The 144,179-nt window shown below is 43.9% G+C and overlaps 3 protein-coding genes across 3 annotated transcripts in view; 1 reads left to right on the forward strand and 2 right to left on the reverse strand.

Annotated features, from left to right (window-relative positions):
• Nucleotides 1-16,125: 16,125 nt before the first annotated feature.
• On the reverse strand, nucleotides 16,126-76,766 carry MREG (melanoregulin). The gene is made up of 5 exons (XM_059393436.1): nucleotides 76,595-76,766; nucleotides 57,611-57,770; nucleotides 20,578-20,668; nucleotides 18,908-19,071; nucleotides 16,126-17,927 (listed from the first exon to the last, which is right to left on the reverse strand). The coding sequence occupies exons 1-5, from the start codon at nucleotides 76,687-76,689 to the stop codon at nucleotides 17,793-17,795; spliced, it is 645 nt and encodes a 214-aa protein (XP_059249419.1). The 5' UTR covers nucleotides 76,690-76,766; the 3' UTR covers nucleotides 16,126-17,792.
• A 16,633-nt stretch (nucleotides 76,767-93,399) lies between these two features.
• Nucleotides 93,400-128,645, reverse strand: PECR (peroxisomal trans-2-enoyl-CoA reductase). Its single transcript, XM_059393437.1, is given in 9 exon segments — nucleotides 93,400-94,819; nucleotides 99,756-99,867; nucleotides 111,275-111,385; nucleotides 112,394-112,490; nucleotides 121,023-121,104; nucleotides 125,749-125,914; nucleotides 126,462-126,595; nucleotides 128,443-128,463; nucleotides 128,466-128,645. Coding segments are annotated over 9 exon segments (909 nt in total). The 5' UTR covers nucleotides 128,566-128,645; the 3' UTR covers nucleotides 93,400-94,733.
• A 58-nt stretch (nucleotides 128,646-128,703) lies between these two features.
• The window catches only part of TMEM169 (transmembrane protein 169), a 21,203-nt gene continuing 5,727 nt past the window's right edge, over nucleotides 128,704-144,179 (forward strand). The window contains exon 1 of the mRNA XM_059392670.1: nucleotides 128,704-128,825. The gene's annotated coding sequence lies outside the window, so the exon portion shown is untranslated. The remainder of the gene's footprint in view (nucleotides 128,826-144,179) is intronic.

The following is a 144,179-nucleotide window of genomic DNA, read 5'->3' on the forward strand; positions in this document are numbered from 1 at the left end:
GAGTGGTTCCCTAGAGTTTGGGGTGGGAACAGAGACAGATGTGCAGAAGGATGAGGGAGTGACTGCTGAAAGGTACAGGGTTTCTTTTAGAATAATAAAAATGTTCTAAAATTGATTGTGTCATAACTATATAGCTCTGTGGATTAAAAAAACATTGAATTATATACTTTATTTTTTTTTTTTTTTTTTTTTTTTTTTTTAAACATTTTATTTATTTATTTGACAGAGATCACAAGCAGGCAGAGGCAGGCAGAAAGAGAGAGAGGAGGAAGCAGGCTCCCCGCTGAGCAGAGAGCCCGATGCGGGGCTCGATCCCAGGACCCCGAGATCATGACCTGAGCCGAAGGCAGAGGCCTTAACCCACTGAGCCACCCAGGCGCCCCTGAATTATATACTTTAAATAGGTGAGTTGCATGGGATATGAATTATACTCAGGAAAGCTGTTCCAAAAAGAAAAATACAACATGTGTGTTTAGAAACAAAATAAATTCTTTAATTATTAAGGGAAAAATTCGACACTCCATTGAAAATGATCCGGCCCCTCCCCCTAGTCTTCCTTATCTCAGCAAATGGCACCACACTCTTCCACAGCAAGAAAGCCATGAGTCATCCTTGAATTCTCTTTCCCCTGTACCACCTCCACAATTCAAGTCCCTCAGCAACTACTGGTCATTACATCTCCAAAACACATCTCCAACTTCCCCCATTCAGCCCCATCCACACTTTGGCCCCCCTCCCTCGTTCCTAACTCGTTCCTAACTCGTTCCTGCCATCCTCCAGTCCATCTCCTATAAACTGCAAGAGTGACTATTCTAAAATGGACATCAGTCTGTGGCTTTCTCAGGCACAGACCCCCTCAGCAATTGCCCACTGGAGGACACAACACCCACCTTCACAACTGCCCCAGCATTCCACCTTTTATGAGGCTCTAGTTGGACTGCACTCCCTTCTGTCCCTCAGTTATGCCAAACTCTTCGTTGCTTCTGGGCCTTTGCACATGCTGTGCTGTCTGACTGGACCAGCCCTCCTTCAAATCTTTGGTGTGACAGGGTGTCAGCTACCCTTTAGGTCTCAACTCACATGTCCCCTTTCAGCGATGTCCCTGCTGCCCCACACAGAAGGGCCCCCAGGGTTCCGTGTCATGATCCTTATCAAAATCTACAATTACCCTACTTGTCTACTCTTGCCTTGTTCATTAGGACCAAGGTCTCATTTTTTTTTATAATATACTTAAAATTAATAGAAACATCTATCTTAATGAAAGAGTGAATGAAAACCCCTAGAAGTCCCTACATTTTAAGATTGGTTAGAGAAGAATCCAGCAAAGATGCCATTTTCCTGCAAACTTAAGTTCACAGTCTTGGGGAAAAGCAAGACTCTCAGATCCTAGTGAGACAACGAAAGACGTTACAAAGATTTTTAGTGAACTCAAACAATAACAACAGCATAAAGACAAAGAAAATATCTGCAACACTTTATGGAATGGAAATTCGTAATATGGGGTGTAGAACAATTAATCCTCTCATATTCTAGTTTGAATTCAACATATTGGTATTTCCCTCACAAATAATTCCAAAGAGATGCTTATGTATTTATTCTGCTTTGTGTATGAATAATATGAATTAAGGAGGCCTTTTTCTTTTGGGTGTGGCTCTCCATCCCAAATTTGGATGATTTTCTAAAATTGAACATTTCAGTCTCTGAGTTATTTTTCTCAAGTCATGAGTCTCAATTGTTTGGGGTTATCAATTTGAAAGTTGCCCCTACTTCAATCAAATGAGAGTCAAGGAATAAATGGGAGGGTGGGGGAAATAGGGTAGTGGGCAGATGTCCCAGAGAACTGTGATTGCCCAAGTCCCTGTTTTTCATCCCTCCACCAAGTTGAACCTGAGTCCTGATTCTTACTCAGGAAGCATGGAAGAAGGGCTGGAGATCTGTACATTTGCAACCCCAAAGGTATCCTAGCACAAAGTCAGAGTTGGAAAACACAGGCCAGGCGCTGTGAAAAGATTGGGTCACCAGCAGTATAAAGATAGCCAGGATTTGGAGCTCCCCAAGAGGAGGCCTTGTCTTGGGGGGGGAGGGCAGTCATGGGAACACGTATTTCAACGCAATCTGATAAATGCTCTGAGCACCTTCTGATGGGAGGACAGAGAGAACTGCCCCCAGAGTCGGTCATATTTGTTCTGGAAGGATGAGGGAATTTTGAGGACTCAAATGGAGGTAGGGTTCTCTATTGCTACTTGTAATTTTGTGTTTCCAAATGATTTTCAGTGATCTGCTCTTGGAGAGAGGCACCCTGTTTTACCAGCCATCAACATGTCATAGTGTGAAACTGGTCTTAATGGGCCTGTGTAGCTTTAGTGCTGTTTGCTAAAATATTAATAACAATGAAAGGCAGAGAGCATCCTGGACCACATCCTATGTGAAGAGAAATCAAGCTCCCAGTGTTGGATTGGGGGGTTGCCTGGGGTTGCCCCAGGAGGGGTCAGGGACTTAAAGGTGTGGTAGATAAGTTTTGAAGATGAAAAATGAGGGACTATAAAGATTAGGAGCTAGCACAGCTATCAATCAAAATTTCTGGGCTCTGTGAATGGTCAGATGTCCAGGGACGTTCTCACAGGGTCATTTCCACGTGGGCAGTGCAAGCTGAGAAGAGCTTGTACTGTCGGCAACATGAGCAACACCCACCAATGTGACAGTTTATAGCTTTCAAGGGATCACAAATATATCCTAGTAGTTTTTCATTTCTTTGGAGAATAAAATGCCCAAATATACACATATTCACAATATACACAGCCATTATAGACCGACCTATAAATAAATGTAAAGATAAACTATTCTCTCTTTAGAAGACAGAATGGAGCTATTCAGATAGGCACACATATTTGGTAGAAATCAAGCTATAGGAGGGGTGATAGGAACGGGTTTTGGAACTAGAAAGAACTGGGCTTGAACTGGACTGCACCATCAATTAGCTGTGTCAAGTCCGGCATTTGCTTAGCGTCTCTGATCCTCAATTCCACTATTACAAAATGGAGGTGATCAAAACCTGCTTGAAAAGGGGATTAAATAGATGATTATGTAACTTTGGTAGTTTTTGAAGTGATGGGCCAGGTTCCTGGAATTTGCTAGTCTTTCTACTTTTGTGTTAAAATTTTATTTAAAGCAGAAACTTAAAAAACAACAACAACAACAAGAAACGGAAAAGCCGGTAATGGAGAATAAAGCTCCAGAGACAACAGACAGATCAGTGGTTGCCAGGGGATAGGGAGGAGGGAAGGATGTATATATAGATGGAGCACAGAGGATTGTCAGTCAGTGAAAATACTCTGTATGATACCATAATGGCTGGTGTGTATCATGATACATTTGTCCAAACCCCACAGAATGTGCAACGCCAAGAGTGAACCCTAGTGTAAGCTGTGGACGCTGGGTGATACTGACATGTCCCTGGGGGCTCACTGATCATAGCACGTGTCCTACTCTGCCAGAGGCTGTTGATAATGGGGCAGTCTGTGCATGTGGGGGCAGGGACTATATGGAAAATCTCTGTAACTTCCACTCAGTTTCGCTGTGAACCTAAAATGGCTCTAAAAAATTAAGTCTAAAAAAAGAAAAAAAGTCTGTAGTGACACCAACAACCTGGCCTGAGTAATAGAACAACTGTTAGACACATACCCCATTATAATATTCAAGTAAATGCCAAAGGTGGGAACAGTCTGATTGGCCACAGAAACAAGTGTATTGGATACGCCAGAGAAGCAAGTAGGCTTGTGGCTTAACTTGAGTCTTTTGGGGGAGGAAACTGACAGGTACAAGTCATTTTATTTGCAAATCTCCAGTGTGACTTGCCCTTTCTCCTTTAAGAAACATTCAGGCCTCATTATCTATTACCTGCCCATTGTCAAATGTTCTCTTGAAAAGGACAATCTCTGAACTTTACTTTTAAAAAGCCCTCTAAATCAGTCACTAAATGGGAGGAAATTTAACAAAACTTTGTGTATTTACCTAGGCCTTTTTTTTTTTTTAATGGTGTCTCCTTGCTGACACAAGTTGGAAATTTTAACAGCTACCGGCTAACAGACGACAGAATAAGGCAACAGTGGCATCTAGTGTTCAACCAGATCCTTTCTGCAAAGCTCCTGGAGGGAGAAACAGGAGCCCCAGGGTAAGGTGTTGTGCATCTGTTACATGTAACCAGCCCAATCTGCTGGGATCAGCAAGGTGCGCTCACCTGGGCATTTATGGGGCTTCGTTTATGGGGCTGCTCCTACAGGTGTTCCCAGGGAAAGGCTGGTAGTCCTACTTCCAGGAACACGCCACATCTCACAGCTGTGGAGCACACCTGGAGTTAAGGAGTTGGTTCCATCCCATCTGCCTCAGCCTCCCCTCTATCCCAAGTTCAAAGACAGGTGATAAGCCTTGAGAGCCCCTGGAGGACAAGAACCCTGGCTGACTGTTGTAACAGCCTTCTACAGGAGTAAACTGAATAGCGCTTGCTGACTTTGGGAAATAATCCTGGTTTTGCATTAACTTCATCCTGAGATCCTAAACTCCTCGATGAAGAAAAAATTCTGGGGGAAACCATTTGACCTATAACATTCTATAAAGAAGAGGCTATCTTTTATCTATACATGCCAGAGAGTGTCAACATTTTTTTTACTACTTTTTTTTTTACTGGCAGTGGAACTCCTTAGAAGTGAAGTATTTGAGATAATAATGTCATAAAACATAGATTAATTCATAGATTTAGATTAATTAACATAAATTAATTAACATAGATTAATAAAATAGGTGAAAGGGGCACCTGGGTGGTTTAAGTGTCTCACTCTTGATTTTAGTTCTTGATCTCAAGGTCATGAGATCGAGCCCCTCTTGGGGCTCCTGCTAAATGTGGAACCTGCTAAAGATCCTTTCTCTCCTTCTTCCCCTGCTCCTCCCTCTGCCCCATTAGAGGCTGGCGTGTGTACGCACTTGCGCACACACACACACTTTCTCGCTTTAAAAAAAAAAAAAAAAAGTTTAAATAAATAAATAAATAATACGACAGGTGAGCTATAGCTGCTCCATTTAAAGCAGGAGTGGGTGGAAAAACTGGATCCTCAGTCACTTGACCTTCTACAACTCCACCCTTTCTCTCCCCTGTCCCCACTCCCTCCCCCTGAGCCACTCCTCTCGCATCGCAGTCCCTCAGCCCCACCAGATCCCAGCTGCCTAGGCTTCTCCGCAGAGCCCTACTTCCTCCCAGTACAGGCCCTTCAATAGGCCCTTTAAGCTTGGATCTGTCTTCTTAGGGTGGCCGTCAACAGGAAAACACCTGTAGACCTGAGTGAAAGATACAAAGTAATTTAATAAGAGGGAAAAGTATAATTTACTCAACACAGAAAGCTACAGCAAGCAATAAGGCCGCACAGCACTTAGTGGAAAGGCAAGCTTTCCCTTCCTTCTACATCCCTGACAGTGCCTCACCCTCCCCCTCACCCCCTTGCTAATGGCCCCACATTCTTGGATGAGGACACCCTCAGATCCATTGAGAAACTGCTTGCCTTTCTTCTGGGAGTTTTATGCCCTTCTGCTCCTCTCTCCAGGACGGCCCATCTGTCTTCCCATAGGTGTAATTAACTTGCGACCATGCAAGCAAAATTCTGAAGGTTACGGAAAAGAGAGTCAATGGTCAAGTGTCTCAAAGTCAGTATTCTAGGGGCAAGAGCCCCCTATTAGTCCCATGTTTCAGGCCTGCCTGTGACATATTCCTAAAACTGTACCACGGAGCTTTCTTGATAATTACCCTTTCAATTCACGTCTTCATTCTCTAAGAGGGCATCATCAGGTATCTTCCAAGCTATCCAAACAAAAAGATCAGCATTTGGATGGCTCGAAGCCACTTAGTTCTCTTGATTGGGAAATTAATCCAGACAGGAAACTGATAGCCATAGCTTACAACTAAAATGTCATCCATATGGTTTTATCAGAACATAAAATAAGAAAAACTCCTCTTAGTCCCCTTTACCTGGTCCAGAGAGGCATGAGCACTTGGTAAGTTCCATATGAAAAATGGCATTATCATCCTTACTAAAAGTGTGTTCATGAGAGTTGACACTGAACAATTTCTACAGACAGGATTTCTTCTCTCTACCTCATTTTCGAATTTCTCAACCTCAGCGCTATTGACATTTTGGATCATTCTTTGACAGAGGAAGGAGGGATCTGTCCTGAGCACTGTAGGATGTTAGCAGCACCCCTGGCCTCTTCCCACTGGATGCCAATAGCCCCTCCCCCCAGTTATGACAACCAAAAAATATCTCCAGACACGGCCAGATGTCCTCTGGGGGACAAAACTACCCCCTTCCCCATTGAGAACCATTGCCTTGTATGAGCTAACTATCCAATTTTTACAAAAATCCCTATGTATTAGATAGCTTTATTTCTCCCATTTTATAGGGAAGGAACCCAAAGTCTGGGTAAATTCCCCAGTTTTACACTACCAAACTCAGTCTGGAGCCCCGTAATCTAGCTCCCAAGTACATGCTTTCATCCACTTTGCTACATCCCCCTCTAAGCCCCTAGGCCCCCTACTGACCAGGGTCCATAGCAGTCTCAGAAGAGCTGGTAACTTCCTGGACTTGACACTGCCTTCTGAGACACTGCTGCTTCTTCCAGAGGACTGTCCTGTGAAAAGAAAGAGAAGTGAAATTCAATCCCTCATATATTTGCTCTCCTGTGTGAAACAGTTCCTCAGACCACGTCTGCTGAGAGGTCGCCGTCCAGTTTCAGAAGCAATCACAAAACCAGATTTCTCTACCTTCATCTCTACTCATGGCAGAATTCCACCTTCCACTTTTACGTTCTTCCCCAAATGTTGAGGTTCCTGATTCCCTCTGGGACCACAGCTAGAGCCACCACAGGTGGGATCCCAGTGGGTACCGTCTGTGTGGATCTCGTTTCCCCCATTAGCTCATTTAAACTTCATACCAAGCATTCTGCCCATTTTGCTACAAAAGAAACTAAAGATCAAAGCCGTTAAGAAACTTACCCAAGGCCATCCACCTTGTTAGTGACAACGCTGAAATCCAAATGCAAAAAGCTCTGCTTTTAACCACTAAGATAACCTGTCCCCTTGGCCAGCAACCGCGTCACCAAGTTTATGGTAAAGATGTACCTGCCCACACCTGAAGCGGACAGTGCCTTTGCTGTTGGAAGCATCAGAGTTGCACGGATGGCTCATTCTTAGGCTGCTGTCAATGCCACCGGTGCCAAACTCCTAGCGTGTTCCAGAGTCCAGGGAAAGGATAGGCACAGGAAATAGCTTGTTACATTGTTTGCTCTTGTTTTTGTGTCTCCTCATCTTACATCAGAGCACACAGTGATCATGGAGAAGGAAAATGTCGGTGGCAAATGGAGCTAGACTCAGAATGCCAGCCCTCCCTCTCTGATGCTCTATTCTTGAGTTAAACCCTGCCTCTTGACTCTCTCTTGCTTCGGGATACAGGCTCTCCTCAATCATCTCTCAGCCACTGTTTCCTTGCTATCTTCCATATGCCAGCCACTCCAGTAGGCACTGGGGATGGAGTCGTGGGCGAAGACAGATGTGCTGCTTGCCTGTTCCATGGAGCTTGCAGTCTGCAGAGTAGACGATCATTAATCTAATCATCACAGGAATAGAGTCAAGACAACAGCTGTGTTAAGGACCATGGAGGAAAAGTGCATGATGCTCTAAGATTACATACGCTCCGGTGGGGCTCAGCTTGTCTGCGGGGTTGGGGAAGGCTTTGTCGATGAATGTCCGTTGAACTGACACATAAAGATCTACAGAACAAAGAGGAGGTAAGAGCAGTAAGCAGCTAAGAGGGAGCTGGAGTGCAGGTAACCGGAGACTGTTACCGAGAGAATGTGCACCAAGGCTATGTAGGAAGAAGGAGCCGAGCATGTCTCCACCACTAAGGACACCCATCGTCCCTGGCTTGCAGAGTGAGTCTGAAGAGACAAGCAAGGCCCCAAACTGCAGAACCTCATGGGCGTGAGTAGGGATTCTCTTTCTTGAGAATATTGCTTTGGGGGGCACCTGGGAGGCTCAGTCAATTAAACGCCTACCTTTGCCTCAGGTCATAATCCTGGGGTCCGGGATCGAGCCCCCCATCAGGCTCCCTACTCAGTGGGGAGACTGCTTCCCCCTGTGCCTGCCACCACTCCCCCTGTTTGTGCTCTCTCTCTCTCAAGTAAATAAATAAAATATTTTTTAAAATTTTTTTAATTAAAAAAAATTTTAATTTAATTTAACTTTTAATTAAAATTTTTTTTTTTTGCTTTGGACACCTGGGTGGCTGTTGATTAAGCACCTACACTGGGAGCTCCCTGCTCAGCAGAGAGTCTGCTGCTGCTTCTCTCTCCGCTCCTTGCCCCTGCCATTGTCTTTTTCTCAAATAAATAAAATCTGGGAAAAAAATACATATATATATATATATATATATTGCTAAGCTGGAGCGGACATGAATATATTTCCATTTTTAGAAGATCACTTCCCTCTGAAAGAATGAAAGGATGACCAGAAGGCCGGGGCTACTCGCAGAATACAAACAAAGGAGAGGGCGTAGCTTCCCTGAGGCAGAAACTCTGACCGCACACCCAGTGCCACACTCCTCTTCTTGCTTACTCACAGGATTTCTGGTTTTGTGCAAAGTGGTATTGTGCTCAGTTAAAATTATTCACCTTCTCAGAATCCCTTTGCTTCACGGCTGGCCCAGTGACTCAGTTCTGGCTAATTCTATTTTATGAGGGGAACTCTCTTCAAGGGGCAGGCATCGCTCCCAGGCCCTATGCCCTTCCGGCCTTCCACGGTCTCCTTCCCCGAATACGAACCGGAACCGGAAGCCACGTCTGAAGGAAGTTGCCCCCTTTCCGCCTGGAGGATTAAAGTCACAAGGTGAGAATGAGGAGCCGGGGGCAAGTCGCAGACTACACAGGTGTGGTGCGGACCCTCCATTCCCAGACTTCTTGTTCTGTAAGACAAAGCAGTCCCTCCTGGGTCAGGCTCTCCATTATTCACAGCTGAGCCCAATCCTTCCTTCACACACTAATCCTTCAACCGTCTTCACACATACCTGGGGCAGAAAAACCTCTGCAGCAACGATGATAATTTTTACCTCTAAAAAAGTATCCGGGCTGCATTTTTGTACTTCTGTGATGAACAAAATGGAAATTTGATGATTTAATTCTTCTTCTCGGCTCCCACTGTTGCCACCGTATTTTTTGGAAGAGTAATGAAACCAGTATTTGTGAAGGTTTTCCATGGCTCTATGAAAATGTTTCATCAGGCTTCACTGAGACAAATAATTATTTTCTGTAATGGATTTCTGACGTGAATATACAGAAATGCAGCAATTCATTAGCAGGATTCAGCTGTATCAGGATCAAATTATGTTGCAAAATGTAGTGATGCATGCAGCTCCAGAGGAAGACAGCATGGCAGAAAGGAAGCAAATGAATCAAAAGATCAGAGACCCAGGTAGTAGTAAACCACGTGGCAGTTACCGGCTAGCCAGTGTGACTCTGGACGAGTAACCTGAAGTCAATTTCTGCTTTAGCAAAATGAGCAGTTTGGAATAAATGACTTGTCAGTTCCCTCTGAGCTCCGGAATTTTGAGTCTGGGATCTTAAAGCCAGGAATTAGTCTTATGCCTAATATCACAGTATGAAGACTTGTATTTGTAAACTCAAAACAATTCATAACGGATCATTCAGTATCTAAGCATAAAATATTTTTTTAAAAAGTAAAATATAATAAGCTAGCAGTTTTACTCCTGGAGAATTAGATCCCACAAAATGAATTAAGGAGCCACAGCTGGGATCATCTTTGCCTCTGTTTTGGATGTCACCATGTGAGACAGTGAGAGACCCAAGGATGAAAGCTGCCAACTAGTGGAAACAAGGAAAGCCCCATGAAACAGATGTTTTAAACATGAAGCAGGTGTGGATGTTTATTTATACCTGGCTGCTATATAGATTGACATTGTTAAGACTTCAAAGTAGGCGTTCTCCCCATAGGCAAAGGACCAAGGAAACAGAGGAGTCACAAAAGAAAGAAAAGTGGTAAACAAGCCTATGGACTAATTTTCACCCTAATAAGCAGAGATGCAAAATAAATCAACAAGGTAACTTTTTCTTCTTTGCCAGCCCCCACCCCCCACAACCCGGTGTATATTCCAATCATAACAAAGATACAGGGGAATTATATTTCCAGACACCACTGCTAGAAAGAGCATAAATTGATAGATATCTTTTGGAAGATGTTTGATGTGGTATATAAGGAGTGATTTAAACAATCATTCCCTATGATTCTGTAATTCCACAAACAACACAGAACAAAGCAATATGCATGAAGATGTTCATTGCAGAGAAAAAGTGGAAACAACCTTGAAATGTCCAAAAATAGATGAAAGATGATAAAATGTGTTACATCTATGCAATGTACCATTAGGTGGCTTGTAAAAATGATGCTCTCAGAGGCTACTTAGTAACAGAAAATTGTTTATGCCCTGTGAAATGTGGTAAACGGTCAGCTCATATGTGTATCTTTGGCTTCCATCATGTTTTTAAAATTTTAATGTAGTAACCAACATTTTAAAACTGATAAAATCTACATAAAAATGTTTCCTTGGCTCGTCTCAAAAAAAGTCAGATAACTGGCAAAACAGTCTATTTGCATTCCAACAATCTTTCAGAGCTGAGTAATAACTGTTCCCTTTATTTTTTTTTTAATTTTGTTTATTGATTTGACAGACGGAGATCACAAGTAGGCAGAGAAGCAGGCAGAGAGAGGAGGAAGCAGGTTCCCTGCTGAGCACCGGATGCAGGGCTCTATGCGGGGCTCAATTCGGGGCTCTATCCCAGGACCCTGGGATCATGACCTGAGCTGAAGGCAGAGGCTTTAACCCACTGAGCCACCCAGGCCCCCAACTGTTCCCTTTAGATAAGGAGCACAGAAACCCCTTTGATCCACAGTCCCCACCCAGCTGACCCTCGGAGACATTTCAGTTCATGACCCCTGACATAAATTAAAAATTGGGATATAAAATTGTACATATAAATTTTAAATATGCACATAAAAAAGAATGAAATCTCCCAAAATGTTACAAATAATTGTGTTAGAATTATAGTACTACAGTTTTTTTTTTCTATTTTAAAATTTGCAGCATGACTTTCAAGTTTTTTAAATGGGTTAGAAATTGACATAAGTCAATATAATTTTTCATCAAAGATCCAGTCTTGTAGTAAATTTCCGTGTTCTCAGGCAATTAGAAGAGGAAGGTAAAGGCCGTAGGTGTCCTCTCTGGTAATCTTGCAACCAGGTGATATGAAAAGTGAATCTTAGCCCAAGTTCTCCTAAACATACAGCACTTATTAGCCACAAGCTAAACATTTTCTTCCTGTAACACCAGAGAATTCTCCCTTTCTTTTCTCAAGACCCACAGTAGGTCTTGAGACTTGATACAAGTTTCATTTTTAGGTAGACACAACAGTACCCTGATAACCAAACCAGGTAACGCAGCCTCAGATCTGTGAAGTACGAGGACAAAGGTCATATAAGGCTTTAGGCCTTGAGCAGTGCTTGGTCTAACAGATTCTTAGCAACATCTTCCTACAAAGATGATGGAGCCAGTGTTTCTAGCTAAACACTTACTAGACTATGACTCATTTCATAAATGGAAAATCATTGCTAACATGCTTTCTGCAATTTAATGAAACTTCAGGTGTAAATTTTGCTAAAGATCATTGAAATGATTGAACAGCCATTTGGGAAGTGGATTCCTGATGAGAATACTTCAAATGCTAACTACATATCTCTAGGATGTATGATGGAGTTCACTTACACATTTCGCACTGCTCATGCTGAAGAATTTTTTAAGTAAATTGCTACCTAGAAACTACAACTCTTGGTTTTTGCAAATACTTATAATACTGTTGTTTCTAAATTTAATTTCACTAAATGCTTAGAATATAGATGAGTAGAAAATCAAATGAACCCCACTTTTATACTAAATGATTAAAGGAGACTCAAGCTAAGACCTGGGTCCCTGACTCAGTTTTCTACCACCCACTCTCTTAAACCCTGATGGTAAGGGATTTGAAAATGGAGATGCCACATATCCTTTTGTTGTGTGTCAAAGCAGGACATGAACTAATATTCTTGAAGCAAATAGTAACACTTCTTGAAACAGTACACAGTGTTCTGAGTGGCTGCCCCTTTTAACTCTGTTCATAGTAGTGACATGGAAATTGAGAACACTGCTTTCAGGGCAACTTAATCCAATTTAAACATATTCCTTGTGATGTTAGTAATGGAAAGTTATCTGTAGAAATGAATGAATGTATTACTCTCATGGAAAAGAAGCCAGGGCTGTGCCATGATGCCTCTGTGACCCCTGAAGAGTAATCAGATAAACTGGTTTCTGCTGTTGTCAATGCAGATCTCTTCCAGAAGCTACTGATTTTAAACTGATGCCCCCTAGTGAAACTTACATGTAATGTCTTAGCTACAGAAAAGTCACTTTCATGATATCTTTAAAACTGTTTAACCACTTATGTTAAATGAATTAATGGATCATGATATCCACACATGATAAAAAAAAATTTTTAAAACAATGTCTTAATTTGAAAGCCAAATACATTTTGAAATGACTTGCAATTCAATAATACGTTATTTCAGTAGATAACTGCTCTGGCTTGGTTTAGTAACCAAAAAGTCACTATATATGGGTCATACAAAACATAGACTTGGATATTGTAAATTATTTGCTCTGATAGTGTCACAACCGAGTTTCCTGGGGAAAGATTTTGAAATGGAGCAATGAAAGAAGTTATCGGCAAACACCTACGGAGAAGAGAAGGCAGGCAGGATGGGGGAAAATGTTACTAAAGTGGAGTCACAACAAAGGCTTCAGCCAACCTAATGGGGGTCTCTGGAGCTGGGATAACTCTTCACACACCTGTACCAATGAACTTGTCGACAGATACAGGATGTTCCTGGACAGGCTGGGAACCATGGGAGAGACAGCTGTCATCAGTCGATGGCAGTTCCCAGGGAGCCTAATCTAAGAGCCCAGACACCGAGACCGCCAGCAGCTGAGGGAATCTTCCAGCCCCAAGGACAACAGGCTTGAGCAGTGTCCCCACATCCTCTGTTATAGTCCACCCCTACAATGTGCAGATCCGCTGGCTCCTTATGGCAAGTTCTGGGAGGGACCCCTCCAAGGAACCTGCTGCATTTCAATTCTTGAGAAATGAAGAAGGCTAACCAGACAACAGTTGGTTGCAGCTGGTCTCAAGGTCATAGTCATGGTGACTATCATGTCTCTCCTCTAGATTCCTGAATGGTACTCCTCAAAACTTTCAAGGTCTTTAAAAGCAAGGAAAGGTCTGAGTAGCTATTGTAGGCAAAAGGAACCTAGGGGACCATGGAGGCTAAATGAAGTATGATGTCCTAGATGGGATCCTGGAACAGCGAAAGACGTAAGACAAAAACTAATACCTGAGTAGACAATGGGCTTTACTTCGTCATGATTACATATCAATATTGGCTTATTAGATGTGACAAACCTACCACACTAAGGTAAGACGTTCATAGTGGAGAAAACTTGGTGTGAGGTGTATAGCACCTCTTTATGATCTTTGCAACTTTTTTTTATAAATCTAACACTATTCTAAAACCAAGATTATTTTTTAAAGTAACAAGGAAAAAAATTGGATAACTCATGCGTTGGTGGGTCTGATAAAAACCTAGCTCCTGATGAGCAATTTTTCAAATGATGTGTGATTCTGGCCTTCCCCAGAACCCTAGAGATCTATGTTGTTATTCTCCTATTGAGTTTTCCAGAAATTCCACACAACCTCTTCTCCTGTCCCCAAGATTTATATAATCAAAAGTGTCTGCAGGGTCATAGCCTAGACCTGCTTTGGAGCCTTTTCTTGCCCTAGACCTCCCTCCGGGGTCTAAGATTTTCATGACACCCCACTATCAAGGGTGGAGCAGTAATTCCAGGTGAGAATGTAAAGAGGCCTGCCAAGCGTTCTGATGCCTTCTTAGCTGTGGGAGGTGAAAGATGAAATAACTTGACCTTTCCTTTGGGAAGACGTTCCAGCAATGGCCCTTGACCATTGGACCCCTAAAAACCACCAAAGTCGGAGGTCCCTGAGACTTTGTAGGATTCTCCCATCCTCTGAAGTGTATGTCTTTACTCATGCATTTGCCACTTCGTACTCCTCAGATCTAATGCCATTGAGATAGATGACCCATGTGATATTCTGTAGAATGACCACATGACATGATACCTGTCCCTTTGGACTATATTGTAGAGGGTGAGAGAGTCTAGCTTGGGAGCAAGTCCATTAATGTTACCATTGTCCATCACAAGAGAATGCAGACATTTCTGGTCTGCCTTTCCAATGAGTATGGAAAGAACATATTTGCCAGATCAATGGCCACATGCCATGTAGCTGAGTCTGTGCTCATTTGTTCTCACAAAGATTCCGCATCTAGCCCAGTGGCTACTTGGTTGAGTTTTCAATAATCCACTTTCATTCTCTGGCATCCATCTAGTTTTCAGAGGGGCCAGCATGGTGAATTAAATGGAATTATGGTCAAGACCAATGTCCTGCAAACTTTAGGTCTTCAAAGGCATCACTAATCTCTGCCACCTCCCTGGGATGCAGTGTTGACTTTGGTTTACTGTCATGGCCAGGGGCTGGAGCAGTTTGACTTTCCACTAAGCTCTCCCACTAGGACAGTTTTTAACTCAGAGGCCAAAAAATAAATGGTGGTCCTGCCAAGTCCCAAATACATTCAGCCCAATAATTTCTTCTGGACGTGGGGAGATGAACACTGGATAGATCCATGGACTCAGTGGAACTACTGTGTTAGATCTGGACTAGGACTCCATAAACCCTACAGACCTCCATTCTCCAAGGCACACTATCATGATACTCTTGTCCGTGAGTATCTGTGTCAACTTGGAAATTGTGTCCTACATCCTCAGAGTGTTTTTGTACACACTTTTCCCCAGTGTACAGTTATCCAGGGAAATGACTGTAGGTCCTTTTGAGGAAGGACTAGGGAAGTCTTTGCTGTATATACTTGCAGTGGTGTTGCAAAGACCTCCTCGTGGGGATCTAGACCATCCTCCGGTCACTAGTTTTTGGATCTGGAAAATAGCCAGGGTCTGGAAACCTATCAAGAGATCATAACTTTCTGTTAGGGTAGCTGTGCCCCATCTATCTCCTGGTCAGCGTTCTTGGAGATCTTTCGCTGGTATAGCTTGAGCAATATTCTTACTGGTCACCCCTCTGTTCCGCCTCTAGGGATGCTGTGTTCTATTAACCATCTCCAACTCTCTCTGCAGGGACCCTCAGACCCGACCACTCATTATGATCCTTGTGTCCACTTTGCTTCTGCCAGTGAAGCACTGCCCCTGGACCCCTATTTGTCCCCTGCATTGCTATTAGTGAGCCCACTTCTGGAACAGCATCTGGACCACAAGCCTTCTCACTGAGCTCCTCAGTGATGTGGCTTCCCCCTCACCAGTGCATTCCTGATCACCTTGCTCCGCGTGTCCACTGTGCCTTCCTAGGTGCCCCCTTTAAGAAAACATGAATACTTGATTGTTTACTGCCATAATATCCATGAAGCAGGACATCAGCAAACTCCAGGGTTTCCCCACTGGAGCACATTAAAATAAATAACTTTTAATATGGAAAGTTCCATTCATCTCTACCATCTGAAAGCACTGTGCATACACAGATGAACCTTTGAGAAGTACTACAGTGGTCAACAGGGAGACATTCAGAAAGTAGGAAAACCCTCCAGCCGCCAGCACATCTGTCGATCGGGTCCTGCCGAACCCTGTGTGAGCTCTGGAGTGGTCCAGCAATCATCCTTGAGCCTGCCATGTATTGTGGTATCACCTGGACTTGAGCACAGATCTGCCCTTTGACTTGCTTTAGGACAAGGGGGAGGAAGTCCTTAAACCCATTTGCCTATCAGCTTCTTTACCCTTTATTTTAAAGGGATTATGGAAAGAATGATCTGTTTCCTCTTATTTCTTGGAAATATCACACACATCCAGCTGAAAAGTAAATAGGAAAACTTTTTAATTCCCTGCAAGGAAAAATTCCTGGATAATTCCATGTTTCTTATACTCATAGAGACATTCTTATCCTTATTCATACATCACCAAAAATAAAGACAATGTTTACAATTAATTCTCCAAAGATGCAAAAAAGGCAGAAAGACAAAACACAAATTCCAAGGACAGACATGGAAACAATACGATTTAGAAAGATTTATTGTTTATTTTTAGTTTTGTTTTTATTTATTTGTTTCACTGTTTGTACGTTTATCTCGCAAGAGCCTACAGTAGTGAGGGAAATCGTCTGCAGGCTAATTTTAAACAATGTGTGAGAGAAGTTAAGCATTAAATATAAAAAATAAAACTTTTGGCTTACTTACTATACTAGAAAGAATCTTCCTGAAACATGTCAGTTAAGTTGATCTGCAATGGATTAATAAATGAAGAACATGTATCTTCCTCTAAGAAATATTTCAAACATTGTATATACTACTAAAAGAGCTGGTCAGCAAGTGTTCAAGTCACCATCCCCTGAACAAACTAAAGACAAGTTACCCTTTAGCTGAAGTCAGAAGAACAAAGTCTGTAGGAGTAAAAATATTGCCAGTGTTCTCAGCAATCTACCAATACATCTGACAGGTTCTGAAAGTCTACTCAATAATGTGAACCAGGAGTCATTTCCCGGCAAGCTCCTTGCTTGAGTGGCAAGTAACTTCCGAGGCTGGACTTCTCAGTCTGTGGAGAGAAGCAAGTTGTATTGGCAGCTTTGCTCCATATTGAAAATCCAGAAGACAGTCCTGCAATGACCCTCTGTGTAACAGAGCTGCAAGTCTGCACTGCGGGTCTCTGGGCAAGTGTGACTCTGCCGCTGAGCCAGAAGCAGATTAAAGAGAACAGGAGGAAGTGGAGGTCAAATGTTTCAGTTGCTAGACGCTAGCCCAGATAACATACCATGGCCTTGAGGTCTTGAAATGGATGAGATGCCAAAATGAGGTAATCAAGTATTGATAATGTTAAGAATTTAAGATGCATGTCCCACCACTGAGGACAGAGCTTTTTGACATGGGATTGATCTATCTGGAAGTCCCTTCTGGGCAGCCCTGTTAGATATTCCTATTATCTGCTACATTAGAACCTCTGAAGAATTCTGACTTATACTCAAGATGATGCCTCTGACACCTGCAAGGTTCTGAAGGAGCTTCCAAATCAAATAAAAGTCACATGATGCCTGGTATTATTTTAGCATTAGCTTATATTACATAGTGATTATTTAAAATTCAGTAGTCCATATTTGGGCTCAATGATAGCTTTATCAGTCTTATTGTTTTCTTACCTAGAACATCCCACTCTCCCAATAGGCTTGTTGTACAACCAAAACCAAAATGGGGACAGTGGGTTCTTGAAATCTAATCAGCTGGGAGGAAAGATCCCAGTGACCATATCCCTGATGCAAGATCCCAAGTGTGTTTCAACACAACCCAAACATTTCTTATCATAACATCCTCTTGAAGACCAAATATTCCAAACCCTTAGTTTTTTGTAGGATTTAGAATGATTTTTCACTTAGCTAGTCCCTCCACTTGCTTACTGTCTTCTATATGCATTTGTCCAACTTGGATTGGCTGTTGAGTACCAGCAAGGGGATCCCAATTCTGCTTCCTAGACTGTCCTTTAAGGACTTGGAAATGGAAGGTAGTGCAGTTCTTTCTGGCCATCCGCCAGGCTTGGGACTCCTGGCTTCTTGGGGTAAGTTCGACTGGCGATTTTAAAGAACTCTTCTGCTGCATCGAGAGCAATGAGACGGTCCTGCCGAAGATTTAAACATACAAGCATTGTCAAGATGGGAACTCAGCCATGTTGATGGGAAAACCAATCTAGTAACAATACCCACCCTAAAAATAATCATGAACAAGTAAAACATTGCTTCAGTTTTTCTCAACAAATTTAGAGATGTCCCTAACCTTTACTCATATTACCCAAGAAACATTCCACATTCGTAGTAGAGTCCCTTTCAAATTCTTTTTTAATCTTAGGTCATATATATATATATATATATATATATATATATATATATATTTTTTAGATTTTATTTATTTGTTTGAGAGAGAGAGAGCATGAGAGGGGAGAAGGTCAGAGGGAGAAGCAGACTCCCCATGGAGCTGGGAGCCCAATGCAGGACTCGATTCCGGGACTCCAGGATCATGACCTGTGCCAAAAGCAGTTGCTTAAACAATTGAACCACCCAGGCTCCCAATCTTAGGTTATATTAACAATGCTTCTCACATCTCTGACCTACAAATGATTCGGAAAGCTGGCTGCATAGCAGAAGTGGTTGAAAAGTACGGATTCTTGAGCCACAACCTGAGCCTCAACAGGGCTGAGTGCAATCCAGAAATCTGAAAATTTAAAGCCCGTCAGGTGGTTCTGATGCTGTCGGCTTCTGGAAACCAGCGTATAAGATGCCAGCTTCGTCTATCTCCCCAAACTGTGGTGTTGTGGTGGTGCTGGAATGATGAGTATTTGGAATAACAGTAAAGCAAAAACTTAAAGCAAAATGAGGGCACTTAAAAAATACTGGAGTGCCTGGGTGGCTCAATCAGTTAGGCATCTATCTACCTTTGGCTCAGGTCATGATCCCAGGGTGCTAGGATCGAGCCCCATGTTGGGCTCCCTGCTCAGGAGGGAGTCTGCTTCTCCCGCACCTTCTTCCCCTCCCCCAGCCCCCACTTGCTCTCTCAAATAAATGAATAAAATCCTAAAAAATATATATATATATCTCCACTTACCACAACAAAGAGGTATCTCTCCGAGAGCTCCCAGCTTGTTGGAAAAATACTGGTTTCTTCAGCCAGTTTTAACAATATCTCCCGAGCCTTCCTTGTATTTTTAGAATCACTAATGGTGCTGAGTTTCGTCACGGACAACAAAGAGTCAGCTTCCTTTTGAAAACCTACAGACGTTATATGTTAATAAAAGAAAAAAAGGAGAAGAAAAGAAAACCTACAGAGATAAAACTTTACCCCTCCTGTAAATACAGTATCGATAAGAAATGGCCATCCTGCAGGAGATTAAGAAGGTACCCAGGGGTGCCTGGCTTGCTCAGTGGGTTAGAGCCTCTGCCTTCGGCTCAGGTCATGATCCCAGAGTCCTGGGATCGAGCCCCGTATCGGGCTCTCTGCTCAGCAAGGAGCCTGTATCCCCTCTCTCTGCCTGCCTCTCTGCCTTCCTGTGATCTCTGTCAAATAAATAAATAAAAATTAAAAAAAAAAATGAAGGTACGCAGATGTGCACTCCAAACAAACGTCAGAAGCCAAGGCCCTGCTCCGCGCACTCCTTCCCAGGTCAGTGTGACTGGCAGGGTCTTTAAAGCTCTTTTGAGATTTCTTCTGGTCTCATTTTCTTCGTTAACTTTTCCCTCCGAGTTAAGTCTCAGAACCTCACCCACTGACAGCTTGCTACTCCCACCTCTTTTTTTGGCACTGAAATCCTCCTCCTACTCCTTCCTCTTCCCCTACCTGCCTCTGCATTTTGGGACCTGCAAAGTGGTTGTCTCCAGGCTTCTACTTCTCCAAGCCCACATTCTTTCCCCCGAGGCAATAGTCTTGTTAAAAAAAAAAAAAATTACTCACCCTAAAATATGAAAGACTGAGAGATTCATACCTGCCTGGACTAACTCACTTTATAGAAGGAGACAATTAAGTCACAAGAGTGGTGAGTCAAGAGGGCAGGGGTCCATCCCACCGTAACCCAACGGAGCAATGGGGAGTGATGCCAGCAACCTGTGAACAGGTATGAGGCCAAGGGATTCTGTTCTCTTCCAAGGCAGAAGGATGGAAGACTTCGAACTCAATACATTCATGCTTTAAATACGAAAACAAGGTCATTTTCCAAGGTGAGGGGCCACGTTTACTGTATCATGACTCTAGCCGACTTAAGAAAAACCAACGCCCAATGTCTTTTTTGATGCCACAGGTCTATGTCCCAACTTGGAAGGTTTCCCAGCTTTGAGTCCTTCCGAAAGTCCACACTGAGTTTTGCTCTCTCTCATACAAACAACATTTCTTTCCACCTGCCTCATCTTCAAGCACCTCCTAACTGGCCAATCACGCTCATCTAATTCAATCCATGATGTACACCGCCAGAAATATCCGGTGGTGGTGCCTGCATGCTTCCCCTGCCTGGGATACTCCGCGCTGAGCACAGATGGGAGTAGCACATGGCCAAGTATGTCCTCAAGACACAGGCTTGTAGGAACAGAAATATGAGATGTTTATGCTGGAGGATACAAGGAGCACAGGATTGGGACCGTAACCCGTACAGAACAGCTCCAATCAGTCAGCTGCTGATGTGTCTTCTGGCCTTTGATACAAAGCTCGAAGAAGATCTCGAAGAAGAAAGGGAAGAGGAATGACCACCCCTGGCTATCTGTACCATTCTCAGTCACTCTCAGACTCACCTAAATCCTCTAAGATACGTTTCCATCTATTTCTCACTTCCCTCCGGATCTGCCGCAGGGTGTAGATATCGTAGTTGAGTTTTTGCCACTCCTGAAGGAAAATAAAAATGCAGATTTATTTTCACCCCTTGCCGTCCACTGTTCTCTAATGCCCAAATGGACACTGAGTGAAACAGGTGGGTCTCCTCTTCACCAGGCTTCAAAACCTTTCTGAAAGGAGAGGAGGGCACGTGTGAGAAGGCGTCAGCAGGAATCCGACGGCTCCCATCTCCAGGGCCTCAGCCTGGAGCAGGCGATGTTCCTTAAACTCTTCCTGTTCCCGGTGTCTCAGCCTCAATGCTCTTATCTGTGAAGTGGGGGTGTGGAAAGGGATGACTTCATTCCAGACAGTTATAAAGATTAAAGGTGTAGAATGGCACACACCCACATTCAGTGAGCCCCTACTAAAACCCATGTATGACCAAAGCCATTTTATCCCTGAAGAAACTAAAGCCCGAAGACATTAACTGGGGCATCCAATACCATCCAGCTAATTGGTACCAGAATTGGTATTTGCATCCAGGTCTGACTCCAAAGTTCATGAGAAATACGGCACACAGCACACACCAAGAATTTATCTCTTCCTTTGTTATCAGAGTACAGTAGACCTGGGAATCCCAAGTTTCTGGCTTCCTGGCCAGCGTCTTCTTCACCGTATCCCAGCACTGCTCTCTTTTGCTTCAATAAGATTCACACAACAAGGCAAATCTTTTCAGGCAGAATTGTTTTCAGAACTGCTAAAAAGCTACCATTCTCAAAACTCCAATCTTATGGGCAGTAGGGCCATCACATTGGTCTCCAAACAGAAACTGAATCTTTCAGAAGCATCAGAATCTTTATTAAGCTAAGCGTTTCTTTTAAATATCACGGGCATTTTTTGTTAAGGAGCCTTATCTATACAGAACAGTCATTTTAGAGTATACTTTTTCTTATCAGCAAAAACATTAACCACACAACTGTTCTAACACACAGCTTCAAAGAACATCATTCTTTTTTTTTTTTTAAGATTTTATTTATTTATTTGACAGACAGAGATCCCAAGTAGGCAGAGAGGCAGGCAGAGAGAGGAGGAAGCAGGCTTCCCACTGAGCAGAGAGCCCGATGTGGGGCTCGATCCCAGGACCCTGGGACCATGACCTGAGCGAAGGCAGAGGCTTTAACCCACTGAGCCACCCAGGCACCCAAAAGAACATCATTCTTAATGCTCAATTTAAGATTCAAGTGTGTGATACTCTGACTCCTCTAAGGGCGAATGTTTCAGGGATGACACCCATTTCCTATAGTTCCTGTTGAGCCCAACCTTGCTCGTTGCTAATCAGCCTTCATGACTGGCTAGGAGAAATCCATTTAGCTGCCATTCACAAATATTTATAGATACCACTTTGAGAAGAAAAATCAGTGAAATAAAGGGAATTTTGTTACAACTACATTTTAGATCTTGTATTGAAGGACAGGCCATCAAAAAGGCATTGATTTCAGCCATTTTTTTAGAAGCCAGTAAGTGGGGGAATTTGAGGACTCTCTCCTGGTCTTCTGTAGGGCTTTTGTTTGTTTGTTTGTTTGTTTTTGTCTGTTTATTTTTTGGACCAAAGGCACGTGTGAACATGTGTGGGCACGAATGTGTGGTGACGGAGGTCTGGGATAAAGCCTGTGCCCTGGAAGAAAGCAAAGTTAACTGAGTCATCTTGGAAATATGCAACCCTGACCCATCTTGAGCATCATGTTCAGGGCATGATACATATAATTAGCTACAGAGTGGGTAAGTTGGGGGGAAACCTCCACCATTGTTGTTCTCGTTGGATGGGTCTTATTGTACCACATTGGCCATTCAATGTAGAGCATTCTGGAAAAAAAAACAAGCCTGCTGGAGCCATCCTGCCTGGGTCTGGGTCCCGGCTCCATTATTTCCTAAGAGCCTGGCTTTACGCAAGTTCATAACTTTGTCTCATGGCCTCGTGTGTGGCATGGGGACACTGTATTACCGACCTCATGGGCTTATTCTGAGGAACACATGTGTTCATACAAGTGCTGAAAGGGACGTGTGATGCCCATTCTCCTCCAGTCAGAGGGGATACGGTTAAAAAACAATCCTCCAAGACTCCGGATGAGGACTGAGGGCAGCATCTCATTTGGGAAGACCTCCAGAAGAAAAAGTGCTCAGCTCTTAGTGTCAGGTACAATTTTAGACTTTTCCTAAGAACTGTTTCACCATTCTGGACACTGAATTTTATAAGGGACCAGTTTCCACTAAGTGGAAATACAGAGCCCTTTCACAGAAAGTTGAAAGGGTTTCATAAGCATTTTTGAACGCCCAGAATTTCATGCTCCTTTCTATGTCTTTTTTCACGCTTTTTCTCTCTCATCTTCTGGTTTGTGCTCTCTCACTGTCTTTTCATGAGTGTTGTTTTGGTGCTTTTTGCTAAAAAGAAGATTGTAAATAAATAAATTATTACACAGAGCAGTGTTGTGCTGATTCTCAGTGAAGTGAGCCCTCCTTAAATGGAAAGTGATGGGGCTTTCAGAAACACTTGATTGGAGAAACCCACACAATCAAAAAATCCACAGATACTTTCTGTCTTCACACAACTTTAAATCATGTAACAAACCACTAGGTGGCTTCATTAACTTGTGATTCAAGGTCTCTGAGCCTCTGTCCTGGCTTCTTAGGCTGAAGCCCCAGAACTTGTCTGCTCAGCTCAAAGTAGCCAAATCCTATCCTTTCAGAGACCCAGCCTCACTGGGTCGTCCAAGTTGAAGATTTTTTTTTTTTTTTTTTTTTAAATTTTCCTCCTCTTGCTGCCCATCTATCAGCTCTTTTGCTATTCCTAAATTCCAACGTTTGCATGTCATACAAATTCTTTCTGTTTCAGTATCTGTTACTCTGAAAAAAGCATTTGATGGAGAAGTGACACTATGACATTAAAAAATCTGCTAAGGACAGATCTCCACGTGCATCGCCCCCCCCCTCCACCCAGCCAATTAAGCATCGACTGACTTGGGTGCATGGGAAGTGCTGTTAAAATTAATGGACTAAAGCCATGCACTTCCTATATCTGGATTATTACTGTCATCTTTTGACAGAATGGTAATGGGTAATCGCATATGAAAGGATCTGGAAGTTTTGTGGAAAATTTAAAAGCTCTAAAACCAGTAGAAGTGTGGGTAGGGTTTGCTTAGAATTGGTTTTGGATAAAATCAATGAAGAGGGGAATTTGAATTTGTCTTTAACATATGACCCCAACGAATGGCATCTGAATGCAACAAATGAGAAATGGTGATGGATAAAATCTTACCGATGGCTAAACAAACTAACTCACCTATTCTCTGCTACTGGAGAAAATCAAGTCTTGTGATGTCCTACAATTTTTAAATTGTCACACTTTGTTCTTAGACAAATAATTTTAAAATTAAGACTGGGGGCGCCTGGGTGGCTCAATCAGTTGACTGCCCAGGTATTGGTTCCAGCTCAGATCATGATCTCGAGGTCCTGAGACTGAGCCCCACGTTGGGCTCGGTGCTCTGCCCAGAGTCTACTTGGGATTCTCACTCTCCCTCTTCCTCTGCCCCTCGCCCCCCCTAAAATATATAAATAGATTTATAAAAAAATAACAAAGACCAATTAAATACCCTTCATAAGTGAGTTGAAATTCCAACCCATTAGATATCAAAAGTTGAAGTCTTACTTTCTAAAATAATCTTTTGTTTGTCTTTTGCTAAAACCTGATGTAATACACTGTGGCTCATCATGATACAGTGGCCTGAAACAGGAAGTCAATTAGCAAGGGTGTAATAAAAGAAATAATGCAGGGGGGCGGCTGGGTGGCTGCTAGCTAAGAGTCTAATTCTTTATTTCGGCTCAGGTCATAACCTGAGGGTTATGAGAGGGAGCCCCACATCAGGGGGTTCCACTCAGCATGAAGTTTGTTTGAGCCAGACTTCATATCTCTGTCTCTCTCTCTCTCTTCCCCTCCCTCCCCACTCTCTCTCTTTCTCTCAAAAAAGAAAGAAAAAAGGAAGGAAGGAAGGAAGGAAGGAAAAGAAAAAGAGAAAGAGTGCCAATTTGATTGCATAAGACACCAGGGAGCCAAGTCCAAGTGAAAGACATGTGAGTGAAAGTGTGTTACTGAAGGCATGTAGACCGGATTCTTGAGGTGTTTCTCCTCTCTGCTTGTTGGCCCACAAGATTCAAGCCGGGTAAGAAGGCTGAGGCAACACAAAGACAGGCAGAGCAGAGGACTGTATTGCTGTGAGGCTGTGGATGAACGAGACTGTTAAAAAAGTACTTCACATTTGCTAAAAAAGGCAATGTCTGCATTTAGAGAATGGACTCAAACAAGATGCTACATATATTTTAAGTCATCTTAAGCTCTTAGAAACAATTTCAAAAGCAATCAGTTTATCTTTAAGTCATAAAAATAATACAATTACACAGAAGTAAAAACCCAAAGAGAACAGAAGGGTCTAAAATGAAAATGAAGTTTGCTTTCCCATTTTCTTTTTCTTGTCTTATTCCTTGGTAGTACATTTGAACATTTCTTTTCCTTGTTCCTCCCACCCCTGCTCTCTTCTTCTCCTTCCTCCTCCTCTTCCTCCTCCTTCTTCCTCTGATAGCTACTTCCATAATTCCAAGTATCGGGCTCACATTCCCAATTTCTCATGTATTAACTTGAAACTTTCTTTGTATGGTCTGCTACAAAGAATAATTTAGTTGTTCTGTCTCTCTCTTTCTCCCTCTCTGTCTCGGTTTCTCTCATCGCCAGGGAGACAGGAAAAGTGGGGAAACAAATTGCCAACAGTATGTGGACAATCATGACCTTGCCACTGGGGCTGGCACCTTGATGCTCCCCACAAAAGCCAGGTTCTGATAGCGAGGAGGAAAGATGTGATAAGGACACCAGGACAGCAAATACGTATGCAACAAAAATGTCTGCCTCAGACACATACTTGATGTCTGCTTCCCTGATATCTGTTTTCCCTTTCTATCAATCTGCCACCTTTATTCAGATTTTCCTTTGAGAACAGTTACATTCCCAGCTCTAAAAGTTGGTACCAACTGACTTAAGCCAATGCACTCGACTTTGGCTGTATATTAGAATCATGCAGGGAGCATTTCTAAAATACCAGTGCATGAGACCCATCTCCCAGGCTGATGAAATCAGAATCCTTTGAAGGGGTGCCAGGTTTAAAATCTAATAACTCACATCAGTAAGCACAGCCCTACTGGGGCAGGGATGGACACCTCACCCAGCTCAGCGAAGGAGATGTAGCTAATACTGTGAGGCTTTTGAGAGTGACTAGGAGAGATGTTCTCCCTTCTCCTGGATGATGCAGTGAGAGGGTAAAAAACCTAGAACTAGCTTGAACTGCTCCCATCACCATGACTACCCTGAGAAGAGTCAGCCTAAGGAAGAAGTCAACCCTCAGAGGAGGACAAAGGTGAAAGCAGCACAGAGAGAGAGAGAAAGAGACAGCCTAAGGACATTACCATCTCGGGATCTTATCTCATCTGAAGTCAGTCCTACTTCTGGAACTCTCTGTCATCCAAGACAATTCCACTTAGGTTTAGACAATGGGAGTTCTTTCTCTGGTCCTCGCGTCCGAAAGATTCATGTTACAAACTGCACTCACGGAGTACATAAACAAAAAGGAAATCATGACTACCATACAAAATATTAGTCTCGTGCTTTCCTACCTCTTGCTCCTGGGGGAAAACATTCAGCATATAGACTTATTTGGCTGGGTGAGGTTATGGTCTACAGAGAAGGGGGTGTTAATGGCTCGATCTTTCTGTCCCTAAGTGACTCAGGCGATGACACAGATACAAAAGCATTCCTTTTCTGGGTCCAGGGACTGCTTTACAGTGCCTCCCCTGAATTCTGTCCATCAGAGCAGAGCTTCTCACTGGGGCAAGACTGTACTTATAACAGGAGATTGGCTATGCTTATATCTCATCGGCTAATTTCTTCCAAAGATCTGATGGAGAGGGTTCCAGCTACCATCGACTGAAACACTCAACTCCCTTATTTACAAACACACATAGAATCTTTCTGGCTGGATCTAATGAGCAGTTCAAGCTGACTTTTGATTCATAATAACTTTGAGTCAAAACCTATTCACCATTTGAAACCCAAACATTAGGATACCCTAGTTTTTGTCTTTCTTGAATGGTCAAAAACCATTTTCAGAAGAAGCAGCTGCCTGTACCCAGGCTTAAATCTGCTTCTTTGTTTTCACTCCATATCCCAAATCAGACAATCACCAACTGAACTTTAAGAAATGGTCCTTATTGTATTTGATCTGCAAGAGAGTCTTTCCCAAATTTTGCATGAGTTAATATTACTTCCCTCATGCTCAACATGGCAGCTCAATCTGTCAAGACAGAATTCCAACCTAATTCCAAAGTCCACACACACTTAATTTTAAAAAAGGAAACATGAAAGAATGACTAGTTATTGTTACTACCTCAACACAGGTTCCTTTTTCTTGCATATTTATTGTTTGCTTATTTAACTTAGGGAATATGTTCATATGATCCACAATCCAAAAATAAAGGCCTTGTCTCCCAGCCATCAGGGTATAAACAAGGAATGTTTCCATTTTCCCCCATAAATGGTGGCATACTATATTCTGCACTTTTCACTTAATAGGTTTTAGCAGTCGTTCTGTATCAGAATATGAAGTTCCAGATCCTTCTTTAACATGACTTTCTTTCCCATCTGTGTAGACGGACACAAAATTATAATAAGCATATATATTTGGGGGCGCCTGGCTGGATCAGTTGGTAGAGCATGTAAGTCTCGATCTTGGGGTTGTACGAGCCCCATATTATGTGTAGAAATTACTTAAAAATAGAATCCTTAATTACTTAAAAATAGAATCCTTAAACTGCCTTTAGAATCCTTAAAGGCAGTTCAGTCACTTAAGCATCCAAATTTGGCTCAAGTCATGATCTCAGGGATCCTGGGATTAAGCACCTTGTTGGGCTTTGCTCTCTGTGGGGAGTCAACTTACCCTTCTCTCTCTCTTCTGCCCCTCCCCCGCTCATGCTCGCTTGCTCTATCAAATAAAATCTTTAAAAAAACTTTTAAAAATGTATATACATTTTTTTTATAGAAAATGGTCCCCTAAAAATTACAATATGTTCCTTAATGTGCCTGATAACTAAAAAATGCCTTAAGATCTTTTGCTTCTGGCACCTGGGGGACTCAGATGGTTACTCATCTGCCAGGTCATGATCTCGGGTCCTGGGATCAAGCCCCACATCGGGCTCCCTGCTCAGTGGGGAGTCTCCATCTTCCTCTCCCTCTCCCCTCCACTCATGTGCTCTCTCTCTCTCTCTCAAGTGAATAAATCTTTAAAAAAAAAAAAAAAGAAAAAAAAAGACCTTTTGCTTCCCCATCATTCTTTCTAGCATCACCATTAGAAATGATTAAGTACCCCCATGTGTCACGCACCACAGATTTCCTTCGGGAATTTCCACTTCAATGCAACATTGACACGCCGGCTCTAACAACATTGCCTTGTACAAAAGTTAAACATCTACATCAGGAAATGGCCCAGTGAATGGGACCCCAATACTTTTCCTTGAAAGTGACAGCTTCTTGCTAAAATGAATCCTTTGAACATTGCTAACTGCCATCTCTTTCTTTCCATTTTTGCCTGTTTACATCATCTCGTGTTATCTTCTACTTACAATGAAGAGAGATTCTCCAAAGGATAGAAAAATCATATGGACTGCATCTCTAGTATTCCTTCTTTTTTTTCTGTGGGGGGAAATATCAGATAAATCAGAGAGAGACAGGCAGTGTGGGGGGCGTATATCTGCTAACAGAGTCTCTCATGTTTGCTTCTCACAGAGAAGTGTGAGATGGGTGATGCAGACGAGGGTTGTTTTGCAACCACTGAACAATAACTGTTCATGTCAGTCTGGAAAAAGGTTTTCAGTAATGCAGGACAGGGCTCGGTGTGGGGGCCTCATCATCGTTTTTATCATGGACTTCATGAAATCAAAGGCCACGGAGGTGGGAGAGGAAGCGAACACATGGCAGGAGAGAACCAAGAGTTAAAAATGTGCAACAAATAAGGTCTATGAAATAAAACCTATACGCTGGAATTTATTAGGACTAAATGGAGATATATCCTACTGTGAGGTTGAAACAGGGGACACAAGGGACCCACTTATACAGCAGTTCTGATCCAAGACAGGTCTAGGGTTTGACTCAACTAAAAGCTCCAAATCCACCCAAAATGGAACATTCAGTCTGCATTTCTCTTGTGCCAAGCACAGGTCTGGGCTTCCCAAAATAAATAGCACATGAAGCCTGCCCTAAAGACATGAGATGTAGCCCCCCAAACTGATGTATATTATACTGCCTTCATCATGAGCATCTCTGCACTCTGCCTAGAACCCCTGGGGGAGCTGCCTAAAGAGGCATCTTGACCAACAGGAGCACTGCCGGGAGAGGGACCAAGATGAGACGAGATGGTTAGGTCACAGCAGCCTGGCTGGGAGATCTGCAAACCACAGGGCTTTGGGAGTATGGTAAGGGCATCCTTCAAGCCTCAGCAGCTGCTGCATGGAAGAAGGAGTCCTCTTCTTTTCTCCTCTCTATATACACCCAAAATACAGGACTAAGACTAACAGATAGAAAAACCCCCAAGGAGCAAGATCAGTGGGAGACAGAACTTTCTTTTCAAATGAAGTCTTTGTAAGATGATGAGCTCTTCATCACTGGACCTGGAAGGAATAATTTCTATAGGAAATATACCACCGTTGAGCCTCGAACAGCTTGGGTGTTAGGGGTGCCGACCTCCTATAAAGTAAAGAATCCAATTTTATTCCCTCAAACTGAACTACTACCCAGCACCTGGGTGGCTCAGTTGGTTAAGCGTCTGTCCTTGGCTCAGGTCATGATCTCAGGGTCCTGGGATGGAGCCTGGCATTGGACTCCATGCTCAGCAGGGAGTCTGCTTCCATCTCCTCCCCGCTTATGCTCTCCATCACTATCTCTGTCTCTTTCTCTCAAACAAATAAATAAAATCTTTAAAACAACAACTGAGCTACTAATAGCCTCCTGTTGACCAGAAGATATAGTCGATTAACACGTACTTTATATATTATGTGTATTATATTCTGTATTCTTATAATAAACTAAGCTAGAGAAAAGAAAGTATTATTAAAATAATATGGAAAAGAAAATAGGGCAAATGTATTTACAGTACTGTACTGTACTGTATTTATCAAAAAAATTCCTTGTGTAAGTGACATGTGTAGTTCAAACCCATGTTGTTCATAGGCCAACTGTATATAATTTTAAATATCCAGAAATGTAATTTCTTTTTTTAAAAGATTTTATTTATTTATTTGACAGAGAAAGAGAGAGCACAAGCAAGGGGAGTGGCAGCGTAGGGAGAAGCATGCTTCCCGCTGAGCAGGAAGCCCGATTCGATTTGGGGCTCCATCCAGGACCCTGGGATCATGACCCAAGCTGAGGGCAGTTTAGCTGACTGAGACACCCAGGCGTCCTCTAGAGATATGATTTCTGTAGTTTCTCTCAATATAATATATTTTTCTTGTATCAGCTGGCAAAATCCAAAAGGATCTCAAGGCATTTACAAAAAAGGAGAGACAGGTAGATAGAGATAATATGTATAGAGCACTTACTTCTTCCCAGGCTCTGCTCTAAGCCCTTTACATGTATTTACTTCAGTAATTCCCATACGTGCGTTACTCTGGGAGATGAATAGGATTATCCCATCTCAAGAATGAGGAACCTGAGACAACTTGCCCCCGTGTGCACTAGTAAGTGAGACCTGGGACTTCACATCCCAGCAGCCTGGCTATGGGGCCAACGCACGGTGCCACTGTCCACACCACCTTCTAAAACAGGAAGAAGGGATGGGTTGGCAGGTGCAAAGGGAGGAAAGGAATGGAGGAAGAGCCCAGAAGAACAGCTGGTCAGAGAAGAAACCAACCTGAAGCCAGAACAGCTGTGTCCAAGGAGGAACCAAGAAAACATAACTGAAGTCTCGGGAGAGACATTTTCTAGAGACAGCGTATTCCCAGGATGCTACCAAACCCAGCAACATCCTTCTCAAGGGCTGGCTCGCTGGGAAGTTGTGCTCCAGTCCCTCCTTTGGGGACCTCAGAGCAGGCAGAAAGGACCCCCACCGCTCCCAATTGCTTCAACCCTCTCTTCCCCACAGTCCCTCCTGCCCACCTCCTCCCCGTGTCCTCTATGAGGAGAGCCAGATGGGCAAAACCGTTCCCTCCAAGGCGCAGGGTGTTGGGTGGTGAGGGTGGCCTAACCTGCAAAGGTCTGAGATTCTGAGGACCACGGAGAAAAGGTCAAATCTTTGGCCTAAACTGTGCTTGTCTGCAACAGAGAGCCATGAAACTCCCCATAATTTTCTGAAACTATGCTTCAGGCTCCAAGACTGAGTTAAACAAAACAAAACAAAACAAGACCAAAAAAAAAAAAAAAAAAAAAAAAACCCAGGGTTTCCTCAGACTTCCTGAGAGGTCCTTCCTCTGCTCCTCTCCCTCGCTGCCCCACCTCTTATTCCAAAAGGAAGCCAGCCACATTAAGCTCCCATCCTTGGAAAAGTCCCTGGGAAGCCTGCAGCCCTCTTCTGCCACGCTTGCAAGATGCCTTCATGCAGAACCCATGTCCTCCCTAGAGCACACGGGACAGCCACCGCCGGCGAGGGCACTCACTCACGTGATGGGCTTCCTCCTCCCAGACCTCACCAGAGGGCAGCTCTCATATGCCACATTCAAGAAAAAGGATTTTGGAAGGAATTAGCTCATACTTCTAAAAGGACAGCTGGGTCACTCGCTGACCCAAGCAGCCATGGCCCCCTGCCCGTCTCCCCTGCTGCTGCCTCAAGCTCTAGCCCACTCTCCAGGACCTCCTCACTGCCCAGGCTTCCCTGGGGAGCTTCCACCTGCTGCTGTCACTTCCTCCCCGTCCCCTGCCAATTCACCAGTCCCTGGCAGTCAGCGCCCTTCAGAGATGTTACCCCAGAGAGCGCTAAACTGCCTTCCCGACAGTCAGGGCTCCACATCCCTTCCGAAGGCCTCAGCCTCGGCCTACCTAAAGCATGGATTCCTGACGGCCATCCCCTTCTAACGGGCCTCTCTGGGTTTCTGTGGGAAAGGGAAGAAGAAAGTCGTCTCTGTGCGGAGCCCACTGGGTGCAGGACACGACGACTCTTCACCCGCCTCCATCCCGACACTGCCTGGCGTAGAAAGGTCCAGTCTCTCGCCCGGAGTGAGCAGCAGCAGATCTGAGATTTGGGTCGGCTCCCTCTCCAGGGCACCCTCCCGATGACCTCCGTCCCCCTCTCGCTTTCTTGGCAGCTCCTGCTTCCTCCTTCGCCTCTTCGTCTCCCACAACTCTGCCCGAGCCTCTGCCTTGGGCTTTCCCATCTCCATCTGTCCAGAGGATTCCCAACCCCCCAGCAATGCCTCACCAACCCCCCGTGGTCCCTACTTCTCTGTCAGTCACCCCCGATCTCCTCCTGACCCCACGCCTCTGCTGAGGGTCTCTACTGGCCCCTTTCCTCTGGCTGTCTCCACGGGGAAGGGCTGCTGCCCAGGCCATGCTACAGAACCAGTGAGACCCAGAACCAGCCTTGGCCGAGCCAGCAACTGCCCTCCTGCCCACCCAGCGTGGTTCCCTGCTGCCCGCTCCCCTCAGTCCTGCTCACCCCGATGCAAACCAGTCGTCTGCTCCCGTGATCTGCCCTCTGCCAAACTACTGCCATGCCCCGGCCTTGATGGAGCCTGAAGAGCTGCAGAAACTGGTCCCTCTGCTTCCTTCCAGAAGCTAGTATCCCCCAACCCGCTGTCTTCCTAAAGCTGAGGCTGGGCCATTTCTCCGCTCAAACACTTGGGTTGTGCTGCGGTGCTTACTGAATAAAGCTGCAATTCCAAGCAGGCTCACCATGCACTGATTCTCCAGGCTCCACCCACCACATCCAGCCCCAGGAGTGTGCACCTGCCGCGGGACCTCCTCTTCCCGAGCACCTTGCACCTCCGTGGCTTGCACCACGTTCACGCACCTCCTCGTTCAAGAGCCAGCTAAATCCTATTCACTCGACAAGGTTCTGCTCAAATGCCTTCCGACACCTTCACCTTTCCCACCGACTGCAAGTAACTGCTTTTTTCTTTCGAAATTTCTCAGCCCCTATATGAAAACTGTTGCAGAGCTGTTTACTGTACAGACACTGGTACAAAGGTATTCGTAATGTCTCCTTCGCTACTAGACCGTAGGATCCCTGGGTACAAGAACCTGGATTCACCCACATCTTACACAATCCTCTGTGCAAAGTGTTGCCCCCCTCGTGGGTTCACTGAATTCAAACGAATATGACAAATCACATAAAGGCTGCATTCTGCTGGTGATTCAGTGCTTCTTTTGATCTAGAAACCGGCACTAAATCTCATCAGAAAAAGTCATTTGGGCGCTAGTCCATGCCCTCTGTGGACAAGGCTGGTTTGTATGATCAAGATATTTTGATTTCTGTGTTTTGGGGAAATGATGAATTTGAGAAAGGTGAAATTAAACAAAATAATCCATCTCCTCCAGCACTCTGTGCCTGATCAAGTATTTGACATTTCAGAAGTTCTTTTCGCATGTGGTTCTTTAAGTAATAAGAGATGCTGAGGCCGGCCTGGGTGGCAGGTGCCGTCCCTTGCACAAAATCCAGTGTGATAGTTTCGTAGAGCCCTTTCTAGAGACATGTGTGAAGTGAGGCTCTGACAGTTTAAATAACCAAGCTGAGATCTCACAGCTGTTAGCAGGAGAACCTAAAATTTAAACGCAAGTCTGTCTGACTCCAGAACCCACGCTCCTCCTGGTATCCTAAGCTGCCCCTCAACTGGGCCCAAATTTAGCCCGCTCTGTTGTCCTTCCCTGTCACCAGCGTGGAAACTGGGACACAAGGAGAGAAATGGAACACAACGTGCAGAGACATTCCAAAAGCAGCTTCTGGCACAGCCACTCGGGTCCAGAACAGGGACAGGCCCCCTCCTCTGTTCTCCAGCTACCCCTTGTTGACTTGCTCCTCACTGCCCAGCAGTGGGAGGACACACCAGGCAACCAGATTCCAGTGCGAGCGGCAGGCTGGGGAGAGTGGGCCAGGAAAGGAGGCCACGCTCCGTTACACAGAGAAGCCTCCTTTAAACACAGCTGGTTCCCAACAGTGTCAAGGGCACTGACCCAGGAGGGGCATCCTCTTTCAGGGCTATAAAAGCCTGTTTTCTCCACCTGCCAGATACGGTGTGGAAGTGGGAAAGACAGAATCGTATTTCACTGTTCCTAGACAGTCAGGCCGCTCATCTAGCCCTCTGCCTCCCCCTCGCCCCAAATGGCACAGGATCAAATGACAGAGCTGAGAACCTCGGCGTGCGAAAGGATGAACAGCAGGGAGATGGACCTTGGAGGAAGGGGCAGTGAGGAGTGGTGGCCAAGGGGGGCCCAGGGACCTGGCCCTTAGGTCCTTGGGGGCTTCAGGGCTCAGAGGGCCCTCCAGATGCTCCAAGCAGGGGTTGGCTTTATCGCTTCTGCCTGGACGGCTCATCTGTCTGGAGCATCTGTTGGTGACTTGGGTTTATGGAAAGGAGCCTTTTGGAGGGGCAGGTCAGACTCCCACGCAGTTCTCTCTCTCCAACTTTGATCAGACCCACCTCTTCAGTGACATAAGAACAAACCTCTGGGTAAGACACCTGCGTCTGGGGCTCCTCCCTATGGACCTTCCAGAACTATCCACTTGCTCTTCTCCTGAATCCCAGGGAAAGCTGGGCCTGGTGGGGTTCACGATACCCCCAGGTCTAGGACGAGCCTGCTGGGCTGACCACCAGGAGCCTCAAACTCCTAATAGCATCCGGGAGTCACAGTCTGCAGAGCACCTCCTTACCCAGATTGCCTTTTTTTTTTTTTAAGATTTATTTATTTATTTGACAGAGAGAGATAGCAAGAGAGGGAGCACAAGAGAGGGTGAGTGGGAGAGGGAGAAGCAGGCTGCCCGCTGAGCAGGGAGCCCGATGCGGGGCTCGATCGCAGAAACCCGGGATCCTGACTTGAGCGGAAGGCAGAGGCCACCCAGGCGCCCCACCCTGATTGCTTTAATGCAGTCCCACTGCCCTTTGCAATGCTCCTGTGTTCTGACCTAGAACTACAGCTAGAATGTTGACCTAGAACAAATGAGACATAAATGCCAAGCAAAGCTTTTCCAGTTCTCCTTGTTTATTTTCATTCCCCAGCTCTGCCAGGGTTCTGGAAACAGACTGCTTTGCAGCCAGAGGCCCCTGACCTAATTCTTTATCTGGTTTTAACTAGATTAAGCCAAAGGTTAGCTCCCAGCTCCTGCTGCCGAAGTCTGCCAGCAAGGCCATGGAACCAACTGGGCTTCTGAGCAATGAGATTTTAAGTCAGTTCTGTCTAATTTGGGGGGTTCCAGCACACTCCGGCTTCCGAGTTAGGAGAAGGGTCAGACTCAGGGTGTGATTTGGCGAATGCTGTCAGTGGGAAGAACTGGGGGGGGGGGGGCGGGGGGGGGGGCGGGGACTTGGAGTCTGCATGTGACATTGTTATTCCTAATCAAGGAGCTGGAACCAGCCCAAAGTCCTAGGACAATTCATGGCTGTCACCAAAAGCAAAGGATGATAAGCCTGCGTTCCTGTTCAGGGAGAGCAAAGGGGGACTTAGTTTCTGGCAAGGTAGAAATGACCGATTCATTGACTTTCAGCATATACCCACGAGGAAGGCTGTTGCTCCCAAGTACTGAGGCAAGTTTAGATTTAAGGACGGGTTATTTGAATCCAGGATCTAGAAGACAACGGAGACCCAGCCAGCCCTCAGCACCCAGCCCAGGGCTGTGCAGCTCCCTTACCAGCAGCCACACATGGCAGGGCTGAACACAGAAACACTCTAAGTGTAAAAGACACGCGGGATTCTGAAGACTTTATACCAAAGGGGAAAAAAGAAAAAAACATAAAATGCCTCATTAGGAGATTTATAGTGATTATATATTGAAATGATAATAATCTAAATATGCTGGGTTAAAATAAGATACTACAAAATTCAATTTTACCTATTTATATTTACTTTTTTAAATGTGGCTGGTAGGAAATTTAGAATTACTTGGGGGGCTTGCAGTATTTTTTTCTTGGACAGGGCTGATCTAGATACTATGCCCAGTGGTTTAATTTCAAAATGTGGCAACATTATGGGGATTAATGAGTCACTGCTCCTTTTATTGCTAGTGTGTCTTTCAATTTATAAGAGTGCTAACAATGAATTCTGGACACGGAAAAGAAATTTTAAAAATAAATAAAAATTTTAAAAAAAAAGTGCTTTCACACCATAATCTCAGTACATGACACCTAAACCCAGGTAAGTGTACCATTACTTCTAAAAGACCACCAAGACAACAGAAAGGTATATCATCTGACTGAATAAAAACCCAAAACTTTCCTTTTAAATTGTATTTATTTATTTATTTGAGAGAGCACACAAGCAGGAGGAAGGGCAGAGGAAGAAGCAGGCTCCCTACTGAGCAAGGAGCCCCATGTGGGACTTGAGCCCATGACCCTGGGATCAGGACCGGAGCCTGAGGCAGATGCTTAACCAACTGAGACCCCCCCAGATGCCCCACCTCAAAACTCTTCTAGAAAAAGGAAAGAAAATAATAATACAAAAGTAAGAAACAAGCGGTGGGTGGGGGGAGTGTTTGATACAAATAATAGCAAGAGATTAACATAGAAAAACCACACTTGTGAACGAGAGATATCAAAAGAGAATTTACAGAAGGATCAATTAGGAGATAATACCAGCTCTTCAAGAATTCTCAAGGAAACAATGAATGTTGTGTTGCTGTTGCTATCTAGCCAAATTATCTATGAGAAGCAGCAGACAAGGAGAATGCCTGGGCTGGGCAGGGTGTGAGGAAAGGGGCTCCTTCACTACAATTGAGAGTTACAAATTGGCGTTTTATTTTTTTCACAAACAGGGAAAACTATTGGGCAGTGTGTTTCAAAATATATAAAAATGGGTAAACTATTTAATCCAGTAATTCTAGTTACAAGTATCTATCCTAAGGAAATAATCTCGGGGCGCCTGGGTGGCTCAGTGGGTTGAAGCCTCTGCCTTCGGCTCAGGTCGTGATCTCAGGGTCCTGGGATCGAGCCCCGCATCGGGCTCTCTGCTCAGCAGTGAGCCTGCTTCCCCCCCTCTCTGCCTGCCTCTCTGCCTGCTTGTGATCTCTCTGTCAAATAAATGTACAGAATCTTAAAAAAAACAAAAAATTCTAAGGAAATTATCTCAAATACAAAAGATGTGAATGCAAAAAATATTCATGAAAGCACAAATCGGAAAGGCAAAAAAGTGAAGACGAAAGACCTAAGATGCATTAGTCATCAGTGTTTGTTAAGGCAGAATATTTATTTACTTATTATAATATATATGAATTTTTGAGACAATTATATATAGAGAATATATATAGTACATATCTATAGGTACATACAGTATAAATTCTATATGTATGTATATACACACAATATCTCAAACATACAGAAAAATGTATAATATAGTACGCTAATATTTATCTCAGAGTAGAATTTTGTATAGATGATTTTTTTCTCCTATACTTTCCAAATTCTCCACAATGGTTATATACTTCTTTTATAATCAGAACAGAAATTTTAAAACACCTAAGAAGGATTATTTTTAACAAAAATAATTTTAAATTTTAGATTTAATAATTTAGGTAAAAATTAATTTTAACAAAGCTTCCTTTGGTAATCCAAACTAATGTCTACTTACTCCAAAAATGAAGAAGTCTAGTTATGAGTACCATTATCATTTGAATTTACTTAGAAAAGTATTTACTATGTTCTGGATGACAACTCACAGACCCTACTCAACTCATATGACTTCAATTAATTCTGTTAAACTGAAAATCCTGTGGATAAATTTGTAAGTTCCTTTGTGTGTGTGTGTGTGTGTGCGCGCATGTGTGCGCACACACCTCAATATTTAGCTGAAAACACCGTTGCCTCTGTGGGGCATTTACTCTGCATTCTGGAATCTCTGCCAGCTATGAAGAGGAGGGGTACAGAAAGTAGGCAGCCAGAGCAAGGACAAGGTTAAGTGTGGTGAGGAAGGAGCCCCAGGAGAGCTAAGATTATCTGGGGATGGCGGGCATTCGGGGGAGCCAGGTAGAAGCACAAGGGAGAGAAAGAAAGGGAAGAGAGAAATCAGAAGTTATAATTTGCTTTTTTTAAACTAACAACTCCCCAAATCCAAAAGTTTCTCACTTTTTTTTCAAGCCAGACACTTCTTATTGTAGTGGTGACTCTTTTTTTAAGTAGGCTCCGTGCCCAGTGTGGAGCCCGACATGGGGCTTGAACTCATAATCCTGCGATCAAGATCTGAGCTGAGATCAAGAGTTGCGTACTTACCGACTGAGCCACCCAGGCACCCATGTAGTGGTAACTTTTTGTAATCATTCTTCCTGCATACTTTATCACCAGGGACCCTGCTAATAAATGTCCTGTCTGTATTAAAAACCTGTCAGCTTGTTTACTTCTACCTGGCACTGAATCTTGCCTGTCTTTTTCATCTTTGCCCCCCAGGAGGAAGAAGTTAAAGCAGCTGGTTTGTGACCTATTCATTCTTGTGTGTGTGTGTGCGAGCGCGTGCGTGCACGCACGCGCATGTGTGCACACGGGCGTATGTGTTTGGGGGAGGGGTAAGCCCTACCAAGAAAAAGAAAAGAAGGGGTGGGAGCACCTGGGTGGCTTAGTGGTTTAAGCCTCGGCCTTCAGCTCAGGTCATGATCTCAGGGTCCTGGGATCGAGCCCCACATCGGGCTCTCTGCTCAGCGGGGAGCCTGCTTCCCCCTCTCTCTCTGCCTGCCTCTCTGCCTACTTGTGATCTCTCTCTGTCTATCAAGTAAATAAATAAAAATCTTAAAAAAAAAAAAAAAAAGAAAAGAAGGGGTACCTGAGTGGCTCATTCATTTGGGCATCCGACTTTTGGCTTTGGCTCAGGTCATGATCTCAGGTTCATGGAATCAAGTCTTGCATCAGGCTCTGCACTCAGCAGGGAGTCTGCTTCTCTACTCCCCCTCTGCTCCTTTCCACCCTCCTCCAAATAAATAAATAAATCTTTAAAAAAAAAAAAAAAAAAGAAAGAAAGAAAGAAAAGAAAACTGGTAACCCTGGCAGGTGACCCAATCTAATTTCCTTATCAGCCGAATCTCCTGGTAACTAGAGGGATATCTCCTAGGAGGAAGAAACCTTGTCTACAGAATGCCTTTAACACAATGTCTCAGGACAAAGCGTTCCTTAGACTCAAGACACCCAAAATCTTTGGGGTAGGGCTCCCTGGAGAATGTCACATACGCTACAAAATAATGAAGGGGTATTAGACAGAGCCCTTTCACAATTCAAATGCTTTCCACGATGTGAGGTAACCCAGTGAACTTTAGACTCATCTAGTATTCTGAGTCAGGTGTTTATCTTGTGGAGGAAGAGCGTCCTAAGATGACATTCTCAAGGTCCCAGACCTTGCCCTGCTTCAGCTGAGCCTCTGGATGGCCTGCGTCTTTGATGCCGGCTGGGTAAGATCTGTGACCCGTGTGACTCTGATTCGATGATCTGTGTTTGGCTCACTCCACCCCTCCCCCATCACTTGACTCCTACGTGCTCATTTCTCCATATTTTTCACTGTCCACTTTACACCTTCTCCAAGTTATTGTTATCCTTTTTAAGACCAACCACTGCCCTGGTCCCACCATGCACATCTCTGGGATATTATAGCCTTGTGAACACAACATTCATATTGACCCTGGGACAAGAGGCAGAAAGATGTTGCTGCCTGGTCACCTTCCAATGACAACACAGTTCCATTAACAGCCAGGAGTTAGTATTTAAATTCAAGCCTTATAAAATGTTTTTCCTTCCAATTCCGGTATCTCATTCACTGCCTGCCTCTTACTCTCCTCCAAACTTCAGCTGAGCCTCCAGGGGCACTGGCTCTCCCACTCAAGTGTTTGGGGGTTACTCTGACCAAGCCTTGAGCATGATGTAACGCCACAGCCTCGAGCCAAAATAATCACTTAGGCAGAAGCAGCCCCGTAATTGCCTGGATACTCACGGGTTAACACTTCTGTTTATAATTATCCCTTTACTGGTAACTATTATAGATAGTTATAGGATGACCCTTTGCCAAGCCAGTTAGGAGGCTGCCTCATGAATCCTGAATTCGGCAGCCATTTTCAGTTTTTAAGACCTTTGCCTGGGCAGCATCTACTTGGTTCTTCATCAACACGGCAGGCTTTTGTTAACTCAAACAAGTCCTTACCCCAACTCCTATGCACTAGAAATCTCAGAATGGGAGGGGAAAACCGTGGTGAGGCATGAACTCACTGCACATTCAACATGTTTGGAAATTACAGTGTATTTTTTAAAATTTTGACTAATATCGCGTCATGGGTAATTGTGTAGTCATTCCCCCGCCCCTCAAAAAATCAGTAAATGAGAAATGTTTTACACCAAAAAAATAAAAAGGCCAGAAGAGTCCCTCGGTTTCTAAAGAGGATCTCTTCTTCCAAAGATCACAAAGAGAGGCAGGGGTTGGGGGAGTCACAGGACGCCTTCTCCAAAGCAGCTGGTTACGTGTCCTTCTGGTAGGAAAACCACACAATCATTCGAGCAAGGACTACTGAGCAGCAAATCAAAGGCCAAGCATGAATGGCCTCAAGACAGATAGTAAATGGATTCATAAGACCTAAGGATTCATAAGAATTCATAAGGATTCATAAGGATAAGATAGTAAAAGAATTCATAAGACCTAAAGTCTTGGCCACAACTCCTCAGCTTTGTGACTGACATGCTATAGTAGCCAAAGATAATATGCAAACAAATGGGCATGTTTGTGTTCCAATAAAACTGGACTTAGAAAAACCAAACAAACAAACCTGGATTGGACCTGTGAGCCACAGGTTTTTGGAATGTGGAGGAAAAGGTGGCATGACAGAATGAAATCTACCTGTTCTATTCTGGGAACTGTCCAAGCCCCGTTCCAAGCACAGTGCATGTATCTCGCTCAAAGGACATGAGTCAAATCTAGCTCCTTACAATGTAGGTGCCCAGGGGTGCAACACTTAATGTTTCTTGGGGTAAAAACCACATCACTGCTCCCTAGTTCACAGGCCTTTAAATATGAGGACTTTGAGATCATGTCCTCCGTACCTCCCTCTGTCAGATGAAAACAACAACAACAACAAAAACAACAAAAAACCAGCCCAGAGAGGTTGAGTAGGCTGCCAAATGTCACAAAGTAAATCAGCAGGATAGTCAGGAACCAGTAGTAGCGTTGAGCCTGAACCCCCAGAACCTTTTCTACAGCACCATGCTCCCCCTTGTGCTCTATGAAATAAGCACCTGGTTTCCTTTCTAACAAACTTTCTTTTTAACACCCTGCCTGAGCTCCAGGTGACAGAGTGAAGTAGATGACCTCCAAGCATGGCAAGAGAGTCTTTTTTCCAAATGACATCTCACATAAACCCCAGTATGAAACATGCGAAAGTAAGGATACCTCTTTCCCTCCACCTGGTTGCCCTCAAAGAGCCCGGGGCACCTTGAACGGATCATAAGGTTCAAGGAAACCACATAAAGACCAAGTGAAGAGGAAAAGACCTTTGGACACAAGCACAAAGGAACCACGGAGTGAGTGTCCTGAGGGGCATATCAGTTGTAATTTTATCACCTGCTATCCTCTCCAAGCCTCTAGTTTCCAGCACTCTCTTCTCTCCTTTTCAGTCCCGCTGTGCTACCCAGGGCCAACCACAGCAGAGCCCCTCCCTCCCAACCTCTGCTGTTTCCTGCAATCTTAATCCTGGATCCCATTCCTTTAAAAAGATCATTTGTGCTGACCTATTAATGATATTGACATGTAAATTAACTTTTTCTAAGACATACATAATTATCAGACTTCTGATAAGAATGTATTATTGCTCCCAGATATCAGATTTGACTTTTAAAGGGGATTTTTAGAAGCTCAACAGTGTTTTTGAAATCATGTTGCCTTACTCTTCCAAAGATGCAAGGGCAGGGGGCTGTGGGAGATAGGAAATCTTCTACCAGAGATGTTTTAATTATGTCAGTTTCCTGATAGATTCATTGAGGGGGGTGAGGGGAGAAGAGTTGTGACTTGATTTTAAAAAGAAGTTGAGGGGCGCCTGGGTGGCTCAGTGAGTTAAAGCCTCTGCCTTCGGCTCGGGTCATAATCCAGGGTCCTGGGATTGCGCCCCACATCGGGCTTTCTGCTAGGTGGGGAGCCTGCTTCCTCCTCTCTCTATGCCTGCCTCTCTGCCTACTTGTGATCTCTGTCTGTCAAATAAATAAATAAAATCTTTAAAAATAAATAAATAAAAATAAAAATAAGAAGTTGAAAAACCACAGACATCGCCAAAGCATCGGCCCAAGGTCAAGGTCTCCGTCATGATGCCTACACAGAAGCTATTCTTCAGGTAGTTGAGAATTGTGAAGCATCTGAAACTTGAATCCCTTACAAGGTAACAAGTCCTCCTGCCACAGTTTCACAAGTGGCATGAGACACGGCAAAAAACCACCAGACTCTTGGGAGGAGACAAAGGACCCAGCCACCACGGTTCAGCAAGTTTCATGGAGGTGCTCTAAGCTCCGATTACAAAGCAGTAATGAGGGGGAGGGGCAGTCAGATGATCTGCGCATGTGCAGTAGGCTACATTACACACTTACCCGAGGGAAAGGTACCCTGAACCCAGGGAACCTGTTATAACGAAAAACAGGTCTGCCTGTTCTTTTCTCTGGAGAGAGAACTACCTACCTACATCTCCCAGGGCTGTTCACTATGTAAGCACCCTTGAAAAGACAGTCCAGGAAAACAGGCAGGCAGTGCCTTGGCTCCCAGAGATCAAGAGATCCATGGAGAAGAGCCTGGGTGGCTCAGTCAGTTAAGCCTCTGCCATGAGCTTCCCAGAATGGGAATGACAGGGGCGAGAGGGAAGGAACAAACCTTGCACAAGGACAAATAAGTAAGCAAGTTTTACTTGTTTAGTTAGGAAGTGTTCCTCATTTCTCTTAGAACAAAATTCAAAATCCGCCCCCCCTCCCCCACTCCCCATTGCATGGCCCAGTGTGCATTCCTGCTCTGGTCCTTGCTGGCTTCCCAGCGCCACAGCAAGAGCCCCTTCCTTGCCTCCCCCGGCTGCGACCCCACAGGCCTCACTGTCCTTGGCAGCTACCATGCTCCTTGCTGCCTGGAGCCTTCGCACCTCCACCATCCCCTCTGCCTGGCACATTCTCCACAAAGCTCACGCCTTCCCCTCCTTCAGGCCTCCGTTCCCAGCCCAGAGTGGCTTTCTGTCTCTTGTCTTATTTTTCTTCGAAGTGCTCATCACAACCTACTTTGTATGTATCTGTCATGGGTCTTCCTTCTGCCCCTGAGGGCAGGCGCTTTGTTTATGGCTATGGCCACAGGAGCTACGTCTGTCCACCAAAAGAAACAGCGATTTATAATCCGATCAGTGGTCTGCCTACCTTTATGGGCTGAATTGCACACGCCCCCAAACTCCCTGCATTGGAGTCCAGACCCCCAGCACGTCAGGCTGTGACCCTATTTGGAGATGGTGAGGAGGGTAGCCAAGTTAAAAATGAAGTTATTAGGTGGGCCCTGTCCTTACAAGAAGGGATATTTGCCAGGATTTTGAAAAACAACAATGTCAACTGCTCTCCACTCTTGGAGGCAGAAGTTCCATAGAAAATCATCCTTCTGAAACAGGTCATTCAGTATGTACTCTCTCCAGTTTCCATGTGCCCAAAGGTGTTTTCTATTAAATGTCACTTTAAAACCGGTAAGAAGATTGGGGCTCCTGGGTGGCTCAGTTGTTAAGCGTCTGCCTTTGGCTCGGGTCATAAACCCCGGGGTGCTGGGATGGAGTCTTGAATCAGGCTCCCTGCGCAGGGGGGAGCTTGTTTCTCCCTCTCCCTCTGCCGGCCTCTCTCTCTGTCTCTAAGATAAATAACATCTTTTAAAAATAAATTAAAATAAATAAATAAAACAGGTAAAAAGAGAAATACTATGTCCTGGAATAAAATGTTAAGGTGAAGACTAAGGTGTCCGTAAAAAGCCTTGTTTTCAAACACTTGGCAGTCAAAGGCCTGGATACATCTGGGCCTGAGCCAGTTCCTCTGGAGGACCAGAACCCAGCCTGTGTCAGCTGAGACCTTTACATAACAGAAAGCAGAGGCGGCCAGGGAGTGTGTTCTGAGCAAGCGGAAGGAATGATATGCGGACGAAAGCTCAGAGGTCTGCTTGCTTCCCCTCCTAGGCAAGGGCTTGCACAGCCCTGCTCTACGCATTCAGTGGCTGCAGAGTCAGAAGGGATCGGAAGCAGGAGAAAAAAAGAGAAGAAAAAACTTTCAAAACGAGGGCACAGGAACAGGTGGAGCAAGTGGGATGAAGGACAGTCAGTGTTTGAACATCAGCCCAGGTTCTGCCAGCCGGACAGGAGATCGTTTCTCAAATGCCCTGCCTTACCCAACACCGATCAGATGGCAAAGACGCCAGGGCACCCCCAGTCAGCTAGCCGGGCTCCTGTGCAACTTAGAGCTCTGCTCCTTGCTGCCTGCTGGCTCACGCCAGCGTTCACCCCATCCCAAGTCGGCTCCTGAGTCCCGCAAAACCCTCTGAGACAAGGAGCCATCTGGTTCCTCTGGTGCCTTGGCCTCCACCCAGGGATTCTGCATCCCAAGCTTTGGCAGCATTTCCAAGGTGGCGAGGCTGCTCCAAGCCCAGTTCAGGAAAGATCGTAAACCACAGTGACGGTGAGCATGGACACCAGGAAGCCCCACAAATAGCACTTAGCAGAGCAGACCTCTCTGCTCAGAACACCTCTCTTCTCCTTCGTTTTCACCAGTTGTGATGCATTTGGGTTCCCAAGTTCTCCTTTCAAATCATTCACACGCTTCACTTGAATTCCTCTGGTTTTCTCCTAATACCCGCTTCTCTTTAACTTGTGGCTGAGCAGAGCCTATGCGGAATAAATGGATGTTTAATTGGGTAGAAAGAAGGGGAAAAAAAATGTTAGGCATGGGATACTCAGTGGGTGACAGCCAGGCCTGGAGAGGAGCCAACGCCAGGGGGCACAGCCAAGAAGATGACACGAGGTGAACCTGGAGGGGCCCCCAGAAGTGAAGAGGGGCCCAGAGCACAGGGAAGCATTCGGAAGGGGAGGGCTGCCCGTCCTGCTGGCTACAAATGTCCCCACTTCATCCCCACTCATTACGCAACCCATTCCAAACTTTGGCCTGAAGAGACGTACTACAGTGACTTCCCATGAGAAAAAATGCCAAAACTTTTATAACTTTACACAGATAACAGCATACACGGTGTAAGACGACAGAGGGCATCTCAGAATTAATTTCTGCATGTTGTCACGCTTGGGTGGAGAGAACCATGCTTGAGCAGTCCTTGGTCTGAAGGTCTCTCTTCTTACAAGCTGTTGCCATTTCTACTTCTAGCTCCCTCAGAATCTCCCAGACTGTCTGTGACAGCCTAGGACAGAGCCCAGGGCTCATGGATGAAAGGTCTCAGCCATGAAGCGTGGCCTGTGGTTAGTAAATTCAACTGCACTGGACTTTCATTGTCACACGGACTTGGTTTCAAAATTTTCTGGGAAATTCATCAAAGCTGGCACCAATAAAAAAGGGGGAGGGGAATGAAAGGAAAAAAAGAAAAGAAAAAAAAAAAAGGAAGGAAAGGAAAAAGAAAAGAAAATCAGCAAGTCAGCTCAAACAGACTGGAGTACATTCAGCTCTACAACTGAACAAAAATATTCTGGTTGTGCTCCGGAAAGACTTACTCCTGCTACGCTCCTCCCTCATCCCTTGCTCAACATCGGGCCTGGTTGGTCTGCTAGAGCACCTGATCTTCTGGTTCTTGGTTGAAAGACTTCATTCCACAGCTACGACTGGCAGCCTGTGGCCCCAAAGCACTTCTCCCACATGCTTGTGGCCACTGACCGCGAAACATTATTTATGGAAGAAGGAACAAGGTTAATTTTGACTCTGGTCTGTTGAAATGTGCTCCAAGTTCTTTCATTTAGTGATGGCAACAACGTGGCGTAAGAGCTTGGGCCCGGTTCTACCTCAACTAATGTGTCATGAGACGTAACGAACAGTTCAAGAGGGCGTCCCCCATTTGCATGCCTGAGCCCCGGGGCCTGCCTCCTCTATTGCAAAACCATCCAAGGGCCCCACTCACTACTGTGCTGGAAACAGCCTGATCCTGTGTAACCAGGTAGCTAGGGCTGGGGCTTCCAGAGTAAAGGGTGGTTTTATAGGGAGGTTCCTTCTAGAACACTCTGGGGATTTTAAGTCAGAGAAGCAGGAGCTCTGGCCCCCACCGGAACTCCATTTTCACTATGAGTTCAGTCAAAACCAGAAAGCCAGACAAGTGGCTCGTAAGCAAAGTTCTTCAGAAATCTTGCAGAAATTCCAGAGATGAGTGCATTCCTGACGGGACGGCCAAGCAGCCCGGACCCGCACAGGCGCCATGCAATTAAGAGCCATTTTCGGTTATTCTGAGATGAGCAAACCCAACCAAAGGAAGGAGCGGGGACAGGCGTGGTTGAGGGGGGAAGCGGGAGGTGAAGAAGCCAAAAATAAAGCCCTGTTAATTACCAACTGCGGCAGGCAGGTGGAGGGGAAGGGAGCTCCAGAGAAGGAGCCTGATTGAGCAGAAGGATCTGACAATGCTGGAAAGATAAAAAGGGACTGATTGCTCCCGCATGGTCTGCCCCAGCCTGTTCTGGCAGGACTGCTCAGAGTTTGCTCCTGCTCCTCCAAAACTGACTCCCATTCTCTGGTCCCCCTTCCCTCCCCTTCCCCTTCCTCCAGCACACCCTCCCAACAGCAAACCAGAACAGTGTAGAAAGACCCCGGGGAAACCGCCACCATAAAGTGTGCTGTGAAATGATGATTTGACATGAAGTAGGCATCTGTGAAGTGATACAGGCATATGATCTAAAATTGTTGTCAAATAGTACCAAGAGCATGAAGTTACAAGAAGACACAAGTCTTTTCTCTGCATGTGCCTCTGCTCCCCAGAAGTCACCATGACTAACAAGCTGATAGGTAACCTTCCAGAAAGTCTCCTAACTATAATTAGCCTTAGCTCTTCTACGAGCAGGACGACAGGATACCTACCCCCTTAGCAACAGAGCATAATTCACTCCCTCTTGATTTTGTAACTAGTACTTTCATTGGATTATTTTATTTCCAGCTTTTTCACTTTTCAAAATAATGTGGTGAAGCCCACATATCTCTGTTTAACGGTGTAAGAATATCCATAGGATGGACTGTTACAGCAAAGCTGCCAAGGGAACTGATTTAATTCATGTTCAATATTGAGGCTACTCCACCTTAAAGAGGATTGCAAACTGGTGAATGGAGCCAGAATGACAAATGAGGAAGCAGAGGCGCTATTCTGATCACAAGGGATTCCATTCTGGGGAACCACTTCCCGTGGGCTCACTTGTGTCCCAGCCAAGAGAAAAATGCAGGTCTTCCCTGAATGCTGCCACAGTCTGTTTGGGCAGAGATTCCTCCAAACTCAATAGCCTCATTGGTTTCTGTGCCCTAAGGGCAGCTTTAGATATTAAACAATAAAGCAAGAAAATGAGTTAGACTTCAGTCACAGAACTGTAGCTACCGATGGGCAGTAGAGATGATACCATGATGAGATTGAGAAGACAGTCAAGAGGTCTCAGGGCAGAAGATGGGATGGTAGGACTCACTGGGCCTTGGCAGTGCCTTAAATTCTATTTGCAATCATCTGTGCACTTCATTTGGACGACAGTGTCTGGAGATATTAAATTATTCTGGATTTCTCTTGATTCTACGTTCTGCTGCCTGACCTCCCAAATCCATGCCTGAGTCCAGTGCCTGAAATTACTGCTACCCTGGGGTGGTATTCAGAAATATCTATCTACTACCATCATGGGGCAAAGTGTCCTAACCAAATGACATGAATAATTTGATAGTGGAGGTGAAAGTACCAGGTTACCATGATCACACCAGGAGGACGGGGGTAGTTAGCATAATGCATGTAACGTACTTAGAGCAGCACCAAGTACACAGTAAGTGCCCTATAAATGTGCTTTGCCATCATTCTCACAGTCTGATTCCTTTCCACCAAGCTACTTTCTAGTCTGGTCACTGATTTATCTTATGAATTTTATTATAGGGCAAAGACTTCTGGGACCACTCAGGTATATAGCCCCCCTCAATGGTTATATGCATTTGGATTTATACAACAGTCTCTTGTGAACTTGGTAACTGTTAGTAAAACCCCCCTAGATGGGTAATTTTATATGTCAACTTGCCTGGGCCACAGTAGCTAGATAGTTGGTCAAACTTTATTCGCGATGTTTCTGTGAAGGTATTCTGGGACTGAGATTAATATTTTAATTGGCATATTCTCAGTAAAGCAGATTACCCTCCATAACCTGGATGGACCCAAACCAATCACTTGAACGCTTTCACAGAACAATGAGTAATCTTCATGCAAGAAGGAATTCTGCCACCAGACTGCCTTTGGACTTAAACTGCAAATCTTCCCTGAGTCTCCAGCCTGCAGCCTCCCTTATCAGCTTTTGGATTTACCAAGCCTTCAGAACTGTGAGCCAGTTCCTTAAAATAAATATCTCTCAATAGATAGATAGATAGACAGCCTAACCGTTTCTGTTGTTTCTTTCTCCAAAGAACTCTAGCTATGCTCATATAGTTCTTCTCCAAAGAACACTCTCTATGTTCAGATAGTTCTAGATGCCCTGAAAAATTCAAGTTCAAAGACCTTGCAAAGCTGATCACCAGATCTTGGGCAGAAGTGACACCACCCATGGTATTGCAAGCCTGTGTGGTTTGCATGAACAACCAACCAGCCTCCCCCACATACACACCCATCACACTGGCCTAAGAATAGCTGTGAACCTAGAAGTGGGTCCTTTTTATGATGAAAAGAGAAAGTAACCTAATGGAAGTATCAACCAGTTAGTTCTCATGCTGAGTTGAGAGGTGAGGGATCTAGGAAGAATAGAAAATAATTTTCCTACATTGTTAACACTAAATTAATATCAAGACTTAAAAATATTAGGCTGAAGAACTTGGGTCGCTCAGTAAGTCAAGCAAGTGACTCTTGATTTCAGCTCAGGTTATGATCTCAAGGTCATGAGATCGATCCCCGAGTCAGGCTCCCCACTCAGCAGGGACCTGCTTGAGATTCTCTCTCTCCCTCTGCCCCTCCAACCCCCCTGCTCGTGCATACATGCACTACGAGCATACATGCACTACGCTCATTCTCTCTCTTAAAACAAAACAAAACAAAAAAAGCAAAATATCCTTTCAGACATAGAATAACTGACCCTATAATTCCAAATCAAACCTGCTTCATTCAACATTGGACACATCATTTGTAACAAAATTAACCAATAAATCAACACAGAATTTGAGCTTTTGTTGAAACAAATCTTGTATAGGAGAATAGTCTAGACTTTGAAAAAATAATCATACATACATTGGCTTATTTCCCTTAAGAGGGAAATAAGTTAGACAGTGTATGTTCTACAAAGTCCTATGGATATCAGTTTATTTGAACACCAGTTTATTCCAGTTCACATTTAATTAAAGGACAGGGGACCCTGGTGGCTCTGCTGGTTGAGCATCCAGCTATTGTTTTCGGCTCAGGTCATGGTCTCAGGGTGGTGGGATCGGCCAGTGTAGGGCTGCGTGCTCAAGAGGGAGTCTCCTTCTCGCCTTCTCCCTCTTCCTCTGCCTCCCCACCTGTTGGTGTGTGGTTACTTGTGTGCGCGAGCCCAAGTTACCTCCCTTTCTCTTTCTCTCAAATAAATAAGTAAATCTTTAAAAAATTAATCAATAAATAAAATAAAATAAGAAAGAAAATCATTCAACTGTCTGCTCTAAATCCTCAGAACCTGGTGGCTTTCCTTCCCCACTCTGTAGTCCACTGTATAGAACACTGAGTCAGAAACCCATTTCTGCATGACACGATTTCAGAAAGTCCCAAAGAGCTCTGGCTCTCTCTTTTTAATAACAGTTTGTCTACATCAGAAGACTGTGGTGACAGCCTGGTAATGCACGCAGGAGGCACCCTGACCGGATGACGGGCAGGCATCTCTGATGATCTCATTTGTTCTAGCGAAAACCAAATTTGATACTGAGTCAAATCTTGTACGACCCCACTAATACAAGGTATCTACAGTGGTCCAAGTCACAGAGAGAGAAAGTAGAATGGTGGCTACCAGGGGCAGGGAGGGAGGTAAAGAGGTAATATTGTTTAATGGGTAGGGAGTTTAGGGTGGGAAGATAAAAAAGTCCAGAAGATGCATGGTGGTGATGGTCACTCAGTGATGTGAATGTACTTATATCGCTGAAGTGGCGCTTCATAATGGTTAAAACGGGGGCATCTAGTTAAGTGTCTGCCTTAGACTCAGGTCAGGATTCCAGGGTCCTGGGATCAAGCCCCACATTGGGTTCTCTGCTTGGAGGGAAACCTGCTTCTCCCTCTCCCACTCCCCCTGCTTATGTTCCTGCTCGCTCTCTCTCTCTCTCTCTCTCTGTGTCAAATAAATAAATAAATAATCTTAAAAGATTAAGCTTAAAAGAGGCTCAGTCAGTTGAGCCTCTCTGACTCTCAGTTTTAGCTCAGGTCATGATCTCAGGGTCATGAGACTGAGTCCTGTGTAGTCTCCATGCTTAGTGGAGAATCTGCTTCAGATTCTCTCTTCCCCTCCCCCTGTGCTCACTTTCTCTCTCTCTCTCCCTCAAATAACTAAATAAATCTTTTTAAAAATGGCCAAAATGGTACATGTTATGTATTTTACAATACAAAAAAGAAAGGTGATCCTATGTCCCAGCTTGTCTAGGGCAGCCCCAATTTCTATCTTTGGCCCTGCATGCTTGATATTAGTGCCTCTTTTTCCTCTTAGTTAAGCCCTGTGACTGGGTCCCAAAGTAGGCAATAACTAGCATGATACCCCTATGGTTAAATAATTATTTAGTGTTATCTAGCTAAAACATGGAAAAGTAGAACTTTTATCCCTAAATCTAATTTCAAAGCCTGTGTTTTCTACCACCTCACACCCTACCATGTATCCAATGACTTCCTGTATACATCAAGTTTTGTAGCATTTATTGTTTTTTTTTTCAGCCTTTTGAAAATCTAAAGAACTATTTTTTTATTTATTTTCAGCATAACAGTATTCATTGTTTTTGCACCACACCCAGTGCTCCATGCAATCCGTGCCCTAATACCCAGCACCTGGTACCCCAACCTCCCACCCCCCCGCCCCTTCAAAACCCTCAGATTGTTTTTCAGAGTCCATAGTCTCTCATGGTTCACCTCCCCTTCCAATTTCCCTCAACTCCCTTCTCTAACTCCCTTGTCCTCCATGCTATTTGTTATGCTCCACAAATAAGTGAAACCATATGATAACTGACTCTCTCTGCTTGACTTATTTCACTCAGCATCATTTCTTCCAGTCCCGTCCATGTTGCTACAAAAGTTGGATATTCATCCTTTCTGATGGGGGCATAATACTCCATAGTGTATATGGACCACATCTTCCTTATCCATTTGTCCGTTGAAGGGCATCTTGGTTCTTTCCACAGTTTGGCAACTGTGGCCATTGCTGCTATAAACATTGGGGTACAGATGGCCCTTCTTTTCACTACATCTGTATCTTTGAGGTAAATACCTATGACCCTGCAATTGCACTAGTATTTATTGTTTTAAATCTGCTGCCTTAAATACAGCTTTGGTGTGCTATCTACCTTGTAAGAAAACAACATCTTAACACTGCTCTCCAGAAATGCTTGTGCATATATATATATATAAAAGTCATTACATGCTCAGAAACGTCTGTAGTTCTGTGTGTGTGTGTGTGTGTGTGTGTATATATATATATATTTGTGTGTGTGTATATATATATATATATATATATATATATACATGTTCTGTATATGTGTGTGTGTATGTATGTATCTATCTATCTATATATATACATATATATATTTTTAAAGGATCGGTGGGTGAAGAACAGAAAGGAACTTCCCAGACAGTACGTCTTCTGGTGTGGTCCAGTGGGTTTTCAAGCCAGGAATGGGGCCTGGGGTGTAAAACAGTCCCAAAGCAACAGCGTCTGGAGGATAGTACATCTAGTGGCCAGCACAGATGTTGATACTGAGCAAACACGAGAGTCACTGTGTGATTCAGCAGGCAAAGGGTGTGTGATGTCAGCAAATACACAGACTGGAGCAGCTACTGGAAGCAGGAAGTCAGCATCTGTTTGGCAAGTTTGTCTTTGACCCAAAGGATTCCACTGAGGCTTTTTCTAAGCTCACTGGAGAGAAGGAAGCAGTGTCTCCACTGGCTTCGGGGTCATCCAGACTGAGCTGGGATCCCAAATTCCCAGTCATTCCCTCCAGCACCTTGTACAGACGACTCGAAGTCCTTAATCTCAAGGATCTGAATGCCTCCCTCCCAGAGCTGCTGTGAGGATTCAGTCTGCCTGGGGAGCGGGCTGCTTAGCCCACGGCGTTAATACTCAGTATTATTGCCTAGAAAACAGAGGCTAAGACCACTTGAAACTCCGATCCTAGTAAGAATTTTTATTCTCTTGCCCACAAACCCAAATATTCACTAGCAAAATAAGATAGAGTATGGCCACCTTCCACAATCCGCACACTCTGGGCTCTGCAAGTACAAGGCCTTTGGGGGAACCCAGAATTAGCTAGAGAACTGCTTTCATTTTCTACTATTCCGCTTTCTGGGCTTGGCCTAGAGCTTGCAGTCCCATTTCCAATAGGAGCCAAAGTTCAGCACTTACAGAGAAGCCAGCCAACCCTGCCGGGGCACATCTCAGCCCACGTGTGGAGACCCGGGGAGACTGTCATGCAGAGCCCAGTGGCCTATCCCGGGCTCCTTGTGTGTCACAGGGATGTGGCCGGTCCCCAACCCTCCCTCTCGCTTCCTCACACCCTCCCACCAGATACTCCACTCAACTCCTGTGTTCTCTTTCTTTTCAGCACCAGGGCTATGCCAGGCTAAGTGTATACTCCAGACACTACCACAACCCCTGGGAAGATCTGTGGCTATTTTAGGCATTTTATATGAGCTGTTTACAATACCTGGCAACATTCTTCCAGCAGAATCCTGACATGCAGGAAGAGCCAACGAGTTATAAACTGGGAACATTTCATGCTTTTGCGTCTACAGTTTTAAAATATAATACCATCTCACGGCTCCCCAGAATCCGGCAGAGAACGGTTTCGATGGGATCACTCCAGCCACACGAGCATCTGATGTTCACATGGATCCTCTCGGTGTAGAAATCCCACCTCTCTCAGTGACGGAGAGGCAGGCACAGGTCATGAGAACTACGGACACTTCTGAGCATGTAATGACTTAAGAAAAATAGGCATAGAATTTCTATCACTGATCCCACCAAATAAACATGACCAGTTTTGAACCAGAAAAGTGCTTAAAAGTGTTTAGAAGATCAATGTGACTTTTAGCATTTATTTTTCATAAACAAACATAAAAAGCCTTTTTTAGCAGAGTAAAAATGTTGGCTGTTACTGAACCATCAGAAAGGACATCAAAACACAGAAGTCAGGGAACATTAACCAAAGCAGAGATGGGATAGAAGGGCACAAGATAAAACAGAAGCCTGGGACAGGAGCCTTGACTGGCTGCGATCCCCACAAAAAAGCATCACCAGGGAAAGGTGTGCTACAGTACAACCAAGAACATTACCTAAAATGAGGTCACGATCCTCATGCTCAAACACAGCTCTCGTCTCCTAGCATCAAAAAGTCACAGAAATAGGCTTTGGGCAGACGTGGCTCACCCATTTTTAAATCTACATCAAATTGCAGACAATACCTATTCCCTTCTCATGATTTCAATCATGGTGTTCACAATATACAATGCCTCTAGATGCACGAAGCCAAGATTCAAATCTCGGCTGCCATGTTTTCAGCTCCGTGGCCTCGAACAAGTCGCTTCCAAAAGAAATAATCATGGTGCCTACCTCACTGTGTTGCTGTGAAGAGGACATAGTTAATACATGCAACTTGCTTGAACAGTGCCTGGAGCTGTTCTCATTGTTATTGACATCTTGGGGGACAAGAAAATTCAATATGATTAAAATCAGGTGTCCAAACAAAAAATTAAGAGGCATCGATATTTCATAAACCATTGTAAGCTCCCTAGAACAGAGTGGATTATGTGAAGAACAATCCGTCTAATGGGAATGAACAGAACGATCATGATTCAGGGTCAGGATTCTGAGAAGTTCACTATTTCTCAAATGTAAAGTATTTTACGGCATCATTCGAAGACAAGAGCAGTAAGTTTTCCACTGCTTGGAGGTCTGCAGATGCATTATTTCTTCTGCTGGAAGTCTGTTTTCAATTAGCTTTTGAAGCTTTTGCAAATGAAAGTGCATTCTATTCTATTTCAATAATGTCACATTTTACATCTTCTGTTACTGCAACTAACTTCAAGTTTGGGCTTTGCTTCATTATTTGCTCTGCATACACTGCTTTTCTGACTTTTTTTTTTTTTCATTTTGGGGAAACAGTGTGATTTGCAGCATTTCACACCACTAGGGGAATGGAGGTAGCACACACAACTATTTTGAAATTATTTTTTATCTTTCAGGGTATTCCAAATAGGGACATTGCCAGCATGGCTATGGCTACTCAAGGAAAACCATAATGCCTGATTTTCCTTAATACCTTGCTTGAGCTTCTAAACTGTATCATACAAGAATATCTTGGGTTCCTTGTACCTCAGTAGGTAGAAAACTAAAACCCTCTGTTTTATTAACATTTGTACCAGTTTCATCCTTTGTGAAAAAGAAAATAAGCAACAGTAGTAAACAAGGAATTCCTTCAAACTTAAAACACAACCCAACCGGCTTCCCAACTCCATCTTCCTCATCAATGGTGGGTTCGTTTCTGGTTCATACCAGACAACATAACAATAATGATATGTAGTAGTCATCCATCTTGTAAATGTGCCCGGTATATTTGCAGCCCACAAACATATTTTGTCTAGTTGACACATTTTTTTTAATGTGAGTTATCACTTAAAAATGTGGGGCACCTGGCTCAGTGGGTTAAGCCTCTGCCTTCGGCTCAGGTCATGATCCCAGGGTGCTGGGATCGAGCCCTGCATCGGGCTCCCCTCTGCAGGGAGCCTGCTTCTCCCTCTCCCACTCCCCCTGCTTGTGCTCGCTCGCTCTCTCTCCCTAATAATAAAATCTTTTAAAAACATAAAATAAATAAAAATTTGGACATTTTATTTGTGAATCTGGATTTTCATCTTCCCTTCAAAATCAAAAGTTCTATGGGGTACGTGGGTGGCTCAGTCGGTTGAGCACCTGACTCTTGGTTTCGGCTCAGGTCATGATCCCAGGGTAGTGAGATTGAGCCCCTCGTCAGGCTCCACGCTCAATGTGGAGTCTACTTGAAGCCTTTCTCCCTCTGCCCCTCCCTTCCCTCTCTCTCTCTCTCTCAATGTCTAAAATAAATAAATCTTTAAGAAGAATAATAAAAAGTTCTGGCACTTCCAGATCCATGTTGTCAGAATGACAAAGAGCTGCCTGGAACTCAGCAGCTGCTCCCTTTGAGCACAGGATAAGCTTCCAATGCTCCCCCGTTCCACAGTCTCAGGGATCTTTCCTAGGTTCTCCTAGGAAGCTAGGGGAGGCTCTGTGGCAATTCCAGCATTTAAATGTACCCTGACCTAGCAATTCTTGTCCCCAAAAATCTACCCAAAATCATGCAAGTATATATGGATATCCATTGCAACACTACCTCAGAAACCCTGAAACAACATAAAAGTTACTAGGGACTGGCTGAATAAGTGATGGCCAATCCAGGAAAGAGAATATCAGAGACCCTCCCCAAAACAATGAGGTAAATCTAGAGCGTCCTGAAATGGACCTAGGTCTAAAAAAGCAAGGTGAGGAGCAGTATGTAATGTGGGGGGAAATGAAGGATAGATTAACATATGCTTTTATATGTATTTCAAGTGTTTGGAAAAAAAATATGAAAAAATTTTTTATCCAGGTGCCTTGGAGAGGAGGGGTGCGCCAGCTACTCTGGCCCTCTTGCTGTTAGCAGCTTTGGGCACAGTGGGGTCAGAAGAGGTCTATCCTCACCGGCAGAAAGAAACCCTCCCTGGTCAGCCCAGTTCAGTAGGGTAAGGAAGGGGTAGCTCTCGTATCAGGGGAAAGCCAGGTCACTCGCTCCTGTCCATATGCTCCAGAAGGGCAGCCAGGTGGCAGGACTTGGCTGGAGCAGCTCGATGACGTGCTTTCGGTGTTATTAGCGGAGGATGGAATTGTGCAGGGGACACTGGAAACCGGGGACAGAGCAGAACACAGCCGGGTGTGATATACTGTATAATATACAGTTAAACCCTGTGATTGATGTCTAGCAGAGGCCGTCCTCATCAGCGCTCCACACCCAAGACAAAACTCACCTCCACAGCCTCTGTAGACACTCCAGGCCACCTTCACCCAGGCCTGAAGGACTAGAAGCAACTGTCAGCCCCGCCCCAACCAGAAGATCCCCACCCCCACACCTGCTTCTAACTCTGCCCACCCCACCCCCCAAAGGCATCCAAGCCAAAACAGAATAAAAAGACATGTGGCTCTTCTGAAAGCTATCACTTCCTGCTAATGCATGATTGGGAAAGGAAAAAATTAAGCAACCAATTAGCAAAAATAAAGAAGCCCAGATAAGGAACAGATGACCCCCCCACCCCCTGCTGTGGCCACCTGTCCCCAGCAACACACATGGACCCTCTCTGGTACTTATTTCCAGAGCCAGAGTCTGGGGTTTTCAATGTCCCTATTCTTTTCAATTACTATAAGATACAAAGTAAAACATGACATCTGTATTTAATAAGGGTATCCACTCAGAACTAACTGATAAACACAGAATTTAGAAAACTTAGTATTATTTGGAAAATAATACCCATCATATTCTATTTTATTGTATTATACATAGTACCATAATGAGGAAACAAAACATGACTCCCCTGTTGTTTTCTCTTATTATAGCTTGCTCCTTTTCAATATGCCAATGTTCCCATACCAATAACTTGGGGATAAGAGTTGACTAAGAGTATTTTCAGCCCCTGTCTTTATCCATTTGTCAAAACCTGTACAATATATGCTACAAAGAGTGAACCCACATGTAAACTCTGGACTTCAGTTAAATGTATCAATACTGTCTGTACCAAATGTACCTCCCCGCCATGCAAGATGTTGGTAATGGGGAAAACTGTGGACTGTGGACGTAGTGGCTGTATTTTCTGCTCCATTTCTCCATAAACCTAAAACTACGCTGAAAAATTACTAATTTAAAGATTGCTACTACCAAAAAAAAAAAAAAAAGATCAATTTCATGCCTCATCACAAAAATTATGATACGTGGCTGTCTAATCAACACGCACAATTTAAGAAGCTATCAAGAGAAAAAACAAATAAAACTAATTCAGACCCCGCTAATGCACAAATTGTGATAATGCAAAATACACTTCCACCTTCCACTTCCGTCTGAATCTTCTAACTGTGGCTTGCTAAGCAGGCCATGGAAGATGGTCCGCTCTCTTCACCGTCTTCCGCAGCACTGCCTCGCTCGCGCTGTAATCCTTGCATCATCGAGGTCGTAAGTAGAAGGCGGTCTCATCTGTGTGTCCAGCAGGTGGACCAAGACTAACGAACATTAGCACCCCCAGGCTTCCTTTTCTTTATTCCAAGCTGGCCTTCTCAGTCACTGCTTTTTCCGACTGGCCATTATCAATGGCACCCGGCAAGATCTCAACCGGCGCCCGCTTACCTCTGAATCTTTGGCCTGCTGATTTCGAACGACTATCAGATTGTACAGGATTCTGTCGTCATCTGCCTCTGTGTGGGACAGGTCGTGGGGCATGCTCCACAAATTCTTGTCATCGTCTCTCGCCAGAGTTGCTCCAAATGAAGAATATGGATTGCTATCACTATGGTGTTTAAAAAAAAGGGTATAAGCGTTTTGTAATATATATAATGTATATAACATATACATCAGATGCCTGTAACATGTAATGCAAATAAAATGTTATATACTGTATAATATACAATGTAATATATAAACATATATTTCTACTAACAAGGCCTGAACTGTCTCTAATAATTAAGCATAGCACAGTAGAATAATTTTAAAAATGGCTTTTAAAATGACAGAGAACAGATGTAACCAGACGCCTGGGTAGAAGGGATATTACTACGTTCATCAGGAAATTGAGCCCTGCACATCCCAGCAGTGAAAACTGAAAAATGAAATCCAGTGGGGGGAAGGGGAATAAAATTCTTGTATAATTAAAAGAAGAAATTGACAAGTGACCTGAAGAGGTGAGCTTTTCACGGGCTATGAGTTCAAGGAAGCACAGTAAACTGAGATCACGATGGCAATGAACTATCAAATTCCTTACAAGAAAGTGAAGAAACAAATATGCATATCCAAATGCTTTCCTTTTTTTTTTTTTAAAGATTTTATTTATTTACTTCAGAGAAAGAGAGCAAGCATGAGTGGGGGGAGAGGCAGAGGGAGAAGCAGGTTCCCTAGTGAGCAAGGAGCATGATATGGGACTCAACCCCAGGACCCTGGGATCATGACCTGAGCTGAATGCAGATGCTTAACTGACTGAGCCACCCTGGTGCCCTCCAAATACATTCAGTAGACAATGTGGATTGTTGAGTAAGAAGTTCAGTAATCCTATTTTTGTATGTTCACTCTAGGATTTACCCTCTACAAGGTGGTTACCTGTGCTGGGACTTCTGGAGGAGGCAAGTGGCTAAGCCTCACTTAGGACCTGCTTGCACCTGGCCCTGGTGAGTTTCTGTGAGACTGAACAGCTAGGGTCATGTCGAGGATATTCCCTTGATCTAATTATATGTATGAAGCCCTGACTCCATGTTAACCAGAGGGCTCCATAAAGTTGTGAACAAAACAGACACATAATCCCCATCCTTGGACCTCACTAGAGCCCAGGGAGGGAAACACATTAATGAATGACCAGGTGACTATAGAGTAAAAAACTAGGATACGCACTGTAGAGCCAGTGGTGGGAAGCATCAGGTAGGCATTGTAAAGAAGGGGTGATTGAGCTTTAAGTTGTAATTCTAGAACAGAGTTCCAGGCAAATGAAATAACACATTCAAAAGCCCTTGGGTCCAGTTGTAAAAAGTGGAGCACAAGTGGCGGGGGATCTTGGAACCAAGGTCGGCAGGAGGCCACTATCTGCCTCAGACAAGGGGCCAAGACACTGGACCCTGAAATCCCTCTAGCTACAGTGCAAAGTGTAGGGTCTGGGACTGGACAAAGAGATCAGAGTGATGGGGAAAGGAGCAACCTATGGGGAACCAGAGGCTGCTTGGCCACATGTGGCTGTCATGTAGGCAGCCTGACACAGCAAAGGCAGAAATGCAGAAAGCACTTTTGTTCAGAATGATGAGTCAACAAAGAATTCAATCAAGAAATGGGCAGAGGACATGAACTGACATTTCTACCAAGACCTACAAATGGCCAACAGGCACATGAAAAAGTGCTCCACATCACTCAACATCAGGAAAATACAAACCATAACTGCAATAACATATCACCTCACACCAATCAGAATGGCTAAAATTAACAAGTCAGGAAACAACAGATGCTGGCAAGGATGTGGAGAAAGGGGAACCCTCTTACACTGTCAGTGGGAAAGCACTGTTGGTGGGAATGGAGGTTCCTCAAAGAGTTGAAAATAGAGCTTCCCTATGACCCAGCAATTGCACTACTGGGTATTTACCCCAAAGATACAAATGTAGTGATCCAAAGGGGCACGTGCACCCGAATGTTTATAGCAGCAATGTCCACAATAGCCAAACTATGGAAAGAACCTAGATATCCATCAACAGATGAATGGATAAAGAAGCAGTGATACACACACACACACACACACACACACACACACACACACACAATGGAATACTATGCAGCCATCAAAAGAAATGAAATCTTGCCATTTGCAACGATGTGGATGGAACTAGAGGGTATTATGATGAGCGAAATAAGTCAATCAGAGAAAGACAATTATCATATGATCTTTCTGATATGAAGAATTTGAGAGGCAACGTTGGGGAGTTGGTGGGTTAGGGAAGGAAAAAATGAAACAAGATGGGATCAGGAGGGACACAAACCATAAGAGACTCTTAATCTCACAAAATAAACTGAGGGTTGCTGGTGGCAGAGGGGGGTAGGGAAAGGGTGGTTGGGTTATGGATTATGGGGGAGGGTATGTGCTATGGTGAGTGCTGTGAAGTATGTAAACCTGGCGATTCACAGACCTGTACCCCTGGGGCATTATAATAATACATTATTTGTTAATAAAAAATAAAAATTTAATTAAGAAAAAAAGAGTGAAATCTTGCCATTTGCAATGACAGGGATGGAACTAGAGGGTATTATGCTGAGCAAAATAAGTCAATCAGAGAAAGACAAAGACCATATGATTTCACTCATACATGGAATTTAAATAACAAAACAGAAGAATATAGGGAAAGGGAAGGAAAAATAAAACGAGACGAAATCAGAGAGGGTGACAAACCATGAGAGACTCTTAACCATAGCAAACAAACTGAGGGTCACTGGAGGGGATGTGGGTGGGAGGGGGTAACTGGGTGATGGACATTAGAAGGACACTTGATAGAATGGGCATGGGGTGTTGTTGGCAACTGATGAATCCCTAACTCTACCTCTGAGTCTAATAACACTCTATATGTTAACTAAATTGAATTTAGATTTAATTTTTTTTTTTTTTTTTTTAAAGATGATGAGCCAATGAAAGAGAACACAGATGAGGCCTCAGTGCCCTAGCGGCACATGTCAAATTCATTCACTCATCCCTTCGGTTGCTGATTCCACAAACAGGAAATGGATGCCTGCTGTTTACTGCGCGCCAGGCTGGGTGTTTTGGGGACATGAAAACAAAAAGGACATTGTGCGGTTCTTAGTGTGACAAGAGTGCAATGAGATAAGTGAAATTAAATTTTTTAAGTATAAACAGAATGTCGTAGAACCAGAGAAGGAGTGACAACCTGTGTGATGGGAAGGAAGCTCAAGAAAGGTTTTGTGGAGGCGACCTCTAACCCAGACCCGAGGAATGCACCACCAGGCGCCAGGAGGAGAAGCCGGGGAAAGGTATTCCGGGCAGAGGGAACGACGGGGGCGGCGCACGGAGGCCTGAAGCAAGCACAGGCCTGGGGGATTCCAAGCCTCCCCGTGTGGCTACACCACACAGTGCTGGCACAGAGGGAAACAGAAGCGTGGGAAGAAGAAAAGGTCACTCGGGGTCAGACTGATGACCCTGCCGGACTTTGGACTTTATTGTGTGAACTGTGGAAAAGTTTAAGGGGATTTTGAGCCTTGTCAGGTCTGGGTTTTAGAAACAATTCAGGCGGAGGAAGGACCAAAGACATGGCCTAGGAGGCCATCCCGGGTGTTCATGATGATCTCTGAGGTCCTCTGTCAGGGGGCCGGGGGTGGGTGTGTGGCTCACGAACCAGCCACAACCACAAGGCCGCTCGATTTAAATGTCATTTGTTAGAGTTCCAACGCAGGTTGCTTTGCGGCACAGGAAAGTGGAGTTCTGCTAATAAATACATATTTCACCATACATGTCTGAAATACTGGTTGGGAGAGCACGAGCAAGGGTGTAGATACGGAAATAGGACAGGAGGGGACATGGAGGATACACTCTAGCATCTCGAGAGGTTAGAGCCCATGGCGGGCAGAGTCCTAGCTGATATGGGAGACGGAGGCCTTTAACTGACCCCATGCAGAGGAGGCCAGGGTTGACCGTGAGCCTATGGGACGTTCACAGGGAGGTGAAGCTGGCTTGGGAACAAGGACGGGGCTGGCCATCTAGACTAGGGAGAAATGCCCATGCACTTCCATCCCCTGGAAGACGCAGCATCGGAGGACCGGCCTGGGCCTGGGGAGTAAGGAAAGGCTTTGATGGAAACAGCTAGACTTAAGCAGCAGGAATGGAAGGGCCACTGGAGAGAGAAGGGGAGTCCCAAGGAAGACAGACGGTGAGGCTGAGAGGAACTCCAAAGGGCAGGCAGACACTGGAAAGGCGTCCACGATGTGAGACGTGCTGCCTTTGATGGCTTTCTGCCTAAGCAGATTTTACAGTCGGTGATAAAGCCCGGCTGCCTGACACAGAGCTTCGCCTGGGGGCTCCCATGTCCCACCCCTCCTGCCACACGGCTGTCTGAAGTCAGAAGGGTAGGTAACACTACCCCGTTTGCAGACGCAGACCAGACTCAGACCAGACTTTGGCATTGCTTGACCGTCTGCCCAGGACTGACCGCCAGCTGACAGTCCTCCCAGCATGAGGTCCCCAGTGGGGTGGCTCCAAGCAGCCACGTGTCACAGGCTGGACATCCAAACGCGGTGACAGGGACACACCCACAAATGGAGCGGCTCAGCTAACCAGTGCACATGTGCATGTTGCCCTCTAAACCGGCAAATTCCCCCAGGGTGGCTCCTCCGGGCAAGGAGACCCCAGAGGCTCACGGTGGCCGCCGCCCTGGCTCCCGATGCCACTGGACATTTCCCTCCGGGGCCGTGAGACTCTAGTACTTTCCTGAAACCGCTCTTCAGCTTGTCCCCGAATCTGTTCCACTTGTGTCAGTCTGGACTCTGCAACAGGCTGGAAAGTCCCTCTAGGGAGGGACTGTACTCTGCACTTCTTAACATCCCACATGGCCTGGCAGGAGCAGGCACAGAGGAGGTGTTTTCAGAGTATGTGACGAGTGTCTGTCGCAAAGTGAGCTGTTAGAGGAAATGTCAGCCACAACCCCCCATTGCCACCTTTCTAAGACTCCCCCCAAAGCAGGAGGTTGAGAAATTCGCCAGTACCCACCTGCGTTATCCGTGATCAAGCACATGGGACCACGAGTAATCTAGCCCACTTTCTGCTCGCAACCCACAATCCCTTTGCATGTTTACATTACAACAGGTGCCTCCCAGGCTAGTCCCCTTCCTCTCAAAGCCCATCTCTCTCTCTCTCTCTCTATCTGTCCCTCTCTCTTTCACCCCAACACACACACACACACGTACACACACAGGAACACGCATGTCTCTGGCCAGTGTGAAACACAGCCTCTCCTTCTTCGTCTGCAAACCCAAACACAGCTGCACAGCGAGGTCAGCACCGGGCCTGTTCAGAGGAGCTCGTGCTCCAGACACGGGGAGCCTCCCCAGTGGTCTCCACATCTCACGCTGCCCTAATTAGAAGCCGAGTTGCCCTGGCATCCCGTGAGCTTCGGACTGCCTCGTCCCTGACACCCAGGGGGATGGCATAAAACAGGCAAGAGAATCCAGCTCTTTGGCCCCTGGGCGACCAATGACTCTGACCTGTGCTGTTTGCCTGGGACTCCTGCGCCCCTCCTGAGAGTGGGATGTGACCGTAACCCTAACCTGGTCAGCCACACTCCGGTCCAGATGAAAGTGAAGGAGGGTCAGTCAGAGTCCACCCGACTCGCTGATCCCAGATTCTCTGCTCTGGCAGGCTAGACCCTGACCCTTTTCTTCTGCACCGCCCACCCCATCCAGGCATCAGTCTGCTTTACTTCAAAACTGTAAGCCCGTAAGGTGGAGAGACCAGAAATAAAAGAGAGAGAAAGAAAGAAATGTGTAAAGCAAATGACAGGAGAAGCAGCTTGGGAACCTTGTGAAGGACTCTGAGGCTTGTGTAAAGAGAATTCAGTGCAAAGGCCCTGAGGTCTGAACCCACGAAGCTCAGGGAAGCCAGAAAGCAGCGACAGGGGGGTGCTGAACCAGGAACTTTGACCTTCTCCCCACCCCCCATGGAATGATTTTGAAAAGGTTCTTAAGAAAGTGAGAGCAGCTGTTTTGCTCCCGGCCACCATCTGCTGATAATAAATATTTTATTAACATCAGGCATTTGAGAAGTGGCTCTAAAGTCACATTAGAAGCTGAAGCAGTTTTCACTCCCAACAGGTAGGACAGTTCCACCCCTAGTCCTTCCTGGGGGCGTAAGACCCAGTCAATCCTCTTTTCTTTCAACCCATCTGCAGCTCCCAGGAGACTCCAGATCTGGGAGCACCAAGCTCCCTGCCTGGGGCCCGAGGGTGCAAAGTGCTGGCAGCTGCTAAGACTGCTTACCCAGAGTTTCCAGAGCTTCCAGAACTTTCCTACCAACAAGACCTTGGAAGGCCCAGAAACTACCGTGCATGCTGCTGATACCCACAGCTGCAGGGAGTGGCTCCATGGGTCTCCCCACAAACAGGCCGTGTGTCAGAGGTGGCTGGCTTAAGGCTGAAGCCCTAAAGAGAGTGAAAAGATAAAAATCTCCAATAGGGATGCCGGGGGTGGGGGGCACCACTGGTTGAGAGTCCGACTCTTGGTTTCAGGTCATGTTCTCAGGGTCTTGAGATGGAGCCCCGTGTTGGGTTCCGCACTCAGCAGCGAGTCATCTCGAGAGTCTCTCCCTCTGCCCTACCCTCCCCTGCTCTCTCTGATAAGTAAATTATTTTCTTAAAATCTCCAGTAAACAGCAACCAAAGGTCTCAAAAAACAGACCCCGAAGGCTGTTTGGTGCCACCTCCTTGACTAAGGACTTCTCACCTGATTCCCCACCCAGAACGTGTCTGCCTGCTGAGCCCCTGGCTTCCAGATCTTTCCTTTCCTCTTGCTAAGGAAGCCTCCCAGTGACGAGCCGGTGGAGCAAAGATCCTCTCCCTCTCCTTCTTTTCCCCTCCGTCCTTCCTCTGTGCTGCTGTTCCCTCTCTCTCTCCCTCTCTCTCTCTCTCTCTCTCTCTGGCCCTCCCTGCCTTCATTCCCTCCCTGCCTTTTTCCTTCTTCCCCTCCCGCCAGACACCCGAGCTCTTCCTCACACCGGCTCATCCAGTCTCAACACGGTGCCATAGATGCCAGAGTTTTCCTCAGCATTTCGCCATGGAGGTCCATGACTTCCTTCAACACCGGAGGCTCCCCTCGACTCAGTGTGAAGGAAGAAAAAAACCAACCGGGGGCCCCTTTTCCGGCCCTGCTGACCGCTGGGCCCCTGCCCTCCTGCCTTCTGTCCTCGGGGCTGAACGAGAACCCCACGACAGCACGTCTCATGCCTGCGCCCAGCGCTTCCCGGCTTGAAGACGGCCCTGACAAGAAGCCTGGGAAGCAGTCAGGAGCACGGGACCCAGTCCTCGGTCTCTGCTCTGCTCCCGCTCTTTCCCGCTCACCTCACCTCTCCTGTCTACACCTGTGTCGCCAGACTCCTCCACGTGCTGCTCCTTCCCATTTCTGTGGAGCTGTGAGAGGCACCTTGAGCTCCACAAGGTCACAACCAAGCACCTGGTTGTCCCACCTGACCTCCCCACCAGCAGCCTCCAGTCAGATCCTGGACACTCCATGCTTCCCACTGCTCCAGCCAAAATCCTGACGTCACTCTTGGCTCTCTCATCCCCTACCTCCAAGCCATCAGAAACTCCCATTGGTTCTACATGCAAAACACATCCATCTCCCACCACTCTGGGCCAAGGATATAAGGGCAGGCACTGGCACGTCCCAGCACAGTCTGGGGTCTGGCGAGCCAGGGTGGTCAGTCTCCCATCTGGCATAGGACTCCCTCCACTCACTGTTTCTACCACCGCTGGACCGTTGCGCCCCACCAAGTCTGTCTCTAACACAACAGCCAACATAATCCCCTTACGGTGTAAATCAGACCACGTCACCCCTCCGTCAAAACCCTGCAGTGGCTCCCACTTGACCTAGACTATAAGCCAGTCATTCAGTGTTCTGTTAGGCTCCATAGGACACCCCAGCCACTCTGGCCTCTTCGCTGTTCCCTGAACCGCCCAGTCACCCTGGCTGTCCCTTCTACCTGGAATGTTTTCCCCCAGATACCCACATGCCCCCTTCCCTCCCCTCCTCCACATCTGTCTAAACCTCAGCTCCTCCATGAGGCCTGCTCTGACCAATCTACTTAAAATGGCAAGCGTGCTCCCCCGCCCATGCTCTCCTTTTCTCTTCCCTGTACATGTTTCTCTTCCCGTTTACTTACTACGTTTGCTGCTTCCTCCCCCACTAGAGTAAAAGCAGAAGAGGATCACTACCTACTCGGCCCAGGGGTGATGTATCAGAGGGCTCAGAACAGCTCCTGGCATGCAGGAGATGCTCAATAAATATTTTCTGAGTGATGAATTGTTGTTTCCCAAGTTCACAGGGCTCTGAATGGTAGAAATGAGGCTGGAAATCCCTGTCTCCAGACTCACAAACTCTCAACATGTTTTAGCTATTTCAGTTCACAAAGGTGAAGCTCATTGTCTCTCCAGAGGAAGCAGACAATAAGTACATACATTTGTATCAGGTGATGCTCCAGGCCTAGCAGGAATACCAGGTGAATGAAGGGACAGAGGGAGGGGGTGGGGGCCTGTTTTAAAACGGGTTGTCAGGGAAGCTTTTCTGATAAGATGACTTCGAGCAGAGACCTGGATAGAGTGAGGGAGTTACCCACACAGGTAAGTGGAGGAAGAACATGCTAAGCAGGTGAACAGGAAGTGCAAAGCCCGTGAGGCAGGAGCATGCTCTGTGTATCTGAGGACCCAAGGGAAGGTCCATATGGCTGAAGGAAGAAAAATTTCACCTGATGTGCTGACTTTAAAATCGGAGCCTGGTGTGACAGTCCTAAAGTGGAAACTACCCAAAAGTCCACCAACAGTAGGATGGGTGAGCAAAATGCATACCCTACAGAAACCGAGAATCACAAGTTAATCAACACACTGCAACCTGGATGGATCTTGCACAGTTGGATGTCATTGAGTACAGCTAAAAAGCAGGCAAAACTAAAATACATGTTCAAGGTGCACACACAGATGGTAAAGCCTTAAAGAAAAGCCAGGAAATGACTATCACAAAAATCTAGATAGAATCTGGGGTTGGAGATACAGGGATAGCCATAGTTATCTCCTGGCCCCGATGGTGGTTATAAGTATATTTATTTTATAGCTGTTGTTTATACTGTAGCTATTTTTATATGTTTTAGTTTCCTTTGTTTTAATTTTTTTAATTTATTTGACAGAGAGATATCACAATTAGGCAGAGAGACAGAGAGAGGAAGAAGCAGGTTCCCTGCTGAGCAGAGAGCCTGATGCAGGACTCCATCCAAGACCCTGAGATCATGACCTGAGCTGAAGGCAGAGGCTTAACCCACTGAGCCGCCCAGGCACACACGTTTTTAGTTTCTGATAACGCATATACAGATGTGAACTTTTTTTAAGTTAAGGAAAAAAATAGTAATTGACGGAATTCAGTAAACTCTTAGGGGGGTATTTTAGATACATGTTGCGACGCCAAAATTATTCCCTAGGTAGGGCCCCAAAAAGAACAGAGTGCACAGTACATAAAAGGCACCAAACAAATATGTATCAACCAGACTAAAAAAGACTTCCATCGTTAACAAAATAAATTTATTTTACCCAGCACTGAAGCAGAATTTACTCTCTAAACAAAGGTGAAGAGATAAGATCACTTCAAGATATCTAGAGAAAAAAAAGTTCCAGGAAGGGGCGCCTGGGCGGCTCAGTGGGTTAGGCTTCTGCCTTCAGCTCAGGTCATGATCTCAGGGTTCTGGGATCGAGCCCCGCATCAGGCTCTCTGCTCAGCAGGGAGCCTGCTTCCTCCTCTCTCTATGCCTGCCTCGCTGCCTACTTGTGATCTCTCTGTGAAATAAATAAATAAAATCTTAAAAAAAAAAAAAAGTTCCTGGAAACCTAGATCACAGGCTGCGTAAGAGAAAGAAATTTCATCTTCTCTGGAACTTCCAGTGTCACTAAGACTGACTCATGCAATTCACGAAAGGGGAAGAGAGACACTGGAGGTTCCCTGGAAAGAAAACCTTTAAAAGTCATCCCTCTATGCACCCTGAGTGGCTGACTTCTTGGTAAAGCATTCACCTCCTACCCATTGGACTGGAGGCCTGGTCTGGGAACTGTGCCCTTGACCCCTGCCTCTCTCCCCTCTGGCTTTCGAAAAGGTTAAGCATCCAGGCTTTGGGAAAGGTTCTTCGAGCTGGGAGCTGATTCCTGCAGTAGGAATCCTTTGGGCCTCTGCAAGCATTTCCTAGGAATCATGGTCCAGTCCAGGGCTCCGGGCTTTGAAGCTGCAGATTCTACAGGAAGTCGTGGCCCAGCTGTGTCAGCTCGGGGAGCCCGGCAGCACACTATGGGGAAAGTCAGGCCATCTGGGCCAGCGCGAGAGAGCTCACTGACGCGAACTCTTCAGCCAACGTTTCTTTAAGCCCTTCCAAGGGTGGAAGACAATTTATTCAGCTCGGAGGTCATGTGAGTCCACACTGTGAAATGAAAAACTCCGCACATGTAAAGGATTATTGTTCCTGTGCTGAGTGCCTCCCGAGTGTCTTTAACCCCTCACCCTTCTCTCCCATGGGCACCTGCTTTCCCACGGGCAGCCCGAACACAGGCACATGAGCTTAGGGCTTTGGACCCCAGGTTCTAACGATGCTGCAAACACAGTTTCTAGCACACACCACGTTAGCAGCTAGTTGCACATCTCCCTGCATATGAGGCAGTCCCCGCTCTTTCTACAGTGATGAAATATAATGGGATTTGAATCCCAGCTCAGCCAAGCATGCCTCTGAGCAAGTCACTGAAGCTCTTGAGCCTCAGTTTCTTCAACCATCAAGTGGGGATTGCAGACGACTCCGCTTCACCGTTCCCACGTTCGCACACTTACCCACTTACTAAAATCTGTCATCCCAGATCGATGCTGGTGCTGCTTCAGCAGCATTCAAGGGGCACGTCACCAGCTGGGTTCCTCTGCACGATGCCCTGCTTGCTAGGCTCAGCTCTCATAGTGCAGACAAGTGTCCTTTCCGTCATGTATCTGGTGCCAAGTTTTTTTGCATTTCTATGTTTTTTATTGGTGATTCCACTGTTTGGAATGGCCCCCAAGCATAGTGCTGAGAGCCCTCAAACCTGTGGGTTAGATAAGCTCCATCCAGACAGGAGTGAGAGGGCTGCTGGCCCTGAGTTCAATGCTAGCGAGTCGAAATATAAAGAATAAGATGTCGTGGAGGAGAGGTCGTGGAGGAGAGCTGGGAGCTAAGGCGATGTGGTCGCTCGTCACGTGGCTCTCTCAGGTGGCTTAAGAGAGAGCCACGATTAAAAACTCAGCCACGGTTGTAATTCTCTCCCTTTCTTCTTTGGCTTTTCAACAACTGGACTGTCGTGGTGCTTATCGGTTACCGACAGCCAGTAAAAATCAGAGATTGGCGTGAATACAAATGAGAGCGTCAGACCTGTACTTCCCCGAAAAGTCTTCAGAGGGACCCTTGTGAACAGGCTTTAGAGTGTGACATTTGCATGCCAGTTCCTTCACGTTGCATCGAAGGCTCATCCAGATCTCTGAGGTCTGTCCCGTGGGACATCATACAGCAGTGGACTCTGGGGCCGGAGGATGGGACATCGCTCTGCTCAAAGGCTGACTGCAGCTGTGCTTCCAGAATCATGACATTTCAAGGGCCACAACTCATGCTCAGGGCAATTTTTATATGGCAAGGCATGCTTTTAGCACGGATGGAGGAAAGCCGTGCTATAAAAGTGAAATAAAAACCAATGCTCTGAGCTCGAACATTTTCCCAAAAGTACCCTGTAGTGGGTTGAATAGTGTCCCCCCATAAGATCTGTCCAAGTCCCAACCCCCGGTTCCTGTGAAATGGCACTTCATCCAGAAATAGGGGTTTTGCAGCTGGATTTACGATGACCCCTAAATCCAGTGACTGGTATCTTTATAAGAGCAAAGAGAGGAGTGTTTGAGACAGGAGGAGAGGCACACAGAGGGAAACAGAGGCAAAGACCGGAGGTGGGCAGCCAGAAGCCAAGGACACCGGCAGCCACCAGAAGCTGGAACCCGCAAGAAGCAATTCTCCCTAGAGCCCTTCCAGCTTCCAGAAGTGTGAACGAACATATTTCTGTTTATTTAAGCTACCAGATTCGTGGTACTTTGCTGTGCCAGCCCTAGAAAACTAATGATAAACACCCCATGTGTTTCTTTCCATTAGTCACATAAAACCTTGAGCCCAAAAGCTATTCACTATTTTACAGACAAATGATCGACCACCTAGCCATTCCAGAACAATCCAGAACAATCCATTGGGCCTCAGTGCACATTGGTTCCTTGTGGTTTTGATCACTATTTACTTTAGGAATACAGGCCGTGCAGGGAAGAATGGCAAGCAGAATGTCAAACCTTCCAAGATGATTAAAAAGATGGGTCTTAGATGACTCTGTCCTAAATCGGAGTGAAGGGAAGAAAACAGAGACTGACCAAAACCTCTGGCTTTCTTCAGCCTTAAAGCCTGGTGTGAAGGTCAGGTCTTACGTCCTTTCTCCAGACCTGTTCTCAAGCTTCCTGGCAATAGAGATGACTTCACCTATTTGCTGGTGAAACAGCCGTGAGCAGCTAGGCGTTGGACAATTGCTTGTCCTTCATATGCCCTGGGCCCTCAGGTTCTCTCCCTGTACCACAGACGGTCTCGCTGGCCCTGGAGTCCAAGTCAAACAATTTCAGTGGACACAAGCCCACAGGAGGAGGAGAATTTGCATCAAGCCTGGGACAGCCCTGCAAGATCCTACATCAAAGTCTGATCCCACAGGGCGCCTGGGTGGCTCAATCGCTTGAGTGGGACTCTTGATTTCAGCTCAGGTCGTGGGTCATGAGATAGAGCCCAGCACTGAGGTCCGAGCTCAGCGAGGAGTCAGCTTGAGGCATCTTTCCCTCCCTCCCCCTCTGCCTCTCCCCTGCTCGCATACCCTCTCGCTCTTAAAAACAAATAAATCTTTTTTTTTTTTTTAAGTCTGATCTCACATACAAATGGCTATCAGACACATAAAAAACATTTCATCATCATTAGCCATCAGGGAGATTCAAATCAAAACCACACTGAGATACCACCTGACACCAGTTAGATTGGCCAAAATTAACAAGACAGTAAACAGCTAGTGTTGGAGAGGATATGGAGAAAGGGGAACCCTCTTACACTGTTGGTGGGAATGCAAGTTAGTGCAGCCACTTTGGAGATTCCTTAAGAAATTAAAAATAGAGCTGCCTTATGACCCTGCAATTGCACTATGTGGTATTTACCCCAAAGATACAGATGTCATGGAAAGAAGAGCTATCTGTACCCCAATGTTCATAGCACCAATGGCCACAGTTGCCAAACTGTGGAAAGAACCAAGATGCCCTTCAACACACGAATGGATAAAGAAGATGTGGTCCAGGGACCCCTGGGTGGCTCAGTTGGTTAGGCGGCTGCCTTTGGCTTGGGTCACGATCCCAGCATCCTGGGATTGAGTCCCACATCGGGCTCCTTGCTCGGCAGGGAGCCTGCTTCTCTCTCTGCCTCTGCCTGCCACTCTGTCTGCCTGTGCTCGCTCGCTCTCTCTGAAAAATAAATAAATAAAATCTTTAAAAAAAAAAAGAGAAGAAGAAGATGTGTTCCATATATGCAATGGAGTATTATGTCTCCATTAGAAGGAATGTATACCCCACTTTTGTATCAACATGAACGGGACTGGAAGAGATTATGCTGAGTGAAGTTAAGTCAAGCAGAGTCAATTATCATACAGTTTCACATACTTCTGGAGCATAAGGAATAACACGAAGGACATTGGAAGGAAAGGAATAGTGAATTGGGGGAAACTGGAGGGGAAGCTGAATCATGAGAGACTGTGGACTCTGAGAAACAAACTGAGGATTTTGGAGGGATGGGGGGTTGGGTGAGCCTGGTGGTGTGTATTAACGGGGGCACGTATTGCATGGAGCACTGGGTGTGGTACATAAACAATGAATATTAGAACACTGAAAAAAAATAAAATAAAATTACAAAAAAAAGTCTGATCTCATTTTGCAAAAGAAGAAAGTAGAATTTGAGGAAGATAAGGGAGGTCCACCCCCACCCCCACAAATCCCACAGTCAGTTAATAGCTGAAACTAGGACTCAGGTCTCCTAACTCCCCCTGGGCTTGGTTCACAGGGCCAGGTTGCTTCTACTTCTACTTTACCCACAAAGGACATGGAAGAAGGGAAGGAGAAAGGGGCCAAAACAGACAGGAGCCAAGGCTACTGATATCCACCAGTTTCTTGTGCATAAATCTTATATTACTTTCGGAAAACATTTGGTAGTTTTCTGAATTTTTTTACAATGCAAGGCATGGATTTGGAAGTCTGACAGACATGGATTCAAATTCTGGCTCTCCGACTTCCCAACTGGGATTCTGAATTCATTTAAACTCTCTAAGCCTTGGGTTCCTCCTTTACCAAATGGAGCTAAGTAACACCCATTTCATTCAGGGCTAGGGATGACTAACAACAGAAGGTATGCAAGGAAATCTCACTCGTGCAATAAGCTATACCCAGGATGCACCATTTCTAGAAAGTTAAGAAAGAAGGTAGATGCAGTCAGGAGAGATACGTTGGGGGGTTCAACTCCATCGCTGCTTTCTTTTTTTTTTTTTTTTTTAAAGATTTTATTTATTTATTTGTCAGAGAGAGAGCGAGCGAGAGTGAGCACAGGCAGACAGAGTGGAAGGCAGAGTCAGAGGGAGAAGCAGGCTCCCTGCGGAGCAAGGAGCCCGATGTGGGACTCGATCCCAGGATGCTGGGATCATGACCTGAGCCGAAGGCAGCTGCCCAACCAACTGAGCCACCCAGGCGTCCCCCATCGCTGCTTTCTAAAGGCAGATGCTGGGTGCATGCGTGTGTTGACTCTATTAGTCTTCACAGCGTTTTGTCTTAAATACATTTTTTAGAAAATTTACACATGGAAATTAACAAGTAAATAGCATTATCATCATTACCAATCAAAAAGGAGCTATTCCGTTCTTACTCCATGTTGAGCACTGTGCTGGGCACAGGAGGAGTCAGGGGAGCTGGATTTAGCCCCTCTAATCTAGACCAGAACCTCCAATCAAGCTACGGTTGCAGCCCCCCCTTAGAAAAGTCATAACCATAAGAGACCCAAGGGGTAAACAGAAAGTAAAGAGATGCCATAACTGCTTGGGGAGACTTTCTAAGGCTGCATCACAAAGGAGGCAGCTGAATCGGGCCTGGAGAACAGAGCAAAGCTTAAGAAGTCGGAAAAAAAATAAGATGTCTATCTAACAAATATGGCATTGGCAACCACACACCAGGGGGAGACCAGCATGACAAGAACGATCACAGGCAGAAACCTGAGAATCAGACAAGCCAGGGAAAGAGGAAGTGTGAAAGCAAGCGCAGACGGTCAGCACAGAGGTATGGCCCACGCACCAACGAAAGAACATCAGATTTCTATTTCTTGTGACTTGCAAGAGAGCAATTTTCATGTCACCAGGCAGAAGCCAGAAACCAGATTTCAGCAGCACCTGGGTGGGGTGGTCAGTTGAGCCTTCGACTCTTGATTTCCGTTCCTGTTGTGATCTTAGGGTCCTAGGATCAAGCCCCGAATCTGGCTCCCTGTTCATCAGGACTTGCAAGTCCATCCATGCCTTGCATTGCAAGGAGCCACTAAGGAACTTGGGATTCTGGCTTTCTCTCTCCCTCTGCTCCTCTCCCACCCGAAAATAAATAAATATTTTTAAAATATTTTTAAAAAAGAGAGAAAGCAGATTTCATGGTGAATGGGTGATAAGGAAGAAAGTGGGGGGTAGGGGGGACAGTTGACAACTCTTTCAAGACCTTTGCGCCCGTCACAAAAGAAAGCAAAGGGTGGTAATTGAAGGGCTGGGCAGTATCAGGATGAATTTTCAGGCATTCCTAAAAAAGGAGAAATTCTTTTTCTAGAAAAAGGGGAAACGAAGAACAGAGAGAAACACAGACACAAAGCAGACAAGGCACAGGCATTTCCCTTCAGGTATAAAGTTCTAGAAAAGCCAAAAAAAGAACAAGGTCAAAACATAAAAGGCAAGATCAGATTGGCAAAGGAGATGAGACTCAGAGTTGCTTTTCTTGAACTCACGAGAATCCCTGGTGCATTTTGGAAGAGGCCCTCAAGTGACCATGTAGACAAATGACACTTGTCATTCCCCAACCACACCTCTTTCCAGCACTGCTCCCTTGCGGCCTGAAACAAAACTTGAAAACCATTACCTCACCATAAACGATTTAGTTAGGGGGAGAGCATATATACAAAACCCTTTTTTTATAAATATTTAAAAAAAAAAAAGACATAAAGAAGTCTCCATAAAATAAAAATTAAGACCATCTGGCCCCATGATTTCACCACATCAAGATTTCAAACCGGCCACTTTTCGAAACAGTCTGGCAGTTTGTCAAAAAGTTAAATGGAGGATTCCTGTATGACCCAGCATCCCACTTCTAGGGATATACACAAGGGCACCGAAAACTTACATCCACACAAAAACTTGTGCGCAGACGACCACAGCCCCAAAGTGGAAACAACCCAAATGCCCATCCATTGGTGAACAGGTAAATAATATGTAAAGAAGCCAAACATAAAAAGGGTATTCAGCCTTAAAAAGGAATGAAGTGATAATAAATGCTACAATGCAGCCGAAACTCAAAAACACGATTTGGAGTGAAAGAAGCCAGGTGCCCAAGGCCACAGAGTGTTAAGATTCCATTTATAAGCAACTTGCAGAAGAGGCAAATCTAGGGAGACAGCAAATCTAGGGCTGAGGAAGGGGGAGTGGCGAGTCATTGCTAAGGGGTGTGGCATTTCGTTGGGACTTGATGGAAATGTTCTCTCTCAGATAGAGGAGACGATTACAAAACTTTCTGAATATATGAAAAACCACAGAACTTCCCACTTTAAAAATAAATAAACAAACAAAAAAAGATTTCAAATGACACCTCATGGTGACTTCAGTAAGGAAGAACATACAGTTCCCCATACACACACCTATCACTGCTCCACACTTCCACAAACAGGCCGCTCTTCCCAAATGGGTTTGCACTGAAATGATGCCAGGATTGACACTAAGCCACAGAAGACCAGTCCACTCATACCCGCATGCTCAGAAGAATAACAACGATAATTAACACTAACAAGAATTTATTGGTTGTTTGCTATGGGTCAGAACACTCTGCTCAACACTTTACATGGATTAGCTCATTTTCTTTCTCACCGCAACCCTTTGAGGTGCACACTGCTGTCCTCCCCATTTTACAGATGAGGAAATTAAGGCAGAAATAGGTTTCATAATTTATGCCCAGTCACCCAGTTGGGATTTTCACCCCAGGCATTCTGACTCATGAACACTAGGCTCTTCTGAAAATCACTTACAAAATTCACTGCCTTCCAATGCAAACCGGGCCGGTGAAGATTTTTAAATAACCAAAACTATTAACTCGAATAGCAATTGGGATGGAAAACTGGAAAGACCCAAGACACTGAGAATCAGTACTGTATTCTCATTACACTGAATACTGACAAGTTGTGCATACAAGCAAGCATGAAATTCCAGATTGTTACTTACTTCTTTGTAGACTGAGGGTGGTTGACTAGCTGTCTCCCTGTCCATATTATCCTAATAGTCTAGGTTTCTTGTTGAAACCATCAGCAAGAGCACACAAAAGTTTGTGCATCGTGTGTACAGTTGTTTCTGTATATAAAGCCGACATTACATATATATTTACACACATGTGCGCTCACTAAACAGTGAGAGGCAGATCGTGAATTCTAAATCCTAAGTCATGGGAGTGAGAGATGAATGAGCACAGAGTCATCAAAGAGAGCTGCTGCGGGGAAGGGGGGTGGGGGGTGGCTTGAGAACCAGCATTTAGCTGGTTGGGGGAGAAGGCAGGAAGGGAGGATAAAGGTCATTTCTTGAGGCAAGCTTGGGGGAAATAAGAAGGTTGAATTGCCCCTAGAACAGCAAGGATGCCTGTCTGATTAAATCAAGGAGTGCACAGTATTTAATACACTGGAAAATAAGAGTGGACAGGCAGCAAGGGGTTACGTAAGACCTCCTAAGTCACGGGAAGTGTTTGGACTTGACCGAGTAAGAAAAGGTAAATCATGCTTTTGCAAACTTAGAAAAGCTTTATCATGTTAGCTGCAGGGTTCATAAGAAACTACCCCCTAAACATGACCTAATGGAACCCTCATTTCATCACTGCGAAGGTACAAAATTAATTGCTTAACATGACAGCCCAGAACAAAACTGTGTCGCATGGCCCCTTCCACAGAGCCACTAAGCGCACTCACTGCCAACCTGCGTTCCATTTCCTCACACTTCCTAACCGAACCTGTAATGAGTCAACAGCCTAGTCAACAGGCTGTCCCTACAGGAAATATGCATTTTTGTTTTGTTTTGTTTAATGTGAAAAATATTACGGCGACTCAGTCACTTATAATGGTCTTTCTTTGGTCTTTCTGAAGACACCGTACCCAACTTCTCTCCTGGACGAACTAGAAACTCACAGTCGCCTTTTTCACTGAAATACGCCTATTAAAGACACGGTCTCCGCAGGTCCTCCAGACCGACCCCGACGCCAACTTCTCTCCCGCGCTTCCCTTGGCGCTTCCCGCGGGCGTCCACCTGGGTCTCCCGCGCCTCCGGAGGTTTGCGCTCGCGGACAAAACTCCTACCCACGGGACAGGATCTCCGGGCGGAGGCCGAGGGGCTGAGTGGGCGCCTCGGTGCGACCGTGAAGCGAGCCCCCCTCCCCGGCTCGGACGGGCACACGGGTACCCGGCTCCGCGCCGCCGGCCGCCGCCACGGAACTGCAGACGGCGACCCCGGGGCGCGCACCCACCTGACCAGGGGCTCCTTCTCCGGCGCGGCGGGCTCCTCCAGGCACCTGCACGGGCAGCAGCAGCACACGGTCCTCAGCCAGTCCCGCGGCCCCATGGGGAGCGAGGGGCCCCGCGGCGCCGGCACTCTGGGACACGGCCGCGGCGGCGAGCGAGCGCGGCTGGGGCGCGGCCACCCGGCCGGCGTCCAGGTGCGGGGACAGTGGCGGCCCTGGCGTCGCGGGCCGGTCCGTGCGCATCACGCCGCGGCCGGGGACGCGGGCGAGGCCGGGACGCCTGCAGGGCCCGGGGTCTGCGTGGCCGCGCGCTTTCCTCCACTTGGGTTTTGTTTGGGGCGCCTGTTTGGTTGGGGCTTCCCCCCTCCCTTTCTTTTAATTCCCCGGGGGCCAGTTGGGACGCATGCGTCCCCGAGACGCTCCGCTGCTGCCCTCTCAGGAGGAAGCGGGGACTCCAGGCAGCCGGCACCTCCGACGGGCGCCCGGGGCTAGGGGAGGGACGGGGCTTGCCCGGGAGTGACGGGGCACGAGGCTGGGCGGACTCCATTCAGACGTTTTATTGGCTTCGCTCCCCAAGGAAATAAAAGGTCCTCCTTCCTACTCAGTGTCTTCAAAGCAGAGTGGAGGGCACGTTTTTTACCAGGTCAGCCCCACACGGAGTAAAAGCTAGCAGAAGAGCGTGGATTGACACGTTAGCGAAGCGGTTTGTTTGGTTTTGTTTCGTTTTGTATTTAAGTAATCCCACACCCAGCATCAGGCCCCAACTCGAACCCAGATCAGGAGCCCCAAGATCCCCGCAGTGAGCCAGCCAGACGCCCCCAGAAGCGGGTTTTTTTTAAAGTACTGCATTTCCCATAATTTTCCAGTTGTTTTCAAGCTCACCAGCCCCTAAAACACAGAACAGGCAACCCCTATCATTAGTTTCTTGCAATTTTCCAGAGCTCTTTATGTGCTTATTTATAAACGTATGTATGCTTGTAAAAACTTGTAAGTATGTGTACTTCCGTCCCGCTCCTTTTTTTTTTTTTTTTTGAAACCCAAATGGTAGCATACATCCCACATTTGCGCCCTGGCTTGTTCCACTCATTAGATCATGGAGACCTACAGCAATACGGGTCTATCTTCCTCTGTCATTTTAAAGGTTATTGTACGGTCATATCGATTCCCATGTTATTCAAGCAGACCCCTACCTACTGACATTTCAGTTCATTCTGGCCTTTTCTCATTAAAATAATGCACCAGTGACCATCCTTGAACTACACATTTGGACATGTGTATCTATTGAGTAAATACTTGCCAGCTCAATGCTGGGTCTTGGTAAGGACTTTTTAAAAATTTTAATAGAGATCTTGCCAGATTGCTTTCCAAGGAGGCAATTCCAATTTGCACTCTGACGGGTAACGTGCGAAAGTATCTATTTCCCTACACTCCTGCCAATCAAGTCACCATCTAATTTGTCATCTTTGCCAATCTAATTTATTCAACAAATACGTAATCAGCGTCTGTTGTGTGCCAGACTTGTACGAGGCGCTGGGCAAACTGCAGGGAACAAAAGAAACAAAAATCCCTGTTCTCTGGAGCAAGCATTCTAGGAGGAGAGTTAGGCAAAACAAGTGTGTTCTTTAATGTGTTAGAAGGTAATGCGTGGGGGCTCCTAGAGGGCTCAGTCGTTAAGGATCTGCCTTAGGCTCAGGTCATGATCCCAGGTTCCTGGGATCAAACCCCACACAGGGCTCCCTGCTCAGCGGGAAGCCTGCTTCTCCCTCTCCCACTCCCCCTGCTTGTGTTCCCTCTCTCTCACTGTGTCTCTGTCAATTAAATAAATAAAATCATACAAAAAAAAAAAAAAAAGGTAATGCATGCTATGGGGATAAATAAGGCAGGGAAGGAGACAAGAAATGCCAGGGAGGGGGATGTGTGTGTGTGTGTACACGTGCAGGGGAGAAGGATGCTGCCTGCAGTTTTAAATGGGGTGGTCTCAGAAAGCCTCCTAATATGGTGACATTTAAGCCAAGACTCGAAGGAGGTGAGCAAGCCAGCTATGATATCACAGGGAGGAGCATTTCAGGGAGGGTGGGGCTGGGCTAAATCCCAGAGGAGAGAGAATAGACTATAGGATGCAAGAGAAAGAGAATTCTAGAGGCCCTGGAGATGTGTAGGCTAGGAGGAAGAGTAATAGGTAATGATGGAATATGGGACTTTGTAGGATTTTGCTTCAGCTTAATCTCCGAGTTGGAGGTGTTTGGGTGGAGGGAGTGAAGCGGTCTACCTAGATGACAGTGCGATCCATTAGCTGCCACCTGGAGAAGAAACTGGGTGCCAAGGGCTGTTCAGGGAGATGCACGTGGAAGCCATTCCAGTGATCCAGGTGACAGACCAGGGAGGTCTCAGTAGAGGTGGTATGGACTCTAGATGGAATTTGAAGTTAGAGCCAATGAAATTTGCTAAAGGATTGGAAATAGAGTGTGAAAAAAGAAAGGAGTGACTCTAAGGTTTCCAGTTGACAAGCTGCAAAAGTTGACTCGCTGTTGATTGAGATAGAGAAGAACCTGGTGGGGAACGGGTTTGCAGGAGTGAGGAGGAAGAGCTAGAATTTACTTTCAGAAGCGTCAATTCTCATGGGCAGTGTGTTAATTTTTTTAATGTGTTGCTACCCCTAAGTGTGTCCTCTCCTGGCTACATTATGAAGCTGAAGGAACTTATCAAATGCATGTTCATTGACAGGCTGGCTACAGAAGGATAAAAAGTAACAGGAGGTTTCCTTTGACCTTGACTAAGGTTTTGATGTAAAGTCCACATTACAGAGTAGCTGTTGTTGCCAGGCAGCATGGGGCTGTGTTATCAAGCCCAACACCATGCCATTTATCACCTGCGACTATGACAGCAGGGAGGCTGAATGCTGTTCTTGACGGCAAACTTCCGACTGGCTGGAAAACCCCTTTGGGAGAATGCGCACTAGGTTCTAAAATTGGATTTTGAATGTGAGTCAGTCCACTCAGGTTCAAATAGAAAGTGGGTAGAGAAGGCTGCCAAATGTGAACTCAGCCAGCAAGAAGATGCTGTCTAGGTTCTAGCAACTACTATTAACTACTGGAGTGGGATTTATTGAGTAGATAAATTAGAGAAGGCTTTCAGCTCTTGGAAAATACAGGTGCTCTGCCCCTTTTCTACATGTCACTTAATTCTTCTGAACCTCAATTTGCTAATCTTTGACATGGATATTGAATCTGGCCCTCCGTAACCAGACACTGTTGTGAGCTTCGAATAAGATAGTTCGACAACCATGAAGTTCCTTAGAAATGTCAAAGGTCAACACTATTGATCAAATCCAGTATAGGCCTTTTGGTTCAATGTCTTTCCCAATATTCCTTAGCTTGCCCATGATAGTATCTGTACCTCTGCTGTGTGGGGCATCTTTCATGTGGTCTGTTTCAGACAAGATATTTCTAGAAAGCCATGGAACCACATCTGCTTAACAAACATGATCAAGGAAGTCTTAACGGCCTGATTTACTAAGAATTGTATATACTGTTTACCTGCTCTAACAATTACTAATGTCTTTTTTTTTAATTAATTTTGAGATATAAAAGTTGTAAATGAAACGTTCCTCTAGATAAGTTGAAATATTACAGCTCAAGTTCCTTCTGGCCACGATCCACAATCTGTTCATCTTCTGCCCTCTCCGGGGTAACCTTGTCATCAGTACGGTACCAAACTTTTTCCAGACACATGACCACCTGGGTGAACCTGTGATGTAAATTTACATCACGTGTGTGTTGTTATTCTTGGCAGTGTTTCGTTTGAATATAAAAACTGCATGTTAATCTGCCAGCTTCTTCCACCTAGTAGTATGTCTTGGATATTTAACCTTATTAGCCCATATAATACTACCTCATTCATGTTTTAACTGGTGTGAGTATTCTATTAACCAATTTGCTAAGGATTATTTTATCTATGTTTTTGCAGTGCCCATCTTCCCAGATCTTAAATACTCTCCTGATTTCCCTGTTTCTTTTGGTAAATAGGATCTTGGGGAAGAACAATGTTACCAAACCCTCCAGGTACAGCGTCCAGGTGGCTGAGACCACGTTTTGGTGACCCTGTTTCCTGTTTCAGACCTCATTCACAGAAGGGCAACGAGCCTTCCTGTTTTTAGAGTGATGCTAGATTGTTCCTACCGCCTGAGTTGACCCAGCACCACCCACCACAGATGGCAACATCTGACATCACCAAGAGCCCCTGGGCACCTGATGTCGGGGGAGTAGGCAATCTCCTGGGGCACAGGGTGACTCACAGACCCATCAGCTGCTTGTTTTCAAGGCAGAACCGCTGGCCCATGTTGTCAGCCTTCTCCATGGCAGGAAGAACTCTGGTGCCTGCTTTAAAAACAAGTCTCCTTTAAGAATTTATTGATGATTCCTGTGAGTTACCGGTAGAGGCATCCACAGGGCAGGACAGATCAGAAAAATCACATTCTTAGGCTCCAACAGCACATCGTGATTGCATTCCACAGGAAAGTGAGGCTTGCAATGACATAGTTCAAGCTGATGTCACTCATAGAGTCATTCAGCAAATATTTATTGCACCAGGTCTTGGGGATGCAATGGTGAATTAGAATGTGGGCTCCATCCATGAAAACAAGGATTTTGTTTTGTTCTTGCAATATCCCAGCACCTTAAGCCATGCAGATCCAGCGTAGGGACTCTGGAAGGGAAGGACTCTAGAAGGGAATTCTGTATCATAGCATCAACGAGAGAGCAGCCACAGGGTAGGCACCTAACAAATGTGTTAAAGAAATGTGTGAAAATAGAAAAGGGGCTGTTGAGTGAGTCCAGAGTTTGCGCGAAGTTATCTTTAATTTCTGAAGAGCCCCTTTATGAGCCACCCATATCCAGTAGAGAGGTAAGGGACACTGTCTTCCTTATAGAAAACAACCATCCTCTGAGACAAGCCAGTAATCCAAGCAGACCTCAGCCTCATCACTGTGAGTGCCAAAGGTGGACCGAAGTGACCGAAAAGGGACAGCTAACATGCCTCCTGTCTCTGAAGAAGTCGCATGACCTGAACCGAAGGCAGAGGCTTAACCCACTGAGCCATCCAGGCGCCCCACGTCTGCTGTTTTTCTTTGAGGAAGACCCCACTCCGATCCCATGGGTTGGGTCTGATGATCAATGTACTCCCCGCCTCCAACCCTCAGACCTTAACCTCCAATGAGGGATGGGTGTGCGTCCAAGATGGGCCGATTAGACACGCTTCCTGAAATTCACATCTTAAGGACAATGAGCCAACGACAGAATATGGCTGGAGTGGAGACATGAATTATTTTCAAAACAGCATCCTGAAGAAGTCCAACAGCAATTGCTGTTTAGATATCTGGACCTTGCCTGTTCCCCGATCTTCCAAAATCCCATTGTTCAACCTGTTGAGTTTGCCCATCATTCTGAGGCTTATTCTATCACTTGTCAAGTCAATATTCTTTTTCCTTTTTTTTGCTTCAAGTCAACAAGGGTCAGAATCTGTTGCTTTCACAGCTAAATCTATACAGTCCTACTGACGAGGGTTAAGAAACAAAAAAGGAGTGATTGTACGCAGAGAGAGAATCATGAAGGACCAGCTCTTTTTTAGACCATACACGACAGGCCAAAGTTTGATGAAGTCAGGTGAGATTTTTGTCTGTTTCTTTGCTTGATTTCTCCTCCCCAAAGAGAAACAGATAAAGATCTGCCACCCAAGAATCCTTCATTGTATCACTCTGTGGTTCTCCATAAAGCAAATGACTTTCCATATTGTCATACTATTTTTATTTGGTAGAGTCTGCTGATCAATTTCACTTGCTTCCCTGCCCCCACAATGCAGACTCAGAGAAAACCTTACTGATCAGTCTTCGCTCCTTCTTCAGTGTCAAGCAACGAACATCTTGGCTCTCTCCTCAAAATTTAGTAGAGACTCTTGCAAACAACTTCGTACGTAGGACCCAGTGCAACCCACACTCTGTAATGGCAGCCGCTGATGCTCTAGTTCTCGCGTGCTTGTGTGTGTGCAAGGAGTTCTGCCGTCTGGAACGGATAGAAATGACCCCACAAAAAAAGAGCCAGTCCGTGGGTCTGTCAAGGTCAATGCCCGGCAACTCGACTACAGGGGCTTTCTGCAGGAGGGATTTAAAAATACCACCCCACCCCCTAAAAATTGAGAAAGGTAATTGATGAGTTCAGTGACATCTACTCCCAGACCAAAAAGGAAGAGAGAAATTATTGCACTGGATATAGGTTTCTAGTTTCCAGGTGATCCTAAACACCTGCATTAGAATCCCTGGGGAGGCTTATGGAAACACCAGATTCCCAGGCCCTACCAGAGACCTTTGGAATCATAAGCTCTGGGCTGGGGCCCCGGACTCTGCTATTTTACCAGGCTCCCCAGCAGGGATGGTCCTCGGTGGAGGCTGAGGAGGTATTTATGGCCCAGCAGTTAAGGGGACACTCTCTGTTGGGGCAGACCCTGCTCTTGTACAAACAGCCCCAAGAGTGAGCCGCCCCTCACTTTCCGGACCCTAGTCCTGACCCCACTTCTCAGGCTTGGGAATTCTGAGTCACGCGGCAACCTTTAAAGGGATCACTGAGGTCGATGAGGTCATCAATCCGACGTGACGGGTCTCCTTATAAGAAGAGGAGATTGGGATGCAGGGACGGAGGGAAGACCAGGCGAAGACACAGACAGAAGGCCGCCATCCACAAGCCAAGGCGAGGCCTCGGGATGAAATCAGCCCTGCTGGCACCTGGGCCTCACAGCTTCCAGAACCGTGAGAAAGTACACCTCTGCTGCTTCACCCACCGAGTGCGTGGCGACTGTGAGGGCCGCTCTGGCAAACTGACCCACGGAGGACACCAGAGAACCACCGGCAGGTTCCCAGCAGGGGCTCCGGCGTCACAGCGCGCCCGTGTGGCTGCGGTCAGGATGAGGTGAAATACTACCCCGCGGGCTTACGGAAAACAGGAAGTGCTCCCTGAACTTCAGCTACAGTTACTGCTGTTAAAAAATATACATACCTTTGGGTGCCTGGGTGGTTCAGTGGGTTCAGCATCTGCCTTCCCCTCAGGTCATGATCCTGGGGTCCTTGGGGTCCGGGTATCAAGTCTGGCATCGGGCTTCCTCCTCAGCCGGGAAGTCGCTCCTCCCCCTTCCCTTGAGCCTCTCTCCTGCTCATGCGCACTCGCATTATGCATATATAATCACCTAGATGGCCCAGTCGGTTAAGCATCTGCCTTTGGTCATGATCCCGGGGTCCTGGGATGGAGTCCCACGTCAGGCTCCCTGCTCAGCGGGGCATCCACTTCTCCCTCTCCCTCTGCTGCTCCCCCTGCTGGTGTTCTTTTGCTCGCTCACAAGTGCGCGCGCTCTCTCTCTCCTTCTCACAAATAAATAAATAAAATCTTTAAAAATAAATAAAAATAAATACATATGTATTTTTTAAATACATAATTTAATCAGATTCGACTCCTTCCCCTTACACAGCCAACTGTGACCACCTAAAATTATTCAATTTAACAAATACTCATTGAATGTCTACTTTATAAGCATGGCACTGTGCTAAACCTCTTGCGGAATACAAAGATGAAAAATAAGCAGCACTCGTCCCCAGAACATTACTCAGAACACATCTACCCACAACAAAAATTGCAGAATTATGATGCTGAAATCCTCTCTATTCCCCTGTGCCCCAAGGTGCTCAAACTTTTGGTTGCTCACATTTTTCACATAGAACTATCGTAACCAGACTCATCGAGCTAACTGTACTTTTCCCACAATATTCCCATTCTAATTTAATCCTCTAACTCTACTGGGACACACTGTTTAGACATCCAGGCTCAATCCTCACCTCTTCAGGGACGAAACGGTTTTGCTCCTCCGGAAGACCCACCCCTATTATGCCAACTGCTCTACAGCCTGCTAAGTCTCCCCAGTATAGCCAACTAAAATTAAACATCAGCCTGGATCCATTGGTTATACCACACTTGCTCCTGATTTGATTAAACTCTACTCAACAAACACGTATTAAGCACTTGCTACATGCAAGGTGACACGAAGATACTAAACAGGAGAAAACATTCATCCTAACTCCTATACTGGAGAATACATGAGCACCGTCGTTGACTGAGAAAGGCCCTCAAAAGTTTGCTCCAACTTTAAGCCCAGATTCCACCAATCTGAGTGTTCATAAAGAACCAAATTTATGACAATGGGTTTTTAGTTTTCCATTCAATTATATTACTTCTTTCTCCATAACAGTCACAGAGATACAGAAACAGGCCAGAATCCCACAATTTTTCCTTGTAAGTTGTACCCAAGCGGGAAGTACCAGGTAAACCTCCCCATGAAGATTTCATGTCTCCCCTCCTCTAGTGCTCCATCCTACCACCTAGTGCCTATCCCTCCTAAGGAATCCTAGTTTCTTGGGAGATGGACTAAGGATCTGAAATGGGTTCCAAAGTTTGCTTTCTCTACACCACGTATTCAGACTTAGATCTCAAAGGACCATCTCAATATTCAAATGCGAGGCTTCAACGGTCTCTAACCAAACTCTAAACCTGCTAGGGCACTGCTGAACGTGCCAGGGACAATATGTCCCCTTTTCTTATCAGCATGTGCCACACGTGATTGATTTTTTTTTGGATGTTTGTTTCATTCGATCGGATTATTGCTACTCGATTTATTAGATTGATTTACTATCTTATATAGAGGAAGTAATTTAAATCAGTGACTGAAACTGAAACGTCTTTGTTTTCCAATTTTATTATTTATTTTGCTTTTTATCTACTTGGAATAAAAAGTACTTCCATAAGGTGGTGGGGATATGGACATGGGGGAGGGTATGTGTTATGATGAGTACTATGAAATGTGTAAACCTGGCGAGTCACAGACCTGTACCCCTGGAGATAAAAACACATTATATGTTTATTTAAAATTTTAAAAATTAAAATTAAAAAAAGTACTTCCAAATCAATCGTGGAAACAACTTGACATAAATCAAAGGGTGGGAGCAAAATTCCCCAGAAAAAGAATAGTCCTTGGTGAAATGTGTCGATGGGCCACTTTCGCTGTGTAAAAATTCCCTCTGATGAATGGCCTAGAACTATGTTGTTCTGCATACTAATGGGGGGGGGGGAGCAGGAGTTGGTGTGGGGACCAAGGACTGGAGAGAAACCAGAAGGAAGAAGAAGCAGGGAGGAGGGAGGAAAGTACCAGAAGGGCACCTGCCGTGAGCTGTGTGTGAAGGAAGGTGGCAGTGAATCCTTCCAGAATAGGACAGCACCGCAGGCCAGGACTCAGACAGGATAGAGTGAGACTCTTAAACTGATGGATGCTTACTTTCTACTTGACCAAAGCTGAGGTCCCTTTGAATACGTTATGAGTGCCCTTCTCGAAGGCTTTGTGAAGTTGGCCAGCTTAGGCCTGTAAGCGCCACTCCCCCTCCCCTTGCTGAGCCCCACAAGGGTCTTTTCTCCATTAGCTCTGTCTGGGTGTTTTCAGTACAGAGAGGCCTTTGTCCCCTAGGTAGGGATTTGACACGGAGCCACCGTCCTTGTCCCTCACGTCTTCCCTATGTGCCCCATAAGAAGGCGAGGTCTCCTGTTTTTTGTCCATAGGCATAGAATTCTGTTCCCCAGGGGAGGCAATCCCATCTATATTAAATTTATTAAAAATAGAAGCTACAGGGGGGTGAACTTCCAAAACATTACGGTAAGTGAAAAACAGCTGGACAGGAAAGGTCACCTACCCTATGATTCATTTACGTGACATCTCCAAAATAGGTCAATCCAAAAAGACAGCTCATCTGGGTGCCAGGGCTGGGAGGAGAGGAAATGGGGGGCAACCGATTGTTGGATATGGAGCTTCCTTTTGGGAATGGTTTTGAACTGGACAGAGGTGGTGGATGCACAACACTGGGAATGTACTCAATGCCACTGAATTATCTAAAAACTGTTCATCTTATGGTATGCCAAATTTGCCCGAATTTTTAAAAATGGGTTAGGGGCTCCTGGGTGGCACAGTGGGTTAAAGCCTCTGCCTTCATCTCAGGTCATGATCCCAGGGTCTTGGGATCGAGCCCCGAGTTGGTGTCTCTGCTCAGGAGGGAGCCTTCTTCCTCCTCTCTCTCTGCCTGCCTCTGCCTACTTGTGATCTCTGTCTGTCAAATAAATAAATAATTTTTTTTTAAAAAATGGGTTAAAAAGACCTCTTCCCGGGGTGCCTGCGTGTCTCAGTGGGTTAAACCTCTGCCTTCAGCTCAGGTCATGATCTCAGGGTCCTGGAATGGAGCCCTGCATCGGACTCTCTGCGCAGCAGAGAGCCTGCTTCTCTCTCTCTCTCTCCCTGCCTGCCTCTCTACCTACGGATGATCTATCGAATAAATACTATAAAATATTTTTTAAAAGAAAATAAAATAATAGGATGAAGGACCTTTGTGGTGATTTAAGAAGGATTGGGCTGCTGAGTTAGGGCAACAAAGGCAAATGATTTAGAATAGGCAGAAAATGTCATAAACACTCCCTACCTCCTGGAGGCTGGCATTTGGGTTTGCATGTCTAAAGACTCAAACTTGGGGCTCCTACATGGTTCAATCCATTAAGCTTCTGTCTTCAGCTCAGGTCATGATCCCAGGGTCCTGGGATTGAGCCCTGGTCAGGCTCACTGCTCAGTGGACAGCCTGTTTCTCCCTCTCCCTCTGCCTGCCGCTCCTGCTTGTGCTCTGTCAAATAAATAAATAAAATATTTTTAAAAAGATAATAATAATAAATAAAGAAATAAAAATAAAAACTCGATCTTATTATTGCTCTCTCCAAAGTTCTCAGAACTCAGGGATACTGGTTCACGCTCATAAACCCCCTGGGAATTAAAGCATGTGGTCTAGGCTGACACAAAAGTCTCACAGTGGCTCGACATTCTGAGGTGCCAGAGCAGCCCATTATTTCCGCTTAGGCAAAACTGCACAGAAAATCAGATATCTTAGATTCTTTTTTGCACATGGACTTGGAGGGAAGGGAGTTGGTTTAACGGATTCAGTTCTGAAAGTCTGATGCAGCCTTTTCCACAGCCGGTGTGTACACACTGAACCAAGCAAATGTTTGTAACCTGTGAGTGGGGTGTGTGTCTTATGACCAGTTTCTACACTGGATGATGGATCACTCTCCCACTTTGGAGGGCTGCATGTTTTCTGCTCACATTTGTATTTTAAACCAAATTAAAATGAATTATTGCTGTGAAATGACAGGGAATTTTGGAATTTCCTCTAAGATACTTAGCAATCAAGTAGGGGAGATAAACAAGTTTGGAAAAACATACATCATAATTAAATCTGGGGGGGGGGGGCCTGGGTGGCTCAGTGGGTTAAGCCGTTGCCTTCGGCTCAGGTCATGATCTCAGGGTCCTGGGATCGAGTCCCGCATCGGGCTCTCTACTCAGCAGGGAGCCTGCTTCCTCCTCTCTCTCTCTCTGCCTGCCTCTCTGCCTACTTGTCATCTCTCTCTGTCAAATATATAAATAAAATATTTTTTAAAAAATTAAATCTGGGTAATGGGTATTATGATACTTTTCTCTCTAGTGAATGTTTGAATGGTTCCATTAACAAAAATGTTTGTGTTATCTCTCGATGCCTTGGTGAGAGTCTGTCTCTCTCAGGATATCACATTGGTCACCGGCTCTACAGTTAGACTCTTTCAGCTCAAATCCCACTTCTGCATTCAGTAGGTGAGATCTGGAGCAAGGCATTGGGCCTGTTTGTGCAGGTTTCCCCAACTACAAATGCTGCTAGTGATGAAACCTACCGCATGTGGTCTTTGTAAGGGTAAGATGACATCATGCATGGAAAGTGTTTGGCACTATCTGGCATGTCGTAATCACTCAATAAATGATAGTTCTAATTACCTACGGCGTATTGGTTCTATAGCTCTGTGGGCAGTATGTTTCTGCTCTCCAATTTGAACTCCCAAGCCAGCACAAAGCCCATTTCCATCCACACATGCTTTGCTTGCTCAACAAAGTATTCTCTTCTGTGTATTACTGAACTCCTCTCCATTTTATTCCTCCAAGTAAAATAGTAAGAACTAATGAGGATCCAATGAAGGCATCCATCCTCCACAATTCCCCAATGTCCATCCCAACAACAAGGAAGAGAAGGGTTGCTCCTTCTCCCTCCCCACCACGGTCAGTCCCACCAACCCCCAATCCAGACTCAATGCCTCACTTGGAAATCTTCCCAGGGGAAAGAAATAGACTAGTCTTCTGTTTTCAGCTCATCTGAAAACAAGAAGCTAAAGAAATTTAACAAAATCAGCTTTGGTACATACAGCCTTTACTTTAGAGGCTAAAATTAAAGGGTAAGAAATTCTGACAATTACTCCGAATCACCTAATCACCTATAGAAATGACCTTATTATTTTTTTTAAAGAAATCTTTATTACCTGAGTTTATGGTAATTATTAGCATCTGAAAAAAGGTAATTCTGTTGGGTTATACTTAAACTACAAATTGTAACTATATTTGTGACTCAGTCTATACAGATGAAAACAAGCTTCATGGTCCAAATGGTCAAGAAAACCAAGGAATATTGGTTTTGCTTTGACTATTTGAGTTTTTCCAAATTTACCAATTGGATATAATTTCCCCACTCAAGTGTATGAACTCAAGTATATCAATGTCACTGGAATAACTGGACCATTGTCCCTTTCCTGCAACTCTACATCTTTACCTAACTGGCTTGTGCTGGGCCTGACTAACTGGTAATGCTAACCAACCAGGATGGGAGGCTGGCCAGAATTTCGTGTTGTGCCCAGTGCCTACAGGACAGAATTCAGGTTAAGAGGCAATAATTTTATACCACCAAATACATATGCTCCTTGGAGCCTGGTCTTTTCCTCTCTCTGCCACACCCATCCAAGAACCATTGGATGTAACTGCAAACTCTCTTCTGTTTCTCCCCAGTAACTAACTTTATAACCAGCTAATCCTTCCCCTTGTTACCCACTATCCAAGTAATGAATGAGACCATTTTTATTTTGCAATTTTTTTATTTGAGGAATTTCCAAACTTACCCAAATGTAGAGAAAAGAATAGAATTAACCAATATATAATTATCTGTCAGTGGCCTAAACAATTACTATCATGCTTCCAATCTCCTTCCACTTCCTCCCATCCCCTACCCCACTTTTCTTTAAACTGGAGTATTTAAAACCAAATCCCAAATACCGTTTCTTTCCTAATAGGGAAGGACATTTAAAAAAAAAAAAAAAAGTAACTGCCCTGTTATTATCACATCGAATGACAAGTATTTCTTGCATAACATCTGCTAATATCCAGTTGATATTCTAACCTCCCAATTGTCTCAAAGCCGTGACAAGAGTCAGTGGTAGAAGCTGGGATTGGAAACCAGGCAGTTGGACGCCAGCAGAGACTAAGAGCCCTAACTCATGGAAGGAGAGAGCCCACGGAGCGCTCTGCAGGAACCGGCAGGAAAGGGCAGAATAAACGGGGGGGAGAGGATGTAAGGGTGCCTGTGAGCAGACAGGTTGTTGTTAACGTCTGCAAAGTGGCGTCAATCAGGAGAGAACGGACAAGCTCCAGAAGACCAAGTTTGGAGGCTGCAGATGGTAAAGAGGGATAGGCGGGCTCGCTCGATGAGAGGAGTAAGAACAACCCCCGCGATGCAGCCCCGATGCGGACTGCGTTAGGACTTGCGGTCCGCAGGATCTGACTCCCACCGGGGCAGAGGACAGACATGTCTCTGGTCCACGCCCAGCTGAGAAAACTGGGCGGCTGCGCGGCTTGGGGCAGGGCAGACACGAACCGACAGGGGGCGCTAGTTACCAAGCAAATCAGAGCATTGCCCGCGGGATTCCAAACATCCCTTTGGATAAGCAGAAATTTCGATATTCCTTGGGATAATTGTCATAAAACAAGCGCTGGATGATCACCCGCTTTTACTCGAATACACTTTTCTGGATTATGGTTTCAAATCTTCCTGCCAGTTGTTCAAATTTCAACACTTCAGGGAAGTGGATGTGATTTGAAGTTTGGTTCAATAAGCAAACGGCCAAGGAAGAATTCTTGAGAGGTTTTTGGTCCAAAAAAGGTGATTTTATTATAGTAGGGGGACAGGCTCCGTAGGCCGATGAGCTGCACCGGAGTGTGGGGGTGACTGACTATATATTTTACGTTTGTGGAGGGAGGGGAGGTAGAGATAACAGGTTTCTAAGGAATTTCTGTATGCGCAAAGCAGGGTCTTACAGGAATGTGAAGATCTAGGTATCATCAAGATAACGTTGCTTCTAGTCTTTAACGAATATCCCTGGACTGCAAGCTCTAAGTTTCATTTAAAAAACATCTTTCTTGCCTTTGTCCTCCTCATCAAAGTGAAACCCTTGTAAAGGAGGAGTGCAGAAGAAATACTAGAAGACATTAGAGCTCAAGTGGAAACTTTGCAGGCAAGTCTTGGCTTCCCAAGAAGGCCCTGTCCAGAGAGGCTCCTGTTCCACAATTAACCACAAGGTGACACTTTTTTGAGCCAAGCTTTTGGGTAGTGTCGAAAATAAAAGGGGCTGGTGGTCACGGGATATAGGCATGTGGCAGCTTCAAAATGCAACCCTTTGGCCGTGGGCAACAGTTAATTGCCATCTCGGCCCTAGTAGATTAGTAGTTCCTCTTTATATCTGCTTTTCCCTTACTGGTTTTTTCAGTAAGCACTGTGCCTAATGTGAGGCTAGAACCCACCACTCTGAGATCGAGTTTTGTGCTCTACCAACTGAGCCAGGCAGGTGCCCTTATTCCATTATTCTTACAGTTCTCCTTACTTCCTATTAGCCAATCTCTCATCGCTCCCATCCCCTGTGGTAGCTCATAGTGCGAGATACTGAATCCAGGTGAGAGTTTACCATTCCTGCTAGCAGGGACTCAGACACCAGTCATCTGGGGCTTATACACAGACTGATCCACAGGCACGGAATCCCAAGCATCAGCATCCAATCAGGTGACCCACTTCCCAAGGAAAATGTGTGCGACTGGGTCCCTGACCTTGAAACCATCAGTCGTTGCACACACAGTGCTTCTAGAAGGAGCCAGCTCCACAGAGGACTAGAACAAGCAATGCACAGCCTAAGTGCCAGCATCCTTCTGAAAGGTTGGAGTACCATCTGTCAGGATGCCTTTCCCCAAAGGCTTCGGGAACATTTCTGGGAACCAGTGAGTGGAAGAGAGAGTGGTCCTACTTACCAACACTTCCAAAGCTCCACCATGGGACCTGGTACTTCCCATCCATTTCTGAATCTTGCAGCATTGGAAGTCCTGGTTCCAAAGGAAGGCATTCTTGCCAACTATGAACTATGGCCGAGTTCAGGGACCATTGGCCTGCCTGTGTGCAGGCACGAGCTGATGAAAAAAGGAGTATCCCTGGCCAGCAGGAGGAGCAGAGCTACTCCTAGACAGTGAGGACAAGAGTGACCATGTGGAACCCAGGTCATCTACCAAGTGTCTCCGGGTACCCCCAGGCCCCACCGTGGTGTGAATGTGCACATGCAGCAAACCTTCCCTCTGCCTCCTGCTCACTCCTGTCTTTGTCACACTTGCTCCACGGTCTGAAGGTCACTGCAGTCTTCCGGGGCTCCCCGCCTCTGCAACCATATCCCCCAAGTCTCACGCACATCTCATTCTGTCTTGGCACCTGCTTCCCAGAGGACCTGAACTAACATAAGCCATGAACAAAAGGAGAGGCATGTGGGTGGGGGAGAATGTCCACTCTTTTAACTCAATTAACAGAGTTGTTTTCTCCTCTTGATATCTTTTTCTTCCTGGTATATGCCTTTAGCACCATGACCTTACGTTTTATGGCACTTAGAGCACTTAGGGAGGCTTAAATTTCTATGTGGCTTGATTAATGTTTCTCTCTCTCTCTTACTCTTGTAACCTCTGTTGGGGGGCAAGGTCAGTGTGGCTTTGGTTGTTGTTGTTTTGTTTTGTTTTTTCAAAATTGTACACCCAATACTTTTTTTTTCTTTTTAAGATTTTATTTATTTGACAGAGATCACAAGTAAGCAGAGCGACAGGCAGAGAGAGGGGGAAACAGGCTCCCTGCTTAGCAGAGCGCTCAATGTGGGGCTCAATCCCAGGACCCTGAGATCACGACGGGAGCCAAAGGCAGAGGCTTTAACCCACTGAGCCACCCAGGTGCCCCTGCACATCCAATTCTTAACATGATGCTGAGCACACAGGGGCTTAATATTATTGAATGATTAAACTTATTCAGGAATATTCAGTCTATAACCAAATTTCCTAAGTGTAGTAGCAAGAGAACATTATTGAGAGGACACTATCATGAAATGTACAGAAGTCCTGGGGAGTAGACTTATGATCCTAGAACATAGATAATGGTCAGCTGTCCAATCATTAAGCTAACAAGAAGATCTAATGAGGAGTGGTAGTTACGTCTCATGCTATGTGGGGTGGCCTCCATGCCTTACGTAGAAATAAACATGCGACAACATCATGGAGAATTGTGGGGCTGTTTTCGGTTATGGGCATGAGGAAATTTGAAAAGGAAGCCCTCCCTGCCTCTTTGTCTTCCACACCAACCAATGTTAGGGTTAACCTGTGGCTTGAATGCTTAGCAACTACGATATTGTCGCGTCCAGAAGGCCATTTTCAAGTGTTTTCTAGAAGGAAAAGATTTCTGATCTTTCACTCTGAATAGCACGAACACAAAATGTACAGTTGTGTGTGTCCTCTCAGGGGCAACTCTGCACTTGGGCTCACCCATTAGAGAGCATCTCTTTCATGCTGCCCCCCCCCCTTCCAGGCATCTAGTTAGCCTCACCCTGGTCCTGGCCCCATGTGGGAGCCTCATAAAATGGCAGATTTGTGGGTCGCTTCCCGGGGCATGGAAAATTACATATAGCTGTCAGCAACTTAATGATGGTTTGACGAGATTTTTCAACTTCACTGTGGTGTGAAAGCGAAAAGACTTCAACAGGAATTGCAGACCATTCTGCACCCACACAACCGTTCTGGTTTTCACTTTCAGCACAGTATTCACTAAATTACATGAGATATTCAACACTTCAGTGTAACGTCGGCTTTGTGTGAGATGATCTTGACCAACTGTTGGCTAGCCTAAGTGTTCTGGGCATGTTGAAGGGAGACGAGGCTAAGTGACTGATTTTCAATAAGCTGGGTGCATTAAATGCATTTTTGGCTTAATGATATTATCAACTAACAATGGGGTTATCAGGACATGACCCCTTTTTAAGCCAAGGAAGATCTGTACTTTGCACTGAGAATAAAGAAAAGAAAATATCTACTTGACTTCAAGAGGGAATAAGTCAGTTAAAAGATGTTCAATTAATACAAAAAATGAATTCATAAAAGGCATTTCAGAAGTTGGGATCATTGCCCAAAAAAGTCAAGTGAAGGTAGGATACTGAACCCTAATTTGCATAACATTTCATTTAAAATTCTTGTTTTGCATACAAAAAGAGAAACATGAAGTAAAGGGAATACTTTAGATTGGAAATCAAGGCACAAATCAAATACTTCCAAGAAATGTTGCACATGACTTTACTTATTTCTGACTCAAGAGGCTTTATGCAAATCTAACTTCATGAACAAAACAAATCATCCATTGGTACTTATCATAAAGCTTTATGGCTCCAAAAGCATGATACCCACCATGAGACATGAATCACTGTCTATCTCTATACACTGTATATCTTCTATATACAGAGTTTTAAGAATCATCCAGAGGCCAGGTTTACTGCCCACCTTTTCAACCAAATATTAAAACCTTTTTTGGGAGATCATGATACCTCTATTATTAATTTGAAATGATTTCATTGTTCAATTAGCTTGCTTAGAAATGAAAGGCATCATCATAAAGTATGTTAAGCCCCATTCCTAAAACAGAAATCTTTAATCACAGGCTAAACAGTGTTGTTTGGGGCTTAAACATGTATTATTTCAAGAACAGTTTCTGCATAGGCATGACTGATAACATTAAAAGGCAGAAAGTGATAGTTCCCTTCATATTATCAGCTCCTGGAAAGTACCAAAGTGCATTCTTGAGATATTAAGGCATTTGGAGACAAAAGACACGTGTAGTTTCCTTAGCTTAGAGCTTGCTTTTACTCTTGAAATCCTCCTTCATCTGTTTGACGACAGAAAGGTCCCCTGGTCCGTCAGGCCAGTTGTCGTGGTCTGGTGAGTAAGCGGAAAAGCTCACATCAAGCGTAAATCTATTAACCTCCTTCATCATCTTAGTTTCCAGAAGACTCCCTTCTTATTTTCCCTGGTTCAACCCTTTTCTTTTCTCAGCAAGAAAAAAGAAATCATTAGGACAACTGGCAAAGGTCCTGAAAAAATCCTGGTTTGGAATCCCAGCCCTGCCAGGTACCAGCATTTCCAAATTTGGAGAGGTTCCTCCTCCTGAGCCTGTTTTCCTGGGGTGGGGGCGGGGGGGGGCGGTGGTTGCTAACAACATCTGCTCTTCTAAAGTTGTGAAAATTAAATGTGACGGCCTATGCAGAGTGCTCGGCGCACCGCAGCCGTTCCACACGTACTATTTCCTTAGGAACCAGGATGACTTTAAAGCCGTGTACTTAATTTGTACCGGGCACACACAGCTGCCTGTCCAGCATCCAGTCCCTCATCCCCTCTTTCCAAGAGGCTCCACCTGCACTGGGGAAATCCATGAGTTTCTGGGGAAGTGGCCCCACTTTGATCTCCAACTGAGCTAAGTCATGCCTCTGGCTACTGGTTGGGGAGAGCTAAACATGTCAGTTGGTCCAAAACAGAGCAGGTCTGAGAATTCTGCTAGAAATGCTATAAAACGTCATTCCCCTCCCTTCTCTCTGTCCAGCAGGCTGGGGAAAAAGAAGCATGGGGCTTTCAGAGGACAGGCAGCCGTTCTGCAACCAGGAGAGTCCGTCTTTTTTATTTTTTTCAATTTACTTATTTTCAGAAGCACTATTCATTATTTTTTCACCACACCCAGTGCTCCATGCAATCCGTGCCCTCTATAATACCTACCACCTAGTACCCCAACCTCCCACCCCCCCGCCACTTCAAACCCCTCAGATTGTTTTTCAGAGTGCATAGTCTCTTGTGATTCACCTCCCCTTCCAATTTACCCCAACTCCCTTCTCCTCTCTAACACCCCTTGTCCTCCATAATATTTGTTATGCTCCACAAGTAAGTGAAACCATATGATAATTGACTCTCTCTGCTTGACTTATTTCACTCAGCATAATCTCTTCCAGTCCCGTCCATGTTGCTACAAAAGTTGGGTATTCATCCTTTCTGATGGAGGCATAATACTCCATAGTGTATATAGACCACATCTTCCTTATCCATTCATCCGTTGAAGGGCATCTTGATTCTTTCCATAGTTTGGCGACCGTGGCCATTGCTGCTATAAACATTGGGGTACAGATGGCCCTTCTTTTCACGACATTTGTATCCCTGGGGTAAATAGGGTGCAATTGCAGGGTCATAGGGAAGCTCTATTTTTAATTTCTTGAGGAATCTCCACACTGTTCTCCAAAGAGGCTGCACCAACTTGCATTCCCACCAACAGTGTAAGAGGGTTCCCCTTTAGGAGAGTCCGTCTTAAGAGGAAGCCAACACAGAGGGAAAAGAAAAAAAAAAAACATTGCCCCCGAAGAGCTCAATGAGGGGATAATTTAAGTCTAGCAGACCGTTCAGTTACGGGCCAATAAATGCCTTTCCTGCTCAGGCCAGTTTGAGCTACAGCTAAAAACATGCTATCTGACACAAGGCTTTAAATGTGCATTATCTAATTTAACCCTTCCAACCATTTACGCAATAAATGCTCTAAGTGAGCCCGCTTTACAGAAAGGAAAATAGATGCCTACAGATATTAATTTTCCCAGGACTTGTCACTCCTGGGCTGGCAATCTTCAAGAAAACACGGGACGAAAGGCTCAGTATTCCCACTCATGGTGGGGTCGGGGCAGAAGTATATTCTTTTTTTTTTTTTTTTTTTAAGATTTTGTTTATTTGTCAGAGAGAGAGGGGGCACAAGCAGCGGGAGCATTAAGCAGAATAGGCAGAGGGAGAAGCGACTCCCCGCTGTGCAGGGAGCCCGATGTGAGACTCCAGCCCAGGACCCTGGGATCATGACTTGAGCTGAAGGCAGCTGCTTAACCAACTGAGCCCCCCAGGCATCCCTCCGTGGTGGAGGGAGAATATTCTTGAAAAACTGCTGTAGCTGATTTCACCAAAAACTTTAAAAAAAAAATCTCTACACTAATAAATACAGTGTTTGAGGTGCTTGGGTGGCTCAGTCGGGTGAGTGTCCGACTCTTGATTTTGGCTCAGGTCATGATCTCAGGGTCCTGAAATGGAGCCCAGCGTTGGGCTCAGCAGGGAGTCTGCTTGGAGATTCTCCCTCTCCCTTCCCCCTGCTCACTCTCTCTAGTATAAATAAATAAAATATTTAAAAAAAATACAGCATTGGAATTAATAAGGAAAATCTTTCACTGGTGGCCGGGAGAAGCCGCTATCTGGAGTTCCTTTCCCTTTCTAGACGGAATCGACAAATACCCTCAGCACCGCCGGGGAGGGAAATGGCCACTTTAACTACTATCTGAAAATGGTATTGTACAGCATGGAGGCGTTTCTGTCTTTCTAACCAGGTGCTTTAAAACCATCATATCTGGGGCACCTGGGTGCTCAGTAGGTTAAAGCCTCTGCCTTTGACTCGGGTCATGATCCCAGGGTCCTGGGATCGAGCCTGCCATTGGGCTCTCTGCTCAGTGGGGAGCCTGCTTCCCTCTCTCTCTCTCAGCCTGCCTCTCTGCCTACTTGTGATCTCTATCAAATAAATAAATAAAATTTAAAACAAAAACGAAAACCACGATATCTTCTGCACATCACCACATTGATGTTACTTGTAAATACTAGTAAAGAAATCTATATAGGAGGGGGAAATAATAATATTGAAGTCCTATACGTATCATTTATTAATGCAAAGAAAGTCTGAAGCCTGGAGTAGACTGTTAGTACACAAAAGAGTAGGGTGAACATCGGTCCCTGATGTGAAACTGAAATACACATGCAGGAGTCTGGAGTGGCCCAGTCGGTTAAGTGTCCAACCCTTGGTTTCAGCTCAGGTCTGATCTCAGGGTCGTGAGATGGAGCCCTGCTTTGGACTCCATGCTCAGCAAAGAGTCTGCTTGAGATTCTCTCTCCCTGTCCTTCTGCCTGCCCCTTCTCCCGTGTTCTCTCTCTCACTGAAATAAATAAATAAATAACTCTTTAAAAAAAATACACATGCCTTACCTCAACCACATTTTAATATGCTGGTAGCCACTTAACACTCTTCAATAACAGTGTGAATAGCTTTGAATTTTATATTTGTGTGCAATGTGTATATTTGGCTGAGACTCATGAAATTATTGGTTTTGTATATTAAAAGTGGTTGAAGAATGTATTCACAGACGACACTACAGACAAAGGGCTGATATCCAAGATCTATAAAAAACTCCTCAAACTCAACACACACAAAACAGATAATCACGTCAAAAAATGGGCAGAAGACATGAATAGACACTTCTCCAAAAAAGACATACAAATGGCTAATAGACGCATGAAAAAATGTTCATCGTCATTAGCCATCAGGGAGATTCAAATCAAAACCACATGGAGATGCCACCTAACACCAGTCAGAATGACAAAAATTAATAAGACCAGAAACAACAAGTGTTAGAGAGGATGTGGAAAGGGGAACCCTCTTACACTGTTGGTAGAAAGGCAAGTTGGTGTAGCCACTTTGGAAAACAGTGTGGAGATTCCTTATGAAATTAAAAATCGAGCTTTCCTATGACCCTGCAAATGAACTATTGGGTGTTTCCCACAAAGATACAGATGTAGTGAGAAGAAGGGCCATCTGTACCCCAATGTTCATAGCAGCAATGGACATAGTCACCAAACTGTAGAAAGAGCCAAGATGCCCTTCAACAGACGAAGAGATAAAGAAGATATGGTCCATATCTACAATGGAATATTATGTCTCCATCAGAAAGGATGAATATCCAGCTTTTGTATCAACATGGACAGGACTGGAAGAGATTATGCTGAATGAAATAAGTCAAGCAGAGAGATTCAATTATCATATGGTTTCACTTACTTGTGAAGCATAAGGAATAACATGGAGGACACTGGGAGATAGAGAGGAAAAGTGAGTTGGGGGAAATTGGAGGGAGAGACAAACCATGAGAGACTGTGGACTCTGAGAAACAAACTGAGGGTTTTGAAGGGGAGTGGGGTGGGGGGGTTGGGTGAGCCTGGTGGTGGGTATTAAGGAGGGCACGGATTGCATGGAGTACTGGGTCTGGTGCATACACAAAGAATTATGGATCACTGAAAAAAAATTAAGTTAAATTAAAAAAAAAAAAGAAAAATATGGTTGAATATAGCAAATTCCTATGGTATCACTCAATATATATCCCAAAGATAATGTAAAATGGTACCGTAGCACCCTTCCCCACTTAATAGGTCTGAGTCTTCTGCTCAGATATACAACTTACTTATTAGAGGAACAAAGAGGAATTAAATCTTAAAAATACGGCAACGTCTTGCCTCTTTTCTATCTCCTCCTTATACATATATATTCATATCAAGAATATTTTTCAAAGTTAAATATCCACCAACCTATATACACAAGGCAATTTCTTAAAATATATAAATATGTGCTATGACAAAAAATATTTAGATATTTTCTTTGACTGGGAACATTTTCTTTAAAGATGCTTTTAAGAATATAAACATTTTGTACATTTTTTATGTCCCGTGAGAGAAAACCATAATCCTCTCTGTAACTGCTTAAAAATTTTTTGAAAACTTGGCCACCTGCATGACTCAGTCGGTTAAGCGTATGCCTTCGGCTCAGGTCATGATCCCAGGGTCCTGGGATCAAGTCCCACATGAAGCACCCTGCTCGGCGGGGAGCCTGCTTCTCTCTCTTCCTCTGCCTGCAGCTCTCCCTGCTTGTGCTCTTTCTCTCTCTCTCTCTCTCAAATAAACAAATAAAATCTTACAAAAAGAAAGAGATTTTGAGAACTTGAAGCTGAAAAGGCACAAATTTAGCGGTGGTCATTTCCTGTGGGCCCACCTGGTACATCGAAGATGTGCGTGTACAAGGACTGGCCCCCGTCCACATCCACCAACTGTCCGGTGATGAAGGAAGCCGCAGGGGACAGCAGGAAGCAGACCAGCGGGGAGATCTGGAAACAGAAGCACACATACGCACACAGAAAAGCAGATACTCCCCCCCTGGGGCTGCTCCCCTGCCCAAGGAAATGCATCCCGAAACACAGCTGTAACACACAACCTATAGTCCGTATGCAACCTGACAGATCACGACGACTAACCGCCTTTTTCTATTTGAGGCCCGTTGAAACAATGTGACTGGTGTGGAGAGATAGGAAGGTGCCCACACAGTGTCAAATAAGCTAGACGTGGTGAAGAAGCTGAAAGCAAACACAGTGCTTGATTTTTCCCAGACCACCCAGTTCCTGGCACACCTCTCAGCACCTACCATAACTCACTCTCCACACCACCATGTGCCTTTTACGGTTTTGCCCCTGACATAGTCAATGTGTCTATGGAACATGAAGCTGGCATCTAGCCAAGGATCCTGCAGGCTGCAAGGCCAGGAACGGAGACTACAGGAGCCTCCTTCAAGAGGAACTACGGAATCCCAGCACACCCCCTAAAAATTCAGAGGTGACTGATAACCGCAGCAACACCTATTCCCAAAACAAAACAAAGAAAGAAAGAAATGATTTCCCTGGATATCAAGGAACTCTCTGGGAGGCTTGGCACAGCCGGAGTTTCTCAAAGGGAGATCCCAAATACCGGCATTAGACTTCTTGTGGACGTTCATGGAAACTCCAGATTCCTAGGTCCTACCTGAGACCTTCTGAATGATAAGCTCCAGGGCTGGGTACCCAGAATCTGCTACTTGATGAGGCTCCCCAGTGGGACTGAGACTAGGGGGAGGCTAAAGGGGTGCTTAGGGTACAGTATTTAAGGAGGTGCTCACTCTTGGGGCAGACCCCGCACCTGGACGACCCTGAGAGTGAGCACGTCCTTAAGTTTTATGTCCACGCCTAGCTTGCCTCACCCTAGTCTGGGTCCTGCCTCTAGAGTATTCGTTTACCCAGTTATGCCTCTGTGAGACTGTAAGACCTGTAGACTAGGCATAGCCTTCTGTCTGTCCTTGTGCCACCAGAAGCTAGTGTAGACCTGCACTAAAACAGGCACTAGCCATACAACACAACCCACTTTCCGCACAGCTAGTTGGAAGGGAGATGTGCTTTAAGTATAAAACACACACTAGATGCTGAAGACTTGGTACGGAGAGAAGAAGGCAAAATCTATAGAAGAACCAAAGATGAAACTATAGATATATACTGGACTGAATAAAACCTTATTAACAATTATATATATATAGATATATATATAATTATTTCTATTATTATCTATTGTCTACTAAATTACTGCAATGATATTAATTTCATCTTTTTACATTTCTTAATGTGGTTACTGGTACAGTTACATATGTAACAATTATTGTATGTCTAATGGACAGCACTAGCACAGGGAATTAATCCTGGAAAAGTTCCTCCATCCCTGAAGAAGGGCATATATTTCTGAATGATGGTGGAAGCTAACCACCAGAACTGGTATTAGCCTGAGCAAACAATCAACGATGACTTGCCTAGTACATCAGGAAGACTCACCCCATAAGCACCTTCCTGAATGCCAGCCAAACAAGAACCCTCTCATCCCAGTAACCATGACTTCCAAGTCTACAAACCCCTAAAACCACACCAGCTCCAGAAAATGGTAAAGAGCCATACTCTGTTCAGAGAGACTGTCCTGCACTAGTGTGAACATGGCTTTGTGCTGAATTTTGTTTGAAATATTGACTGATGGCTTCCTGTGTTGCACGTAAAATAAGCGCTTCATTAATGTCTACAGAATAAAGATTCTTCATGCTTCTCTTCCTCTAAAATGAGCGGATGTTGCATCACCCAGCTCCCACTACAGCGTTTTGCCCACAGACTAGGCCCCACTGAATTGAAACGATCTGCTAGGTAAAAGATAGCTAAATATTCATGATGCCTGGTTTACTTTGGGAGCTCAACAGAGTGCTAAGCTGAACCAATACAATATTTATAATTACCAAACTAACGAGGCACTGTTGTACTATCTTCAGACAGATTCTTCCTTTCATTTTAATGAAATCCATTCGATAGATGGACTTGAGGAACCCAGCCATTCACAAGAGTTTTATCCATCGGTAAACACGATTAAAGACTAGCAACTTGTAGCCACTTCCTATGTGGGTAACACCATCTGTTGATTTTCAGCTCTGTTTCTTAAAGGGAACAGGGATTTTAAATAAGCAAGCTGGAGTTTGAATCTCAGTACCATGAGCCATGTATGGCTTTAACGGATCACTGCGCCTCCTTGGCCCTTAGTTTCTTAATTTTGTAAATTGAGTCGGGTCTGCCAAGTGCTGTGTTCCTTTCCAAGAGATGTGGAGGGACATCGAGCGAGCTGTAGCTATTCCTTTGAAAACTATAGCTATAGGGGTACTTGGGTGGCTCATTTGGTTAAGCATCTGCCTTCAGCTCAGGTCATGACCCTGGGGTCCTAGGATCGAGTTCCCACATCAGGCTCTCTGCTCAGTGGGGTGTGATTCCCCCTTCCGTCTTCCACTCCCCCTGCTCATGTTCTCTCTCTCTGTCTCCAATGAATAAAATCTTAAGAACAACAACAACAAAAACTACAGCTACATTCTTACCCTCCTGCCTCTACCCCAGAGACTGTCACTTATTGTCACTTACTGTCATCTCACTGAATAAGCAGGTCAGCCAAAGGTCTGGTATGAATGTGGTCCCCCAAATGATGATTAGCCGGGGTAATCAGAATATTTTGGAAACAGGACTTAGGGATACTAGGACAGTCAAACAGGCATCCTCTGTTCTGCATCTCACAGAAGCTCCCAGCCTCTCCCCTTCCCTTCCCAAGTGAGATATTTGAGGGTTTTACCTCCATCAGTCAAAGCATGATCAGCAAAACCCTAAGTCTTTCCAGGTGATTTGCAAAAATAAGACTATATTCATTATGATATTAGGTCTTTGTCTGTCCTTCTCCCTGTGTTGACATTTGTAGTAATGGTGCCAGAGCAATGGTGGGAAAAACTGCTGGAGCCTCCCTGCAAAGGGCAGCAAGAACATGAAATGGAAACTAGAGGTCCTTCCGCTAGGGGTCACTGTTCTCTTCACCAGCAAGTACACATGGGGGGAAAGCCCGTTTCACTTTAGAACGCTAGATGAAGCAGCAAAAATTACTTGTCGTATTGACCTTGACCATTGGGTACAATATCCTTTTTAATATCTAGTGTCATGAAGTAGGAACTGCACATCAAGCTTTTCTGCTTCGTAGGGACATCTGACAGCTATGAACTGAACTAGTCACTCTCTTCGTGAAATCCGTCAGTAACCTGAAAGAACCGCAGTATGGTTATTCACACTGGGGTACTTGGCAGACCCCCCCCCCCACAAACAAATGAAGTGAGAATGTCACTTCAGAGGACAACAACTTTGGTTTTTGTATTTGTTTTCAATGACAAGATCTGAGTATGCAAGCAAAAAGCAGAATTTTGGAAAATATGAGCTTGACAGTTTCTTAATGTTTCAAGATTTTTCTGAAGAGATCAGTGGTGATATTAACAAATGTGATCATTTATTTTCATTCTTTTTATTTAAATTCAATTAATTAACATACAGTGTATTCGTTTCAGAGGTAGAGGTCAGTGATTCATTAGTCTCCTATAACACCTACTACTCATCACATCATGTGCCTTCCTTAAAGCCCATCACCAGTGACCCCATCTGCCTCCTCTTTAGCAGCCCTCAGTTTGTTTCAAGTAGCTAAGAGTTACTCATGGTTTGTCTCCCTTTCTGATTTCATCCTGTTTTATAATTCCCTCCATTCCTCTATGACCCAATGTTTTGTTTCTTAAATTCTACATATGAGTGAGATCATATATTTGTTTCTCTGATTGACTTATTTTGCTTAGCATAATACCCTCTAGTTCCATCCACGTCATTGCAAATGGCAAGACTTCATTCTTTTTGATGGCCGAGTAATATTCCATTGTGTACACACACACACACACACACACACCCCACATTTCTTTATCCATTCATCTGTTGATAGATATCTGGGTTCTCTCCATATTACGACTATTGTGGACATTGCTGCTATAAACACTGGGATGCATGTGCCCATTTGGATCACTGTGTTTGCATCCTTTGGATAAACACATACTAGTGTGATTGCTGGGTCGTAGGGTGGTACTGTTTCTAACTTTGAGGAACCTCCCTACTGTTTCCAGAGTCACTGCACTAGCCTGCAATCCCACCAACACTGTAAGAGGGTTCCCCTTTCTCCACATTCTCACCAACATCTGTTGTTTCCTGAGTTGTTAATTTTAGCCATTTCGACTGGTGTGAGGTGGTATCTCATTGTGATTTTGACTTGTATTTCCCTGATGGCTAACGATGTTGAACATTTTTTCATATGTCTGTTAGCCATTTGTATGTCTTCTTTGGAGAAGTGTCTGTTCATGTCTTCTGCCCATTTTTTGACATGATTGTCTGTTTTGTGTGTGCTGAGTTTGATAAGTTCTTCAAAGACTTTGGATACTAGCCCTTTATCTGATATATCATTTGCAAATATCTTCCTCAAATCTGCTGGTTGTCTTTTAGTTTTGTCAGTTTTCTTCCCTGTGCTAAAGCTTTTTATCTTAATGAAGTCCCAGTAGTTCATTTTTAAGTGAACTTTTTTATTCTCTTGCCTTTGAAGACGCGTCTAGCAGGATGCTGCTGCAGCCAAGGTTGAAGAGTTTGCTGCCTGTGTTCTCCTCTAGGATTGTGGTGGATTCCTGTCTCACTTTCAGGTCTTTGATCCATTTTGAGTTTATCTTTGTGTATGGTATAAGGAAATGGCCTGGTTTCATTCTTCTGCATGTGGCTGCTCAATTTTCCCAGCACCATTTGTTGAAGAGACTGTCTTTTTTCCTGCTTTGTCAAAGATTTAGTTGGCCATAGAGTTGAGGTCCATTTTTGGATCTCTCGTCTGTTCCACTGATCTATGTGTCTGTTTTTGTGCCAGTCCCATACTGACTTGATGATTACAGCTTTGTAATACAGCTTGAAGTCCAGAATAGTGATGTCATCTGCTTTGGTTATCTTTTTCAACATTCCGTTGGCAATTTGGGGTCTTTTTTGATTCCATACAAATGTTAGGATTATTTGTGCCAGTTCTGTGAAAAAAGTTGATGATATATTGATAGGAATTGCATTGATTATGTAGCTTGCTCTAGGTAGCATGGACATTTTAACAATATTTGTTCTTCTAATCCATGAGCACGGAACGTTTTTCCCTTTCTTTGTGTCTTCCTCAATTTTTTTTCATGAGTATTCTACAGTTTTCTGAATACAGACCCTTTGCCTCTTTAGTTAGGTTTATTCTTAGGTATCTTACAGTTTGGGGTGCAATTGGAAATGGGATCATCTCCTTAACTTCTCTTTCTTCTGTCTCATTGTTAGTGTAGAGAAATGCAACTGATTCCCGTGCACTGATTTTATATCCTACCACTTTACTGAATTCCTGTATGAGTTCTAGCAGTTTTGGAGTGGAGTCTTTTGGGTTTTCTACACAGAATATCATGTTATCTGCAAAGAGTGAGAGTTTGACTTCTTCTTTGCCAATTCTGATGCCTTTTATTTTTTGTTGTCTGATTGCTAAGGCTAGGACTTTTAGTACTATGTCGAACAGCAGTGGTGAGCCTGGACATCCATGTCCTGTTTCTGACCTTAGCAGAAAAACTTTCAGTTTTTCCCACTGAGAATGATATTCACTGTGGGCTTTTCATATACAGCTTTTATGATATTGAGGAATGCACCCTCTATCCCTACACTGTAAAGACTTTTGATCAAGAAAGGATGTTGTAATTTGTCAAATGCTTTTTCTGCATCTACTGACAGGACCATATGGTTCTAGCTCTTTCTTTTATTTATGTAGTGTATCACATTGATTGACTTGCAGGTGTTGAACCAACCTTGTAGCCCAGGAATAAATCCCACTAGATCGTAGTAACTAACCCTTTTAATGTACTGTTGGATCCTACTGGCTAGTCTTTTGGTGAGAATTTTTGCATCCATGTTCATCAGGGATATTGGTCAGTACTCCTTTTTGATGGGGTCTTTGTCTGGCTTTGGGATCAAGGTAATGCTGCCCTCAAAGAAGGAGGTTGGAAGTGCACCTTCCATCTCAAGTTTTTGAAACAGCTTCAAAAGAATATGCATTAATTCTTTTTAACTGTTTGGTAGAATTTCTCAGAGAAGCCATCTGGCCCTGGGCTCTTCTTTGTTGAGAAATTTTTGATTACTGCTTCAATTTCCTTGCTGCTTATGGGTCTGCTCAGGTTTTTTATTTCTTCTTGGTTCAGTTTTGGTAGTTTATATGTCTCTAGGAATGCATCCATTTCTCCCAGATTGTCTAATTTGTTGGCATATAGTTGCTCATAATATATTCTTATAATTGTTTGTATTTCCTTAATATTGGTTGTGATCTCGCCTCTTTCATTCATGATTTTATTTATTTGGGTCATTTCTCTTTTCTTTTTTTAAGTCTGGCCAGGGATTTATCAATCTTAATAATTCTTTCAAAGAGCCAGCTCCTAGGTTTGTTGATCTGTTCTACTGTTCCTTTGAATTCTATTTCATTGATTTCTGTTATAATCTTTATTATTTCTCTTCTGCTGGGCTTAGGCTTTATTTGTTGGTCTTTCTCCAGCTAATTTAGGTGTAAGGTTAGGTTGTATACTTGAGACCTTTCTTGTTTCTTGAGAAAGGTCTGTAGTACTATATACTTCCCTCTTAGAAATATCTTTACTGCATCCTAAGGATTTTGAACAGTTGTGTTTTCATTTTCATTTGTTTCCATGATTTTTTAAAGTCTTCTTTAATTTCCTGGTTGACCCATTCATTCTTTAGTAGGATGCTCTTTAGCCTCCATGTCTTTGAGTTCTTTTCAAATTTCCACTTGTGATTAAGTTCCAGTTTCAAAGCATTGGGTCTGAAAATATGCATGAAATGACCCCTACCTTCCAGTACTAGTTGAGTCCTGATTTGTGACCAGGTATGTGATCTATTCTGGGGAATGTTCCATGAGCACTTGGGAAGAATGTATATTCTGTTGCTTTAAGATGGAGTGTTTTGAATAGATCTGTGAGGTCCATCTGGTCCAGTATGCCATTCATAGCCTTGTTTCCTTGTTTATCTTCTATTGGATCATCTGTCCATTACAGTGAGGGGGGACTTAATATCCCCTACTATTATTATTGATGTGTTTCTTTGATTATGTTATTAATTGGATTATATAATTGGCTGCTCCCATGTAGGAGCATGTTAGATCTTCTTGTTGGGTAGACCCTTTAATTATAATATAGCATCCTTCCTCATCTTTTATTACAGTCTTCAGTTTAAACTCTACTTTGCCTGATATAAGGATTGCCACCCCAGCTTTCTTTTGATGTCCACTAGCACAATGAATGACTTTCCAGCCCTCACTTTAAATCTGGAGGTATCTTTGGGTCTAAAATGACTCTCCTGCTGATAACATATCGACAGATCTTGCTTTTTTATCCAACCTGATACCCTGTGTCTTTTGATTGGGGCATTTAGTCCATTTACATTCAGAGTAACCATGGAAAGATATCAAGTTAGTGCCATTGTATTACCTGTAAAGTCACTGTTTCTGTTCCTTTCTGGTCTATGTCACCTTTAAGCTCTCTTGATGTTTAAAGGATCCCCTTTAGTATTTCTTGCAGGGCTGGTTTGGTGATCACAAATTCTTTTAGTTTCTGTTTGTCCTGGAAGCTTTTTATCTTTCCTTCTATTTTGAATGACATCCTTGTTGAAAAAATATTCTTGACTGCATGTTCTTCTCATTTAGCACCCTCAATGTATCATTCCAATCCTTTCTGGCCTGCCAGGTCTCTGTGGAAACGTCTGCTGCTGCTCATCTAATGTTTCTACCCTTGTAGGTTATGGACCACTTGTCCACAGCTGTTTTCAGGACATTTTTTTGTCTCTGAGATTTGCGAGATTCACTGTTTTATACTGAGGTGTTGATCTATTTGTATTGATTTTGAGGGGGCTTCCCTGCATCTGCTGGACTTGAATGTGTGTTTCCTTCCCCAGATTAGGTAAATTCTCAGCTATAATTTGCTCCAATATACCTTCTGCACCCTCCTCTCTTTCCTCTTCTTCTGGGATCCCAAGTATTCTAATACTATTTTGCTTTATGGTATCACTTATCTCTCAAATTCTCCCCCAAGTGATCCAGTAGTTGTTTATCTCTCTTTTTCACAGCTTATTTATTCTCTAACATTTTGTCTTTTGTATCACTAATTCATCTGCCTCATGTATCCTACCTAAAAAATTTAGCCTCCATTTTTTATTGCATCTCATTAATAGCATTTTTTATTTTTGACTTATTAGATTTTAGACCCCCCCACACACTTTTTTTTTCCAGAAAGGGATTCTCTAGTGTCTTCTATGCTTTTTTCAAGACCAATTAGTATAATCGTTATTTTGAACTCTAGCTTTGATATCTTACTTATTATATCCATACTGATTAGGTTCTTGACAGTCAGTACTGCTTCTTATTCTCTTTTTTGAGGCGAGTTGTTCTGTCTTGTCATTCCTGCAGAAAGTGTTCACTTTTCTATTTGTAGAATCTAGCAAGTCTTTTCTTAGATCTCTACTTAAGTTTGCAGGTGTTCAGAATGAGGTCTCCCACTTCTCGCCATCTTGGACTCCTCACAAATGTGATCTTTTGATATTGTATAATGGATTGTGTGTCAACATCTAGAAGTTCTCCATAACACGGTGGACCAGTTTTTCCCAAAAGAACAATAACTTATGTCACAAAATCATCTTTGGGTGAAAGATCTAATCAAAGTGTAAGAAACACTAGTGGGGGGGCACCTGGGTGGTTCAGTGGGTTAAAGCCTCTGCCTTTGGCTCAGGTCATGATCCCAGGGTACTGGGGTCGAGCCCTGCATCGGGCTCTCTGCTCTGTGGGGGTCCTGTTTCCTCCTCTCTCTCTCTGCCTGCCTCTCTGACTACTTGTGATCGCTGTCAAATGAATAAATAAAATCTTTAAAAAAAAAAAAAGAAACACTAGTGGGTTTTCATATAACAGGGTACAAGAGATTCATTGACATGGTTTGAGGTCAATCCACATTGCAACCCATCGTTAAGAAACAGCCACTTGTCGAATATCAAAGAAGAATATCCATAATTATCTAAAAAGGCCATTAAAATGTTCCTCCCTTTTCCAACTGTTCATGTACATGAAACTGGTTTTCTTCAAACGCTTTAAACAAAACAATATATAGCAACATATGGAATGTAGACACGGACGTGAGCATCCAGCTGTATTTTGGTAAGCCATACATGCAAGAGAGTTGGAAAAGTGTAAAGCAAGTGCAAAAAATGGTTTTCTTTTGCTTTTCAAAGTACAGCAACTTTTCACTAAAAATATTATTTATGTTAACACATAATATCTTTATTACTATTATTTTAACTGAACTGATAAATATTCCTTAAACTTCTCAATTTTGATTTCTATACAGTAAATAGAGATAACATAGTTCACATAAACAAAGGTTGTGTTCTGTCCAAAATAAAAATTTAATCATTTCACCTCCTTGATTAAAATCTTTTAAAACCCCTCTTAGTTTTCAGAATAGGAATCCAACATTGTGCTTAAAATGGCCCATCAAATGTCTGATTTAACAGTATCTTCCAAAAACTTAATATGCAAAACTATTTTACTTCAAGAATTCTAGAAAGTCACTCCTGACACAAGAGTGCACATCTGTGTTCAGGGATGTTCACTACAGAATCACCACAATATCAGAAATATAAAGGGAATCTAAACATGCAACAGTAGAATCTAATTAAACATATCATGGTATAGCCATAGGCAAGTTGCAGAAAAACACATACAGTAGAATCCCAATCTCTAAAAAGGTTGGTAAATATGGGTCTTTTGGGGTATGCCTAGTAAATTTCTGAAATGAAAGACATCAAAATGCGAACAAAAGCGCATTTAGAAATTAGAAACCTTTTTCTTTGAAGAGTTTAACGGTTTTGCTTTTACATTTAGCACTTCAATAAATGTGAAAATTATTTTGTATGTGATATGAGATAAGAGGCCTAATTTCTTTCTAATTAAACAGCCAATTGCCATAAGACTTATGCTAAATGGTTAATCCTTTCCTTGCAGACTTGAAATGCTACTTTTATCCTATTAAACTCCTTAATACACATGGTACTGATAAAGGAGTACATTCTGTTCCACTAAATTTATTCTGTTCCAGTGTCAGCACCATATACCCTAAATAAGTATGACCATTTATAATATGTTTTGATATTGGGAAGGTCAAATCCCCTACATTATTATTTTTCAAAACATTTTTTGGATGCGTTTGCATTAATATTTCTCTAGATGAACTTAAGAATCAGTGTGTTTAATTCCAAAACTATATAAAATGTATGCATTAGTTTAGGGAAACTTGATATTATTTATTTTTATTATTTATTATTTTTTAAAATTTTATTTATTTATTTGAGAGAAAAAGAGTGAGAGAGAGCATGAGAGAGGAGAAGATCAGAGGGAGAAGCCGACTCCCCAAAGAGCTGGGAGCCCAATGCGGGACTTGATCCTGGAAGTCCGGGATCATGACCTGAGCTGAAGGCAGTTGCTCAAACAACTGAGCCACCCAGGCACCCTATTATTTATTATTCCTTTTTATTAAAGTACAGTTGACACTCGACATTACATTAGTTTCAAGCATACACCATAGTATCTCACAACTCTATGTTATGCCACACTCAGCAGAAGTGTAGCTACCCTCGGTTATCAAAAAAAGGGAACCATGATTTTAATAAAACTGATTCTCTTCATTGAGGATTATGACATGCTTCTATTTATTCTTTTTTCCTGTTCTTCAAGAATAAATTTCTTATTGTTTAGAGCTAAGTTTATACCACGTAGTTCCATTTTTATTATTATCATAGAAACAATATACATTTTCCATTGTATTTTAAGACTGATATTGCTGGCCTTTAAGAAAGCTACTGATTTCTACATACTTAAATCTGGTCACCTTCCAGAAACCAAGTATGGAACTTCATACAGTTCTGGAAGTGAGGTATGGAAACTTCACCTGATTTGGCTTAGGGTCCCGGGTACCAACAAAGGCCATGTGATAAAATAACATAGCTGAAAAGTGCAATGAAATAAAACCAGGCTGTTCTTCATTCACACTGCATTCAGTTCTGGATAAAGAGAGCTGTGAGTGTGTAAGGCACAGAGCCAGAAAGTGTAAGGGAAATGGGCTGGTGGCAATAGGACCACTCATCTCTGTCAGCCTCTATCATCTATCAGAATGTGTAAAAAGGACAGCAAATGTCACAGTATTACAAAGTATAAAAGAAAGCAATTGGAATCAACGTTAGAAATATACATTACCTCCTCAGGAATTCCAATTCGCTTGGCTGGGATTCTCTTAAAGAACCCTCCAAATAAGTTTTTTGCCAACGGACCATAGTTTTCAACAGCAGTCGGGGAATAAATGACTCCCTATGTTTAAGAACAAAAAAGAACAAAATGAAGCCCATAAAACTAAATTTTAAAATCACAAAGACATCAAGGCAGCCATCAACCAACACCAACAAAACAGTGGCTTAATAGAAAAGGCAACATTTCTATTATAAATTTTTCTCAATATCATCAAGGAAGTACAGTTAACCACGATTACAAGTGGATTATATGAATGTTCATTTTGTGAACTCTTCTCCCTGAATAACCAGCAAAGCCCTTTATTTTTCCTGAAAAGATGTGTTCTCTAAAAACATAATTCCATGAATAGATCAGAGAGGCACTTAAGTGTGACAAGGCGGGTGATAGAGGAGTCTATTCTGTTTTCCACGAGGCTTCTCTGATTTGTAACAGAAGCCTGGGCTGTGGTTATGTGAGACATGGAAAATACAATGGTTTCATGGGTTTTCATTATGGTAAAACCACAGATAAAATGTTTGAATCCAATATAAATAAATAAAATTTCAATTGTTTGGGAATTCTTTGATTTGGCTCTTACTAGTTTTCAAGTATGTTCCCAAGACATTTTCTCTTCACTTTGAATCAATCTTTAACTTGAATTAGACCTTAGTTTTTTCTCTCTCTCCTACAGAAGCATTAATGATACACCAAGAAATAACAACATAATCTGGCAAATATTTGTTCTCTAAAGCAGAGGTTCTCAATCTTCATTGTGCATTTGAATGTCCTAGGTGGCTTTTAAAAATACCAACACCTCAACTCCATAGCAGGGAATCAAGCTTACCTTTCAATATTTTTTAGACGTTTCCTAGATGATTCTAAGATACTGTCAAGACAGAATCATTGGCTTCCTTTCACCTGCTTGACACTCTAGTCGTAAATCTAAGCCTAAGTCTCTCCAATTTTACCTATTTTTAAAAGCCTGTGTTTTCTAGTATGCAGGCATATGAACAAATACCTCCATCAACAATCAAAGTGAATCAGAAAAGCACAACTTGTCAACAACGTTTGTATGGAACGTTTACCTACAGGGGCAACACAGTTGATCCTTACTCCACTGCTAGCCCATTCCACAGCCAAGGACTTGGTGAGGTTGTAAACCCCTGCTCTAGCGGCTCCAGAATGCCTTTAAAAGACAAAGCATAACAATTCCAATCAGCTTCCACTGAATGTTTCTCTCGTTAACTCAAGTGACAGGTATGTCAGTGGCCTGTCAGATCCCCACAGATATGTTCTTATTGAGTCTGTTTTATGGAGTCTTCATCTCAACAGTGGGAAAGGAGTGGGTCTTTTAACATTAAAGCCAAAACACAGATATCTGATAGTCAATTGTGTGTGACCAGCCCACCAAAGGTTCTTCAAAACACCATGACCATAAGAGAAATATTTTGAAGATCTTTTATTATGTAGAAAAATTAACAGATTGGTTATTTTGGGAGTTACAGTGCGGTTATCTTTTAAATCAATTTTAGATGACAAGGCATAAGAAATTCATATTCATACATTGGGCTAAAAATAGTTATCAATAGAATTTCTAGACACACCCAAATTTAAGTAAATTTTAATATATTTTCAGATAGAAAGTTCAAAATAGTTAGGTCTGCATCGATATGGGGTCTTATGCACAAGGTACACTGTGGCGTAGAATTTCTAATTATAAGGTCCTTGGCACAAAGTATGTCAGATCTGGGGGCATATCTACATCTCACTAGAGAGGACCTACAGAGCCCAACCTCTTTAGAGAAAACCCATCTCTGTCCCAGTGTTGGCCACAGTAACCTTAGTGGAACTCCAGGCAAAACACAACCACTTTGTCAGAATTATCCAAGCGATCCCATCACCATCAGGTATGGCCACAACTTCTGTTGCTACTGCATCCAGCAGTCTGGGTCTATCTATAGGACATGTTCCCTTGCCCTGCCCCCAATGCTGACAGTGCTACGAGTGGCCCAAAAGCAGCACTCAGCTGGAAGGATAATGGAAATTTCCAGGCTTCTCCACAACACCAGAAGTAACAGGCAGGGGCATGAATAAACATGCTAACGTAGAAATGCAATCAAGCCCTGGCCCTTTTCTGTGAGGGGGACCTAGAGGTGTTTGTCCCCTTGCACTCAATGCCCTGATCACCAGGGCCACCACATGAGGTCCTGCCTCAGCATAGGAAAAGCCTCAGCAGTTATGTTGACCCCCTGAAAAAGAAGCAAGTGGCAGACGTTCAGAAGCTGGAGTAACGGCCAAAGAGAGACAGCCACTAGAACTGAGAGACAGGTGGAAAACCAGAGACAGAAGTTATTGAATTTCAGCATCTGAACCAGTTTGTTATACGTGAGCAAGAGGCAGATGCAGGGCAACAGAATATGCCACTCCAAAATATGACAGTAGGATCTCAGGACATGCCACCCAAAATACACAGCTTTGATAGATTATTTTGAGCTGAAAATAATTTTGGCACTTGAAAAATAGCAAAGGCAGGGAGAAGCTTTCTCTAAACTCCCCTTATCGGCCTAAATATAGACTGGGTTCTACCCAAAGGAGCTCGATTACCATAAATCCCCTCCCCAAGGGGTTTATCACCCAGGGAAGACTGCCTGTGGTCACATTTGTAGAAAGACTAGAAGTTGACATCACACCCAGACACACTCTGTCACAAGCTACCATACCTCCCACCTATTTTTCCAAGGGGCCCACACATCTTTCATAAAAACCATCTGCTCTCCTCTATGAGGCCTCCGTCTTTCCTCCCCTGTCTTTACTAAGATAGTGGTTCAGTCTGAGCTCTAAGCCACTCTTGGAAGCTACTCATTTCTCCCTGGGTATCTCCCGCATACACATGATTTATACCTATGAAGAAAGTTTTTTTTTGTCTTGTTAATTTGTCTGTTATTGCAGGGGTCTCTACTAAGAACTCAGAAGGGTAGAGGGAAAATTCTTTTTCCTCCCCTACACAGTTTTCTCATGCTTCACAGATGAAGAGAAGGACATTCAGTAGAAACTTAACACAAACATAACAACATGTTGAGATTACATTTCCATACTCAACGATCTACCAGAGAAGGTGACAGAAAAGGGTGTGACGTCAGAAGTGAAACTGCTGATGGATGTCAAGGGCACAGCAACAGGGGAGCCTGAGGCCCAGCTCTCCATCCTTCCCGGTTAAGGAGAGAAGGATGCAGTCTTCCTCCATGGGATTCAGATCTCCTAAAAGTGATACAAGGACTGAAAGAAGTTACTCTCGATCCACAAACAGCACATCCTAATCTGCTTCTCTCTGAGGATAAACAACAACAACAAACACCAAAACCCAGAAAAAACTTTGACAACTGTGAAGAAAAAGCAGAGAGTTCATTCAAATCCAGAGAGACTTACAGTTTATCCAGTCCTGTGTTCTGAAAGACTTGATTCTGGTGGACATTCCTCGGAGGTCAAGGTGGATGAGATGCCTGAATGGGCCATGGGGGTTTGTGAAGATTCCCTTTCCAGGAAGAGAAAGTGGTTCCCATTGGAACAGAGTAGATACTGGACAATTCAGCTTCAGAGTGATGACTACGTCACATAAGTGCTGCCTTAGTCACCGTTCTTCTAATGGAAAACCCAGGAGGGACAGACATTTATTTGGACTATGAGTTGACTGAGATTATATGTTACCATTTCCATGACAGGTCTCACCGCTGTTCTTTCAATGACCAATTTTCTGAATTATGAAGGCCTTGTTTCTGTATCATATATGATTTTAAATCTCTTATAATCTGTACTGGAACAGATTGTGAGTGATAAACTGTCTTGAAGGTTGTCACAATGCCTCACTGTCTTCCTCTAATTTATAAATAAGAAGCAGAAGGATGCATGACTCTCCATGAATATAGCACCAACCAATTTTTTCAATGCTTCTACAACTTAAATAGTTACTACCATAGTTACTACACTCTTTTTCATCAGGCCTTGTTCAATCAGAATAATTATTTTGAGGGAGGAGTAAAGATGGTGGAGTAGGGAGCCCTATTTCAACCGGTCCCCTGAATTGAGCTGGCTATCTACCACATCATTCTGAACACTCAAGAATCAGACTAAGATATAAGAAGATATATCTGGATCTCTACAAACAGCATGTCTGCAGTGGATGGCCTCGAGGTATGAAGTGGGAAGCCGTGATTCTGCAGGCAGATACTGGAAGATAAATGGATGGGGGAGGAAACCTCCACAATTTGTACCAGGAAGGCAAAGGCCTCCTACACTGGGGACTGGGCACAGACTCACAGATTGGTAGCCATGGGGAAAGGACTTTAGGGCAGCCTACCAGACTGAAGCCTGGAACTACATGGGTACATGTGTGAACGGGGGTGCAGCTTGCGGTTTTAGAAGCACAAATGGGAGAGAGTCTGGCCCTGGGAGCGAGGGCTGGGAGTGCTGCTGTGCAGCCTGCAATGCAGGATGCTGCAGTTTTTAGCAGCACAGACAGAAAGAGAGACAGTGTGGCCTAGAGAGCTCAGTGAAGAGCAGACTGCAATCTCATTGTTCTGGGACAAAGGTTTGGATATGGTCACTTCTGTTCAGATTCTCAGAAGAGACGCATAAAGCCACCAGAGAACCAAAGCCCCTCTCTCACCAAACCAGCTTTCACTGAGCCCATCTCCCTCCCCCCACAGGGGGCAGGACAACTCTGCCCAAACAGGGTTGCCTCAGTGACAGTGTGGCAGGCCCCTCCCCCAGAAGACAGGCTGGAAGAACAAGAAATGGACAACCCTAAGTTCCCTATAAAGCAGGTGCATCTTGCTTGGGTTGTGGTCAATAATTTGTACTCTGTACATTCCCTCAACCACCCCTCAACAGAATGACTAAGAGAAGGAACCCCAACAAAGGAAAGAATCAGAGAATATGGCCTCTGCCACAGAACTAATACATATGGATATAACCAAGATGTCAGAAATAGACTTCAGAGTAACAATTACAAGGGGAAATCTAGACTTGAGAAAAATATTAACAACAATATAGAATCGCTTAGGGCAAAAATGAAATCGAATTAGGCAAAACTTAAAAATGCTATGAATAAAACACAGTCTAAACTGGATAGTCTGACTGCTGGGGTAAACAAGAAGAATGAATTAGTGAGCTAGTGGATAAGATGATAGAAAAAAAGGAAACTGAGGCAGGATGGGAAAAACAAGTTAAAGCCTAAGGAATCAAACTGAGAGAGATTAGCGACTCAATGAAACATTCCAATATCAGAATTACTGGGATCCCTGAGGGGGTGGAGAGCGAGCGAGCGAGCGAGAGAGAGATCTAGAAGATATATTTGAGCAAATCACCTCTGAGAACTTCCCTAATCTGGGGAAGAAAATAAGCATTCACTTCCATGAGGCAGAGAGGACCCAAGATCAATGAGAACAGACCAACGCCCCAGCATACAAAAGTAGAATTTGCAAATCCTAGATCCAAGGAAACAATATTGAAAGTAGCAAGGAGGAAGAGATTTCTTATGTACAGAGAGCAGAACATCAAAATAATGTCAGACCTGTCCACAGAGACCTGGCAAGCCAAAAAGGCAAGACATATTCAGGGTACTCAATGAGAAGAACACGAATGCAAGGATACTTTATCCAGCAAGGCTGTCCTTCAGAATGGATGGAGAGACAAAGAGCTTCCAAGAATGGCAGAAACTGAAAGAATATATGACCACAAAGCCAGCCCTATAAGAAATATTAAGGGGGGTTCTATAAAAGGAGAAAAAACACAACAGTGATATAGAACAGGATTGACAGAGGCAATCTAGAGAAAAAAGCTTCACAGGCAATGTGACAATAAAATCATATCTTTTTCAATAATCACTCTTAACATGAATGGCCTATACATTCACATGAAGTGGCACAGGGTTGCAGACGGGATAAAAAGACATGACCCATACCTATGCTCTCTAAAAGAGACTCATTTTGAACATAAAGATATATCAAGATTGAAGGTGAAGGGATAGAGAACCATTTTTCATACCAACAGACCTCAAAAGAAAGCTGGGGTAGCAATTCCCATATCAGAAAAATTAGATTCTAAGCTAAAGACTGTACTTAGAGACTATATCATTCTTAAAGTGTCGGTCCAACAAGAAGATCTAACAATTGTAAATATTTATGCCCCCAACATGGGAGCAGCCACTACATAAGAGACCTCAACACTCCACTCTCGGCAATAGATCATCTAAGCAGAAAATCAACAAAGAAAGAAGAGCTTTGAATGTCACACTGGACGAGATGGACCTCAGAGATATAGTACAGGACACTTCACCTTAAAATATCAGAATACTTATTCTTCTCAAACACACATGGAGCTTTCTCCAGAATTAATCACATACTGGGACACAAATCAGATATCAACCAATACCAAAGATTGAGATTATTCCCTGCATATTCTCAGACCATAATGCTTTGCAACTAGAAGTCAAACATAAGAAAAAATTTGGAAGAAATTTAAACACTTGGAAGCTAAAGATCATCCTGCTTAAGAATGTTTACATCAACCAGGAAATCAAAGAAGAACATAAACAATTCGTGGAAACCAATGAGAATGAAAATACATCGGTACAAAACCTACAGGATACTGTAAAGGTGATACTAAGTGGGGAATACATAGCCATCCAAGCGTCACTCAAAAACATAGAAAAGTCCCATATGCACAAATTAACTTTACACCTTCAGGAACTGGAAAAAGAACAACAAATAAAGCCTAAGCCATGAACGAGAAGAGAAGTAATTAAGATTAGAGCAAACATCAATGAATCAGAAACCAGAAATATAGTAGAGCAGATCAACGAAACGAGAAGCTGGTTCCTTGAAAGAATTAATAAGACTGATAAACCACTGGCCAGACTTATCCAAAAGAAAAGAGAAAGGATCCAAATTAATAAAACCATGAATGAAAGGGGAGAGATCACAACTAACACCAAAGAAACAGAAACAATTATTAGAAATTATTATCAATGACTATATGCCAATAAATTAGGAACCTGGAGGAAATGGATGTCTTCCTGGAAACCTATAAAATACCAAGACTGTAATAGGGAGAAATTGACAACCTGAATAGACCCAATAACCAGTAATGATATTGAAGCAGTGATCAAAAACCTCCAAAAAACAAGAGTCCAGGGCCCGATGGAGTCCCTGGAGGATTCTACCACACATTCAAAGCAGAAATAATACCTATTCTCCTGAAGCTCTTTCACAAAATACAAACAGAAGGAAAACTTCCAAACTCATTCTGTCAGGCCAGCATTACCTTGATCCCAAAACCAGGCAAAGACCCTATTAAAAGGAGAATTACAGAACAATATTTGGGATGAATATAGATGCCAAAATTCTCAACAAGATCCTACCCATTAGGATCCAACAGTACATTAAAAGGATTATCCATCATAACCAGGTGGGACTTATCCCTGGGATGCAAAGTGGTTCAACGTTTGCAAATCAGTGTGATAGAACACATTAATAAGAGAAAAGATAAGAACGATATAGTCCTCTCAATTGATGTAGAAAAAGTATTTGACAAAGTACAGCAAATCCTTTCCTGAATAAGACTCTTCAGAGTGTAGAGACAGAAGGAAGATTCCTCAATTTCATAAAAACCATCTATGAAAAGCCCACAGCGAAAATCATTCTTGATGGAGAAAAGCTGAGAGCCCTCCCCTTTAGATCAGGAACATGACGAGGATGTCCACTCAGTTTAGCTCAGACTAAACTACCCTGCAAAGATGTAATAGAAAATAGACTAGCCTTAGACAGGATTAAGAAAAATGTTCCAACACAGCAATATGACTCAAACATATATACAAGATTTCCAGATAGCCTTTTTTTTTTTTTTTTTTTTTTTTAAGATTTGATTTATTTCTTTGACAGAAAGAGGTAACAAGTAGGCAGAAAGGCAGGCGGTGGGGTGGGGTGGTAGGCTCCTGGCTGAGCAGAGAGCCCGACACAGGGCTGGATCCTAGGACCCTGAGATCATGACCCAAGCCGAAGGCAGAGGCTTAACCCACTGAGCCACCCGGGCACCCCACCAGATAGGCTTTCAACAACTCAAAAGATGCTCCACAGAGAATACCATTCCTTGATCATGAGAACTGTCCAGAAGTTGACAACACACATTTTGGGTCAGGCTCTGGGGAACATGTACTCTCACACTTTGTTGGCTGGAAATACCTAAAAGTATGCATTTACCCTTCACCTTCACCCAGCAATCCAACTTCCAGGATGTACCCTGAAGATATAACTCCACAACTATGAAACAAATATGTACAGTGTTATTCACTGCAGAATTATTTGTAATGCAAAATGTAGAAACAATACAAATTTCTAAGTTTGAGATAGTACGTGCATTTGAATAAAGGAATTTGAAAAGAAATCTGTAAGTCCCTCATAGTGGTCTACCAAAAAATTTAATAAAAATAATAATAAATACAGAGAGAAAGAAGGAATGGCTGTTGCAGAAAAGTCATTTTACAGAAGAATATCAGCTAATAAATACAGAAGCAATTATGAAATCAGAAAAATCGACATCTTCCGAATCCTAATGTCTTAAGTGATTCAGGTAAGAATCAACAATGGTTACAAAAATCACAATGGCAAACAGGATATTCATGCAGTGCCAAAATATCACCCTGCACATTACAGTTTACATATTACTAATAAAGGAAGTCAGGTCATGGTCTTACTTGGTTAACAGGCTATCTCTGGAATGAGAAGGTACAGAGCACTCAACTTTGTATCTTATGCAGTTTTATACATATGTAAAAATTAGCATGCTTTGTTCTTATAACACTAGGATAGGTCTATTTCATAAAAAGAAATATTCTATGTTGGAAAATCTTTAAAATTTTTTAATTAAAAAAAGGGAAGGAATCAGAATTCATCAAATATACAAAAGAAATAAAAATGAAATAGATACAAATTAAATACAAAAAGAATTTTTTGTAAACCAGATTTCTTAACTACTAAAAGTATGGTTTTCAAATAGCTTCCTGGCACACTGTTTTCTCTTTGTTCTATGTGGACGCCCTTTTAGATTATTAAGACTCTACTGAGCCAGGAGGCTAAGTTAGTTCACTGATTGACTTTTTTTTTTAAATCTATTTCCAACATAAAAATTTACCAAATTCACAGTAAGAATCAAACATGTCCAACTCTATTACAGAGTAATAATTTAGCAGTTCTGTCTAAAATTGAAGATATATATTCACAGTATTCAAATCTAAATTAATCTAAATATGTTAACAACAACAAAAAAAATCTCTTCAGACACTGATGACCATTTAGTGACATCTGGATTAGGGTTACTGGATAAAATAGAGAACAACCAGTTAAATTTGAATTTCAGATAAACAAGAAAATATTTTATCATAAATATGCCCCAAGCAATATTTGGGATAGACATAATATAAAACTTAATGGGGCCTCCTGTTTCTATTTTCTTGGTAAATCTGGCAAGTCTAATATGTGTAGGAACGTTTTGCAAGTACATTTTTGAAGATCAAATAAAGGGCAATGTTAAGTATTGAGATTGAAACTCATTACAGCATTCAGGATTGTGACTTATGAAATCTTCTCCACCCCACTCCCCCCATTCAGAGGACAAAACCCCAAGACATAGGAAAAAAATATGTATATATATTAAGTATGCTTACACAAATCCTGGAAATCCGTTTCTAGTAAGGACAATAATATTGACAATAGATCCTCCGTGCTCTTTCATCCAGGACTTGTAAACTGCAGGAAACAGCCAATGACAAGCATATGAAATAGCGTCCTGACTCTCTTCTCACTCACCGTCCCGCCATCTTGCTTGCTATTTAAAAATTTTTAATTTCAGGGTACCTGGGTGGTTCAGTGGGTTAAGCCTCTGCCTTTGGCTCAGCCCTGCATCAGGCTCTCTGCTCAGCAGGGAACCTACTACCCCCTCTCTCTCTGCCTGCCTCTCTGCCTACTTGTGATCTCTCTCCCTGCCAAATAAATAAATAAAATCTTAAAATTTTTTAAAATTTACAATCCCTTTTTTAAAAGCCTGACTGAATATAACTTATATATCAAGAAACCCATCCACTTTATGCGTACAATTTAATGATTTTGATAAACATAGAGCCATGTACCACTATCACAATCCAGTTTTAGAACATTCCATCACCCCCAAAAACATTGCTTTGTGCCCATCTGCAGCCAAGCCATCCCCACGCAAACCCTCATCTACTTTCCATTTATATAAATTCGTCTTTTCTGGACATTTCAGATAAATGAAATCACACCATATGGGATCATTTGTGTCTGGATTCTTTTACTTAGAATAGTATCTGTAAGGTTTACCCACAGAGTAACGTGTCTCAATAGTTAATTTTTATTGCCGAATAATATTCCAGGGAACAGACAGGCCATATTTCATTTGTCTGCTCACCAGAGGATGAACATTTGAATTGTTTCCACTGGCAGGTGATGAAAAATTCAAACTGTTGGGTGGACATAGGTTTTTATTTCTCTTGGGTAGATGCTTGGGAATGGAACTGCTGGGTCATATGGCAACCGTATGTTTAACTTTTTAAGGAACTGCCAAACTGTTTTCTGGTGTCGCCACTATTTTACATTTCTACCAGATATGCATGAGGGTTCCAGTTTCTCCAGGCTATTATTGCCCAATTTTTTTTTTTATTATAACCATTCTAGTGGGTATGAAGTGATATTTCACTGAGGTTTTGATCTGATGTCCCGAATGACTAATGGTGCGGACAATCTTCTGATGTACTTATCAGCCATTCAGTTATTTTCTTTGGTAAAATAGCTATTCAAATATTTTGCTCATTTTTTAATTGGTTTGCTTTCTTAATACTGAATGATAAGAGCTCTTTCTTTGTTCTGGATACAAGTCCTTTATCAGATGTGTGATTTCCTTCAGTCTGGCTTATCTTTTCATTTTATTAATGTTATCTCTTTAAGTGCAAACATATTTACATTTCATTAAATCAAGTTTATCAATCTTTTTTACTTCATACATGGTATTCTAGATGGTGTATCTCAGGACCCTACCTAAGTAAGGTCATGAAGATTTTGTGCTTTATTAGTTCCACAAGTTACACAATGTTACCAACTACATTTAGGTCTACGGTCCATTTTGTACTTTTGGTTAACTTTTACTTATGGTATGAGGGAAGGGTCTTCTTGCATGTGGATATCCAACTGTCCAGGACCATCGCTGAAAAGACGATCATTTCCCCACAGAATTGCCTTGGCCCCCTTGGCAAAAATCGTAAATATAAGGGATTGATCACAACTATAAGGGTTTATTTCTAGACTTTCAAATTTGTCCAAAATATCTATTCTTTTCTCCTTATGCCAGTACCACATTATCTTGAAATCAAGAAGTATAAATCCTCCAACTTTCCAGGTTTGCAAAATTGTTTTGGCTACTCTGAGTCCTTTGCACTTCCACATGTATTTTAGGATCTGCTTGTTATTTTCTGCAAAAGTAATAGGGACTGCATTGAACCTACATACCAATTCGGGAAGAACTACAACATTGACCATATCAAGTCTCCCAATTCATAAATACTGAATGTTTTTCCATTTATTCTGATCATTCATTTCTCTCAGCCATGTTTTGTCATTTGTAGATACAAGTCTTATCTTGCTTTTGTTAATTCTTTAAGTATTTTCTTTTCAATTTTGGTGTTTTTTGTAGGGAGAGAGAGTGGGAGTGGGGTTGGGGGGTAAGGTGGAGGGAGAAGAAGAGAGACTCTTAAGCAGGTTCTACAACCAGCGCAGACCCTACACAGGACTCGACCTCGTGAGAGCTCATGACCTGAGCTGAAATCAAGACTCAGACCCTCAACTGACGAAGCCACCAGGTGTCCCTCATTCTTTAAGTATTTTATCCTTTTTTGAAGACCCATTTGATATTTAGCCATCAACTCTATTCATACAAATCAAGACAACGTCAGATGTGTACCCTCAAGACTCACTTCAATAAAAATCTAATTTTTAGAATGCAAAGTCCAGAGAACAAGAAAGACCCATTCCTATTAAGAGCTAAGACAAAAATAAGAATGGTTTCCCATCATTACTTAAAGCTTTCCAGTTGAGTTCTTCCCAATTCATACTAGATGACAGAAAAAGGAGGTAAAGCCCCCAGAAAAGAAGACATAAAATATGGTATTTTTGGACTCTAAGACAATTCTTTCATATTATTTTGAAATTGTGGAAACTGGGATATGTTTTACAGTTGGTGGCTTCTTAAGGTACAAATAACGCTGTTTCTACTTTCTTAGTAGTGTATAAAATGATGGTGCATTTCACCAAAGATACATTGAGTGTATCTTTCACTCAATGAAATACATTATTTATTTTTAGACAACATGATTGTGTAGCTAAACACCTGAAAGACTAATTTCAAAAACTGTTAGATAAACTACAAATTGCTAGATAAAGCTACAAGATGAACTTGAAAAAGTAGTTCTTCCATAAAGCAACTATATCCCAGCTGAAAATAATTGGGAAAAGAGCCCATTCAAAATAGCAGGCGTCGGAGTGCCCAGGTGGCTCAGTCAGTTAAGCATCTCCCTCCAACTCAGGTTATGATCCCAGGATCCTAGGAATAAGCTCCGCATCAGGCTCCCTGCTCAGTGGGGAGCCTGCTTCTCCCTCTGCTTGTGCTCTCTTGCTGTCAAAAAAATAAAATCTTTAAAAAAAAAGATAATAAATATAAATAAAATAAAAATAAAAGGTAATAAAATGATAATAAATATAATAAAATAATACAAATATATTTTATATATCTATATAAATATAAAAAATATAAATAAAATAAAAATAAAAGATAATGAAATTTAAAAAAAAAGCTCCCTCTGCTTGTGTTCAAAATAATAAATCTGCTCTCTGTCAAAATAATAAAATCTTTAAAACAAGAAAAGAAAGAAAGAAAGAGGTCATGAATAGCCCAAAAACCTTGGAAATGTAAATAAAGATCTATATGCCATATCAAATATCTAAAAAAAAAACACAAAAAAAAACTATGAAAAAATAAAACGGTATAAATTTATTTCAATTACCCTACACAGGCTTTCTGCTTTTCTTAAAGAATACTCTATGTTAGAACTCTGAATGCAGGAGCACCTGGGTGGCTCGTCATTAAGTGTCTGCCTTTGGCTCAGGTCATGATCCCAGGGTCCTGAGATCCAGCCCCACATCAGGCTGCCTGCTCAGTGGGAAGTGTGCTTCTCCCTCTCCTATTCCCCCTGTTTGTGCTCCCTCTCTCTGTGTGTCTTTCTCTGTCAAATAAATAAATAAAGTCTTAAAAAAAAAACACAAACAAACTCTGAAATCATCTTTGTGTTTTTCCCCTGACACTTCCAGAGCTGTCATGGGAATATTTCTTTAAGAAATGTGAGGTAGTCTCAGATGCCAATCACAAGTCCAGCTTGTTACATTGTGCTTCTGACCAAGGGGCTATAAATCAGAGGTTCCCATGAAACAGCCAGCCACAACGAATGTAAAGCTTTATACTACCAGTTAGATGAAGTTGAAAGCTGGAAATGTCTGCAAGATTTTGACATATAGATGTTAAGAATATAAAGCCTAATCCATATTAGGGTGAAGACCCTTTGGGCTGGAATTCTACCTGTTCTGTGGTTTTCATCACAAAAACATCTTCGATCGTTTTTAACAAAACCTTTGAATTACTCAATGTCAGGGGTTGAATATCATCACCTATGAAATATAACTTTCAATCCAAAGATCTTCATGCATGCTAATTAGTTGTTAGTCAGAAAGGATGTGGACTCCGGCATTTTCCCTGAAGATTTGACAAGTTACAAGAGATTAAACAGATTCATTTCTTTAAAACTAAGTGTGAGAGTTTTGTTTGTTTGTTTGTTTTAATTTCAGGAACAACTTCGTAGCTATATCTCTGTACAGATTCTTAATAATTTTCTCATGATAAATTCCTAGAAATAAAATTTTAAGATAAACCATTCCCATATTTTACAAATATTGCCAAATGACCATCCAGAAAAGCAGCAATTTACATTTCTGTGTCCTATGCAAGCAAATCAGGGCAGTCAGTACTGCAGACATGGAGTTTCTGAGTCCCCAACAATTCTCTTGGAAGATTCTCTATGATCTAGGGGCACCTAGGTGGCTCAGTGGGTTAACCCTCTGCCTTCGGCTTAGGTCATGAACTCAGGGTCCCAGGACTGAGTCCGGTATCGGGCTCCCTACTCAGGGGTAGCCTGCTTCTCCATTTCCACTCCCCCTGCTTATGTGTGCTCTCTCTCTCTCTGATAAATAAGTAAAATCTTTAAAGAAAAAAAAAGATTCTCTACAACTTTAAATAAAGACACCTTGCCTTTTTGGGTTATTGGTCATACTCACCTGCTTTGCACATGTAGAAGGTGCCCGTCAGGTTGGTCTCAATCACAGCATGCCATCCCTTTGCACTGATGTGTTCTGCAGGAGACGTGAACTGGCCTCCTCCATTGTTTACCAAAAAATTGATCTTACCGTAAACATCTAAGGTGGATCTGACCAAATTCTCCACCTAAAGAAAAATGTTCAAAGTAAACTGGTTAACAACTTCACTTGCTAGCTGGACTGATAGCTTACTCTGGGAGAAGAACTTGCAGTCTGTCGCAGTAAATGGTATCACTACCAGTAGCCGAAATCCAGGTAAAATTAACACTAAGAAATTACTTAAAAGGGGCACCTGTCTGGCTCAGTTGGTATACCATGTGACTCTTGATCTTGGGGTTGTGAGTTTGAGCCCCACGGTGGGTGCAGAAATGACTGATCACTTAAAAATAAGATCTTAAAAAAAAATAAAGAAATGACTTAAAGGGCAAAAGGCACAAAAAGTAATCTCGCTGAGCCCACATCCTTGCTTAGCTTCCTTAAAGATTGTTTCTTTCCTCTCCTCCCCCACGCGGTAATACTCAATATATCATTAGTGAAAGAATCTCTTTTACAGCCTCTGCTTCTAGTTAAACTCCTCTAAGACCTCGACCACAGGAACATCTGAAGCACTAGTTTTAGGAACCGCTACTGTAAATAAAATGAATGAATAAAGGCTATAGACATATTTGCATTACCTCCTCTTCATTGCGGATGTTGCATTTTATGGGAGTGACCTGAGCCTGGTTGTTGGGGGGCAGACTGGCCTTCAGTTCCGTTGCAACAGATTTTAATCTATCCAAGTTACGAGATGCAATGACCACATTACACCCTGAAAAGAAAACAGTCAAGAAATAGTAAATATGCTTTCTTTGATAAATATGCTTTCACTGGTTGTCTAAATTAAGAAAAAAAAAAAAAACAAAAAAAGTTCAGAAGTTCTTTCATGTGTACCCATTAAGAAAAGGTGAATCAGGGGGTGCCTGGGTGGCTCAGTGGGTTAAAGCCTCTGCCTTCGGCTCAGGTCATGATCCCAGGGTCCTGGGATCCAGCCCCGCATGGGGCTCTCTGCTCACTGGGGAGCCTGCTTCCCCCTCTCTCTATCTGCATGCCTCTCTGCCTACTTGTGATCTGTCAAATAAATAAATAAAGTCTTTTTAAAAAAATGGTGAATCAGGACTTCTGCCTCTGGTTAAAATCAAACATCAATAATGGAGTTTACACTCCGGACCAATGGAACAAAAAACCTGGTCAAAGTATAATGCAGAACAGCTTTCAGGCACAGGACTTGGGGTAGCATGGCACAGTGATCTATCTCAGAGAGTGAAAACAAACAATGTGAGTCCTATGATCATTCCAGCTTGCTACCTGAAGAGTTTTCCAGGTACAGCCCAGGGAGGAGGAAGAGTAACCATTCAGATTCCAGGATGAGATGAAGTTGGGAGTCAAGGTAGGCCAAGAAGGCACTGGAGATAGTGTTTCTTTCTTTTTTTTTTTTTTTTTTTAGATTTTTAAAATTTGACAGATCAGAAGTAGGCAGAGAGGCAGGCAGAGAGAGAGGGAGAAGCAGCCTTCCCGCTGAACATAGAGCCATATACAGGGCTCGATCCCAGGACTGTGGGATCATGACCTGAGCCAAAGGCAGAGGCTTCAACCCACTGAACCACCCAGGCGCCCCGCTGAAGTGTTTCAGACAGGCAAAATCTCATTTGAAAAGCAATGGGTAAGATACTCAGAAGGGTATGGCCTGAGTGGTGAAGCAAAATTACTCTAGATTAACTAGATTAAAGGCTATTCAGGTCAATACTTAACGTATAACAAGTCTCTCTTAAAGTATCAAACTGTTTCCAAAGAACCTAACAACAGAAATAACAACTTCTGGGCTGCAGTTAACACGGAACAAAAGCTCAAGAATATTTATTTATTTATTTTAAAGATTTTATTTATTTGACAAACAGAGATCACAAGTAGGCAGAGAGACAGAAAGAGAGAGGGACACAAACTCCCTGCCCAGCAGAGAGCCTGATGCAGGATTCGATCCCAGGACCCTGAGATCATGACCTGAGCTGAAGGCAGAGGCTTAACCCACTGAGCCATCCAGGCGCCCCAGAGCTCAAGAATATTTAAATGAATATATAAATAACCAGCATCCAACAAGATAAAATTAAAAATGTTCAGCAGTAATTTTTTTAATTGCAAAGCAGGTAAGTCCAACGCATCATGAGGAGAAAAGTTAATAAAAACAGAAACAGAAATGGCAATGACGTTATCATTAAATAAACCAGCGATAAAGAGAAAAATATGAAAAGTCTTCCCGCGTTTCCTCATTCGGTTCATAGGACGGGTTCATTTTAAACACATCTATAAAGAATTCCACAGCACGTTTCCACAGGTCTCCTTGTTCCCCACCTCGAGCACGTTATCTGTGATTCTAACTGTTCCCTTTAGTGCACAAATAGTGGTTTCATCCTTCAAGGCATCTGCAGCATTTCTTAGAGACTCTTCCCTTCCCCCCCGCGGTTTCAACGTCTCCTACAGGTACAGCCTCTTGGCTTGGCCAGTCCAGGTCTCCCAGCCCTGCCGCCTACCTCCTGGCTCCCGAAACCCCGTGAGGCCAGTGTGTGTCTCTGCCTACCTCTTGATCTTAGGTAGCCTGACCCTGAGGGCCCGCTCGCGTACCCAGGTGCAGCAGCTCCGTGATATGGCCTTTCCGATACCCGTGGCCCCTCCGGTGACGATGGCCAGTTGGTGCTGCAGCAGGCCCGGCGCCAAGCAGCTCCTGCACTCGCCCCAAACGGCCATATCGGCGGGGAGTCCGAATCCCGAGAGCGCTAAGGTCACTGTCAGGTCGGTCTAGGAAGGGCGACCGTAAAGGCACCCTGCCCACGTGACCGCGCGGGCCCCGCCCCGCCCCGTCGCTCCGCCCCCGGCGCCCGCGCAACCACCCCCCCTCCACCCCACGCCGCGGCAGGTCCCTATCATCCCAGCGGACGGCTGCTCCCCCGCGGCGCTGCCGGACCGGGTCTGGGTCCTCTGCCAGACTTTGTCCGCGGCATGTGTAGGTGAGATCCCTTGTTCGTTGGGTTTGGGTTTTTGTTTTTAAATTTCGGTGCCATCGTGGGGACCGGAGGAAGGGAAGCAGACAAAAAGCGGGCGCGTGCTTCATTTCCAAAAAATCCTCGGTGCTTTAGGTCTCCTGGTTAATTAAGATAGAATTCTCCAGGGCACCTGGGGAAGGAGAGGCTGCAGGCTCCGGCTCCAGTTGCTGTGTGCCTCTGGCTGGGAAGGAAAGGGGCAGGCTTAGCTGCGGGGGAAGAAATCTGGCGTCCAGATCCTTTCCCCCTCTGGAAGGGACGCTGAGCGCTGAGTTGGGGGTGGGGGTGGGGGTGGGGAGTGGGATGCCCTTGTAGTTATCCACAGAACCAAGACAATAAAGGATCTTAAAAATAAACTCGAGCCCACCGCCACCTCATCTCCCTTTCCCTGCCCAGGAATGAAGGGGAGATGCAACCTTTACCCCATTCGAGATCTAATCCATTTCAGCCAGGCTGCAGAACTGACAAATCCACGGGTGTGTGCTTCCTGCAAGGACTCTGATGTAGGTGTGTGAGATCCTATCATCGGGTTCATTCCTCAAGCAGGGAAGCAAGCATTCGGAGGATGGGGGGAGGGGCGTGGGATTTCTCATCCGCAGTTTGATGTCCAGGAGCCCAGGGTTATTATTCAGATTCTCCTCCGCATTGTTCATCTAGCTTCCCTTGTCCCCCCACCAGAGAGAGCTTATGCCTGGACTGTCCTACTGAGACTTGGCCTAAGAATTTGGCAGATCTAGGGAATGTGTGTGGTGCTGTGGTCTTAAGAATTCAGGGAACACGCTATTTCCGTGTGCTGTCAGAGTTCTGTATTTTCACCTACAAGGTATTAAAATGATGTAAAAGCAAACAAAGGCCATCCTTTTGTTGGGCCCACCCCCCAGCTAGTTATTCACAAAGCAGATTAGAAATGGGTCTTGTTAAAAGTGGAATCATGGGGGGAGGGGGAAGGGGGAGAGGGGTGTGGTGATGGACATTGGGGAGGGTATGTGCTATGGTGAGCGCTGTGAAGTTTGTAAACCTGGCGATTCACAGACCTGTACCCCTGGGGCTAATAATACATTATATGTTTATTTTAAAAAAGGAAACACTAAAAGAAAAAAAAGTGGTATCAGACACCACTTCCTCTCTGATCTCCCATCACCTTACTCTCCTTGGACCTCCTTTAAGAAATACTTGCCCTGGCAGACCCCTGGGGGCTCTGTCAGTTAAGTACCTGACTCTTGTTTTCAGCTCTGGTCATGATCTCAGGGTTGTGAGCACAGAGCCTGCTTGAGATTTCTCCCCCTCCCTCTGCCCCATCCCACTCCCCACCCTCTTGCACTTTATTCTCTCTCTAAAAAAAAAGAAAGAAAGAAAAAGGAAGAAAACTTGCCCTTCTCATTTGTTGATGACGAATTCCAATCTATACTCATTAAAGGAAGGAAGACACCTCTTCCACATTCTGCTTCCCATTTGCTAGAGAGTGCTTTGATTTCAATGACAAAGTATTTGTTTTTTAGTAGGATGAGAAATAGTGACTCAGGTCTAGGGCTTTATTGTTCTAGAAAATTCCTTGCTTTCTTTCTTGAGAGCAAAGAGTACGTTGTTACTTTTAAAGATTCTTTTATCAAAAGTGTAATTTAATGTGATTGGTGATCTGGTTTGGACCTGTGGATTCACATAGCTCTGCCAGGGTGGGTCCCTGTGGGCCTGCATCCACTGCAGCCTTTGTATGGCGACTGAGGAGACTGAGGGATTCCCAAGTCCTCCAGTGAAAAGGCGACTGGGCTGGCTTTAAGCCAATGTCACCCGCTGAGGATGATAAGGAGCCGTTCCAGGGCTGCAAGGAAGTTGCAGTCTGAGCAGTCAGAAAGGCCCTTTTTCACTGTCCAGAGAGTCTGTGATTAAGAGAAATGTTGAGGTCTCTTTAAGAGATCTGTTAAAACGAAAAGGCATGTGCTCTTTGCCCAGTCTCTCACCAAGGACAGGGTTTGAAAGACTGCTAACCCCACAAGGTCCGGAGGTTCAGCAATAGAGCCTCCTTGTTTCTAGATTTTAATTCTGGTTCTGGTTTGAGCCATCTCTTCACAGGGCATCCACGCCATGCTACACTGATGTTCCTTTGGCTGAATCAAAAGCTGTCCTACGCTCTGCATCACTGCCCCCTTTGCTCTCCGGGGGTGCGGGGGCGAAGGTATCTCCTGGGCCATGATCCTTCCACATTCCCACTGCGCCATCCCCTATTAGCACTGACTGCCTTGTCTTCTGGGATGTGCTTGCTGCTCACCCATCTCCCCACCCCTCCCCCACCCCATCTGCCTGGTAACTTCATTCTCTTCATGCCTCAAAGCAGCTGCTGGCTCATAACTGACGGGGGCCTGTGAGATTCTCAGCACTCACTCAGCCTCACAGATTCTTGGTGCAAAAAAGAATGTCAGTGAGGCATCTAGTCACCCCCATCCCACGCCCTCACCTTGAAGTAAGAGTCCAGAACTGAACCAGCTTACATAAACAAGACTCTTAACCAATTCACAGTTCACAGTTCACAGGAAACAAAGCGTCAGTGTTTCCAGTATAGTGGATGGTACAGTTAGCTGTCCCTGCCTTTTTCTTTTTATTTGAAGATTTTATTTATTTAAGAGAGAAAGAGCGTGCATGGGGCTGCATGGGATCATGACCTGGGCTGAAGGCAGGAGCTGAACTGACTGAGTCACCCAGGGACCCCTGTCCTTGCCTTTGTAGAGTTTTCATTCTAGCATGTAGATACGATGGGAGTGAGAATAGGGCCACCCCTGTTTCCCTATAAACGAACAAAAGCTCAGACAAGGAAGATCCAATTTTATAGCTCTTAACAATACTAAGATGCTCGAGCTCCTCGTAACCCACTACCCTCGCTACCGGGAGCTGTTTCCTTTGTAGACAAGCCAGATGCTTCTAAATGATGAACCAGCCTTCAGTGTGAGAGCCTTTCAGGTCAGGTAGACTGGGCAGTGACCTGAGAGATACTGCTCACCGGACCATGAAGGAACAGGATACAGTCTAACAGCCACTGGCCAGATTAGAAGTTTCAAGTTGCTAATCCAACATGGCTCCAATCATGGACATCATTCTGAGCCAGATTCCTTTCTACCTTTACATTGATGAGACTATCTTCCTGAGAGGAGCTAATGGTGATTTTTGATGGTAAAATGGTAAGCATTTTATTTCCTAGCTGACATAGTGCATCTCGTGGTGGTAAATCACAGTGCTAGTGGAAGGGTATGGCCACCCCAGACAGGGGATATGTGGCTCTTTGGGTGACAGATACAGAAATGAGAACTGAAAGAGCAGTAAGGCAGGAACAAGGCACAGTTCACTTTAGTAATAGTAGTAGGTTAACTTGAAAATGATCATACTCTACTCTTCCAGACCCAATTCAGGTTCCGTGGAAAGGGAGATGTGACCATATGGGTCACAACTGGTCACATATGTGACCAAACAACTCTGCGGGAGTATGGAAATAAAAAACAAAACAAACAAACAAAAACCCCGATTGTTCTGAAATCAATGACACAGGGTGCCTTGATTTGAAGCTTTGTAAACCAAAGGTAGCAAAATAGCAGACAATTCATATTTTGCTTTGTTTTGGTGGTTTGTCTACATGGAAATTTATTTAAATTTGGACTAATCACAACAATTAAAATCCAGAACTTTAACAGGAAATTTTAAACAACCTATGCCAAATGGGCCTGTGTTTCTCTGTGAAAGCAGTTGGCTTGGTGGGTGGAAGAGAGGGAAACAACTTCCTATTTCTGCAAAGACCTGTGGTCTTACGTTTATCATAGCATCCCTCCCCTGCTGCCCACACACTCCTTATTGTATCCAGAAGGTAAGCCGGGTGTCCTTGCCCTTTATTAGCTTTTTCCAGCCATAATTCATCCATGCAGGTTGTTTTCTTTCCTGCAATGCACACTTCGGCAGAGGCTTCAAAGCTTCCTGGTTTCTCCACCCACCAAATCCCCCAAGTTATGCTGGGTATCCGGATGGGTTTGGAGAAGGCACTGGATCACGTTTGCTCCCATGACCACCTGGGAGCAGAGAATTGGGAACAGACTCCGGGGAAATTATCCATATCATGCATGATAGTGAGAGGTCCTTAAAGGAGCCGTGTAATACCACTGTGGAGGTGTGTGTTTTTGGCAGGGGTTGCGGGGGGGTGGGGCAGGAGGGTGGCAGCAGTTAGTGACTGAGTGACTGAAGGGGAACTGGAGGGCAGAAAGCAAGGACTTGAGACTTTTGTGATGACTCAGCCTGAGAAAGGCCCCATAGCTGGACAGGTGTGCTCACTTTGTGGTGTTGTGAATCTTTGGGTTTTTACTGAATGCCTAGGAACTCTTGATTTTCTTTTAATAAAACTCCTTTTAGGACACTATTGTCTAACTCCTTACACGTAGAGAATACTAGCTGTCTTAGTCTGTGCAGGCTGCTGTAATGAAAAGACCACATACTGGGTAGCTTAAATAACATACATTTTTTTCCATAGTACTGAATGCTGGAAAGTCCAAGATCAAGGTACCGGCAGATTCGGGGTCTGGTGAGAGCCTGATTCGTAGATGACCATTTTGTTGCTGTTTCTTTACGTGGCAAAAAGAGCAAGAGAGTTCTCTGGGGTCTCTTTTATGAGGACACTAATCTCGTGTGTGAGGATTCCACCCTCATAACCTAATCACCTCCCAAAGACTCTGCCTTCTCATACCCTCACTTGGGGATTAAGATTTCAACATACGAATATTTCAACATACAAATTTAAACATGAATTCATCTGTTGAAATGAAAATTTTCATTTTAACATTTCATTTCAAGCACAAAATAAAATCTTCATTTCAACATACAAATTCAATAATTATGAATTTCAACATATGAAACATGATTTCAACATGTGAATGTAGGCTGACATTTAGCCATGGTAGTACAGACTGTACTGAGCTCTCCATTGGGTTTCATGGGTGAGGGTGTGGGTGCTGAGCGAACATCAGTGTGATGTCCTTTGTACTGGACAGCTGAGTTTTAGAATCCGCCCCCCCCCCAGGAAAATAAAAACTGCTTAAACCACCCATTATCAGGGATGATGTCATTTTATGCTCTAACTTTGAAATGTGTGTCAGGATCTACCTATGCATTAGGGCTGACAAATTAGAACCCACCAACTTTTGGGGCAATTCTAGTATATTAGGTAGGATTTCTGTGTGGCTGCCTTAAGAGACCAAAATAATACTGGATTAAAGGAAGATAAATATTGTAGGGCCTGGGTAGTACTGTCAGTTAAGCCACTGACTCTTAGTTTTGCCCCAGGTCATGATCTCAGTGTTGTGAGATCAAGTCCCACATCAGGCTCTGGGCACAGGGTAGAGTCAGCTTGAGATTCTCTCTCCCTCTCCTTCTGCCCCTCCTGCTTGTGCCATCTCTCTCTCCAAAATAAATAAATCTTTATTTTTTTTAGATTTTTACTTATTCATTTGATAGAGAAAGATTGCAAGTAGGCAGAGAGGCAGGCAGAGAGAGAGGGGGAAGCAGGCTCCCTGCTGAGCAGAGAACCTGGTGTGGGACTTGATCCCAGGACCCTGAGATCATGACCTGAGCCAAAGGAAGAGGCTTAACCCACTGAGCCACCCAGGTGCCCCTAAATAAATCTTTTAAAAACAGCAACAACAACAACAACAAAAACCCAAGATAAATATTTTTCTCCCATATTACAATCCAGAGGAAGAGGGTTTATGGCTGTTCTAATGGCTTTTATTCTTTCTGTGTCAGTCCACTGTCATCTCTTTTGGGTTGCTTTTGTCTGCCTGGTGAAAGATGGCTCATCAGATTCACATTCCAGGTCTCAAGAACGTGAAAAGAGGTAAGAGAGGGCCAAGCAGAGAAGTTGCACACATCACAGCTGCTCACATGCTTTTGGCCAGAGACTAGTCATACGATCACACCTGATGCAAGGGATGCTGGGAAATGTTATCTTTAGGAGGAGAGTCATGTGACCAGCAGAACCCTCCATTACTGGAGGTGAAAACAGATAAAATTATACCATAATTGTTTATTAAGTATAAAGGAACTTTTTAATATTCCTTTCTGTTTTTTAAGATTGAAAAAAAAAAGTTTTAAGTATTCCCTACACTGAATGTGGGGCTCGAAATTATAGCCCTGAGATCAAGAGTCACATGCTCCATCCTGTGAGCCAGCCAGGTGCCCCTTAATGTCTTTTTATTAAACCTTTCTTCAGTCTCAGTCTTTGACAAAAATCAGACTAATCTTTAATTACTACCAGTTCAGACTGCTCCCCCAGCCCAAATCATTAATTCAGTCACTTAAAATTTGTTTATTGAACAAACATGTATGTGTTGGCCTACTTACATGGAACTATTTCCTAGACCTTCTAGTCTAGTAGAGGAGATAGAAAATAAACAAGCAAAATAAGTGAACTTGGGGCACCTGGATGGCTCCATCAGTTAAGCATCTGCTTTCAGCTCGGTCATGGTCTCGGGGTCCCAGGATCAAGCTCCCATGTTGGGCTCCCTGCTCAGCAGGGAGTCTGCTTCTTCCTCTCCTTCTGCTCTTCCCCCTGCTCGTGCTCACTCTCTCAAATAATTAAATTAAATTAAAAGAAAGAAGAAATAGAACTTGATTATGGATGTTGTTAAGTCTTATACAGGAAACAGGCTGCTGTGATAAAGAATCATGAAAAGCAGGGTAGGGAGCCCGTTTTAGGCTTGGTGTCAGGAAAGCTTTGGAGGAGCTGACAAGTAAACAGAGATTTGGGAAATAGCAAGATGCTCACCATGTGATAGGGCGAGATTGGAGCAGAAACAAGGCAAGGCAGACAGTATTGAAGGCCTTAAGTGGTAAAACATTGGGTGCTCCTGAGGAATGTGTAGGCAGCCAGTGCAATTGTAGCATAGAAGGTATTTGTGAAGGAGGTGGTATATTACATAGGATGGCAGGATAGAGGGGCCACAGTATGTAGGTCCTTAGACCACATGAAAAACTTTAGATTTTGTTTTGTATCAGTAAGAAGTCACTGGAGGTTTAAAGCAGAAAGTGGCACGAGTTTATTTATGTTTTCAAAAGATCCTTCTGGGGCATCTGGGTGGCTCAGTGGGTTGAACCTCTGCCTTCGGCTCGGGTTATGAACTCAGGGTCCTGGGATTGAGCCCTACATCAGGCGCTCTGCTTGGTGGGGCACCTGCTTCCCCCACTCTCTCTCTGCCTGCTGCTCTGCTTACTTGTGATCTCTCTCTCTCTGTATGTGTGTCAAATAAATGAATAAAATCTTAAAAAAAAACTTCTTTCTTACTGCTGAGTGGAGAATTGATTGGAGGACAACAGTAGTAGAAGCCAGAAGACAAGGAGCAGTTTTTAGAACCACACGTAAGAAAGGGTGTCCTTGGAGTGTCTGTGTGGCTCAGTTGGTTAAGCATCTACTCTTGGTTTCAGCTGAGGTTATGGTCTCAGGGCCCTGGGATCCAGCCCTGTCTTGAGCCCTGCATTAGGCTCCACACACACAGGCATGAGTACTCTCTCTCTCCCTCTCTCAAATACACAAATAAAATCTTGAAAGGAAGGAAGGAAGGAAGAAAGAAAAGCAAAGCAAGACCTCTTAGACAAGAACGGTAGCAATGGAGGTGGGAAAAAGTGGTGGATGAAAGAATTAAAAATTATCTGCAGAATTTCCTTCAAGAGTAGCTTAAAACCAGTTATTTAATGCATGAGAATCTAAACTTGTTCTTTAAAATCTATTTTTCCCCTAGGATGACCAAGAATTTAGAGTTAGTGTTTGATTGAAGTTACTGTTCTGCTGTATCACATTTATTAATAATCTTCAGACTGCAGTAGAAGTGAGGGATGGGCGAGGCCTAACTTCCAGAGAAAAGAGCAAAGTCCTGTCTCCTCTCTTAATTCTATTGATCAAAGCCTTGGAAACTGGGGAATTTGTTTTACTCTTTCTTTTATGGACTCTAAAAGGAAGGAGAAATGGTCAGAACCTGCTTCTCAGATCGGATATTAACAGCATAATAAAGTGTACAAAAATGGGGAAGATAATTAAGCCTTCCTTTCTTAACAGTTATATCCTATTTCTTTTTTTTTTTTTTAAGATTTTATTTATTCATTTGAGAGAGAGAGAGAGCATGAGCAGGGGGAGAAGCAGAGGGAGAGGAAGAAACAGACTCCACGCTGAGCCAGGAGACCCAACAGCAGCTCGATCTCATGACCCTGAGATCATGACCTGAGCTGAAATCGAGAGTGAGATCCTAAATGGACTGAACCCTCCAGGCACTACCATTTATATCCTGTGTCTGATTGGCACTTTCCCTTCCCCTCTGCCCTATTGGGTCAACAAGGACATATTGAGTGTCTGCTATATGTCTAACCATAGGATCTTCCCATTGGAGGTGAAGAAGTATAAGAAAGGTCTTGATTTCTAAAATTGTATAATCTCCTTGGGAAGATGAATGAAAAATAATGAAGCCATTCATACTCAATGCCAGATGATATGAAATGTTGCAGAATTAAGCACTGAGAGAGCATAGCACAGAGGACAAATGCTACTAAAATACAGAGTAGAAGAAGGCAAAAGAAAGGGATTGGAAACTAGCATTTTTGAAGTATCCATCCATCATAGCTATTTTATACTTGAACACTCATTCCATTCTCCCCACTCTTCTGCAACAGTAGGACTGGGGTGGGGACAGATGGGTGGGCTGGAGTAGGGGGACATGAGTGAGTGAGTCTGTCTTGAGCCAGGCTTGAAACAGCTTGAGAAGAGTGAAGATGGTGATGGAACTAACATAAGTACATGTGTTGACTAGTCATGTTGTGCAGAAGGGGAAAGTTTGCTACTGAAGCCTAGCATGGGCCATGAATGGGGAGAGCCTCAAACTCCAGACAGACCCTTTAGGTATAGTTTAGTTAGTCATGGCAAGATGGTGATGATTACTGGACAACATAAAAATGATGTATTTTTGTTAATCACCATTTAACATGGTTGAGGAAGAATTCTGAAATGGAAGGTGAGAGACCAGCTTGGAAGAAGTAGTATTAGAGGTATATGGAGGTAGTAAACATTCAAGTGAAGACATTATCAAAGAAACTTCATAGGAATGAGTGGCAGAGAGTGATTACTATTGGAGACATAGGAATCCATCTCTAACATGGGAAATGGATTCATCCAAGACAATTCTAAGGGTTTAAGTATAGAATCTTGGGTAAATGCTGGCAGACAGCATGGCCCCCCATGAATAGAATATAGGCTTTAAATGAGCAAACCTGGCTGTAAGTCCCAGCCCCACTACCACGTAACTTGGAGCAAATTGCTTCTCTAAATGGGAATAAAATAGTGCCTACTTCATTGGTTTGCTGAGGCAATTAAGTAATATGATTATTGTAAAGCACTTAGAACAGCAGAACAGCACCTGACACGTAGTAAATATCCAATAAGTATTAGTTCTTACTAATTTTAAGTCCAAATGTCCTCATTTGTAAAATAGTATTTGTTTCTTAGGATTATTGTGCCTAGGACAATTGTACAATATCTGGCACATAGTATTGTCCAAAAAAGTATTAGAATGTAATGAAATGGGAAAACCATATAGAAGCAAGTAACACAGAGACTAACAGATGATACAGTAAGCAAATGTTCTTTTATGAGAATAGGCACAACATAAATGGTGTAGGCTTTTCCCTTCCCCTTCCCATTCTCCTTTCCCTTCCCCCTTTACCTGTCCTCTTCGTAACACTAAGAAATAAAGAGATGAGTTTGGTTTAAACATGCATAGCTAGAAATGATGAGGGTTGTTTTTTTTTTTTTAAGATTTTATTTACTTATTTGACAGACAAAGATCACAAGTAGGCAGAGAGGCAGGCGGGGGGCGGCGGGGGCAAGGCAGGCTCCCTGCTTCGCAGAGTGCCCGATGTGGGGCTCGATCCTACGACCCTGGGATCATGACCTGAGCTGAAGGCAGAGGCTTAACCCACTGAGCCACCCAGGTGCCCCTGATGAGATATTTAAGTAGAGAATATCCACAAGGCTGCTGGAAATCCATCTGGAGGATACATTAATTCTTGACATCCATATTTGGGCATTCTTGGCATAGAGGTGTCCTGCAGAGGTAGGCAGGAAGGCTGCATAGTTCAACAGGAGAAGAATATACTGTTGAGAATAGAGGGCCGTGGGTTGAGAATGGAGTCTCAAAGGGCTGGCCATTGTGGGTGGAGGAGATAGATAAGGGAGTAAATGAGGCCAAAGAAGAATTTGAGAGGGAGCAAGAGATTGAAGACAGGAAGTCAAAGAAGGTAAAGAAAGGTTCAAGAAAGACCTGGAATTAAGCAGCATTGGGGCTGTGGTATGGGCAGGGAGGACAAGGATGGAAAAATCATCACTGGGGCCACTCTGGTGACTTTTAAGGCTGTATTCAACATAGGAAAGAGTGGGTCTATCACCAAAGGAAAGTGGAATGAGGCCGAGATAGCAAAAACCAACACCAAACAAACAATAACAACAAAAAAACCCCAAACCGCACACACACACACACACACACACACACACACACACACAAACCCACACAAAACAAAAACCCATCAACTGTCAACTGCAGCCACCACGAACACTTGACTTCTTAATCTTGGTGGGAAAATTCTGGGCTTTTGAAGTTATACAATTTAGGCTTAAAACCAGGTTCTCTCACTTTACGTAACAGTGAGCTTGTTGAGATGTGCAAATTATGTAACATGCATTAAAAATTGAGCTTACAGCCTGGCACATAAGGCTAAGTAAATGTTCATTTCCCGACCTATTCCTTATCTTTGCACATGACTTACTTGTGTGCATTTGGGGAGTGTGTGTGTGTGTGTTAGAAAGGGGTTTGGGAGAAGGGAGGAAAAGATGGTAAAGAGAACAGGACATTGAGAGGATGAACTGATAATGGCAATGGACTATTTGACAGAGAAGCATAGTTATGAAACAAAGAAACAGGACATTGCATTAAGTAAGTGGCAAGGTAAAGCTGGTTTTTCCACATAGGGACTTCTGGGTTTATTTACAGGCAAAAATGAATCCGCAAAGGGGAGAAGTTGAGCTATTAGAGAATGGAAGGAAGTCAAGGATGAGGAAGATAAGAGGATCAAGAGTACAGTTGAGGGACACCTGGCTGCTTCAGTCAGAAGAGCATGTGACTCTTGATCCTGGGGTTGTGAGTTTGAGCCCCACATTGGGTATAGAGATTACTCAAAAAATAAATAAATGAATAAACAAACAAACTTAAAAAAAAAAAAAAGTTGGAGTGGTCAAGAAGAATATCTGCTCCCAGATCACTCTGAAGGAAACCAGGCACTGTCGTGAGAATTCTCAAACAGCCCATGGAGAGGCCCATATAGGGAGGAACTGAGTCAGCACCATGCAAGTGTGCCATCTTGGAACCAGATCCTCTGATGCCATCCAAGCCTTCAGATGAGGGCTGCCCTGCCATCTTCAGAGACCTTGAGACAGAATCATCCAACTAAGATACTCTCACATTTCTGATCCAGAAAAACTATTCACAGGAGAGCCACAAAGTTTTAAGAGAATTGTATTGACAGAATACCTAAGGAATTCAGAGACTGTCCAAAAGCAAAAAGGCCTTTGGACCCCCAAATTCTGTAGGTGGGAAGCAGACTGAGAAGACGACTCCTCGCCCAGCTGAGACACTTGGAGATGACTGGCACAGAGTACTGTATAGGAGAATATGTAGTTCTTTTTTTAGACCTCGAAGCTTGTGGTAATTTGTTACAGGACAATAAATAACGAATATGCCTTGTTCTAAAACATACCTGATCTTGTTTCATCCTCACGGCAAATAGAACAAAAAAGTACTTTCTCTAGCCATAACAGGTAGTCACCAGGAGTAATTTTAAACCTGTTTGACCAACAACTGTCTGTTTGAATAAACTTTTGAAAGTCAATTCATCCGTGGAAGCCCCTGGCTTCTGACAGGTAAATGTACTGACCTGATTGACTTCTAGAAATGAGGGATGGACTCTGATGGGCTGGTTTCCAAAAACATCTCCACTGAGGGAAGTTGTTGATCAATGGACAGGTTTAAAACCATTTCTGAGGGCTATCTTTTATCATAACTACCAAACAAACCATCTTAAAGTTTGTTGGGCCATTTTGTACTCTCAAATCATGGAGTTTGTTGTTGTTGTTGTTATTTGGTTTTTGTTTTGTAAGTAAGCTCTACACCCAACGTGGGGCTCTGAGCCAGCCAGGAGCCCTTCAGATCATGTTTTGAGGTGAGTCAGAGGCAGTTACATGTTTTGCTAGTACACACTGACTGAGTACCTGTGTAAAATTAGCTGTACCGGAGTCAGGGAACAGATCCTTAAGGTGAATTACCAGGAGCTCACCAGTTCTTTTTATTATTTCCTACTTCCTCTAAAGGATTTGAATGGGGTCTCCAAGGGTCATCGCCCTCCTTGCTTACAGATCAGATTGTTCCTCCCACACCTCATCAGCTCACCAGATAGTCACATTTGTTTTTACAGGAGACACAAATGCTTCTCTTGACTCTTGTTTTATTATTCTGTCCTGGGGATCTAGAAATTCTTCCTTTTACCTAACACCAGTCTGTCCCTGTTTGTTTTGGTTCGTGGCCAACCAAACAGAAGACTTAGAACACCACACATTATTCGGTTTGCACAAGCCCATAACGAGTGATTATTATTCCATGAATGCGTGATGAACCATAGATAAGTCCAAAGAGACAAAGGTAAGATCAGATTTTATTAAGTTTTGAGAGGAAATTGGAGAGAGTTGTTTTGGACACAAGTTCACTGAAGACCAGAGAGATCAAGGCTGTGGTCGTTTCACTTTGGCTGCAAGTAGTGGTTAGTGCCTTATTGCTGAGGCAGGGAGGAATCTTCCTTTTCTTGAAAGCAGATAATGGAATGGTGGAACATGAGACTCTTGATCTCAGGGCTGTAAGTTTGAGTCCCACGTTGAATGTAGAGATTACTTAAACACATAAGACTTAAAAAAAAAAAAAACAATTGTCAAGATAATTCTTAACTTTCTCTTTCTGCTGGTTGTGCAGGCTGCAAGGAGTGGTATGTGAATCAGAGTTCCCCTGCCAGGCCTTCCTGAGTCTATTTTAAGTGAAATTTCTTTATTTTCACACTCTCAAGCTCTGGTATTTGTACTCTTACAGTAGATATAAAGTGGTGCGTTCAGAGGTCACCCGCATCATAGAATTACCTTGGTATGACTTACCAAGCATCAGTTTTACTAGAGGATTTATACCAGGGAAAACATTTTTATATTAAATACAGAATCTTAGAAAGAATTTCAAAATTCACGCACATTCTTAACAATAAACCTCTAACCTTAGGGAGATGCACACATAGCCTCTTCTTCCAGTCCGTTTTCACTGGCTGTCCGTTCTGCCCTGGGGATCCTTTGGTAGGGGAGCACTGTTTGCGCTTCTTGACACCAGTAAGGCAAGCATGTGTTAAATCAAATTCAACATTCTTATCACTGAGTTCCAAATTCTGACTTCCCTTAGGTGCTTTAATCTTTTTTTTTTTTAAGATTTTATTTATTTATTTGAGAGAGAGAGTGAGAGAGATCATGAGAGGGGAGAAGGTCAGAGGGAGAAGCAGACTCCCCATGGAGCTGGGAGCCCGATGTGGGACTCGATCCCGGGATTCTGGGATCATGACCTGAGCTTTAATCTTTCTAATAGGTGGGTTCATTGTGTTCTGAATCAATTTATCTTGGGAAGACTTTGTGCTCTGGATTTTTGTGTTCTGAAACATGTCATAGGCAAGTTCCTTGCCTAAGATGGTGAAGATGCGCCTTCTGTTCAAACAGCCTAGCCCACCCCAGGCAAAGACAGGCTTGAGGACTTCCTATAACCCTCCCATTCTACCTGGGAACATTTCACTTCTGTCAGTCAAAATCTCTCTATTCCAGTCTGGGCTATGTGCCCAGGACACAAAGGTGGTGGAATTTAAGTGCCTGCAATCCAGTGGAGAGATATATAAGAAAATAAACTGTAGAAGACAAGAACTTGGACAAAGGGTAATCAGGCAGAGATACTTGCCCAGAAGGTAGCTCAGGCTTTGGGGTAAGAAGTCAGTCCATTGGTCTTAAGATGCATTGAGATGAGGGGAAAAGAGTGTGTTTTGGCATTTGAAGAATTATGATATAGAGTTGGCCCTGTCACATGATAATGTCAAAGATGGATAATCTTAAGACATGAGATTTGCTTCGAATTGAGTGGCATTTAGAGCCTAGTTCAATTTGTTGTTTGTTTATTTTTGCTCCCCTGTTTGGGCCAGCCCACTGGACATTAGGACTGCTTCAGACAAATGAGAGAAGAAGCCTCACTGTTGGGGATAAAGAGAAATCAAAGGGTACGCAAGTGGGATTGAAAGGAAGGAAATACTCAGAGACCACTGGGACAAAATGAGGAATTGGAAGTTGAGAATAAGGCAACCTGGAGTTACTGGAGAGTAGCCTGTCTCCAGGATCCTGGGGTGGAAGGATTGTAGTAGAATCTAGCAACTCTTCATTGTAAATACAGTTATTTGTGAATGGGGAATTTATGAGGTAAGTAGTTCAGAAATTTTTCATATTAATAGAAGCTATCACTATAGTCATGACAGAAAGATATTTTCCCAGTATAATTTGTAATAATAATGGATGATAACAGGGCTGCTTGTCTCCTCTACCAAGTTTAAAACTGAGTTTGTTCACAGTGCCTGATATCCAGTGGAATATCACCATTTTGCAACTCATAGTGAATTAGTGGGTCTAGACAATGATTATCAATGGCTACTAATTTCATTTTTAAAAATGGCCAAAATGCCATTAGGTGTCTCCAGATGGAAGTACAAAATGCCCTCTATAACACTGTCTAGCCAAAACAACCAACCCAAAACATTCCAACCTGAATCCGATCGAGCCTAGTTAGCTACCAGTGTACAGGAAGTACGTGTGGTTCAGAACACCGTGTGGGAATGCAGTCGGCAAAACCTAGGCTGGGAGAATCTGCAAGGAAAATAACCTGCTTTTTTTCCACAAAGAAATTGGAAGGAAAGTAATTGGAGGACAAACATATGGACCAGTCTGATAGTGTAGTCCCTAGCCACATGTGGCTATTTTTAAATTGGTTAGAATTCATTAAAAAAAAAAAAAAAGCATTTCCTCAGTTGCACTAGCATCATTCGAGGTGTAATGCAGGAATTCTACTGGATGGCACTGCCACACACAAACAGGCATAAGATCTGTGTGCATTGCATAGACCTTATTGGGATCCCAATTCCAGAAAATAGACT

This window comes from Mustela nigripes, chromosome 3 (genome assembly GCF_022355385.1).
Source record: "Mustela nigripes isolate SB6536 chromosome 3, MUSNIG.SB6536, whole genome shotgun sequence".
NCBI lineage: Eukaryota > Metazoa > Chordata > Mammalia > Carnivora > Mustelidae > Mustela > Mustela nigripes.

Bases quoted from the DNA above. Each gene is read 5' to 3' on its own strand.
- MREG (XM_059393436.1), bottom strand. From the start codon at position 76,689: ATGGGGCCGCGGGACTGGCTGAGGACCGTGTGCTGCTGCTGCCCGTGC. The intron at 57,771-76,594 runs GTGGGTGCGCGC...TAAACACCATAG, and splicing joins GAGAAGGAGCCCCTGGTCAG to TGATAGCAATCCATATTCTT. The intron at 19,072-20,577 runs GTGAGTCTGAGA...TAACGTCTGTAG, and splicing joins ACGTATCTTAGAGGATTTAG to GTTTTCAAAAGGAAGCTGAC.